We start from the raw sequence: 144,179 nt of genomic DNA on the forward strand, positions 1-144,179 counted from the left end.
GCAAAATTGTGTATGCTGGTGGGTGAGTTGAGTAATAGGGGCAATGATTGTGGAAAAACCCTTAATAAATTTCCGATAAAAGTTGGCGAAACCCACGAATCTTTGGACCCCTTTCCTGTCTGAAGGTGCAGGCCAATCCAGGATAGCAGATACTTTCTGAGGGTCCATGGAGATTCCCTCAGTGGAAATTATGAGCCCCAGGAACTGGATGGACTGCTTCTCAAACTCACACTTCTCCACCTTGGCGTACAAACCATGCATCCTTAAGAGTGTTTAGCACTTTCCTAACATGATCACGATGGAGTTCCAGTTAGGTAGAGAAAATTAGGATATCATCCAGGTAGATGATCACAAAAAGGTCAAGGTATTCTCTAAAGATGTTGTTCACAAAATGTTGAAACGTAGCAGGGGCATTACATATCCCAAACGGCATCACTAAGTATTCAAAATGTCCGAAGCGTGTTCTGAAGGCGGTCTTCCACTCATCGCCCTCTCTTATACGGACTAAATTGTAGGCCCCCCGTAAGTCCAATTTAGTGAACACTCGGGCTGTTCGAAATCTCTGAAATAACTCGGGCACCAGAGGAAGAGGATACCGGTTTTTAATGGTAATTTTATTAAGTTCCCTGTAGTCAAAGCAAGGTCTAAGAGACCAATCCTTTTTATCTACAAAGAAAATACCAGCCCCGGCAGGAGAGGAAGAGGGGCGGATGAATCCTTTAGCAAGATTCTCGTCTAGATAGTGCCGGAGGGCTTCCAGTTCAAGTTCGTATAATGGGAAAATTTGCCAAAATGGTATTTCTGCTCCTGGGAGTAACTCAATTGGGCAATCGTAAGACCTGTGAGAAGGCAATGTGTCAGCCTTCTTTTTATCAAACACATCGAGGAAGTCATGGTAGGTAGAGGGAACTGATTGACTGGCCTCTGGTGAAGGTTGGACTGAGAGACATACGAAAGAATTGGTGGGTGTAGGGGCACCACAGTGTTGTAGACAATATTCTGAAGAAAAGATGATTTCCTTCTTGGGCAAATTGATCTGTGGGTTGTGGGCTTGCAACCAGGGTATTCCTAGGATGGCTGGAAACATGGGGGATCTGATCACGTCAAAACGAATAAACTCCTGATGGCCAGAGTCGGTGGTTGCAAAAATAGGAATGGTTTCCTGGGTAACTGATCCGGAACTCGGAGTAGTGCCATCCGCAAGTAAGGCGTCAAGTCTCTGTTTCTTAGGCACAAGAGGGATGTGTAAGTCCTTGGCCAATTGGATGTCTAAGAAACAGCTACAAGCTCCCGAGTCAACGACTGCCTGCAACTTGACATCCCTTCCAGCCACCTGCAATGACATGGGGAGAATGACATGGGTGGTTAAAGTCCTGGATAGCTGAAGGTACGAATGATGGGGCTGGCTGGACTTACTTGGGCGTACTGGGCAGTTACGCAGGAAGTGGCCCCACAGTAAATGCAGAGGTTGCCTTGCTGTCTGCGTAGCCTTTCTTCCAGAGTCAAGGCAGGTCAGAGGAGGCCAATTTTCATAGGTTCTACCTTCCAAATTGTTGATTGGTTGCGGAGCAAGGGCAGGAGCCGTTGGCCCTGGAACATTTGGCAGAACCCAAGATGCCGATCCAACTGAGTAGTGTGCAGGATAAGGTTCTCAAAGGAGGAGGGAGCTTCCACCCTAGCTAACTTGTCCTTGAGGGACTCGGACAGGCCTAGGTGGAACTGGTACTTCAATGCTGCATCATTCCAACCAGTGTCTGCAGACCATTTACAGAAGTCCACTATGTAATCCTCCACAGGCTGCCGACCTTGTAGTAGAGCATGAAGGGCGGACTCAGCAGTGGAGGTCCTCTGGGGATCGTCGTAGAGGGCAGCCATGGCTTCAAAGAATTCACTCACTGAATTGAGTGCTGGGTTCTTTTGTTCCAGAAGACTATGTGCCCAAGACTGAGGTTCCTCAGACTAGAGGGAGATGATGAACCCAACCTTTTGCCACTTCCAGAGAAAAGGTCCTGGGTTGCAGAACAAAATATAATTCACAGGATGAAGACAAAACACAATTTTAGTGTGCAGGAGAATGTTAGAACTTCTGGCAATGTTTTTATGGATGTTTCTGCCTTCCCATCCCGATGACTACCTCTTAAGTCATTTCTTGCACAGGTGTCACGAGAATAGGAAGTCAGAGAAAATCTCCCCAATGGACTCACAGACCAAAATAAAAACCTGGTAGAAATTTTAACTGTTCCCCGCTCTAAAAGTACAAAAATTGGAATTAGGCTTCAACAGGCAGGCTATACAAGTTGTATTTGTCTAGTCTTTCAATGGTCCAAAGTAGTGCCTGCCTTATTTTTATGAAGGAGTTTGATATATTGATATTTCAGAACTAATGGCTTGAGTCACTGAGAAACAGTTAACGTTTTGTGTTGTTACCTGTTATCGTAGTGATCTTCCCTTTGTCACTCACCTCCTTCTCATTGGCAGAGACTTATACACAGGAAGCAAGTATAAACACCCACATTTATAAGCCACAAGTTTCTCACAGTTTAAATAGATATAGTTTAGAGTGAAGTCTCCTCTTAAGTACAATTCTCTGCTGATAACATGGTGTCCGTCTGGAGATGGCTGCTGGCGAACAGAAAATATTTAATCATCTTTTTGACTCCACTCCTTTTTATCCCTCTGCCTTTAGTAGTGTCAGCAAAAGTAAGTACTAGTTTTATTCATGTACGTGTGCAACATAACGGGTGCTCAATAGTCACTGCCAGCAAGACTGTCTTCAGAGCACACATGCTTTATGTTTACTCATCTTCAGGCACAAATATTATCAGCACAGGGAATATGCAATACAGAAATACTACATTTGACGATCTCAGGCTTGCACTTTAGCAGAAGTGCCAATGCAATACTGTTATATAGCGCAACAAAAAAAAAGTTAATCCACTTATCTGAGAAATGTAATTCTGTAATGCGCGACACATTGACAAATAACATTGTAAATGATGTTATTTATTATACACATATAAACTCTTGAATTATCCAGATCGTCCAGCTGGAAATGTATACATTTTCATTTTTGCCATTAGTTAAATTTAGGTCTATCAAAGCTCCCAACTGCCCCATATATTGAGGAACTGTCTTTCTTTTGGAACCAAATCCTTGTACTTGTTACCTTGTCAGTTGTCCATCGTTTTGGCCTGATGTATAGACCTTTACAAACAATTTAATTTAACTTTCATCCAGCCTCGAAATGATTGCATTTGTTATTTTGAAAAGCAAGTATAAAAATAAATCAGTTGTGAAAAAAGTACACCATTCTTTTCTGCATATTAATTCTTCAAGATTCATGTTACCACTGTTAGGGGGGAATCTTTGTGATGTCCTTGGCAATGAAAGATATTTGCTTATTTTTCTCTCGACATTGCGGATATTTCAAACTGTGGTTGTGGATTGGTGTATCTCCATTGTTATGTAGTTACATCGTGCTATACATTTTACCTTTCTATGTTGCCTGAAGTATGCATAAAGGAGTGATATTTGGGTGTAGATATCATTGGATTTGGGTGATATAAGGTAAGGTTTGTGTTATATGTTTTGTACTGCACTTTTATTGCACTTTATTTGCTGATCTTTAGGCTTCACATAGAACGTATTGACAGCATGGTGGCTAAGTGATTAGCACTTCTACGTGACAGAAATTTTGGTGGCTGAAACGTTTTTGCCGAAAACACCCTTTTCGGCTGTCGGCAGAAATGAAAAAAGCACCGATACGGGTGCCGAAAAAACCCCGCTCCTCGCCACGGCCACTTGGTAGTTCAGCCTTACTTGAGAAACCATTGATCCCAGCACTGGGCATAGAGATGTATGAAGGAAAGATGGCCGCCACACATCTCTATGCCCTTGGAGTACCGGAACGATGTCACTTCCCATTCTGGCCATTTTTTTTTTTAAAGCACTAGATCATTACTTTTTTTGATCCAATGCTTTACATTGGAGAGGAGAGATGTGGGATCTTATTGACCCCATATCTCTCCAAAGAGGGCCTGTCACTAATTATTTCTATCACAAGGGATGCATGCATTTCTTGTGATAAGAATAAAAGTGATTACATTTTTTTAAAGGAACAGCGCAAAAAAAAAAAAAAACATTTAAAAGAAAAAGTTTAAAGTGCCCCCGTCCCCCCCAAGCTTGCACATAGTGGTGAATGCATACGTAGGCCATGCCCACATATGTAAATGGTGTTTAAACCACACATGTGAGGTATCGCCACGAGCATCAGAGCAAGAGCAATAATTCTAGTACTAGACCTCCTCTGTAATTTTACACTGCTAACCTGTAGAAATTTTTAAACCATCACCCATGGAGATTTTGAAGCACCGCAGTTTCATGCCATTCCATGAACGTGCACAATTTTAAAGCGTGACATGTTGGCTATCTATTTACTGTCCGTAACATCCTCTTTCATATTTTACAAAAAAATTATTGTATATATTGTTTTTTTAATCAAAGTGTATTTTTTCCAAAAAATATATATTTTTAAAAACTGCGCATTTCAGTTTCGGTTTTCAGCCAAGTGTATTTTGAAGTTTCGGTTTCAGCACCAGAATTTTCATTTCGGTGCACCACTAGTTATTGGTTCAAATCCCAACCATAGCACTAGCTGCCTGGAGCTTTCTCTCCCTGTGCCTACGTGGGTTTCCTCTGGGTATTCTGGTTTCATCCCACACTCCAAAGACACACTTGTAGGTTATCTGGCTCCTGTCTAAATTGAACCTAGTATGTGTATGTATGAATGTGAGTTAGGGACCTTAGATTGTAAGCTCCTTGAGGGTAGGGACTGATGTAAATGTACAATATATATGTAAAGTGCTGCGTAAATTGTCAGTGCTATATAAGTACCTGTATTAAATATATATATGATGGCTGTAATATTGCATAATGAAAAATATATATCATAAAACATGTGTTGCTTAATTGTATTAAAACTTTGGTGGAAAAAAATTAGCAAATAAAAATTTAGCGTACTGAATTGCGACTCAAGTCATATTGTGATTGAACGTTATTAAAAATTACCTTTCCTTTGCAATTTGCAGCGCTATACTATATTTTACTGTAAAATGCAATGCAATATAACTACCTGGAGGTATTCTGTACACAGAACGTACCCTGGATACGTAATTTCCTGTTTGTGTGATTGGCTTACTGATTTTCCCAGAAGTCTGCATTAGGATACAAGTCAGATTTTTGGCATCCTCTGCAACGTAAATGTCATTTTTGGTGAGAAACTCGCAAAGGGAAATCATATCTAAAGGGATGCAGACATTGCCAATTTCCTCATTTGAGCCTTGCAGGTGCAGCAGCTGATTGATGATTATAAAATCACTCCCATACACGCTTCACATGAACACAGACAAACGGCTATTTTTGCAGAATAACAAAAGTCAGGAATCTGAAACATTTGTTAAAATCCTTGCAATGTACATAGGAATGTTTTTTTGTCAAAAGTGGAGTTACTCTTTAAAAAAGCCTACATTTACCAGATATGCCCCAGTTTACATCAATTTATGTCAGGTACCCCTTGACATGTACATTATTGCTAGTACCTCATAAATGTGTATGTTTTCCAAATAACTTCCTATTTTTTTTAAATAACTAAATTCAAAAATCTCTACCGCCCATTTTGGTAACTTTACCAACACTTGTGTCAGATTCAACTAGTTCTTAATAGTGCCACTTTTACAAAGTCGCACTATTAATGTGCCAAATTAAAAACAAGGCTCTTGTCTTGTTATTGACAGCATGCAGTGGGTGGATTCTTTAGCCAATATCATTCAGTCTTTTGGTTAGGAATCTGTCAAGTGCCTGCTGTTAATCACAAGGGGAGTGAACCTAATGGGGAAATAGTGTCTGTAAATCCCCATCGGACTCCGTCCCAGTACAAAAACTCCCCACTGCTGAGCTGTCTGTGTTACAGCTTCAGTGGCGGGAGGGAGTGCTGCTGTACTGAGGATGGAGTGTCCATATGGACACTCCACTCTCATTGTACCGCCATACTTGTGCTTGTTCCAGGTTCATGCACCTGTGTACAACAGGTACAAGAATCTGTTGCCCACCCTGACATTTGTCATGTGGAAGTGCACTGGAATTCTAAGAGTGCCTTAGACACTCTTTATAAATTCCAGGTACAGTCTGAAAGAAAAAAAAAAGATGATTGCAGCATCTCCTTCTCATTTTCCAATATGTGTGAACTCATCTGCCACTGGCTTGCATTTTTAAAAACTCAGACTCATAACATTTAGCCTATAACAAGTAAATATTGAAAAAGGAGTATATTTTCTGATGGAAACTGGGATTTTCTGAAGTAATTGGCTGTACAGAAGTTCTGTCAAGGAATGGGCATTCCTATTGCTATTTGTTAATAGAAAGGGGATACATACGCTATGTAAATGCACAGAAGGGACTTACAGTCTTAGTGTTAAGGTTGGGGTTATCTGGAGGCTGTTAGGGTTACAGATAGGACTAAATGGGAGGGTTGGCGATACGGGGGGTGGGGGGGATTAGTGTTAAGGATAGGGTTACCTGGATATTTATGATCACAGGTTATGATTACAAGGATTATTGGTGTTAGGCTTGGGGTTGCATTAGGGTTAGGGTCACAGGGAGGTTAGGTGTGAGGGTTAAGGTTGCAGGCTTTCAAATTGTGATGGTTAGTGTTAGGTTACACAGGGTTAATACCTTGGTTTAAGGCAGTGTTTCTCAACTCCAGTCCTCATGGACCCCCAACAGGTCATGTTTTCAGGATTTCCATTATTTTGCACAGGTGATTTGATCAGTTTCACTGCCTTAGTAATTACCACAGCTGTTTCATCTGAGGGAGATCCTGAAAACATGACCTGTTGGGGGTCCATGAGGACTGGAGTTGAGAAACACTGGTTTAAGGAAACTTAAAAAATATAGTATAGGTGGTTACTTCCCACAAAAGCAGTTAACAGTTAGAGATGAGCTGAACATACTTGGGTTCAGTTCAAGGTAGGTTTGGTGAACATTACCGAAGTCTGGGTGCTGAATCCAAACCCAATTGAAGTCAATGGCAGCCAAATGTTAAAAACAAGTTTTGGTCATGTTCCAGGCTAATAGGCAAGGGATTATCAACAAATAACATGGAGGGTTGAACACTGCCATGGGAACATGTGCCAATGCAAAAAAAAATAAAAATGTAAAAATTCCATTTGGCAGAGAGCAGCGATTTTAATATTGCTTAACCACTTCTGCTCCGCCCTATAGCAGAAATACTGCTACAGGGTGGCACAGGTGCGCAAAATCACGTATACATACGTGGTTTTGCAGTTCCAGGTAGGGGGCGCACACACGTCCTACCCGTGCCCCTATTCTCGGCCTGGGCTGTCAATCACTGGGTCCTGGCCGGTGATTCCCCACTCGCACCCGACAATCTCCGAGTATTTCTGACGGGGAAGAGACCTGTATGTAAACAATACAGATCTCTCCCCCGTCAGTTCCTGCACACTGCTTTGTATGGCTCTGCATAGCTTACAGTGAAATACACACACAGCCCCCATAGTAAAACAGCACACAGTTAACCCTTTGATCGCCCCACATGTTAACCCCTTCCTGTCCATTACTAGTAAAAAAAAAAAAAAATCCAGTATATATACTGCCATTTGTAAATGCTATAACTTTCACATAAACCAATTAATTTACACGTACATGTATTGGGATTTTTTTTGTTTCGATAAGACATGTAGCAGAATACATTTTGACCTAAATTATGACGAAATCTGATTTTTCAAATTTTTTTACTGGACATGTTTAATACCAAAAAGTCAAAAATATAGTTTTTTCAAAATTGTCAGTCTTTTTTTGTTTATAGCGCAACAAATAAAAAATGCACAGGCAATCAAACACCACCAAAAGAAAGCTCTATTTGTGGGAAAAAAAGGATGTAAATTTACTTTGGGTGCAACGTTGCAAGACCGCGCAATTGTAAGTTAAGGTAACGCAGCGCCATAATGCAAAAAAGGGCCTGGTCAGGAAGGGGGGTAAATCCTCTGGAGGACAAGTGGTTAAAAGGACGGCAACTTACAGATTTGGCCACTATTTTTATTTGTAAACAAACAGATGGGGATTCCCTTCATCTATACCAGCCCCATTTACTAAATGACAGTCTGGTTTAGATGTTAACTGGGGACCCCAAGCAAAAAAACAAAACAAAAAAAAAAACACTGTGGGGTCCCACTAAAATTCCTTGACTCTGGTATCGATTTTAAGGGGGGTAACGCATGAAAAGGAAAGGGGGGACTCAATGGTTGTGGAGGTCTGTGGTTGGGGGGCTTATTGGAATCTGGAAACCTCCTTTTACAATAAGGGGGCACCCAGACACCTGCTCCCTTCTATGTGAATGATTTAAAGATACATAGTATCCCTATTCACTCGCAAAAAAGTGGAAAATAAATAAACAGTTTTTGATCAATCTTTTAAAAAAATATATATATCCACTATATATTACATCATCCAGTAAATCACATCTACATCAACTTCATCTCAATGAAGGACACCCACTGACCTACCGAGTGAGCTAATGAGCGTGAGGTAAATTCTCATTTGGTCCTTTTGTAAATTAGCTATTAAGATGAGTTTGCCTAGACATATGAATAGTTGCTGAGTTGAACAAAGTATCTGAATTTTAATTGCAGTATAAATTGTAACAATTGCCACGTGAAATCTGCGGGATCTGTTCATGCAAACAGTTATAAAGTGGTTATAAAGTCTTTTTCCAGCTAGCAGGAATGTTAGTGACCTTCAGTTATTTTCCAGCTTATAAAGATTGGCCCATATCCTAAGTGTTTACATAGAAGATAAGTGTAGTGGACTTTGCATTTATTATACATCCATTTCTTCTCTCCTCACTGCTTAATGCTCTGATTCTCTTCAATAAAGCACGTTTTAGGTTTGATTTGAATCCACAAGCTGCTGTGTTCTCCTAACTTGTTGATTTAACCCGCTTAAGCACTCGCCCTCCAGAGGATTTACCCCCCTTAATGACCAGGCCTCTTTTTGCTACTCGGCACTGCACTAATTCAGCTGATCATTGCGCGGTCAAGCAATGCTGTACTCAAACGAAATTTACGTCCTTTATTTCAAACAAATAGAGTTTTCTTTTGGTGGTATTTGATCACCTGTGCGCTTTCTATTTTTTGCTCTATAAGCAAAAAAAGACCGAACATTTTGAAGAAAAACAGTATTTTTTACTTTCAGGTATAAAAAATATATAGTAAACTCAAAGTTGGTTGTAAATTTAGGCCAAAATATATTCTGCTACTTTTTTGGTAAAAAAAAATCCAAATACGTGTATATTGATTGCTTTGTGTGAAAGTTATAGCGTCTACAAACTATGGTATAGATACTGCAATTTACGCCATTTTTTTGCTATACAGCACTGCACTAGTTTAACTGACAATTGCGTGGTCATGCAATACAATGAATTAAATTTATGTCCTTTTTTTCACATAAATAGAGCATTCTTTCGGTGGTATTTGATCACCTGTGCGCTTTTTATTTTTGGCGCTATAAACAAAAAAAAAAAAAAACAAGAAAATATTGGGGTTTTTTTTTTATTTCTGTCATAAAAAATATCCAAAAAAACTAAAATTTCAGCATAAATTTAGGCCAAAATGTATTCTGCTACATGTTTTTGGTTAAAAAAATCCCAATAAGTGTATATTGATTGCTTTGTGTGAAAGCTATAGGGTCTACAAACTATGGCATAGATAATGGAATTTACATAGCTTTTACTTTCTGACTGCCCATCACATTTCTTGAGGTGCTAAAATACCAGGATAGTACAAACACCCCCAAATGACCCCTTTTCGGACAGAAAGTAGACACCCTAAGCTATCTGCTGAGAGGCATATTGAGTCCATGGAAGATTTATTTTTTTCCACAAGTTTCTGGAAAATGACAAAAAGGTTTTGTTTTTTTTACACAAAGTTGTCATTTTAATGATATATTTGTCGCACATGCCATGGGTATATGTGGAATTACACCCAAAATACATTCTGCTACTTCTACCGAGTATGGGGATACCCCATGTGTGAGACTTTTTGGAAGCCTAGCCACATACAGGAGCCTGAAATCCAATGACCACTTTGAAAGCCTGAAGGTGCATAACTTCCTCATTTCACTTCCTCACTACCTAACAGTTTCGGAGGCCCTGAAATGCCAGGATAGCACCAACCCCCCTCCCTCTCCACCAAATGACCCCTTTTTGGAAAGTAGGCATGGTGAGTAATTTGCAGATCTCTTTTTTTCTCAAAAGGTTTTGAAATATAAAAAAAGAAAAGAAAAAATGTTTTTGTTTTTTTTCTTCATTTTCCAAAAACTTGTGGCAACAAACCAGATCTGCAAAATACTCACCATGCTTCTTATCAAATTTCTTGAGGTGTCTACTTTCCAAAAAGGGGTCATTTGGGGGGTGGGGGTACTTTGTGCCCAGCATTAGAAGTTTATACCACACATCACTCACTGTTCTAACTACCATAAGAGCAAGCCTTTTCTGATGATTTTTTGTTCACATGAAAAAAAAATCTGTATTATTTTAAAGCAAACACCCTAGTGAATAAAATGGTGGGTGCTGCAATGTTTTATGTCACATAGATTTTTCAAACGCAATTTAAAAGAAAATACACTTTTTCACTTTTAATGCACAAAAACACAATACATTTGGCAATTATTTTGTAAAATATAAAATATGATGGTATGCTGAGTAAATAGATACCAAACATGACATGCTTTAAAATTGCGCATGCCCCGTGCAATGGTGACAAACTGCATACATTTTTAATATCCATAGGCAATGTTTTAAAAGCCTTTACAAGCTACCATTTTACATTTACAGAGGAGGTCTAGTGTTAAAATTACTGCCCTTGATCTGACTTTCATGGTGATACCTCACATGCATGGTGCAACCGCTGTTTACATACCGGCACAGGGTCGTTGAAATGCATAAAATACATTATACTCTCATATCTATGCCTGGCCATGACAGCAGAGAACACGGTCATTTGATGAATCGGGTCTGTGGACCAATACAATCGCAGTTAATTTTTTTTAGTAATGCCCATGTTGAGGGTTAGGCCCCCCAAAAAAACGTAAATTCGGAAACTGTAATGGGTTTCCATGCAGATGGTCTGACAAGGTCTGAATTTGGGTTGGCGGCGATAAACTGTTGTGCATATAAATTGCTTTGATCCACAATCAATGCATACAGATATTTTGTGAAAAACAGCTCCAAAAAGTAGTTAAATTTGCTGTTTCCACCTGAATTCCGGGTTGGGCAGTGAATGGGGAAGTACGGGTGCTGCAGAATTTATGGGCTGCCAATTGGGATTTGCAAGCACATCCGGAAGCACACTAGGGGCTCTACGGGCCTGTGTGCGAATTCTACGTGGTTGCGGGACAATACTTGTGCTTGCCACTGCCACCGCACTGCATTTGTACTGCACTTATGGGACTCACCACATTACCAAGTGATACTGCAGTACTGGTATGTGCAAGACCAGGATGTACTAGGCCGTTGGTGCTCACCAGTTCACCAAAAGGTAGCGTGGCACTAGTATTGGCACTCTGAAGCATATGAGAGTCATCAAAATTTACTGGCAAGTGCTAACAGAGATCAGGCCTGATTCTGCCAACACTGGGGTTTTGTGTGCAATGTATCAAGTGACAGTGACCTACTGACACTGCACTTGCTGGGGGAGAAGGTGGGGGGTAAGCGTAGGGGCTAAACGCAGGTGCCGGGGCTGATCCCGCTAACGCTGCGTTTTTGGGGTCACTATACTAATGTGAACGCTGATATAGTGCTGATCTGACCAAAGATATTGATCCGTTCAGACACTATATTAGCAATGGAGGTTTATTGTGTGTGAGCGTGTTCCTGGCAAAGGGGTTAAATGTGATTACTGGTGTACTGACTATCTGGGAGGGGCGTGAAAACCACAGGAGCACGAATCACATATATATATATATATATATATATATATATATATGATTTTGCGCACCAGTGCCGCCTGTAGCAATATTTCTGCTATAGGGAGGCCAGGAAGTGGTTACAGAAGCGGTTTGTGTTACTGCACTGCGTTACTTCAACCGACAATTGCGCATTCATGCAACGCTGCTCCAAAATGAAATTTACGTCCTTTTTTTCCCCACGCATTGAGCTTTCTTTCGGTGGTATTTGATCGCCTGTGTGTTTTTAATTTTTACCACTATAAAAACAAACACTGACAATTGTGAGAGAAAAAAACAATATTTTGGACTTTTTGCTATAAAACATGTCCAGTAAAAAAAAATTAAAAATCAAATTTCGTCATAAATGTAGGTGAAAATGTATTCTGTGACATGTCTTTGCTTAAAAAAAATCCCAATACGTGTAAATTAATTGGTTTACGTGAAAGTTATAGCGTCTATAAATAGCGGTATAGATACTGGGATTTTTTCTTTATATACTAATAATGGCGGCGATCAACGATTTATGGCAGCGATCAGCGATTTTGACGGGACTGCGGCGGACATTCTGACACTAGGGAGAACTGACTTGGAGTCACTGACATCCCCAGTGACACCAATACAGTGATCAGTGCATAAAAAAAAACTCTGACACTATACTAATGGCACTGGGGAGGAAGGCTTTAACATTAGAAGGCAATCAAAGGGTTAACTGTGTGAGGGGAGTGTTTCACTAGAGGGCGGGGGTGTGTGTTTCACTGTAAGCACACTGATCCGGAAGGCTGAGCTCAGCGATCCGGATCAGTGTGCTCAAACTGGCAGGGAGGAGAGCAGTCAGTGTTTGACGAGTTCCGGAGGGAGGACACCTTCTGCTTCCGGTCGCCTAGGCAATCGGACCGGAAACAGGAACGGGTACCTGTCAAATTCGGGTACCCGCTCCCCCCCGCCCCCCAAAGGTGCCAATCTTTAATGAGGAGCAGGGGAGCAGTCCTTAAAGCAGAACTTCCCCTTTTGGGTGGAGCTCCACTTCAAATGACCTTAACTCTTGGAGATCTTGGTTATTAGGAAAGCAGTAGTATACCTGTTTTCACCAAATATATACTATACCTAATTTGTTTGATAAAATAAAGAATTCATAGGCAAATGTTATTCTCTAACCATAAATACACTGTAATTAAACGAATGTACCTCCTTTACAGTTGTTATAATGTTTCATGCCATTACAATGTATATCATATTGCTATCATAATGCTAGACAAAAAAAGGGGAGAATAAAAACGGAAGGGGGAAAAAAGTGTAAATGGACTTTAGAGGCACAGAAACTCTATACACATATCGGTAAAATCACTTGTACTTTATTTTGACAATAATAAATGAAAAAACATCTTTCAGTTAAAAAAGATCATTGTACAATGTCCCCGCAGACAATGTCCCACAACCCACCACATTGAATGGAACAAAACTAGTGATAGAGTATACAGTAACCACCAGAAGGTCCTATGGGGGGGTGAGAGACATTGAGCCGCTAGAAGAATGGCCCAACATGTTTAGCGACAACAATCGCTTCTTCAGGGACTTAGTAGTAAAATCTAGAAAGGATATACATATGTTGAATCTATCAAATTACATCATATAATCACAGAAAGGGTCATACAACAATGTAAGACTTACATATAGTATTAATATGCACCATGCATCGATAAACCCTCCAATCATAAAGGACAGGCCTCCTCTACTTTCCCACAAGTGAATTTGCCCCAATGCTTCTCCCTAGAAACACTGTTCAGACAATTAAGTGGGTTGTGGTGGGGAGGTTCAGCCACTTTGCAACCATATAGATGATGGGGCATCTTCTGCATTGCCCATCTGACCTCAAACACTTATTTTCTAGGGTTACATAGGCTAACTCTTTCCTCCTGGTGTCCCAGGTACTAAACATCTACCACTCCCATCTGACACTAACTCTTCCAGTTCAAGCATGCTGCAAGCTGCCATAACATGTGCTGTGCTGGCATAGTGTGTGAGAATCAAGCTAGGCCCCAAATATTCTGTGTCACTTGAGCCCTGGTCTTATTGATTCTCAAGTGGCTAATGTCATTGGTTTCCCTCCTTTTCAGCCATTAGGAGGACTCTGTAAAGGTAAGATAAGCGTTGAAGTGTTGATGTAGGCATCTGGTAATTTTGTTGCCACTTTGGCAGATTATGGCTTCCACAAAACTGTCTGTTGCCTGCAGGCAGTTCCGGGACAAGGTCATCAAGCGCACATGCTAAACAGCACCCTCCCCCTCAAATATATGAGCATTCACACACACACACACACACACAAAATCAAGTGTTAATCTTCACACTTACCCCCTAAGCAAAAATTCCATTTGCAAGAAATTCTTCTTAAAGAAAAAATGTACCCACTTCCATTACAGATTCTCCCTCCCAGCTCAAATCTGCTCCCTCCCCAAATCTCCCCTCTTAGCACAAATCCTCTATCCCTCACATTTCCCCTATGAGCATAAATCATCTCCCCCTCTCCAAATCCCCCTCACCCAGCACAAATCCCCCCAGATCCTTTATCCTAGCACTAATCATCCCCCCAATTTCCCATTCTAGCACAAATCCCTCCAAACATCCCTACTAGCACATAATCCCCCTCCCAATCCCTCTTCCTAACACAAATCCACCGACGTAGTACAATCCCCCTCCACATCACCCTTTCTAGCACAACCCTCCAAACCCCCAACCACGCCCATGGCAGCCGATCCTCCTACACAGCCCTTGTCCCAGCCCTGCCTGCAGGACAGATATAGAGCAACTGATCCTCAGATCCTTCAGGAACACAGTGGAATTTATTTTACGTCTCTGGTCCACTAATGGAAATTGGTACATAGACAATCTACCACAACCATTTAAGAGTCTGCAGGTCCATTCTGCAGGGACCTAAATATCTCACAGTACACATGAGGTGTGAAATGATACTTCATTGTTTTTACATCCTTTACGGCCTCATAATTATCATCCTGTTAATTTGGCAATTTCACATAGGAATCCAGGGATTTGTCTCACAGCGTGACTATCTAAAGTCTCCTTCTCACTTCATACACTGTGGCTTTACTATATCATTAGTTTGCATGCATTGTGCTTCATTTTTGAAGGACCACTTTGAAATGATTTGGAAAAACGCAAGGTAATACACCAAAAAATGTGATAAAGAAAAAAACTATAGCTGTATGCACCTTGAATCACCTAAAGGTAGAAGAATGTATGGAAATGTACTGTGCTGAAAACAATATAAGGTCTATACTTTACTAAAGATATCAATGTCATGTAAAACATTGTAAAAAAAATTTCCATAAAAAATGTGCAAATATAAGTGTACAAAAGTGACAACAAAAAAATTACTCAAAACAGCTCATATGTTACATACAAATAAATTGTTAAAAAATATTCAAATAAACTCCAACAAAATAAATAGCACAAAGTAAAGAATAACATAAATCCCAGTAGTGCAAAATCACAGTTCTTCAATTAAAGTGTGCTCCAAGTGAAAAGGCGCAGTCCTCAACCTTCCCCTAGAGGGTGAATGCTCACCTTCAGAAACTGACCCTCACCACAAAGGTCAGTTTAGCTTTTTGGCAGGCACCAGGACCAGAGAACATCTTCAATCTGCTCCAGTTTGTACATGCAATCAGTCATAGAACCACATGACCCAGTTTCACAACCACATGACTTGAAATTGACCACAAAGTATATCCATCTCTCAAGCTCGAGGAAGAGAAAAAAAAACCCATAGTGCTCACCACTTAAACACAATTTATTAAAAATATAAAATGCACTTACTTTACATGTAAGATAAAACCAAACTGGCTAGCCTGTTTAGTGTTATGAGATGTTTTTGGATAAATTATTGCTGTCACTTTTATACACACATATTTGCACATTCTTGATGGAAATTTTTATACATGATATTGCCAAAAGTATTGCGACATCCCTCCAAATCAATGAATTCAGGTGTTCCAATCACCTCCATGGCCACGGGTGTATAAAATCAAGCACCTAGGCATGCAAACTGCTTCTACAAACAATTGCAAAAGAATGGGTCGCTCTCAGGAGCTCAGTGAATTCAAGTGTGGTACTGTGATAGGTTTAAAAAAAACAATCCAGCAGCACAAAACCTTTCTATTTTAACTACCACCCCTGAAAGAAAAGTCAACAACTTTCACCATTGAAAGTAAACGTAAATGATAACACAATTTTTCTCAACTCATAAATAACTAAAATAATAAATCATAATTAGTGTCCAAACCATGTGAATGTCCTCAATAAGTAATTAAATTAAAGTCTTCTATAATAAGTCTCTTTATCCTTCAAAAAATAAACGTATCTCTTTACTTTATCCCACGTAGGTGTTTCTGGATTTTCGTGTACCTCAAAAAAATAAAACTCAAAATAGTGTATTACTTATTTATGTATGTATTATACGTAATACACTATTTTGAGTTTTATTTTTTTGAGGTACACGAAAATCCAGAAACACCTACGTGGGATAAAGTAAAGAGATACGTTTATTTTTTGAAGGATAAAGAGACTGAATATAGAAGACTTTAATTTATTTACTTATTGAGGACATTCACATAGTTTGGACACTAATTCTTATTTATTATTTTAGTTATTTATGGGTTGAGAAAAGTTGTGTTATCATTTACCGTGATAGGTTGCCACCTGTGCAATAAGTCCATCCGTGAAATTTACTTGCTACTACATATTCCACGGTCAGTTGTTAGTGGCATTATAACAAAATGGAAGCAACTGGGAACAACAGAAACTCAGCCACGAAGTGGTAGGCCACGTAAAATGACAGAGCAGGGTCAGTACATGCTGAAACGCACAGTGCGCAGAAGTCGCTAACTGACTGCAGAGTCAATAGCTGAAGACCTCCAAACTTCATGTGGCCTTCAGATTAGCACAACAGTGCATACAGAGCTTCATGGAATGAATGGCATGGATGCAGCAGCTCCATGACCGAGCTGCTGCATCCAAGCCTTACATCACCAAGTGCAATGCAAAGTGTCGGATGCAGTCGTGTAAAGCACGCCGCCACTGGATTCTAGAGCAATGGAGATGTGTCCTCTGGAGTGACAAATCTGCAACAGGTGTTTCTGCTTAGTTAATGTGGCGCACTCCACTTCTGAGAGTTTCCTGGGCCATTATAATGGCACGGGAAGCTTAGCTAATTTACAGTGTCGGCCGTAAGAACAGGTGCCTAATCAGCATAGCCACCTTCAAGACAAATAAGAATCAGAAAAGGGGATACTTTTGTCTTTGGAGGTGAATCTCCATGCTGGAGTTCATGAGAGATAGATAAAATTGGTAGTTTCATGCATCCAGCTAAGGTTTTGGTGAAGCTGCAAATAACATCTTGGAAATGTATCTTTGATATGTAACCAGCCCCAAATTAATTTTAATGAAATAAATACATTATTTAATTTGTTGCTCATAATGTAAGTATATGAAAAAAATAAAACCCTGTGGACATTAAAACTATACCACACGAAGATTGAATCACCAATCACATATATCTCCTTGAAATATATATGTATCTCATTAAGCAGATTTTCCATTCACTTTCTATCCTGTAGACTAAACGGCAAGTGAGGGAAATCCACACTTAAGCCGGCCATAGATGGTTCGAATCCCGGCCAGGTCAGCAGGTACCAGTAGAGATTCGAACCATCTATGGGCAGGCTGATTGTACCCAATTTAATTGTACGAATTAGGTACAATCAGCATGTTGGATTTTTACATGTGACTTTTGTCAGCAGCTATAGCCACTAGCAATAATTACTGTGTACTCCCGGCAGGGAAGGCTTTTCCACCGCCCCCGCTGGGAGACCACAACAGCTCTGCAGCAGGGATTCTCCCATTAACATTGACTGTGTTGATGGGGGAATCAAGCAAATTTCTTTCCTGCAGCCATCACATCCTCTATGGCCTGCCTTAAACAGTTCTCATGGGAGCAACTGTTCCCTTTGTCAGATTTCCCACCTGTTTGTATTCTGGTGGAAACTCAAAATTTTTAATGTAATCCCACTTTTTATTTGTGGTGACATTGGTGATCAGGGCAGTTAGAGAGAGTGAATCTTCCTAATGCTAACACAGACAGCAATAAATACCAGCAGTGGTTCCAAACCCTCTCCACTATATTCACAAAAAAAGAAAAAGATTTGCCTTTAGTGAGTTGCCCTTAGGTATACTTTAACAATCTTAAATACATTTTTGTATTTCTACATATTATTCCTTTTTTTAATACAGTATACTGAAAGCCAGATTACTGTTCAAACTGTTTATTTTGTTTTGAATAGAGCAGGGAAGAGTTCAAGCACCCGTCAGCGTTTTATTGACATCTGTTTAAACTCCTCTCTACTCTGTCCAAATCCAAGGAAAAGAAAGTTGCTGGAATTAGACTTGAATGACTTGCAAACAACCTCCCAATGTCCTTGATGAAGCTGAAATAAAATAGATTTCTGGGAAACTACAACCTATGTACACTTGCACGTGTACCTTCAATAAGTAACGTGTCTTAAAGTACTGTAAAACTAAATTAAGCAAATAAATAAATAATAACTTACTCACCATTCTCCTTGGCTTATCATCAAAGAATATGAACAAATAAAATCCCCTGGACTTTGAAACTTCCTCCATTCATGCAAATTGTACTACTTCATCTTTTTGATAAGAGTAGTTTGCATGGTTTTAACATACAGTATATAGCCAGGTGCTTGGCTAAGAATGCAGAGTGAGAGAAACACTGGCTGCAGCTGCTCTCTGTACCTGCTGCTCTGTGGGGCTGAACTAGGAGGAAGCTGCTGAGCAGGAAGACTTTGGTAGGCCGCACTACACTGTGGGAACTGTAGTTCAATGGAAAGACTCTACTTTAGTCTGCATCTCCCAGAGGGAGTTTGCCAGGAGAAGGGGAGAGAGCTGCATTTTCTCAGCTGTACAGGACACAGCTTTCTTTTACTGTGAGGAAGATCCAAGATCACATCGCTGTCCAGTATGCACCATCATTGCTGCATATAGGGGCCTAAGCGGGATTCAGAGTGCTGAGATTGGGGTGTAGACAGCCAGAGTTACCTAAGTGCAGAACAGAGAGCGGACTAATTGCTGGGACTGGTGAGCTGCTGCTGTGGGGATTTACTCTCTGCTTCTAGAGATTGAGCCCCATAGGAGCTGATCATATAACGATCTAGTAGCCTTATTGATGCCTGTAGGCTCCACTGGGACTATTCTCATGTGCACAAATGATATAAATGCTGTTCTGTTTGTTAATAAAACACAGACAGCAATAAATACCAGCAGTGGTTCCAAACTTTCTCCACTATATTCACACAAAAAAAAATTTGCTTTTAGTGAGTTGCACTTAGGTATACTTTAACAATCTTGAATATATTTTTGTTTTCCTACATGAGGGGGGCAACATGAGCACATGGATACTAGGAATACCTCTAGGAATACCGCTATCAACTACTCTCCCTCCTCCTATCCTAGCAACAGTCTCCGTATGGAAGGCACTAATCTATGCCACTTGCCCTCCCACACAGGCAGTGATGCCTAAGCTTCCCCTAAAACTTTTAACACATCTTACCCCAGACATTCCCCTGCACCAACTGACCAACCACGGCATATCACACATTCATGATCTCTTTACCGGCTTCTCAAACAAGTCATTCACTTCACTCCAGCAAGAATTCCAATTATCTCCCCAATCATTCTTCACATATCTTAGGGTATCTCATTGCCTCTCTAAAAAATCCTGTCCTCTTTTCACCTTTCTCAAACTCGCATGGTATTACCTATTCTGCACCCCTATAATGAACAAAGGTATCTCACTTTTCTACACTATTCTAAACCAAAAAAAGACATTTACCAAATCCAAGCCACTTTTCCAATAGGAGAATTATCTTGCTATCACATACACTGAGCAACAGTGGACCTGCGCATTAAAATCAATTTACCAATCTATTTGCTGCTCTGCACTTTGGAAATTAACACAAAAGCTTTCCCTCAGATGGTATCTCACCCCTGCCAGAATAGCACATTTCAACAAACAATTCTCCACTCTATGCTGGAGGAACTGCGGGAAAACTGGGGACAATATTCACATCTTTTGGCATTGCCCACTCCTATTCAACTTCTGGTCCACAGTTTTCCAAATTATATCTACTCTTTTGCAGACTCATGTTCCCTCAACCCCAGACCTAGCATTATTGAACCTACATATCGAAACTATTAATCCCTATGCTAAGCACTCTGTCACAGAGTGCCCATGCTTCCCTCACCCCCCTTGCCTGCTGTGACTCAGCCATATCCTTCCACCCCTCCCTCCCCCCTTGCGCATTCCTCTGTCCTTGTAAGTTTCCATGAATGGTGCTAGGCTGGCCGTTGCCGAGGCAACCCAGCAGCGTCCCACATGGCTTTTAAATAGACTGGCACAGGAAGCAGTTTTTCTCTTTGTTCCTGTGCACACTGCTGGAATCATCTTGCTCCCTCCGCTGAATGTCCCAGGGTGGGAGTCTCCGCAGCTCTGCATGACCCCCTCTTCCAAGGTCAGACCCCGCGGCCATGCTACCCCCACTGCTGTTTCTGGCCGCTGTGAGGGCCCCTGCTTGCTGGTCACTGGGCCCTGGAGAAGCCGGCCACTGTGAGGGCCCCTGCCTTCTGATCGCTGGGCCCCTGGAGAAGCTGGCTGGTGTGAGGGCCCCTGGTGCTGATCTCTGGGCCCCTGGAGAAGCTGGCCGCTGTGAGGGCCCCTGCCTGCTGGTCGCTGGGCCCCTGGAGGAGCCGGCCACCATGAGGGCCCCTGCTGCTGATCGCTAGGCTCTGGAGGAGCCGGCTGCTGTGAGGGTCCCTGGAAGCTGCCTGCTGCTGAACGTCCACAAGTCGCCCACCTCCCTGGAAGCCGCCTGCTGCTGAGCGTCTGCAAGTCGCCTACCGTGAGTGTCCCTAGAAGCCATGAACTGCCCGTGGTGTGTGCACAGACTACCTGTGTCCTGAACTGTCCCTGTTGTGCGCACTGACCTCCCCCGTGTCCTGAACTGTCCCTGTTGTGCACACAGACTACCCGTGTCCTGAACTGTCCCTGCAGTGTGCACCGACCACCCGTGTTTTGAACTGTCCCTGCTGTGTGCACCGACCACCCGTGTTTTGAACTGTCCCTGCTGTGTGCACCGATAACCCATGTTTTGAACTGTCCCTGCTGTGTGCACCGACCACCTGTGTTTTGAACTGTCCCTGCTGTGTGCACCGACCACCCGTGTTTTGAACTGTCCCTGCTGTGTGCACCGATAACCCATGTTTTGAACTGTCCCTGCTGTGTGCACCGACCACCCGTGTTTTGAACTGTCCCTGCTGTGTGCACCGATAACCCATGTTTTGAACTGTCCCTGCTGTGTGCACCGACCACCTGTGTTTTGAACTGTCCCTGCTGTGTGCACCGACCACCCGTGTTTTGAACTGTCCCTGCTGTGTGCACCGATAACCCATGTTTTGAACTGTCCCTGCTGTGTGCACCGACCACCTGTGTTTTGAACTGTCCCTGCTGTGTGCACCGACCACCCGTGTTTTGAACTGTCCCTGCTGTGTGCACCGATAACCCATGTTTTGAACTGTCCCTGCTGTGTGCACCGACCACCTGTGTTTTGAACTGTCCCTGCTGTGTGCACCGACCACCCGTGTTTTGAACTGTCCCTTCTGTGTGCACTGACTACCTGTGTCCTGAGCTGTCCCTCTTGTGCGCACAGACAACCCGGGTCATGAACTGCCCTACTACACGCCTAGAGTACCCTTACTTGAACCGCCCCATGGCGTGCCCGGAGTATAGCTACCTGTGATGCCCCTGAGTGCTTGGGCATCGCTACCCGTTGAGTCCCTGTGAACCCGATGTCCCTAGGAAGCTGGATGGGAGCTGTGCTGAGGCCAGACTCCACAGCTAGAGGACAATTGAGTCCCCGTGAGCCTGTTGTCCCTAGGAAGCTGGGTGGGAGCTGTGCTGAGGCCAGACTCCACAGCTAAAGTCCCGTTGAGTCCCCGTGAACCCGATATCCCTAGAAAGCAGGGTGGGAGCTGTGTTGGCCAGACTCCACAGCTAGAGTCCCGTTGAGTCCCCGAGACCCCTGCCCAGGGGTAGGTTGCCCGCCTGTTGCCCGAGTCTCCAATCCGCTGTGCAGTCATGGAGGGAGCTCAGCTGAGATGTGAACCTCGTGACCAGGTTCTGCCTGGAACCCCCCAAGCCTAGGGGGAAGATTGTTCGCCTGCTGCCGAAGACCCCAGTCCAAAGGGGGGGAAGACCGTACAAGCCACCGCGCTGGAGAAGACCCCCCGTGCCTGGAATCGTCCCTAGTTTGCGCACACATCACCCTCCCTGCCATTTCCCCATTGAGTGTCTGTCATTTTGTTGTTTCAATAAAGCTTTGTGGGTTCCCTATCTTCTCTGCGTGTTCTGTCCTGCCTATGCTTCCGTCACACACTCTATCACTCACATCGTTCTGGCAGCCAGACTTCGCATCACAAGATCCTGAAAAAATTCTCGACCACCTACTGTGTCTGATGCCCTTGCTTTAGTTCACAAACACTGCTCCTATGAGCTTATGATGGCTTCCAGCAAATGCAAATATGAAAAAGTACTCACCCTATGGCTACCATGGTGTCACGGCGCACCTTGTCAATGCATTGACTTGTCACTAGAATCCTATTCTGTTTCCTTATGTCCTGTTTGCTTTCTTATATATTGTTACTATTTACAGATTATTGTACTAATATATACTGGTTTACTTTTGTACCTATTTGGAAAAATTTTCAATAAAAACAATTGACAAATAAACATCTGTAAAATAAATTTTGATAAGAACAGTCCAAATGATCCAAAGTCCAAATGTGTATCCACTGTGAATAAAGAAAATCTTATAAAACAAAACAGGTTCCGTAAAAGTAGTAGGGTAATTATGCACTTATCAGAAGGTTTTGACCCTCTAACCAGAGAAGTCAAAACTGGCATTTATGTATCATAAACTCCGCCAGACCACCTTCCACATCAAACCATGAACCAAACAAGCAGGGAAAGGATTCCGCAATAGAATATGTGGTTACAACTCTTCCATTCCATGGCTCGAAGGAGAGAATAAGCTCCACATAGTGTAAATCATAATAAAACTTCTTTAATAGTATTGCACTTACATATTAGTAAAACCAATATCGCATTTAAAATACCGTCCGGTATACAAAATGAACACGCACCGTAGTTTGTGATGCGCGGTAACGTCCTGGAAGCCCTATGATGAAATGCGTAGGGCGGAGCTACATTGCTGATGTCAGGAGGGTAGTGGTTAATGCCTTTCTTGGTTCTTTGATTTTTGGTGGGGTCCAACTCACTGCACATGTTGATATAATAGGGAACACTGGCCCGAGTCTGAGGTCTTTTGTCTTGCCTTTTTCCTGGTTCCCCGAGGAGAGCTGAGAACCGAGAGCCCATAAGAAAGAACCCTGTAAGACAGAGGATCTGAAACCTGCACGCAGGAGAAGTACAAGAATGTCGCTTTCCACTACCTAGATGTAAAGCCATCAAATCTTGGGGTTCACCCCAAAAACACCAGCTGTTGGAGAATAGCTTTTAATGGACTCTGTAATTATTTGGACTCTAACTCTGCAGGTACGCCAGGGCAGCACATAGCCTGGTTAGGAGCAGGGACTAGGGACTTAGGATGTTGACTGTTTTATTGAAGTTCTGCTGGACTGTCTTGTCTGCTTTGACCTCTTTTATAATGTTGCACTTTAATTCAATTAAAGAGCTACATTTTGCCTTCTGCCTGTTCTGAAGTCCTTTAAAAGGGTGCATTGTAAGTAACTGGCGCTATCACACACTTCATCTACAGCCTGGGTCACTGTCACATGGGGTATGAAGAGTTATTACACTAAGGTCTAAGAGTTACCTTGATGCAAGTTATATGTGTGGTTGCCATGAGCAACGGAAGGTAAAATCGTACCATGTACCTGTTTTAGGTGGAATTGCTTCTAGCCACAAGAGAGATGTTGTCGGCACTGTGTCCATCTTGTAGAGCAACAGGAGAGAAAATTCACTGCAGAGGTCCCCATCCTGTACAGAGGTACAGTGGGAAGATGTACATTTAAATAGGGAACCGAGAGTTAACTGGAGAACAGTTGTTGTGCAAGTGTACATGGTGAACATTTATCTCAGAGTAGAGGTCCACCTTAAGGTCGAGTATTCCCTGATGACAACCTCAACCTTGTCCCAGGGAATTGGCAAAAATGGCACAGAGTAAAGGTACCCCATGTGTGTGAAGTAAAGTGATCCCATCTTAGGTAACTAGCGTAGCCCAGAAGAACCCATCCCGGGGTAGGCCTCTTATGTTTCCCAGACTTGGCACCCAGTTAATTGGAAAACATGGAATACATGACCATCATCCCATCTATTCTACCCCACCTGGCCACAAGTGTTCAGGGCAAGGTTTGCTGGGTGCCAGGACTGGTGAGCAGTTTCAGCTGTGCTTATTATACTACTGTTAGGCAGTCTCCTCTGGTAATAAACTGCTAAATTGCCTATAGCTCCAAACTGATCACTGCGTGTAGCATTAAAGAGACAGTAATCAAAGTGGTCCACCGTACAGGTTGGGCTCTACCGTTAGCTGCTGAAGTTTGCCGGTCAGGAGCCAGATACTGTACAATCACCTTCCAGGGGTACCCCTTTCAGGAAATATACATATACCTACACTCAGGGGAACACTTAAGGAATGCACGCTATTACACCTGTTAGTGATTTATTGCAGAGGGAGACTTTTCCCTACTGTTTCTCTGGTTCATTATTTATATGGTTCATGGTTTATGCTGCTCTTTTCCAGTGCTGCTGATACTAGGTTAGTTTTGCTTAAGTACCACAGTGATCTAGATTGACTGCCATAATAAAGCTTGGTATTCGCTTGAGTTAGTTTGTTGCATTTAACGGACTCATTTTCCTGTCCATAGATTTCTGTGCATTGCCATTTATTTTGCTTGGTGATAATATACCTATTTTATTTACTACTACATACTGTAGCTTAGTGCCCATTTCTTATATGCTAATACAATTGTGGTTATTACACTACTAACTGAGCTCCTGGGTGCTTGCAGCATTTCAGTACTTAATCAGATGTGTCAAGGAGGGGCTGAGGCAGTTCTCAGAGTCATGGCAAAGAATAGAGTACTCATCATACCAAGCGGCCCCTCTGAGTGTAACCACTACACTTAGAAGTTGACTCTTCTGACATAGATTGCTAAATCAGGTTCAACATCATTAGGATGAAGCAGAATTAAAGAAACACTTATGCTGGCTGCAGCCTAGCTGCTGCCCACAAATCACAAAAATATAAAAGCACCATCTATGAAAGTGGCTGATCCCTACATTCATATTTTATAAAGCAATACTGGAAAGAGGCCTTATAGGTTCCCATCAACATTTTTATGGTCTATTACAGAAGCATGCTATAGAAAATAATGTTGAATTAAAGTATTATTCTTTTACGTGTTTTCACAGGAAGCAAGTTGTGGATATGTGATTGTTCTAATGGCGTTATTCTGGTGCACGGAGGCCCTCCCGCTTGCTGTCACTGCACTATTTCCAGTTGTTCTATTTCCTATGATGGGTATCATGGACTCAACAGCGGTATACAACAGTATTTTAATTGTACTGTATAGTGATATTACTATAAAGTTCATACAGTCTAGCAGGGATATTTGGGTGTGATAATTAACTCATAACAACGAAATTGTTTAAAAAATATGTAAAGCTGTATTGATTCAAAAACCTTAAAGTATTAACTACACTGGTGTTATCATAAAAAAGAGAAAAGGTCCAGCCATAATATAAATACATTACATCATCTTTCAATAAGGACTACTAAGGCTCACATTATTGTATTATCTATCCAATGCGTTTACAGGATCAGCGTCCACTTTATCAAGGATGTACTGCATGTGCACCCTAAAACATGTCCTTGAAATAAATAAATATAGTTAATCCATTGTAGGTATATATATTGCACCATATCCATTTCCTGACCACCCTATAGCAGATGTGCTGCTACAGAGCCACTGCTCTGTGCAAAATCATACATGTCCTACCTCATCGCGGGCTATCCCCTCTTCAGTCTATGATGAATGCTGCTGCCAGACTCATCCACCTTACTAACCGATCTGTATCTGCCACCCCTCTATGCCAATCCCTCCACTGGCTTCCCATTGCCCAACGGATCAAATTCAAAACATTAACAATAACGTATAAAGCCATTTATAACTCCAAATTACATCACCGATCTTATCTCTAAATATCACCCAAACCGTACTCTTCGCTCCTCGCAAGACCTCCTGCTCTCTAGCTCCTTTGTCTCCTCCTCTTATGCTCGTCTCCAGGACTTCTCCAGAGCTTCTCCCATCCTCTGGAACTCTCTACCCCAATTTATCAGTCCCTGGGTTGGTAGTATCTGAAATGAAAAAAATTTCCTCAGTCAGTGGTGTGACTGGAAGGAAAAAATGTCCCTTAGTCAGTAGTTGTACTGTAAATCTGCTTCAGTGGTGTCACTGAAAAAAAAATGTATTTGCTTTGGTGGTGTCAGTGACTGGAAAAAACCTCCCTGCGCTGGTAATATCACTGAAAGGAAAAAATGTCCCTGCATTGGTGGTGTCACTGAGAGAAACACCACTACAAAGTTCCTTCCCCATCCCCGACCCCTCTCTCCACTGCTACAGAGCTCCCACTAGCTGTATAAATTTCCTCTGTGAGAACTTTGGAAAATTTTCGCTCACCTCTTGTTCTAGTGGCAGCTGTAAAAGTTTGATTTTCCCATTACTTTCTGAGATTCACATGTCTACATTTTTTCTTGTTGGTTGGGGAGGGGGTTCTCCCTTTGAAGGTTTAACCATGTTTTTATTATCTTTATGGTCCTTTTCATTTCAGGCCTGCAGCCAGTATCTGAAAGACACCAACATGCTTTTCATCGGTGGGCTACTAGTGGCCATAACAGTAGAGAAATGGAATTTGCATAAACGGATTGCCCTAAGGGTTTTGCTCCTTGTTGGAGTCAAGCCAGCCCTGTGAGTTACATATGTGAATGCCTGTATAAGTCCAGAAGCAAGGTTGTGGGTGTCGTGTGCTGCTGGTCAAAAAGATAGGTTTAAAGAATTAGTATAAGTTGCGATGTGTTAACAAACCAAAAACAAAATGGCTAATATTGCCTATCAGCAACATTTCATGCATGTGTGTGCATACTGTAGAAATGACTAACTTTCTGTTTCAATATTTTTATTAAGAAAGTTTTGTTTTAAGAATACAACAAGCTCAAGATACACCCACGCAGGGGCAGAGCATAACAATAACACACAAACAGATACACTCTGCTCTGCTGACTTGTATTAACCAAATAACGGAATGTCCAATGACATCAAGGAGGGACGGCAAAAAGCCGAACCAAATAGTAGCAGCAGCAATCACTCATATTACCGGAAAAAGAAATAAAACATGGAGGAAAGGAAAACTAGAAGAATCATGGATCCAGGGCTAGCACAGGCAACGACTATAAGAGGCCATAACTAGTAGGAGGCAGGGATGGCAAGGAATAACATATCCAAGGTTCCCAAACCTTAAGGAATCTCGAATGAGAATCATTAGGAATGCTAGACATCTGTTCATTGATCAACATAGCATTCATCCGGGTCTTCACCCCCTGGAAGACAACCGAAGGGGTTCTCCAAGCTTGAGCTATAGCACGTTTCGCCGAAATAAATAGGTAGGATGCCAATTTCTGCTGAGATCTAGACAGACCCAAAATTGGGCAATGCAGGAGGGCCACCCTTGCATCCCTACGGACCGTAATATGAAATAGCATTTGCAGCAAACCAAAAACCCTAGACCAGAAGCCTATCAATTGCGGACATTACCACCAAATGTGCAAGATGTCCGAAATGACTCAATTTCAAGCTTTTATACCCCCCCCAACACACACACACCCCAACACACATACACACACAACGTTTTAGTCTTTCCACTGTATTTTGGTGGGCAGATTTATCAGTTCCGATGCACAGATCACACTGCTGGAGTTCCTTAGCGATGTAAAAAGCCAGCTTGTCATTAACCTTTTAGCATATATGTCAGAAGGGTAAAGCAGCATAATATAGTTATGTATTTCTTATTTCTTTCAGGAAGTCTTGTACTTTTGGATTATGCTACCACCTACAGGAGGTATGGACGCCAGCAAACAAAACAAAATTGCGAACATGTCAGTTTATCTCCTCCGACTATCAGCATGTCTGTGTTTTGCTAGTGTCCTAGGATGATGGGTGTCTTTGCTCTGCTGATAAAAGTCTAACCTTTTAACTGTCTACTACATATTAGATTCCTAATATGTTGCTTATGAGATGGTATCTAAAAGCAACTTTCCCAAACAGCCTTTCCCAAACTTGACTTTGGAGTGCCATACCTGGACCCCACTGGACTGGAATACAGAGCTAACCTGGAATGTAAACTTTGGCCATTGGACTCTGTATTGTGGTGCTTTTCAGACCGCTGTGTACTAGTACAATTTATCCATGGAGTTCTTTCTAGATCCAGACCTTTTGGCATTCTTTCAGCTAACCTTGGAGACTCACTTTGTGAACAGACTGTGTGGATGGATTACCAGGAGTTACCTTACTAGGACCACTGGGTATCATTTAAGTCTTTCATTCGCTCCACCAGGCATGGCCACATTTTGTTCTATTCAGGGAGGACTTTAATGTAGTCATGAATGTACAGTCTATAGGCACACTCCCCTGCCTTCTCCTGCAGAATTTCTCTCGGATATGCCCACAGCATTACAGGGCTTTGCTCTCAGCCACTAGGACCAGGTCTGTTACTGTGTCTTTCAAGTCACTGATGGAAGAACCTATACCTGTCTTCTGCCATTATTCCCAAATTGAAAGGGACTGTTTCAGTGCCTATTGATGTGGTACGCACTAATTTAAAATTTGAGGAACAGACCATAGCTGGACTGCCCCCCTTTGTGGATCCCACAGTATCATGTCTTGATAAAGCATCCACAGTTCCAGAGGAAGATGCACCTATCTTTAAGGACCCCCTTAACAAGTGACTGGGGGCCCTTTCTGGAGTCTTTGTCGCCCTAACAGGTCCTGCACTGCACCCTTTCATGACTGTGACCTTAGTCTGTCAAATCTTAGCTGACTGGTCTATTGCCATTAGAAGAGATTCATGGCCTCAACTTCCAAGTCTGGCACCCAGTCCACCTACAAATATTGGATCAAGTCTTTCAAGCTCTTAGAAATATCTTTGGCATGAGAAATTGAGACATCTCAAAGTGGGGAGACATCTGTTAGCTTTTGCAATCACATGGATAGCTTGCATCTAAGATGCTTGGGTGCAGGTAGTGGTTTCCAGGAGCTACAAGATAGGGTTTCACTGGATCTCAAGGCCCTAAATGTCTTCATTTAGGCCCAAAAATTAAACATGATATCCACCAAACCTTTCATAGCCTCCCTTCATCAGGGAGACTTTGTGACCTCTGTGGACATAAAGAACACATACTTGTATGTTCCCATTTTTCCAGTTCATCAGCAATTCCTTGTCTTTGCTGTGGGTCCTCTACACTTTCAGGTTGTGGCATTGCCCTTTGACCTCTCCTCTGCACCTCCGGTGTTCACCAAGGTACTGACCCCTAAGCTAGCTAGTAATGAGCTGGGTTCAAAATGTCAGATGTTTTACAAACCATACAAAAGTTCCAATGTAAATCTGAACCCCATCAAAGTCAAAAGGAACTGAATCTTTAAAATGTATTAGGGACATTTTCAAGGCTAAAAGGTAAAGAATTCTCAAACAACGGTCACAAGGAGCTGAACACTGGTTCAGAGGAAATGTACCATTGCAAAAAAGAAAAATGGGGATCAGCTCTTTTAATAATACTTAATGTGAAACTTTAAAAATGCTAAATTCTTTTAAATAAAATGCTTAGGGGATGTCCTAAACTTGCCTGAGCTCAAAATGTTTTTTGTGGGGAAAGGGTTCTTAATACTTGGGTGAAACTTTTTTTTATATTTTCTCACTAAAACTTCATTTATATTGCATAGGAGACAAAAAGTTCCATATGTGATATAATTTATTTGTGACATTTTGATTTAGTGGTATCAGGGTTTTTTTTTAAACTCTGATGTCCCAGCTGTCTTCAATTGAAGCTAATGAAGCACAGATCATAGTCCACTAGCTTCTTTCCTGGCTGTATCAACCAAAGAAAGTGACAACAGAATTATACACGCAATTTCCGGGTTCTTTACAGCTACTCACTGGACCCTCTATGCAGGTCCCAGGCCCGCAGGTTGGACAGTAGAGGCCAGGAATCATGGCAAAGGTGATCATGTAGGGAGGCACAATTCTAGGGGTCACAGAAAGCAACTGGGCAGCTATATAGCCACCAAATAATTTTCATCACAAAGTCAAAAGTCGGCTTGTAGAGTGTACATACTCTATGGAGTGTGTGAAACGCACCGCTGTCTCAACGTATGGCATGTGGAGGGATCATTAAAATGTTTGGTTGCCAGTAAATTACATTTCCCAGCTGCTTTGTACTGTTTGTAAACAAAGTGTTTGGGTATTTGCTTCAATTATACTATGCCCTTATCCTAAATAAGGATTTAAGATAGGTATTAGGGGGGACCCCCACACAATAAAATGTACCAGACCTTTATTGCTGAATCTCCAGGCTGCATGAGCATCTGATCCAGATTTAATTGGACAATGCTAAGGCAGCTTCACTTTCCAGCCTTGTCCACCATTTACACCCCAGGCCTGAAGGGTCAAGAGCAAAGTTGGCAGATTTGTTTACATGTAAAGGCAGCAGTGGGTAGCTCCCTGGGATTACTATATTCTAATCTACACCTTTCCTCCCTTGGAACTCCTTCCCCTTTTGCTTTGCAGGATTGAAATGGGTGGCAGTCCAGTGATCCTCTAGACTGAAATTTATATCTCAAGAACAGATTTAACACCTATTTCACAGTCACTAGCTTTAGAGATATGGCTGTTGAAGCCCAAATTCCTAGTGACAGGGGCATTTCTGAATCAATTATTCCTAAAATGCAAAAAGTTAGTCTATTACTGCACATGGAAGGCATCAAACTTTCACCCCAGGGAATTTCCTGTGAGATCCTGTTTTTTTTTTTTTTTGCAGATGGGTTTGGAGCAACATCTAGCCCTTAGCACTAACAAGGATCAGGTTTCTGTGCTTCTAATGTTATTTGAAAGGCCTTTGGCTTTCCATTCTTGGTGAGACTCTCCCAGTGTGCTCCCCTCTGACTCCATGGGATCTGAATTTGCTTCTTTCTGCACTTCTAAAACCTCCTTTGAACAGTTTAGAGTACAAAGATGGCGCCTCCTGACGTCACTTCCGGCTGAGGCGCCATCTTTGTACACCCAGAGAGTACACCCAGCAATATACATGAAGCTCTGTAAGCTTGATTTAGAACATGCAAATGTGAGTGTGCTACTTGCTGGTTTACTTTTGTGATATTAAACATACAGTATTACACTATGAGAGTTTCTTCTTGTTTTCAATCCATATATGAGTTGGCTGAGTTTAGCATCCTGTCGATGTGAGAAGCTTTGATATCTGGATGGGTCATTCTCAGTGCTGCATGTGAAGGGGGATACCACCATTACTGCTTAACCTGAATCATTGATGTGGATGGGTCGTATTAATATATCTGGCAATTTGAAGGCTCATTGGCCCTTTGGGCCGCTGCAATAAGGTGAGGGGGCAATCCAGCCATTGGAGGATCCCGATTTTTCACTTATATCACCGTCATCACCAATATATGTAGTTCACTCATTTGAAGAGTGCACAAGGGGACTCTTATATATGAATGATATAGTGGTACATTTTTCAGTAATATGCGGTTTTCTTTGAAAAGTTTATCTTTCACTATCTGTTATGGTGTTGTAACACTGTTTTTTTATGTGTTTGTGTTCACACTTATTTATCCCAATTAGGGAGTGTATCACACCAGTTAGACAACAATTAGTTGTCATTCATCACTTTGATTTAACACATTGATGTGTTAGGAGGTCATGTGGTTTTAATTAGTTTTTTGCTATCAGGTTTTATCCTGTCCATATCACTTTAGTGCATTCACATTTGTTGTGAGTTATTTTTACACAGCACTTTCTATTGTGGCACAATTTCTGCCATTCATCTATCACTTCACTCATGACTGAAGTCACGTTTTATTCCCCGTTTTTGGGGATGCATGTTTAGTTTTCACTTATTTATGTCATCGTGTGATGTTTTTTTGTTTACTCACGTATGTTTATTGATCTAAGTGTCACATGTTATTATTTATGTCTATATGCATAAGATTATTGGATTAATGTATATATTTATGGGTTGTATTTAGTTTATTTAGATACCATTTAGGGAGCGCAACACCATTTTTTTCATTGTTCATTAGCACATTCAGGTTTTAGTTAGGTGATATATATATTTGGTGAGTGTATAGTTTGTGTAGTTGGAGTAGCGCAGGTGGTTTACCTATTATTATTGTCCCAGATAACCTAAATCCATTGCTCTGGGACACTTTACAAGGCAGCCAGATGGGCTGGTATTTTCTGCAAAGCATTGGGACTTTGCGAGTTTCACCCAGGGGACACAGAGCTCCTAAAAGAGGAACCTTTGCTATTGATTTTTTAGAGACAGATGCCATTCTGGAGGGAGTACAGTCCAGGATCTGCATCTTTTGTATACATAGACAAGGAAGTTTGTCCTCTGATTGTTCTAATAAGTCAAGTTGGGCATCCCATATTCCCTTATCACCATCCAAGCTGTTTTCCCAAAAACAACCCCATGGACTGGTCATTGACTGTGGATGCAAATTGGAAATGCAACTCTTTAAATAGCAGTCCCTTTGTTCTGTTGTTTTTTTTGTGGGCCTGTTAGCTTGCTCTTGCCCACCCCTCAGTTGAGAGGACTGTTGTTGGATGTCCTGACAGTACAAAATGTATCCTTTTTTATCCTGTAGACGGCAGTAAATCCTGACAGTACAAGACTTCATGTCCCTCAATGGACTCCAAGAGAGGGACTTTACAATGAATTGAAATATCCTATTTTAACAGAAGTCAGCACAGGCTAAAAATTAAATTACTTCAAACTGTAACCTTTGTCATTTTGTATTCTGAAAAGTTCACTGACAACAAACTGAAAATATAATAAAACATAAAAACATCTTTTGTTTCCAGGTTGCTTCTGGGGTTCATGGTGGTTACAGCTTTCCTGTCCATGTGGATCAGTAATACAGCCACCACTGCCATGATGATACCAATAGCTCAGGCTGTCTTGGAGCAGCTTCACACTTCAGAAGAAAAACTTCAAGAGTGTCCATCAGCCTTTGAGAATGTCAATCAAAAGGAAAATCAAATTAATGGATGCACCAAACTGACTTTTGAGGATAAAGTAACCAAGGAATCCAACGCAGAAGATAACCAGCCAAGTGGAAACATAAACCAGACATTTGAAATGTATGAAAAACAACACATAGATTCAGATCATATTAAACAGGAGAAGCCAAGTAAGTTAACAAAGAAAAGCAATGTTAATTACAAATTAAATGTTATGAAGAATGTGACATGCTGATTAACAATTTAGCAGCGAGAAAATTACAGAGCTGGGGTTTTGATAATAATCCAAAACAGTGCTTTTATGTATCATTTTCTAGCAATCATTACAGTTAGATTGTATACTATATTGATGGAGTTATCTGCCTCTAGAGCAGTGGTTCTTACCCTTGATTGTCTCATACGTGCATTGTATAATGACATACAAAAAGTTTGAATGAAGTAAACAATCTTAACAAAATACTAGCTTATTTTCATGGCAAAAGTAATGGCCACTCATTACAAAAATGAAATACAATCATCTTGTGCAAGTTAAACAAAAGAATGTTAATTCTGCAAATCTACTACTACTACAGGAAAATGAGAATTAGCACTTGCTATTATGGAGTGGCACAAGGTGAGAGTTGTGTAGAGAATGATGATACAAATTTAAATGGTAAACATGGGCCAACAGTCATGAGATACTGAGCAGTCAGCACTATGAACAGTGGCAGGGCGTGATTTCTCTAATTTCTTTTCAATCGACAAGGGGGGCATCCATCGATCAATTCTCTCTTCCTTTGATCAATCAACCATTCCATCGATCAAGCAACTGATCGACCCTTCCTTTCTGTATTCGATTGACCCTTTCTTTGATTGATCAACCTTTGGTTGATTGACCCTTCCTTCTGTCATTTTTTCCTTCCTTTGATTGATCGATCCTTCGTTTGAATGATCTTTCAAAACCACTTCAGGCACTTCTGCCACTTTAGGCAGCAAGGATGATCGAGGAGGAAAGATGAGGGTTCTTATCTATTCTGATGCAACTGCTGTGGAATAACATAGAAGTCTGTGGGGCTGAAGTCGCACTGACGTCGGAATATAATATGACTTCCCTTGTCATGCAATTCTGTGAACCTGGGCTTGAGAACTTATAAAGTCACATTGAAGTCAAATCAATAGACACACTGGAAATTGCAGGAAAATGTCATTAGAATAGTGGGAAGCGATACGAGGAAAATGCAGTACAAACGTTGTAAAAATGCATTAAAAATGCAAAATACATTGTGCTAAATTTACTGCAACATGGGAAAGGTGCAGCAAAAACGCTTGTGTTTTTGATGCGTTTTTCATACAGAGCAATGCGAAAGTAGCCTAGTTAAAGCTAAAAGCCTAATTGAAGCCTACAAAATAGATACACAATCAGTCAGGCATTGTATCTCTTTTTTTTATAGTCTTACTTGCATTTTCCTGTTACAGCAGTTCTGCAGGATTTCTAAATGTGACTGTGCAGTCCAATAGGCATAAGACTTAGACAAGGTGCACTCAGTAATCAGCACTCAACAACAGATCTGGACTGACATTTTCTTTCCTGATCTGCAAAGTCTGGGCAAGGATGAGGATTGTGGCTGGCACTTTTCCAGCACAGAGCACTGCCGTGTAATGGCAGAAAGCAAAAACTTCTGACATAATAAGGTCTTTTAAAGCATTTTTTTCACTTTAGATATAGTGGGAAGATCTGAACCCTTGTCAGGTTTTTACTGCTATCTGGGGCTCTGAGGGATTTCCCTTCACTTACTGTCACAGTCACAATGGTTTCACTGGTCAGGGCGTGAGACAGTAATAAAAAGCTGCTGGGGGTTCTGGCCTTCATTTACCCTTCTAATTTTTTTTATGTATTTCTTTGTTGATTATGGAGAGTTTTCCTTACTTCCTGCCTAGTAAAACTGTTGTCACTGGGACAGTAAGTGAGGGGAAATCTATTTAATGAAGCCCGAGATAACAGTAAAACTTGACAGGGGTCCTACTCTTCTCATACTCTAAAACTAAATGAAAAAGTCTTGGCTGGACATACAGCTTAACCCTTTCATTGCCATGAATGCATGGCATATGTCGAAAGCAGCAGGGAGTTTTAAACACGATGAGGTTGATTTACTATAACGAGAGAGTGCAAAATCTGGTGAAGCTCTGCATAGAAACCAATCAGAGTCCAGGTTTTATTGTCAAAGCTTAATTGAATAAGTAGAAGTTGATTGGCTACCATGCAGAGCCACATCAGAATTTGCAGTCTCCAGTTTTAGTAAATCAACCTCACTGTGTAAATATGACTAGCCAACTGTTGGCTGTCAGATGGAAGCGATCAGGCAACTGTGCAGCTACCTGATCACTTCAAACCCCCCCTGCAGGATTCAACCCCTCTGTGTGCGCCCCCACCATGTTTCTTGGCTCTGGCTCCTATTGTAAATAACCAATAAAATAAGCAGCACTATGGAAAAAACTGAACATATTGAGCAGCTTGCAGGGGAATATTTTATTTATATACCTGAGGCGCAGATAATTCTATATTTGTTTTGATTCTGCACTCCCATTTGTGGACCCAGAATGGTATGGTGGGTGTAACCAGGTAGCTGAGGAGCGGGATGAACTCCATTCACTGATCTCTCCTAGCTGGTAAGAACCTGAAAGCAAAGTGTAATATGTTGATGATAAATTGTGCCGTGCTCCATTGTTACCAATATGTTACAAATCATAAATACATATATGCGTATCCAAATAACAATTTGTGCAATATTCATGTGAATCCACTGTAAAAAACAAAAATGTCCAAATATTTAACAAACAGAAATATCCATATATAATTCTTCAGAAGTTTTGTGTTCACTTGAAATATATAACTTCAGTGCTTCTTAATTCTCCTCTTGATGAGTGAATGGAATCCCATTCAGCAGGACACCATCTCATCCACATTTGGTCCAATTAAAGGGACACAGGCTTTATATGACCTCAACGCTTGGTCGTATATTTGATGTGAGAGCACATCCGGTGGGGGTGCACGTATTTAAAAGTATATTCACATAAGAGGGGAATTAAGAAACATTGAATTTATATATTTCAAGTAAACACAAAACTTCTAAAGAATTATATATGGACATTTCTGCTTGTTATATATATGGACATTTGTGTTTTTTATAGTGGATTCACATGAATATTGCACAAATTGTTATTTGGGCACGTATATATGTATTTATAATTTGCAAAATATTGGTAACAATGGAGCGTGGCACAATTTGGCATCTATAATTAATTAGACACATTGGTATGAGTATGTGTTAGGTGTTGGCGATCCATTAAATAGCAATTGTAATTGGCACAAAATTAGTGGTTTACCCGCTCACAAGTTATGATTTCAATTTTGAAGTGTAATATGTCACTTTACCCAGCTGCTGTGTCAGGGGAAGAAGCTCATACAGCATGATCTGTTCTCCAAGAGCTTCAGTGGAGGGCAGGTGAAACATCAGTGGTCCAACCTACCACCCACAGCTGCATGTGGCCCATTGGTATATGATCTGCAGCCCTTGGGCCTCAGCAGTCTGTAGTGGGAACACTGATTAGGGTAATAGCTTTGATCTCTATTAGCCCACGTTTCCAGTTTCGTATTGTCTTCTTATCCCTAGCCAAAAATGTACCACGTCCAAAGTCTGCAGTTTCTGACAGTCCTCTCAAGCATTACATATAATGAACATTATGTGCAGCCCTTTGCTGATTTCCGGGAATGCATTTGAGGCCCTCCTTAGCTCGTAAGTTGAAAACCACTTGTCTAAAAGATCTCTGCTCTCATTAAAGAAAACTGGTCATGCCAAAATAGTATCACATAGGGAACTTTATGTCCCCTCTGTGATTTAAAAAAAAAACAAAGTTTAGTGTTAAAAAAATAACTTTTAAAAAATAAATATATACCAAAGCACATTACCCCCCCTCCGAAAAAAGATTTCTAGCCCCCCAACATACACCCACTTGTGCTAAATGCCATGCCAGAGTGAGTGAAATGTCTCCATTCCCACTAATCATGGTTAACTAATGGAAAATTTGGGGTACCAAAGTTTGTTGCCATTTAACTGCAAATTTAAGGCTTGACATGTTGGGTATTTATTTACTCAAAGCAACCTTATCTTCTATATTTTACCAGCAATTGGGTAATTTATTTCATTTGTGTGCCCTAAAATTAAAAGATTAATTCATTAATGGAGTTCACCTTTGGGAACATGTTACATGTTCCACCTGTTTTTAGGGTGGAACATATAACATGTTCCTAATGCTGCAACCTTTGCCTGATCCCCCTCCCTCCCTGTGACAGCAGTATGAGTGGAGTTCCCCCCACATGGCTACATCATTCATTCACAGAGTTCTGTAATTGAATGAAATTCAAGTTCCGACAGCCTTAGCAGCTGTCGGCTTGTAGTCAATGAACTACCACATCGCCCTGGTAGTTCATTGATTCTTCCTGTCAGTATATCTGCTTGCCTGTACATCCCATATAGGCAAGCAGATATACGGACAGCTCTGCAGGAGACCTGAATGGCACCAGCGATCTGATGATCACTGGTGCAATGCTATCCAGGTTTCTACAACAAAAAATAATAAACGTACATTTTTTACCTGCAAAAAAATGTGCATTTATTATTTTTTGTTAAATGATGAACTTATCCATTAACTTTACTTTATTTGTTACTGAAATTTTGCCTTTGATAAACCGTGGTTCTAATATCATGTAACAAAAAACTGAAACTTCCACTATTTTATTTTTCATGGTTTCTGCTTTCAGAAAATATATACTTTTTTGGGGGGTTTTAAGCAAACTTTAGGCCTAAAATGATTGAACCACAAAATTTCTCTGGCAATGAAAGAGTTAAAGCTAATCTCTGGGCTCCCCCTTCCTGAACCACAAGAGACCTGGGTACTGGACTTAGGTAAGTATTAAGCCAGCCATAGATGTTTAGAATTTTGGCCAGGTCAGCAGGGACCGGCTGAGATTTGAACCATCTATGCACAGAACGATTGTACCCAGTGCAATTGTTACAGTATATGACTTGGGTACAACCAGCCTATCAGATTTTTCATGTGATTACTGCCAGCGGCTTTAGCTGCTAGCAATATTCACTGTGTTCTTCTGACTTACCCCCACCGGGTGAATACAATAGCTCCGCGGGAGGGATTCCCCCATTAACATGTACTGCGACCCATGGTTGCAGGAAAGAAAACAGCATCATTTATGGCTGGCATGAAACTCTCCAGCAGGTTTTAGTCTCCAGTCACACTGCTGTGATGTAAAATTGCACAATTTGTGTGCAATTTCAGCACGATTTCAGATACGATTTCTGAAAACTTTATTGCTACTTGTGAAGATTTTCAACAATTTCAAACAGTGCGTTTTATATTATATTCTATGTATATAAATCCTGTATAATAATAATGTATGTGAAATAGCAACAAAACTGCAAAAAAAGTAATGCAAGAACTACTTTAGAAATTGCGCTGCAGCAAATCGCAAATGTTAGGACACTGACACTCACATTCATTAGATGCAATTTCAGGTGCAATTTCAATTAACAGATCGCACCTGAAATCGCACTGGTATGACCAGGGGTGGACTGACAACTCATGGGGCCCCCGGGCAATAGGGGATCATGGGACTCATGTGTCCTTGCCCAAACTCAAAAAAGCCTATGAAAAAGGTACCGGGGCATTTCATGGGGCCCCCTCCTGACCCCGGGCCCTTGGGCAGTGCCCGACTTTCCAAATGGTCAGTCCACCCATGGGTATGACCAGGCACTTACTGGGGTTACTGTTAGCCCTAAGATGGGCATTTAAGAATTTCCAACATTTATTGAGTTTTCTGATGCTCATGGATTCTCTTATTGTCTTCATCCAGATCAGTCTAATTTAGATTTCGCTTCATAATTGTGTTTATACACTCAAGTAACATATTTATTGAGAGAAAACAATTCCCTCTGTTTGATTGCCAGGGACAGTCAAAATTTTTTTAATGATGTCCCGCCATGCCTCAGTGCTGGCCAGTGTCCCGGAAATCCAAGATCAGGGTGGGGGTCCTGGCCAGTGTCCTGGAAATCCGAGATCAGGGCGGGGGCAGCAGCAGATAGGGGTTTCAAATTGTGCATGAGCCTAGCGTAGTTAAAAGATTAAAAACTTTCCTTGCCTCATTTGCTCAGCGGGAAGGGGAGGGGCGCGACAGGCTGAGGACTATTTCTATATTTTTGGCAGATGGATACAAAAGCAGCTGGCAGTTTAGTTTACTAATAGGAAACAGCAGCGCTACAGATTACTCCGTCACTCCCCAGAAGGGGGGGGTAAGAGTGAGTAGAAGCCATTCGACAGCCATCCCCACCTGATAGAGACCCCAGTCATCTCCATCCTACACACACCTCCATCCAGTCTTCTCCATCCTGCACACACGTCCATCCAGTCATCTCCATCCTGCACACACGTCCATCCAGTCACCATCCTACACACTCCTCCATCCGGTCATCTCTATCCTACACACACACAGTCATCTCCAACCTGTCAACCAATCACACACACACCTCTATCCTGTCATCTCTATCCTACACACACACACAATCCTTTCTATCCTGCACACACAAAGTCATCTCCATCCTGCACACACACACACCTCCATCCAGTCACTCCTATCCTACACACACATCTCCATCCTCCCTCGTTCTGCACTGTACATTCCCTATTTAACATTACCACATTCTGCACTATGTCAGTCATCCCAGACTCTATTTAACCACACTCTTTGTAAGCCATGCTATCCTTTTGTCATGGCTGCGACCACACCCATAACATATGAATGCCACACCCCTAATTAAAGTGGTTAAATTTTCAAAATGTTGGCAACTATGGAGACCATGTTTACCCACAGAGGGCTGCACAAGTGTTCTGTGCATTCCCATGCAAGTAGTCCCATTACTGTCAAATGGGATGGAGCAGCTGTGCAGACATAGTCACTGTTCCCAATGTGACATCCTTGCAGGTATGGGTGCATGGCCCCAGACGTACCCGCACAAATGTCACATTGGGAGCAGCAGCTGTGTCCATGCAGCTGCTGTGGCCCAATTGATAGCAGTGGAACTGCCTGCATGGTGATCCACAGAACAACTGTTCTTCCCAGTGTGGGTAAACATAAACACAGCCCTCCAGGGGGGTACAGTTATGTATGCTTGTGAGAACAAGGTCTTAGAATTAGTTAACCCTTAGCAAATATTTAATCAAAAATGAAATTAGTCTGCAGAGAAAATCAGAAAAATACAAAAACAGGAAATGACATTTCTGGGAGCATTCTATACTCCAATAGTGTATAGACCCCCCCCCCCACACACACACACACAGGTTGTCATGCTGTATTGACTATTTAAACATTTGTAGAAAATTACAGGCTAAAAGGTAATTTTTAATAACATTCAATTAAAAAACGGCTTGTGTAGCAATTTGATTTTTTTCAAGGAAATTGGAATTCTTCTATAAGGTGTGTTTTATTCTTCAGGTGTCACAGCAGTTGAGATGGATTTAGAAGATGAAAAAACAAGGCAGGAACATCAAGATAGCAGAAAACAGAAGCACCTGAAGTTGTGCAAAGGAATGAGTCTTTGTGTATGTTATTCTGCCAGCATTGGGGGCATTGCAACACTAACGGGAACCACACCCAATCTGGTCATGAAAGGACAGATGGATCAGTAGGTTGTACTCTTTTAAAAGACTTGTAATGTAGGTTCACAAAGTACACTTGGCATATGGAATATTAATTGAGAAAAAATATATACACTCTAATGCCCTCTAATGCATTGAAATACATTTGCTTCTATATTAATGCCACATGCTTATCAGGAACTGACCCAAAAAAAGACAATATTTTTGTTATTACTATACCATTTAAAAAGGTATGGTTACCTTTATAACATTTACTACATTAACCTATATTATAGTTGCTTATTAACATTTATGTTCCTGCATGTACAGTGCCTTGAAAAAGTATTCATAGCATTCATGGCCTTTATGGAAGAGTGGCAAGAAGAAAGCCATTGTTGAAAGAAAGCCATAAGAAGTCCAATTTGCAGTTTACGATAAGCCATGTGGGGGACACAGCAAACATGTGGAAGAAGGTGCTCTGGTCAGATGAGACCAAAATTGAACTTTTTGGACTAAAAAGCAAAACGCTATGTGTGGCAGAAAACTAAACACTGCACATCACCCTGAACACAATATCCCCACTATGAAACATGGTGGTGGCAGCATCATGTTGTGGGGATGCTTTTTTTCAGCAGGAACAGGGAAGCTGGTTAGAGTTGATGGGAAGATGGATGGAGCCAAATACAGAGCAATCTTAGAAGAAAACCTCTTAGAGTATGCAAAAGACTTGAGACTGGGGTAGAGTTTCACCTTCCAGCAGGACAGCAACTCAAAACATACAGCCAGAGCTACAATTGAATGGTTTAAATCAAAGCATATTCATGTGTTAGAATGGCCCAGTCAAAGTCCAGACCTAAATCCAATTGAGAAATTGTGGCAAGACTTGAAAATTGCTGTTCACAGATGCTCTCCATCCAATCTGACAGAGCTTGAGCTATTTTGCAAAGAATGGGCAAACATTTCACTCTCTAGATGTGCAAAGCTGGTAGAGACATCCCCAAAAAGACTTCCATCCGTAATTGCAGTGAAAAGTGATTCTACAAAGTATTGAATCAGGGAGGCTGAATACAAATGCATGCCACATTTTTCAGATATTTATTTGTAAAACATTTTTAAAACCATTTATCATTTTCCTTCCACTTCACAATTATGTGCCACTTTGTGTTGGTCTATCACATAAAATCCCAATAAAATACATTTACGTTTTTGGTTGTAACATGACAAAATTGGAAAATTTCAGGGAGTATGAATACTTTTTCAAGGCACTGTACATTCTTTTGTTTCATATTAATTGATTTTTCTTTCATCTCAACTAATTAAAAAGAGATGATGTTACCTCTATCTCCCCCCCTTCCTCAGGAGCGGTCATTCGGCTAATGGTACTGCCAAAATTGGTTGTGTGCTCCGGGTTGTTAGGGTTTTGGTTTTTGTTTTTAGGGCCATCATGATAAATTTATGATAAATTTACTTTTTTTAGTTACATTTTTTAACAAAGGACTTCTCAAACTTTGGGTGTCTTTACTTCTAAGTTACATCTTTTTTTTTTGTGAATGAGTAGGGCTATGTACCCCTTAATCATTAATGTAGGGGGCGGTATCTGAGACCTCCCTTATTTCAGATTTTAATAAGCCCCCCACCACCATCTGCAGACCTCCACAACCATTGGCCAGCTTTATGGGGAAGAGGCCTTATGAACATTGGCAACCCCCCATGTTGAGGGCATGTGGCCTGGTATTGGCCAAGCTGCATACTTAGATTAAGAGCCTGGGATGGATTTTAGGGAGAATCTCACTTATTTTTTGGTTTGTTTTGCGCGTGAGGTACCAGAGGGTCTGATATACATTTGGGGGAGGGGGGGGCACTATGTAATTTTTTTTTTAATATTCTTGTAGTAGGATGGGCTACAGGAAAAAGGACATTAAAAAAGAAAAAAAAATAACAGCACACAGACCCCTCCAAAGGTCCCACAAAACAGGGGTCACCCCAAAATTGGAGAGGTCTGCTTTATTTGCCAGCAATTTTAAACACTTTTCCCTTTGTATATGTGCCCCCTTCACAGGCAGGATTAGTAACTCTGATCACAATCAGTTAGCATTCAAAACACTGCTTTAGTAGTTAAAAAGAATACATATGGCAATGTTCCTAATGTCATCATTTATATTGAAGGATGTAATAATTTCTGAACCAGCACTTATACACTACTTTATAGATTGCCATTGTTTTAGTGATAAACAGACCTTTTCTTGCAGATTGTTCCCTGGAAACAATAATGTAATCAATTTTGCTTCATGGTTTGGATTTGCCTTCCCTACAATGTTATTGTTACTTGCTCTCGCCTGGATCTGGCTACAGATTATGTTTCTGGGAACCAAGTAAGTCTATTACGGCATCTATATTTAATAAGTCAAAGGCCAGTTTATTGTAAAATTAACTACCTGTATAAATAGCTGCAGTTTACTGCTTGTGACCTACATATGCACTATATTAAAGCAGAAATCCGGGCAAACATATTTTTGAACCATGCAGCGGGGCTGTGCCCACACTGCATGGGCTAACTGCTTGTTTTTGTCTAGGGGTGATAACAGTGAAGATATACTTATCGTCCCTGCCGCTTCTGCCCGCCTGCATGCTAGCGCTCTTATGAATAGACTGCTCCTGACGTCATCATGCCCATAGACCGCCTCTGGGCACGAGGACGGCAGGAACAGTCCACCGCTGGACATGGGGGAGCGCAGTTTTTCCGGAGGAGCGGAGGTTATAGTAAGTATAGCTCTTCCCTAAACCCCTAGACAAACTGAGCAGTATTCCCATGCAGTGTGGAGTTCTGCTTTAAGTATACAATATTTCTCATAGTTTATGTCCAGCCAAAACATTTTAAGTTAGTTTTAGATAGAAGGGGGAAAGAGTTAGAACATCTGTTAGATTACTACTGCTGTCCAGGGTCTGTTAGAAGGATTTCCCACTGACAATGGTTTTACCATACAGGAAGTGAGAGAAAATCTGCAACAGAGACACGTACAACAATAACACTCTGACAGGGGTTCTATCCTTCACCTACACTACTGATAAATAAAACATTTTTACTTCTAACTGTGTTTCTGATTTGCAGAACAGGAAGTAAAAATAAATCTACCAGATCTTCACAAAAAAAACCCCCAGCAAAGTTTCCATCAATATTAAAAATAAAAAAGTTATGGTCATATAAGTACATATTTACAGCATTGGTTCATGTAAATCATGAAAATTCAAGCAACTTTCCAAACAAAAACTTTCATCCTTTTACTTTCCATCGCTGACCCTTGATGTCCAGTGGAAACTTAAGCTGTATTCTCAAATGCATGTCAGTTCAGAACTGTTTGCTGATAGTTGATAAAACTGTACACACCTTTTATCTCATGAAAAGGATGACAATGAAGCAGAGGATGCCCTTTTTCACTGAGTAACAGTACAGAATGTCTTGTACCTTTCATGCTGCTGAATTCTACTGTTGCATGTAGAGAATTTTAGGGCTATAAAAATTATGATGTTGGGACAGTAAACTCCCCTCAATGTATCAAATAAGTATAATGATAACATACTCTTTTTGTTAATATCATAAAAGTACACTTATCCTCTAGAAAAGATGATTTATCAGCTGTTGTCTGCATGTCTTCCGCAGATTTAAGAAGAATTTTGGTTGTGGCGGAAAACCAGAACAAAAGGCAAAAGAAAAGAGAGCATACCAAGTCATCTTTGAAGAGCACAAGAAACTGGGCTCCATGACATTTGCAGAAATCTGTGTCTTGGTTCTTTTCACCTTGTTGGTTATTTTATGGTTCACTAGAGATCCAGGCTTCATGCCAGGATGGGCAACTATCAGCTTTAACAAAGACGGAAAAGAGTAAGTTGATAGAAAACTGTTAAAAATATAAATTTGTGTCCAGAGACTCTTGACTATTAGCTTTTTGCTGCTTTCATAAAAAATCCCAAATATACTTTTTTTAATGCCAGCAGGAAATATGTTTTCTACTTTCCAATACCATGTAAATTGTATTCTTGTAGATGATTTTTATTGTAATGTCCAGTGAAGTCAAGTTGTATTCCAATCTTCACAATATTTCATTTTTTATGGTATTTATATAACTCCACATATAAAACAGCACTCTCTAGGGCACATACATCTATTCAGATCAATTCCTGTCTTTCTACAAAGCTCACATTTCAATATTTTCTATTCCCTCATACATACACTATGGCCAATTTAGAGGCTAGTTAACCTAACAGTATATTTTTGGATTGTGAGCAGAAGCCAGACACACCTGTTCAAAAATTAGGAGAACATTTAAACTCCACGCATAGAGCATCCATAGATTCATAAATCCAGAGCTATAGGGCAAGACCAGGGGCGGACTGACAACTCATGGGGCCCCCGGGCAATAGGGGATCATGGGGCCCCTGTGTCCTTGCCCAAACTCAAAAAAGCCTATGAAAAAGGTACCAGGGGCATCTCATGGGGCCCCCTACTGACCCTGTGCCCTCGGGCAGTGCCCAAGTTTCCAAATGGTCAGTCCGCCCCTGGGCAAGAGTAATAACCACTTGACCACCCTTCTATCCAGTAATAGTGCTTCTTCTAATATTCTTTAGGATCATAAACAGTAACAGGTGTATATGTTATGAGATCTAAAGTAGATACAGTAGCTATAAATATCTGTTTCACTGTTGATAGATATAAGCTGTAAAGAGAAGAGAGAAATATGAAGGTTGCCACTGCAAACCCTCATCTGAAAATGCTTGTTGCTCGGCTTTTCTACTGGTTCTTTGTCTTTATTGCTTTCTGAAGTATTGATTTGGAGCAAGTATTTATTAAGAGACGTCAGAGTAAACCAGAGGACCTGACCTACATACTTGTTCCAGGGAGGTGACTGAGAAGTTTTGTCAGCATGTCAGCCAGGCAACTGCATTTTTGGAGAGATCAGAAGTGGTTACTTAAATACTATATTTCTCGTATTTCAAGTTCTTCTATTTACTTCTAATTCGTTTTCTTAATTTATCTTACCAATACCCCACTTTGTCTTTTCCTCTTTCTTTTCTATCTTTTCCGGGTTCTTATTTATTTTCCTTTACATTTATTCCCCTATACTCTGACCACTTCTAAAAATCTTTTTGTTTTTTTGAAAAGATACCATCCTTACTAGACCTTCTTAAATTTTTCCATTTTGTCCTCAACAATATGGTATAATTCTTCCATCCTATGTATATACTCAACTCTGTTCATTCAGTCTTTTATTTTTGGGGTTTCTGCTGTTTGCCAATATTTAGGAATAAGGCTTTTGGCCGCATTTAAGAGATGGAACAATATCATATTTTTATATTGCTTTGCCGAAAGCTCCTTTTTATAAAATAGGAAAACCCACGGATCCAATGGACAATGAGACAAGGGGGGGGGGGGCAAGTGGGGGGGATAGGGGAAGAAACTAAGTAAAGAGTTTTGTTTTGTATGAAGTTGGTATGAAATGGATTTGTACTTTTAAAAATCAATAAAGATATAGTATTTATTTTTATTTTATTATTATATTTCTCTCAGTACAGGTTTCTTTACAAAGTAGTACCATTGCCTTTTCTTTGATGAACAGGATAAGAATTTTAATCAGCTGAATAAATTGTGAAATCTCTATGACCAGCCATGACTTTCTACATTGTCTCTTGACTCACAACAAAGATTGTTGTAACTTTTACTTACTTTTTCGATGCCTTTAAAGTCCCGACTAGGGGGGTTTCACTCCAATACAACTTTCTATTTTAGGGATGTTGGCATCCATTAGAGATACCTCTAACTTTTTCATATCTTGACTCACAACAGGTCAACAATAGGCATCTGTGGATGGAGATGGTTCACTTTAGAAGACATAATGGCCTTCATAAAAGCACTGACACTTTCATATGATAAAAAAGGCAGGTTATAATTATGACCTGCCTTAATTCTATGCAACATTTTACTTGCCACAAAGGCCTGCTTTAAACAGTTAATTACCATCTTGGTCCGATCTCTTGTAACTATATTTGAGAAAGTTTGACTATAATTTGTTGATATCTGTTTTGTAGGTATGTCACAGATGCCACAGTTGCTGTATTTGTAGCACTTATGTTGTTCCTTTTTCCATCTGAATTTCCATCATGTAAAGCCCAGGACCCAGACACAGAGCAGAAAGGTAAACTTGCAATTTTTAATTGTATTCATTGTCTTCTTTTTATTTTATTTTTCCTTTAATTTTATTTTGGCTTTATGTTTAAACAGTAACTATAAAATAACATTACAAAGGCATTTCAGGTCCCCTTAATAGTGCATAGAGCAAATGAGCCTAGATGCTAGAAATCTTCAATTTTATTTTTAGTTTTTTTATGCAATTTCAGGCACAAGATTGCAAGCAGACATGTGGAGAACAAAAACATTTGTTTTGTTAAGTTATTCATTTTGTTTCATTGCATTTGTAACAAAATTAGTTTTATTAGTTTTCAACCGGATTCGAAAACGAATGGATTTGAAGTATTCAAATGGAATTCGAACCGAAAATATCAAATCCAGGCAAATTCATTGGGAGAAATTGCTGGCTGTTAAGTAGCGGGGTGGCCTTCTGGCTACTGCATCCTTAACAACCATGACTCTTCTGGTTTGTTCATATTCTGCTGTCAGCGGGAATCCCGCTGACAGCAGATAAGTCATGCCTGTTAAGGATGCAGCGGCAGAGAGGACACAGCAGCTGGGAGGCTGCCTCACTCCTTTATAACCAGCTATTATCAAATTCATTAGAATCATTTGTTTCATTCGAAAATCAAATGAAACAAATTAATTTAAATAATGTTTAATTCAGATTCATAGAAATTAGCTACAGTGGATATACAAAGTCTATACACCCCTGTTAAAATGTCAGGTTACTGTGATGTAAAAAATGAGACAAAGATAAATAATTTCAGAACTTTTTCCACCTTTAATGTAACCTATAAACTAAACAACTCAATTGAACAACAAACAAAATCTTTTAGGTGGAGGGAAGTAAAAATAAAAAAACTAAAATGATATGGTTGCATAATTGTGCACACCCTTAAACTAATACTTTGTTGAAGCACCTTTTGATTTTATTCCAGCTCTCCGTCTTTTTAGGTATGAGTCTATCAGCATGGCAGTTCCTGACTTGGCAATTTTTGCCCACTCTTCCATGCAATAACACTTCAAATCTGTCAGATTGTGAGGGCATCTCCTGTGCACAGCCCTCTTCAGGTCACCCCACAGATTTTCGAATTTTTGGATTCAGGTCTGGGCTCTGGCTGGGCCATTCCAAAACTTTAATCGTCTTCTGGTGAAGCCATTCCTTTTTTGACTTGGATGTATGCTTTTGGTCTCTGTCATGCTGAAAGATGAAGTTCCTCTTCATGTTCAGCTTTTTAGCAGAAGCCTGAAGGTTTTGTGCCAATATTGACTGGTATTTGGAACTGTTTTATAATTCCCTCTACCTGGATTAAAGCCCCAGTTCCAGCTGAAAAAAAACAGCCCCAAAGCATGATGTTGCCACCACCATGCTTCACTGTGGGTATGGTGTCCTTTTGGTGATGTGCAGTGTTGTTGCACCAAACATATCTTTTGGAATTATGGCCAAAAAGTTCAACCTTGGTTTCATCAGACCATAACACATTTTCCCACATGCCTTTAGGAGACTTTAGATGTGTTTTTGCAAAATTTAGCCGGGCTTTGATATAGCCCAGCCATACGAAGAGTACGGGAGATTGTTGTCACATGTACCACACAGGCAGTACTTGCCTGATATTCCTTCAGATCCTTTAATGTTGCTGTAGGCCTCTTGGCAGGCTCCCAGACTAGTTTTCTTCTCGTCTTTTCACCAATTTTGGAGGGACATCCAGTTCTTGGTAATGTCACTGTTGCGCCATATTTTCTACACTTGATGATGACTGTCTTCACTGTGTTCAAAATTCTTTTGTACCCTTCTCCTGACCAATACCTTTTTAACAATGAGATCCCTCTGATGCTTTGGAAGTTCTCTGCGGACCATGGCTTTTGCTGTAGGATGTGACTAAGAAAATGTCAGGAAAGACCTACTAGAACAACTGAACTTTATTTGGGGTTAATCAGAGGCACTTTAAATGATGGCAGGTGCGTACTGACTTCTGATTTTGAATGTGATTGCTTAATTCTGAACACAGCTACATCCCCAGTTATAAGAGGGTGTGCACACTTATGCAACCACATTATTTTAGTTTTTTTTATGTTTACTCCCCCCCCCCCTAAAAGATTTCACTTTTGTTTTTCAATTGAGTTGTACAGTTTATAGGTCACATTAAAGGTTGAAAAAGTTCTGAAATGATTTATCTTTATCTAATTTTTTTACATCACAGAAACCTAAGATTTTAACAGGAGTGTGTAGACTTTTTATATCCACTGTACTGTTGTATTCGGAAATTCAGATACATCCAAATTTCCAAATAATGAAAAATTCATCCAAATTTCAAGACCCATTGCTGATAGCTTTTTTAACCTAACTTTCTCGAACAAAAAAAATATTAGCTCTTGATGAACAAGCTCCTTTACATAATATTGGTACAGTATAGAGGAATGGAATTGGTCCTGATGAGGTTTTAAATTACTTAATTTGGGCGGCCGGCTTCGGGGATGGACGTGTGAGAGACAGAGCTCCGCCCATCCGCCAGCAGAGACATGGCACACGCCGACAATGGAGAGATCCGAGTGACTCAAATTACACATAAGGATACATTAACCCCTCGTCTACCGTGCCAAGGAGGAGGAAAGCCCCAGGACAGCCAGGGAAGCTGACTAGCTTCTTCCCTGCTGTCCCCTCATGCAGCCAAGATGGCGCCAGCTTCAGCATGAATGGACACAGAGCCTGTGACAGAGACAGAGGCACAGCACCTGGATCCCAGATTAAGAGCACCACTGTACCCAGGAGACCCGGGTGAGTCCTCTCCTCCCCTGTCTCCCACCACAAGCAGCCCTGCTAAATCTAGACCCAGATTTGATACTAAATCCACTCCTGACAACCAACTCTTTATCTCACAAATTCTACCTCAAAATTCTGCTCCATCTTTAATTGAATCTTTCCCTGCTTCTGATCAACCTATCACTGAGATATCTATGAAAAACATGCTTCTTTCTCTGCGTCAAACACTCCACACTGATCTTACAGCGTCACTATCCCAAATCTCTAATGTGATACAACAACAAGAACACCGCATACGCCATATTGAAAACAAAATGGGAGAAATGTTCACAGCCCATAACAACTTGATTGACGCACACGCAGACCATGAAGCTGATATTGAACAAATAAACCTTAAATTAGCTGATTTAGAAGACCGATCCAGACGCAATAACATCAAATTTAGAGGCATACCTGAATCAATTACCAACGATGCCCTGACTCCATATCTCCAACAATACATAAAAATCCTCATTCCCTTACTCACCGATATGGAACTCGCCATAGATCGGGCGCACAGAATACCCAAGCCAACTTTCTTACCAGCCTCTATTCCCAGAGATGTACTGGCACGTATACACTTTTACCATGTAAAAGAGAAAATAATGTCAACAGGCAGAAATCCTCCACCCCTTCCGCCATCACACGCAAATATCAAATTATTCGCTGATTTATCCAAAGCCACACTCCTCAACCGAAAAAAGCTCGTTACCATAACCAAAGCTCTGAGGAACCATGGGATAGGTTATCAATGGGGCTTCCCCACAAAGCTTACTATCAAAAATCTAGTAGGCATCGATCTCCTAAAAAACTGGAACATAATACCGGCGGAATCTCAACACTCCACTCCTGCCAACACACAACCAATGGATGCTGAGTGGTCCTGATTCTACAAGCCCTCATACTACTAAAACACCCGCCATCTTGGGCACTCTCTCCCTTACTTAACCAACTGCTGGCAAACGGCCCCAAATCGAACATTTTCAAGTTACAAGATACTTTTCAGCGTGACCTCTCTTATGGTCTATGCTTGTTCAAACCCCCGAGTTATACAGTAGCAATTCACATTACTCATGTTACTTGCATTTCTCGCAAGTCTTTTTTTACCCTCTCTACCCTTCCCCCCCCCTCCTGCACCACCAGTCAACGAAATCACTTCACCGTTCAACTACCACCTCCGACATCACCAGCAAAACTCCACCTGATCCAATGATCGTTCCACAACTAACACATCTTTGTGTATGGAAGACCACCACCTATAACTACAACACATGTACCTTCTCATCAAGATAAGAAACGACTCTCCTACCCACTAACTCCAATCAAAAGTTTATCAAATGATTAAAATATCATCTCTTAATGTCCGTGGTCTAAACTCCCCCTTTAAGAGGTCCCTGCTCCTGAAAGAAACTCGCTCCTTACATGCTGATGTACTTTTTCTACAGGAAACACACTTCGCGACAACCAAAATCCCGAAATTCCACCTGCAACACTTCTCCCATATATACATGGCAACAAACCCTAAAAAGAAAAATGGTGTCATTACAGCCATAAGAGACTCTATCCAATTCCAACATATCTCAGAAACAATAGATCCTCAAGGTCGAAAGAAACTCGCTCCTTACATGCTGATGTACTTTTTCTACAGGAAACACACTTCGCGACAACCAAAATCCCGAAATTCCACCTGCAACACTTCTCCCATATATACATGGCAACAAACCCTAAAAAGAAAAATGGTGTCATTACAGCCATAAGAGACTCTATCCAATTCCAACATATCTCAGAAACAATAGATCCTCAAGGTCGATACCATATCCTGATCTGCAAACTCAACAAAATTATACACACCCTAGTCAACGTCTATGGCCCTAACTCCAATCAATTACAATTCTACAACAGACTTCAATCAATTATTTCCTCCCAAAAACAAGGCAGACTCCTAATAGGCAGTGACTTCAACATCATTGGCAACCCACTTGTAAGGGACCGCCCGGCGGTACCACTAGCACTCCACTGAATAGACGTCCCCAGCGCACGGAATCTAAGTCCCAGAGTGCTTGTTCACCAGGGCCCCTGATGATGGGGATGGACTTGGAGCACCCCGAGACCAGGTCGTGGCTACTGGGTACGTCCGTCAGTGGTATGCGCCGAGGGCTCCCACGGGAAAGAGTCTGATATGAGGAGGTCGGAAAACCCCACTGCGAGGGATGGGTGGATGAGCAAGGTCAGACAGGCCAGGTCGGTAACAGAGAGGACGGTAAGGTACAAGGCAGCGGGCAGAGAATAGTCGGGTCACACGCCAGGTCAGCAAAAGCAGGTCAAATCCAATAGGGGGCATCCAGGAGAGAGGTCAGGCAAAGCAAGGGTCAGGACAGGAGAATATAGCAAGGTCAGGTACAATCCGGGTCAAAAACTTACAGGGCACAGGATACAGGATGCAGGTAAGACCAGAAGGCACTGAATGACAGCTCAGGGCCATTTAAATATCCCGCCCTGCGCTGCCATTGGTGCCCAGCGGGCGGCCGCGGCTTCTACTGCTCATGCGCGAACTCGAACGCCGCGGCCGGCCCGGACCTAGTGCCCGTGTCCCTGCACAGGGCGGCGCACTGCGCCTGCGCCGGGACCATCGCGGCGGGGATCGAGGAGATCCCTGACACCACTTCTGGACTCTTCTTCAAACAAACGATCTTCCAAACAGAATTTCAACCAATTTCTTCATAACAATGATCTCTATGACATTTGGCGATGCCAACACAGCACAGAAAGAGATTACACCTACTACTCTCCATCCCACCTATCCTACTCCAGAATTGACTTTATCACAGACAAATGGACCCTACAACGCATAACCTCCTCAACTATTGTACCATAACATGATCAGATCACGCTCCAATCAACATTACCCTTGACTAGCAATACTCCTCGATACCTCGAATCTGGAGACTAAATTCATCGTTACTGAAGAACCCAGACGAAAAGAAGCACATACTAGATGCACACAATATGTTTTTTGAACTTAATGACACACCTGACATTTCTATTTCCACACTATGGCGCGCTTACAAAGCATACATGAGAGGTATCCTCATACAATTAAACTCCCGCATCACAAAACAATGAACCCAACAAACTGACCAACTCTTTGCATCTATTAAACTAAAAGAACACCAAAACAAAAAATATTCCCAATCCCTACACATCTTCCTCCCTCACCTCAGATAGAAATAATAAAGAGCCCTTCTACTATATAAATATGATATTAACCTGCAAAAAAATAAAGCAAAATTCTATTCCTTAGGCAACAAAACAAACTCACTACTAACTAAACTAATCAAACAAAGATGCTTAAAAACCAAAACCCCAAATCAAATACCTACTTAAAGACCCTTGTATCCAAGCCTCTCTCCAAGCCTGGTACAACCTCACAACTACTAAATTTGAAAATACCAAACACATACCTACCCCAATCAATATACTACACCTCATCACTCCCTCACTAAATTTATTACAATGGGAAAAATCCGGCCTAACCAACATATCTCTCTACACAAACCGCAATTTGGAATCATTCCAGATTCTCCACGATAAATTTAATCTACCCGCGACCGAATACTTCACCTACCTGAGAATAGCTCACTGCTTACGAACAATAACTATTCCTCATTTTACGAAAGTTCCTACCACCGCATACCAATTCTTTAACAAAACGAAATATCCAGGTAAAGGTATGTCTACCTTTTACACACTAACAACAGACTCACTATTTACCCTACAATCCTCCCCCTTAATTAACTGGGAAAAAATTCTCCTACAACCAATACCTCCAAATTTGTGGGAAAAAAAATCTTCAACATCACTTACAGAGAATCACGATGTAGTTCTCACTGGGAATCGTACCTAAAAATACTACATAAATGGTACTTAACACCCGTTAAACTCTCACTGTACTATCCACAGCATTCCTCCTCCTGTTGGAGACAGTGCGAAGAAATAGGATCAACGCTCCATACACTATGGACATGCAAATCACTTAAATTCTTCTGGAACAGCGTCTTCCAAATGCTCTCAACCTTAACTAAAACTCCAATAACCCCAAACGCTGCTCTAGCACTCCTCCATATTGCAATCAATGATTTCCCTCGAGACTCCTGTACCATTATTATCCACACATTATCGGCAGCTAAAATATAACTAAACTATGGAACACTAGTAAATCTCCTTCCCTTACTTCACTGATAACAGACCTTAACTTCCAATTTGATATGGAAAAAAGATCTGCCCTAAACAATTCTGAATATCACACATTTAAGCTCCATTGGTCTCGATGGTTACAGAACCCAAACTGCTTTGTAAAACTCAGATACATTCACTATAAAATACCTTGACCCATCTGCCTAGACTGGTGCACTTACCCTTCCCCTCCCTCTCCCCTTTCCCACTTCCCCTGTTTCCCTACTCCTTGTTCTCCACCCCCTATAGATCTCTTCTACAACCTTACACGGTTCAGAATATACTGAGCATACCTCTCATGCCATCACCACATACTATATTATTACCCCCAGCCAATTGGTGGCGAAAAATATTGTTTACTATCCTGTACTGCAATATCTCGAAATGAACCGTATTTACCTACAATGTCTTGTTATTAAAACTTCAATAAAAATTATTGAAACTAAATTACTTACTTTAGGTTGCAAATGATTCAGCCCTGACGAAATTCACCCTTGGCACTTCTGGCCATGTAATTTCTGTGTATATACACTTACAATCATTTCTGTGGTCATCACCATAATCTGGAAGTACATGTGGGTCCACAAATGATGGTCAAAAACATTAAGAGAAAAATGTGTATAGGATCAAGTTGCCTAAGATCAAATCTCCACCTTGGCTGGTTTATCTTATCTTAAGATGGACATAGAAAGGCAATCACTCAACAGTGATGGGAGATGCGATATGAATATTTTTAGCAATATATGGGCTGGCTGCATCATTGTAGAGTATGGGCTCCTGCACGTGGGTGCCTGAGCCCATTCAATGTAACTTCTGCCCTTCCCTCCCCCACCTCTTCACTTTGGCAGGAAAAATGCTGTGTACAGCTCCCCATACACATAAACTGGCTGTACTCTGGGTATATAGAAAACTGACCATTACACCTATATGAGCTTTTGGGAAATTCAAAAATAATGGGCAATAATATTGCATTGTCTTCTTTTTGTGGTTATAATGGCCTCCACTCTGGGCATGATTTACACAATGTTTCTGTTGGAAATAGTATTTGCAAGGTCAGGTGCTGATAATGAAATAGAATAATTGACTTGCAATCAGTGTTCCAATTCATCCCAAAGGTATTTGATGGAGTTGAGTTTAGGGCTTTGTGCAGGACACTTGAGTACCTCCATATTTATGCACAGGGGTACAGACATGCTAGACCAGAAAAAGCACTTCCCTAAACTGATGCCAAATGGTTAAAAGAGCAAAATTCTTTCTCTTCTCATGGATGTGTTGAATGCTAAAGATGCTGACAAAAGCTGAGGGCTGGAATGGAGAGAAGGTAGGAGACAAGGACCACCACAGAGGTAAGTATAATATCTCTTCTATTGTAGGGGCCTTTCATCTGTATTTTTTGTTAACGAGACAAGGTTGATCTTAAAGAACATATTCAGCTACTTGTTTGGAGCTTTACTTTGACTACTACAGACCATCATATTTATTTAGTTCCTAGTTGTTAATAAGGACACTAAAGATACATTTTCACCATCTTTTTTGCTACTTCATTTAATACTAGGAAAAAAGTTAAAAATACATGTACCACCGCCTCTCTTGGACTGGAAAACTGTAAACCAGAAGATGCCCTGGAACATCGTCATCCTGCTGGGAGGAGGATTTGCTCTAGCTAAGGGCAGCGAGGTAAGACATAGTTTTGCCTTAAAGTGTAAGGTTACATAATACCACACAAAAAATTGTTAATATATCATAGAAAAAAATACTTTGGAATACAGAGTCTGTTCTGTCGCTTCTCCAGTCGTGAAGTTGCCCTTAAAACACACATGAAATGCCTCTCTTTAAGAGTTTTAAGAAAGGCTGTGTGATATCATACTACACAGGTAATATACTTACAGATAATATATCCACCTAGCTTGGATGTCAAACATGCTTGGAATGAGACACAGATGGGCTACTCTTATGGTAAACTAAAACTGCACTTATCTCTACTATCTTGCTGCTTTATGTTGGAATAAAGGGTCAATAGCCTATTTTTTCTTCTCATATAGGAATCAGGATTGTCGAGTTGGCTTGGAGATAAGCTCACTCCTTTGCAGAGTATTCCCCCAGCTGCGATCGCTCTAGTCTTGTGTCTGCTGGTTGCTATATTCACAGAATGTACCAGTAATGTAGCGACGACTACACTGTTCCTACCAATCCTGGCATCTATGGTAAGAAAGAGTCAAATATCAGATGACCAGCATAAGTTCCATCATTGGAGGGACATCATGGTTTCCTTTTATTTAGTTTCAAAATAATGTATACAGTAGTATTTTCCAAAGAAGTGTCTGCCATTGAGTAGATAAGAGGCCTACGCTAATGATATGCTTACCTGCCACTTTATTAGGTACACCTTGCTAGGACCGGGTTGGACACCGTTTTGCCTTCAGAACTGCCTTAATTCTTCGTGGCACAGATTCAATATTCCTCGGAGATTTTGATCCATATTGACATGAGTTACTGTTGTCTTTCTATCATATCGAACCAGTCTGCCCATTCTCTTCTGACCTCTGACATCAACAAGGCACTTTGACCCACACTACTGCCACTCACTGGATATTTTCTCTTTTTCGGTCCATTCTCTGTAAACCCTAGAAACGGTTGTGCATGAAAATCCCAGTAGATCAGCAGTTTTTGAAATACTCAGACCAGCACGTCTGGCACCAACAACCATGCCATATTCAATGTCACTTAAATTCCCTTTCTTCCCCATTCTGATGCTCAGTTTGAACTTCAGCAAGTTGTCTTCACCACGTCTACTTGCCTAAGTGCATTGAGTTGCTGCCATGTGATTGGCTGATTGGCAATTTGTGTTACCAAGCAATTGAACAGGTGTACCTAGTAAAGTGGCCTGTGAGTGCATATCCAATAATGCTGCTGCAGAAAGAAATAAAAAGAAATTTCCTATTGAGAAATCAGGCTGATAGGTGGGTGGGGCTTAACTATGAAGGTACGTGGGGCTTCTGTAGCAATGTAAAAATATTATTAATGTTTTTTCGCATAGGAAGGTTTTCTGAGAGCCATAATAGAAAGCAGCTTGGTTTGCCTGTACTTACAGGCAGCATTTATAGTTTTCAGTCTTTAATTCTGGAGTGGAGGGTGAGCTCACTTTAACTGCTGAGATAATCAGACACACTGGTATTGTTTTCAATGGGTCAGAACAAACTTAGCTATTTACGTATATAGTTATAAACGACACATTGATAGGATGTGTTACATTACATTGATCTGCTTACATTAAGCCAACATGGTTTACATGTGTATATGAAAAATGTAATGTGGCTATACATTCACTTTAACATAGTACCTTCTTAATAGACCATTATCCAGAGTTCTAACCAAAAGCTTTAACTGACTCAGCCACGCATTTCTAAAGATATAACACAACCGAGCAGACAAGAAATCATTATTGTGCAGATTATGTAAATCAGATTGGTTGTTAACAGAGATTCGAATATAATGATATGGTAACACTCATAATCCCATATCTATTTTCTCCGCTTTCTCAGTAGATTGCAATCATTGTTATTAAAACTGATATTTACCTATGTAGACAGACAGCTTGATAGAAAAATATTCACGAGTCTCTCAAAATGATAGTAAACATCAGACACGAAAATCAAACAAAGCATATCCCTCTATAGTGTGTACTTGTCTCAATGCAGCGCATTTCTCGCTGCTGCCGCATTCATCTGCTATCAACGCCTCTGATGAATTTTCATGACACCAAGAGAAAAATGGTGACGGGAGGGCATCTCCTTTGACTTTCCTAGGGAAAGGGGGGGGCGTACCTAGGGGGGGGGCACATTCTCCCTGAGTAAGTGAAATAGGCAGCCACCTAGGGCACAGCCATGACCATTGGTTTCTCTACTCTCCGCCATGGCCAGATATAGGGGGATGCTGGGGTGGGCTATGCCCCCCTAGATTTCAGTTGTGCCCCCCAGGCTGGTCTTTCCATGGACGCTATGCCTGGCCCCTGAGTGCCTTCCTCCATCTCCGCACTCACTGGGACAAGGGGAGAGCAGCCTGGATGAGTGAAGCATGCAAAGGAGAAATGACAGGAGAGAGCTGGGAAGTGCAGGGCTGTGCTCTTCTCTCCTGTCAGTGGAGCAATCCTCCATAAAGAAGACATTGGAGGTTATAGGGGGTGGAGTGATCAAACTGTGTACAGCCCAATCCAAGAGCGATCCTGTGTCCTGTTTGTGCAGGAGGGAGAAAGAGAACTATTTGTGCAGAGTGGGGAATGGAGATTATGGGGGTGGGGAATTCGTGCTAGGAGAAGGAAGGGGGAATATGTGCTAGGAGTAGGATGGAGGTTTGGGGGGACTGGAAAGGGGTTGGGGTGGATTTGTGCTAAAGGGGGGGGGGGGAATTTGGATAAGGTGGGAGGATTTTATATTGGGAAGGGTAATTTGGAGAGGTTTTAGCTAGAGGAGGGATTTGGGGGAATTTGTCCTAAGTGGGTGGATTGAAAGAAGGGGATTGGTGCTGGGGAGGGGGGATGGGGGGGTTGTGCTAGGAGGGGGAATTGGTGGGGGGATTTGTGATAAGAGAGGGGATTGATGAGATCTGTGTTAGGAGACTGGATTGGGGGGGTTGTGTTTGGAGGGGGGATTTGGGGAGATTTTTGTTAGGAGGGGGGACTGGGTGAATTTGTACTAGGGGAGGGGATTGGGTGAATTTGTATTAAGGGAGGGGATTGAGTGAATTTGTACTAGGGGAGGGGGTTGTGCTAGAAAGGATGATTGGAAAGGGATTTGTGCTAGGAGGGGGAAGAGGAGGGGTTGTGCTACAAGGGAGGATTTGTGTCAGGAGGGGGTTTTGGGGGGGGGAGAATTGTGCTAGGAGGGGGGATTGGGAGGGGTTGTGCTAGTAGGGGGGATTTGGGTGGGGGAGAAGGATTTGTGCTGAGAAGGGTAATTTGGAAGGGGTTGTGCTAGGAGGAGGGAGATAGGGGGATTTGTGCTAGGAGGTGGGATTGGGGGGGATTTACGCTAGGAGGAAGATATGTGCTAGTAGGGGTGCAAGTAGCTGGTCTTCCTAGGGAGCAAATAGTCCAGCACCAGCCCTGCCTGCATGAACATATAGTTTATTATACTTTTTATTATAAAAGCTTTTAAACTTTCAACTATTTTTTGTTGCAATCTGCTAGGGACAGCTGCACAGATTACCATTAGAGATAAGATAGCAAATGTCTAATCAGCAATGACTGACAGTCAAATATGTGGGACTGACTGCAAGTTTATCATTAGACATGTGCAGAATGAAAAAATATGTTAAGTTTTAAGTTTGTTTAAGGATAAGTTCACCTTTCAACAAAAAAATAATAAATTCACTTTTTTTGTAGGTAAAAAAAATGTACATTTAAATTTTTTTTGTTGTAGGAGGCTGTAAAGCATTGTACCAATGATCAGCAGATCACTGATGCCATGCAGGTCTCCTGCAGATCTGTCAGTCTATCTGCTTCTTCATACCTCATACTTACTGACAGGAAGACTCAATGAACTACCAAAGCCACACAGTGCCATGGAGAACTACAAGCCGACAGCCGCTAAGACAGAACACTGAATGAGTGACGCAGCTGGGCCAGCTGTCACAACGGGGGGCAGTCTGTTTATAACATGTTACATGTTGCACTTTGAATATGGGTGTAACAAGTAACACGTTACGAAAGGTGAACTTATCCTTTAAGTTACTAATTTTGTTTTGTTTAATTTGTAATGAAATTGGTTTAGTTAAATTTAGTTTGTTTATTCATTTTCAACCAGATTTTATTTTTTCCAATGGATTCGAAGTATTCAAATTTATATTCAATTGTTTTTTATTGAAGATTTCAGACATTACATGGTAACAAAAAAAACGGTCCAATCAACAAATTAAACATTACACAATGAATAAGCAAAATATATACCCCACCATTTGGCTGGGGAAATAGTTAATATTATTTATCTTAACCTGAGAAGATTATTGGGTTAAAGAACCGCAATCCTTCGTATAGTTTATATAAACAATGGGAATAATAGGCAGGGATAAGGAGGTAAAAAAGGGGTTAATGGAAAGGATGGAGATAGGGGGGGAATACCACCATACCAGTCTAGTACAGAAAGTTCAGAAAATTTGAGTTTCATACATATAAGTCATCAACATATTATAGAGCAGTTCGGGTTTCGTAGCCATCTAGCCCATTGGAATTGGAACTTATGGTATGAAGAGTTATTAAGGGTTGATCTTCTCTCCATATCACATTGGACGTTGAGGTCCACTATCAGCGAGGTAAGAGAGGGAGTTTTAGTAGAGTTCCACAATCTGGTGAGATTGATTTTAGCAGCTGCTAGTGTGTGAATGATAATAATGCGGGAGTCATTTGGGAACTGATTAATTCCTATGTGAAGTAGTGCAAGGGCAGGGTCAGGAGCCACTAAAGAATCAGTCAGTGTTGAGATCAAGTGAAACACACTATTCCAGTAAGATGTGATGGATTTGCACGTCCAAAGTATATGGAGAGTTGATCCTATGTCTCCGCATTGTCTCCAACATGCAGAGGAGTGTTGAGGATAGAATAGGGAGAGCTTAACTGGTGTTAAATACCATTGGTGCAAAATTTTTATATATGATTCCCAGTGGGAGCTACATCGGGAAGCTTTATAGGTAATGGTAAAGGATTTTTCCCATGTGGGTGACGGAATATGTTGAGAGAAAAGTTTCCCAGTTGTTTAGAGAAGTTGTTAGTAGGGAGAATTGGGAGTTGGTAATATACGTGTAAAAGGTAGAAATCCCTTTGCGTGGGTATTGTGTTTTATTGAAAAAATTGTGCGCAAAGGTAGGGATGTGCAACATAAGTGGGAGCTTTGTTTTTTGTAGGGAGTGTGCAATTCTCAAGTATGTAAAGTGTTCCGTATCAGGAAGATTAAATTTCCTTTGTAGAGTGGAGAAAGAATCTAAGGTGTCTTCTGTATATAAGTGCTGTAAGTGGGTAATTCCTCGATGTTCCCACTGTAATAGGTTTAAAAAGGGAGTTGTGATTCGGAGAGTGGCAATAGGGGTAGGTAATGATGTAGTTTCATTCGAAGTGCAACTTACGAGATCATACCATGCCTGTAAAGATGCCTGTAAGGATGATTAAATATGGTATTGGTCTGGAACATTCACGGTATAAATAGGATATCTCGAGATGAGATCAGGGTGTGCGGGATAGTTTCCATAGTTGACCATGTTTTTTCCCGAGTAGGGTGCCACCAGAAGTAAATCTGGTCTAGAAGGGCTGCAGTATAGTACGACTTCAGATGCGGGAGACCTGCACCTCCTCTGGATGTTGGGCGTATTAAGAGATTTGTTGTATATCTTGGTTGTTTTGAGTTCCAGAGGAACTTGGCAAATATCGCTTGTAGTTTGGTAAAAAGGTATTGGGGATAGGGATAGGGAGTGTACGGAATATATATAGAATTTTGGGAAGTATATACATTTTTAAGGTTGCTATTCTGCCCGATTTCGATAGTGTGGAAGTGCGCAAGTTAGTAAGCTACTGTGGAATAGATTCAAGTAGAAGTTTATGATTTGACATATATAAGCTATCTATTGAGGGGGTGAGTTTTATCCCCAAATAAGGAATGCTATGTTGTTCCCAAGAAAAGGTAAACTGTTTAGTTAATGTTTGTTGGATTTGGGTAGGTATATGGAAACCTAGGATCAAAGATTTGGATTCGTTGAGTTTATAGTAAGAAACTTCTGAATATGATTGAAGATGAGAGGGAATCGCAAGAAGCGATTTGTGTGGGTTTGTTATCATTAATATGATATCGTCTGCAAAGAGACTAATTTTGTGTTCTCTACCAAGGTGGGTAATTCCTATGAAGGACGGATCATCTCTGAGGTTTGCAGCTACAGGTTCAATGAGTAGGGTGAATATTATAGGAGACAAGGGACAACCTTGTCTCGTGCCGTTGGAGATGAAAAAGGGCTTGTGAGAGTGTACCATCGGTTAACACTCTGGCCGATGGGAGAGGATTGCAGAAAGCATCCAGTCGGTAATTCCAAATTTTTGAAGCGTTAATTTCATGAATTGCCAATGGATACGGTTGAATGCTTTTTCTGCGTCCAGGGACAGGAGTATGGAGGGTTGTTTAGTGGTGTCTAGTTTGTGGAGGAGGGATAGGAGTCTTCTGGTGGCGTCAGGTGCCTGGCGACCTGGGATGAATCCTACTTGGTCTGGGTGGGATAACATAGGCAGAAGGGGTAGGAGTCTTTGAGCTATTATTTTAGCGTAAAGTTTGATGTCCGTGTTTAGTAGTGAGATTGGTCTATAGTTATGAGTTAGTTGGGAGTCTTTGCCTGGTTTTGGGATGGTCGTAATTATGGATTGTAACATTTCTTTCGGAAATGTACCCATGGAGGCCACGTGGTTAAAAAGAGTAGAGAGATATGGAGCCAATGTCGGGGCAACGGTTCTATAAAATTTGTTAGTAAAGCCATCAGTACCCGGGGATTTGTTGAGAGGCAATGATTGAATGGTTTTTTCTATTTCCTATTTTTCTATTTTCTATTTCCAAGGGGGATATTGGGGTAGATATTGACTCGAGTTGTGCTGGTGTAAGATGGGGAAGATTCGTATTGTTTAAAAATGTTTGTATTGCGGTGAATGTTGGTTGAGTTGTATTTGGATCATCTTTGATGTTATATAGTGTTGTGTAGTAGTCAGCAAACGCATTGGCTGTATCTTGCGGGTTCGTGAGGGAGGATTGTGTTGTAGGGTGTTGGATGGAAGAGATTTTAGCTTTAAGACGTTTTTGTTTAATTGTTTTGTTTAAGAGTGAGTTTGCTTTATTGGCTAGAGAGTAGAATCGTGCTTTTGTTTTTTGTAGGTTAAGGTCGTAGTTGTGCCGTAGGAGTATACAGAGTTTGTTCCTATTGGAGGTGAGGGATGTGGATGTAGAGGGAGTAGGATTTTGTTTGTTGGATTCTTCTTAGTATTAAAATTTAATTGAATCGAAAATATTGAATCGATCATTGTGAAGAATAGACGGTTCTATTCTATTCAAAATTCGAATTTCGGAAGACTTTCTATTCTATTTTACTCTATTCCATTCTAATATTTTTTTTTTCTATTTTACTTTTTTAATTTCTATTCTATTCTTTTATATTCTATTTTATTCCTTTATTTTCTATTCTTTTATATTCTATTGTGTTTTTTCAGAATCTGAATTTAGGAAGATGGCTATATTCTATTTTATTCTATTCTACTCAAAATTCGAATTTCGAAATTCAAATTTTGGAAGATGGCAATATTCTTTCTATATTTTACTCTTTTCTAATCTAGTCTATTTTTCTATTTTATTCAATTTTTTTCTGTTCTATTCTATTCTCTATTCTGTGTTAATATATTCTATTCTTTTATTCTATATTAGTTTCTATTCTATTCAGTTTAATTCTGTTCTATTTTCTTCTGTTCTTTTTGAAATTTGAATTTCAAAAGACAACTATATATTTATTTTCAGAAAAAGGCTATATTCTTTCTATTCTATTCTTTCATTTTATTTTCTATTCTATTTTATTATATTCTATTCTGTTTTATTCTATTCTTTTCAATTCTAGTTCATTTTATTTTGAAATTCGAATTTCAGAAAACAGCTATATTCTTTCTATTCTATTTTTTATTGTAATCTTTGTTTTTCTATTCTATTCTTTTCTATTCCTATATTTTCTATTATATTGTAATCTTTAATTTCTATTCTATTGTTACTCTAATCTTTTCGAAATTCAAATTTCGGAAGACAGCTATATTCTAACACTAATATACACAGTCTTTGAAGGAAATCAGCAATAGTCAGCAATATGTTTACATTTCAAAATTGTTTTCAAATTCGATTCAGATTTGGATAATTCATTATTTCGGACAAAATGTAATATTGTTATTTCAGATTCATTTAAATTTGTTACTATTGTAACTGGGAAATTCTGATACATCCAGATCTCCAAATAAAGAATAACACAACGCTTCCATTATCACTTGTAGAAAGTAGAAACTAATTTTTGGTACCAGACAGATAGAGGTCACAGATTTGTATGGATGTGTCTGGCACCCAGGCTTCGTCACCCATTGGCTTGAGGACTTCTGCTAAATATTTAGATTTTCCCAGGTATAGCCTGCTTGTAAAAACTGTGGACACTACATAGGTGGTGTTGGAACAAAGAATTAGGATGGGCAGGCCCACCCCCCTCTAGCCCACACAGGGCTCTAAAAATTAACAAGCCCTACCTAGCAAGATCATTCTGCAGCTGGACTACTCTTAATAGGTGGGCATCCCATGTTGCCATAGAGTATTTCCATTTGTATAAATATTTGATATGAAATTTCTGTTATACTAGCACAACCAGTTATTTTATATAGCAGGCTCAGGGTAGAATGTGTATAACATGAAGTTATTATTATTATTGTTTATTCTGGATATTTTAAAGCAGTGATTTTTTAGAAACTGGGATAGTCTACACCTCAAGTTGAATCTGCTTATATTTTGCCTTCCCTGGACCTTCCTTTCTCCCCCACCAACATGCTAATAAAATGTGATGTCATCACAAGGTCTCTGTGAGTCTCTATGAAAAGCAGACAGATCATAGCTGGTGGGAGGTACTGGCATGGTACGTAGCTTCCTAAAAACATGACATTACTCCTTTCAAAAGTCATAAGCCCTATGAGAAACAGTGGGCTGTCTGTTGGGAGGAGTTATGCAAATATCGAAATGCCTTTAGGGGCAGGTGTTAGTATGGAGTTGGTGTTTATTGGGCATTGATAGGCAGACTTATATGCAGACAGCCCAAGGTAATGCCTATGTGTAATGCTGAGCCTTCATGATTAAAAGAACTGAAAGCAATGAAAGAAAGAGGCAGACTAGGGACAGTACATCAGGGGAGGAAAGAGCTGGGGAATGCTGGATGTCCTGATAGGAAATGAGACAGGCTGTGTTTGACTTGCGGCAGCTTCTAATGTATATTATGAGAAGCTCACAGTGTGCAGTCAAATCAGATTAAGCATTTTTAGTACAGAAGAAGAGCAAAAATATCCACAGCGCACAGCGATTCCTGGAATGTGCATGTGCAGCTCCGCTTACAACAGCCGGCCTGATTCCTGTGTGTCAGTATGACTAAATCCTGCACATGCACAGGAGTGACATCATCCCTCACCAGCCGCTGATAACTGGCACACTGGAGAACATGTAGGCACAGGCAAGAAACTTTTAGAAAGGTGAGTATTGATCAGTTTAAATCCACTTTAAGCGACATGCACATGGGCTATATAGTCAAAATATTATCTTGCACAGGTGTGTATGACATATTTCCTGAACACAGAAATTCTGTGTTGGAGAAATATATCATAAGCACATGCGTGTGCACAAAAGTGTTGGCATATACATGAGTAAGGCTGCATAGAGCAATTCACTTCTATTCCCAGCAGGGAAAAACCACAGGATTTTATGTTGAACCATATTTTGCACCTCAAACCGCCTTATATTTGTCACCGGACCAGTAAGTGAAGGGAAATGTGGCAATGGGGCACCTTTTTCCAATGGGGCACCTTTTTTCCTCTCATTATGGAGAAAGTTCACTTCCTCTTGTGTCTCCAGGACAGGAAAAGAAGTGAAATCTCCCCTGCAGGAGACAGGAGAAACATCTGACAGGGGCTGTGAGAACATTCCCTACTCCATCCAAAATAAATAAAAAAACTTTGGTTTTAGATACTCATTCATGTTTGCAAACTGAAAGGTCAGTGGAAAACTAAATCAAAGTTCATCTTTTATAGATCTAAATGTAGTTAGGGACCTGGTGATTGACAGCTGTAGCCACGAATAACAGCGTGGGTAGGGCGCGTACCCCCTACCCGTAAATGCAAAATCACGTATATATACTTGATTTTGCACACCCCTGCCACCCTGTTGCAGTATATCTGCTATAGGGCTGAGGGGATGTAGCCATTTTATTGGAAAATTGCAAAGCTAAAGAAGACATTAGATAGCATATCAGTTAACCAATCAGAAGTCATCAGTATCACTGTAAAGTGATATAAAGTGATATAAATTGAACTCGGTGCTCTACTGCTCTTTATTCTTCTTTTTCTGGTTTTTTTTTTAGGCAAAAGCAATACAACTGAATCCATTATACATAATGCTTCCATGCACACTCTCCTCCTCTTTAGCCTTCATGCTACCAGTGGCCACACCACCAAATGCTATAGCCTTTGCATATGGGCAGCTCAAGGTTGTGGATATGGTACGTATCACCAACATGTCCTTCAGTTTTACAGTGCTATATAATTAAAGCAGAATTTTCATGCAACCCCTGTAGAATTATAAAAACAGTATGCAGTGCAAGTTCACCCAACATAAAAAACCCCCCAAACATATAATAAAAAATATATAGTCAAATAAAGTCCTCAAAATAAGACCATGGTGTGTGACTAAAAGTTATATAAAATCCATATCCATGGGAAGAAACTGTGCCACAAAGGAGAGAAAGGGATCCTCCACCACCAACACTCACAGCCTCCTACCAGAAAAAATTATCAAAGGTCATGAGGTCAAAATAGCATATATAGAGTATATTGGAAGGCAAGGAGTCCAGAACAGGTCTTTTTTACCAGAGTTTTTCCACTGCTACTCACTCGATGGCATAAATGCAGTATAGAACCACAAGGATAATCAAAAGGTCCCAATTGTATGTATGTAAAGAGAACAAGAACTCTTCATAGTGTAGTATTTAAAAATTTTTTAAATGTAATAAAAATATTTCACTTACAAACGTTAAATGTACTCAGCATGTGCATGGCGTGATGACGTCACAAGCTGTAGCTCCAACCTATGCGTTTCGTCATAAGAAGACATCATCAGGGGCGTTTACGCTGCACACTGTTTTTATCATTTTATTGTATGTTGTCAGCTGCTGTTTCACTATTTGTGATGCATTTAGCGCAGGTTATCATTATAATCAACCTCTGTAGAATAGCTAACTAAAATTGTGCATGCATACCTGCAAAACTTTCTTCCCCTTGGCTGTAACAAAAACCTACCATCTTTCAGAAACCCTTTCTGCTACTTCACCTCTGAGCAGCTGAAGGAAATATCCACATCAGAGGAAGTAAAGTGATGTCATTTTTTCCTTAATGGAATGAATTCCCCAGAAACTACTTTAATTTTTTGCAATCCTTATCTAACACTTGTGGATAGCTATCAAGTTAGAAAGATCCATCAGAAAGATGTCAGAAAGGCAGAGGAGGAGGTTCAGGGAGTGTCTCAAACACAAATACACATTGTTGTAATCTCAGGCTTACAATGCCCTGAAAACAGGGGCGGACTGACAACTCATGGGGCCCCTGGGCAATAGGGGATCATGGGGCCCCTGTGTCCTTGCCCAAACTCAGAAAAGCCTATGAAAAAGGTACCAGGGGCATCTCATGGGGACCCCTACTGACCCCGGGCCCTCGGGCAGTGCCCGAGTTTCCAAACGGTCAGTCCGCCCCTGCCTGAAAAGGTATTCATACCCCTTCTGACACGCATAATAGACCAAGCTGTGTGCATGAATACCATTCAAAGTGTTGGTGATTTCACTTACCTTATGATGCCAAGTTTATAACTAAAGGTATATTTGCACAACAAAAACATGCAAGTTCAATATCTAACATGATTTGTTTTCTTCTCCTAGGCAAAAGCAGGATTTTTGCTGAATATTATTGGAGTGCTTGTTATCACATTGTCCATTAACAGCTGGGGATATTACATGTTCAGCCTAAACACCTTCCCTTCCTGGGCAAATTACACCGTAAAACCCTAATGGTCTTTGATGTGTGGACAAGTATACAGCGATCTGGCCGAGGCTTAAATATTGCAGCTGTTTAGAAGAATGAGGGCACATTACATGCAAAAACCCAAATAATGTATTGATGGGAACAGTCTGCATATTATCTAGTACAGCATGCCAGGATTATGTCTCCATAAGGAAACCTGCAATTTAAATAAAAAGGTGAAGGGGCTTGCCCACCTATTACACCCTCTGATGTCTGGGAATGTATCCTAAAATGTCACAATTAAAACCATTGAACTATCGGTTTACTTTATTACTCTGCAGACATTTTCTGTTTATTCAGAGCCACATAAATGTTAATGATTTCCTTACAACATGAGAAATACATCTCAGTCATCAGTGTATACAGTACTGGATATCTATGTAAAACATGTTTCTGCACACTTGTATACAATGCTGCTATTGTCAGAGCAATATATTTTGACAACATTGTATAAAGATTAATAGTAACAATAAATTAATATATTTGTAACTTTTTTAAGCATTCACTTTGCATTATTAAAACTGAGGCATATAGCTTGTACTCCAGCTCAAATAAAGTGCACCTTTCCGTAAATTTAAAGGCAGCCATACATAGATTGAAATGCAGTCAGTTCTACAAGGACTGGCCAAATTTTGACCAATGTATGGGCCCTGAAGTTGTACAAAAGTCGATTAGTAGATCAACCTGTGTACAACCGCCCTGTTGGGTTTTCCCCACTCTATCAGTGCCGCAGGCTATAGCCAGCAGCATTGATCAGTGTATTCCAACAATTATTATTATTATACAGTATTTATAAAGCGCCGATAGTTTGCTCAGCGCTGTACATTACAAAGGGGGACAGAACATGTGACAGAACAATAACAATACAATGCAAAACATGAGGGGATCGAGGGCTCTGCTCTTTCGAGCTTACAATCTAGGAGGTAGGGGATGGAGGCACAGGAGGAGATAGCTGTGGAGGATGGAATGGTAGGAAGAGTGGAGGAGGTCGGCAAGTTAGCAGGGGGTGGGGTAGGCTTCCCTGAAGAGATGGGTTTTCAGGGTGCACCTAAAGGAGAGGAGAGTAGGTGATAATCTGATGGGTTGGGGCAGGGAGTTCCAGAGGATGGGTGACACCCTGGAGAAGTCCTGGAGGTGGTCATGGGAGGAGGAGACCAGGGAACTAGAGAGAAGGAGGTCTTGTGAGGAGCGGAGTGTGTGTGTTGGGTGGTACTTGGATATTGGGTCAGTGATGTAGTTCGGGGCAGCATGGTGGACAGCTTTGTACGTCAGTGTTAGGATTTTGAATTTGATCCGTTGCGCAATCGGAAGCCAGTGGAGGGATTGGCAGAGGGGGGTGGCGGAGATGGAGTGGTAGGAAAGGTGAATGAGTCTGGCTGCCGTATTCAGGATTGACTGAAGCGGGGATAGTCAGCGGCGAGGCAGGCCAGTGAGGAGGGAGTTGCAGTAGTCGAGTCGTGATATGATGAGGGAGTGGATGAGCCGTTTAGTGGTTTCTGGGGTTAGGAACGTGCATATTTTGGCGATGTTGCGGAGGTGGAGTCTGCACGAGCTTGTTAAAGATTGGACTTGGGGCTGGAAGGATAGGTTGGAGTCCAGAATGACACCAAGTACTCTGGCCTGTGGGGCGGGTTTGATGGTGGCGTTGTTGGACATGATGGAGAAGTCAATGGGGGGTGGTGTGCGGGCTGGGGGGAAGACAAGAAACTCGGTCTTGGAGAGGTTCAGTTTAAGGAAGTGGAGCGACATCCAGTCAGATATGTCGCTCAGTAGGTGTGTGAGGAGACTGAGGGGGTGAGGTGGGGGGTTGAGAGATAGATTTGTGTCATTGGCATATACAGTAGGTGGTAGTTGAAGCTGTGAGAGTGTATGAGTTGGCCAAGGGAGGAGGTATAGATGGAGAAGAGAAGGGGCCCGAGGATGGAGCTTTGAGGGACCCCAACAGAGAGGGGGAGTGAGGGGGAGGTGGTAGCGTTATATTTAACGCTGAAAGAGCGTTGTGACAGGTAGGATGAGAGCCAGGAGAGAGCAGAATCTCTGAGGCCGAGGGAGTGTAGTTTTTTGAGGAGGGGGTGGTCGACTGTGTCGAAGGCTGCAGAGAGGTCAAGGAGTAGGAGCACTGAATAGTGGCCATTAGCTTTGGCGGTTAGCAGGTCGTTAGAGAGTTTGAGTAAGGCAGTTTCGGTGGAGTGTAGGGGACGGAAGTCGGACTGTAGGGGGTCGAGAAGGTTGTTGTCGTTGAGGTGAGAGCTTAGGCGGGTGTAGACGAGGCGCTCGAGGAGTTTGGATGTAAATGGGAGCAGGGAGATGGGTCTGAGGTTGTTCGGGTCATTGGGGTCCAGGGAGGGCTTTTTAAGTATGGGGGAACAATGAGGAAGTCTCCCTGCTGTCAGAATACAAAGCTCAGCAGAGAGGATTCCCCATCCACATTTCTTCCATCTTTTCTCTACAAGTCTTCTCTCTCACAGACAAATTGGGGCTGATTTACTAAAACTGCAAACACTGGTGCAGCTGTGCCTGGTAGCCAATCAGCTTCTAATTTTATATTGTTCAATAATGTTTTGACAAAAAAAACTAGAAACTGATTGGTTTCTGTGCACCAGATTTTGCACTTTCCAGTTTTAGCAAATCAATCCCATTGCATTGTAAGTTTGTAGCAATTCACAAAATGAGATACTCCTGTAGCTGATCTGGGTCAGACATTTGTAAATACAGCTAAGAATTGCACAGGCACCAGGATTTACCATGACATAATTATGTAAATTCTAAACTGACATCTCAGTCCAAGAAGTAAATGCTGATGATGATGTCTGAACAAAGATTCCTTCTGTAGAGAAAATCAATTAACTATTGTCAGAGGGTGTTGCGATATTTGTGAAAGATGAAACAATCACAGCAGTCACATAGTTACATAGTTAGTCTGGCTGTTCAACCATTAAAAAGTTATAATCCAACACCCACAGCTGATCCAGAGGAAGGCAAAAAAAACCAGCAAAGCATGATCCAGTTTGCTCCTGCAGGGGAAAAAAGTCCTTTCTGATCCCCCGAGAGGCAATCGGATATTCCTTGGATCAACTTTACCTATAATAGTAACCAGTTATATTCTGTGTATCCAAGAAAGGATCCAGGCCTTTTTTAACTTGTTGCCGACCGCAGATAGCCGAATGACGGCTGCACTGCGGCTGGCCAGTTCTGAGCGGACGTCATATGACGTCCCCCCAGAACGCGCTCTCCTGCGCGCCCCAGGGGGCGCGCACCCGGCGATCTCTGTGATCGCTGTGTCCTACGGACACAGCTGATCACGTGATGTGGTAAAAGGCCAATCACAGCGGCCTTTTACCACCTGATCAGCGGTGTCCAATGACACGCTGATCAGAGGGAAATGCAAGTGCCGGTTCTCGGCTGCACTTTCCTCACGCTGTCAGATCGTGAGGAAAGTACTGCCGAGAACCGGCAGTTGTCAGGGCAGGGATCGGCACTGATCATCAGGGCACTGATGATCAGTGCCCTGATGATCGGAGCCCAGCAGTGCCACCCGCAAGTTCCGCCCACCTGTGCCCAGCAGTGTGCCCACTAGCTCCGCCCACCTGTGCCCAGCAGATCACCCACCTGTGCCCAGCAGTGCACCCACCTGTGCCACTCTGCAATGTCACACACCTGTGCCCAGAAGTGCCACCTACCTGTGCCCAGCAGTGCCACCCACCTGTGCCCACCCCACCTGTGCCCACCAGTGCCACCCACCTGTGCCCAGCAGTGCCACCCACCAGTGCCACCCACCAGTGCAGCCCAGCAGTGCTGCCAGTCAGTGCTATCAGTCAGTGCCCAGCGGTTGTGCCAGTCAGTGCCGCCAGTCAGTGCCCAGCAGTGATGCCAGTCAGTGCCGTCTATCAGTACCCATCATCAGTGTCACCTATCAGTGCCGCCTATCAGTGCTGCATATTAGTGCCGCCTATCCGTGACACCTCATTAGTGCTGTCTATCAGTGCCGCCTATCCGTGCCACCTCAATAGTACTGCCTATCAGTGCCCTTTAGTGCTGCCTATCAGTGCCCATCAGTGCCACCCATCAGTGCTGCCTCATCAACCCACATCAGTGAAGGAGAAAAATTACCTGTTTGAAAAATTTTATAATAGAAACAAAGAAACTTTTTTTTTCAAATTTTTGGCAATTTTTTATTTATAGCGCAAAAAGTAAAGCGCCCAGTGGCGATTAAATACCACCAAAAGAAAGTTCTATTTGTGAGAAAAAAATGATCAAAATTTCATATGGGTACAATGTTGCATGACCGCGCAATTGTCAATCAAAGTGCGGCAGCGCTGAAAGCTGAAAATTGGCCTGGTAAATAAGGGTGTATAAGTGCCTGGTAGGCAAGTGGTTAAAGCATTCCACTGAGCTGGCCAGAACCAACTGTTGAGGGAGTCTATTCCACATTTTCACAGCTCTCACTGTGAAGAAACCTTTCCATGTTTGGAGATTAAATTTCTTTTCCTCCACAGGATTGGAAAGGTCCCGATTGCAAGTAGTGATTGGGACCTTTCCGTGAGGCACCGGTAAATGCGCTGGGAGCTCACAGGGCACGCGCTCTTAGCATGTTTGTTCTCTTTTTGGTAAGTGAATATGCGTCCGCTCACCATCAAGGCCCAGCCACTGAGAGGCCGCATATTTGTGAACTGTCGGCACCAACAGGTTAAGATTGTCTCCTCACCCTCCCTATTTTTAAGCCCCCTTATTGGATTATGAGGTCATCTATCACTTACCGCTTTTCACTGCCACAGATGTAGGCTTATGTAAGCAGCAGCATGGGCTTTACACACACTGCCAGCAGCTATAGCACCAGGAGTGTGTTCACATCTGACAAGCCGACTGTCAGCTTTCTGTTGGAAGTGATTACTTCAACGCACTTCCAAAAGTGCGCCCCCCACCTGACTACATCTGTCATATATTCTAGGCTCTGTTGCCCCTGCTGGCCTGGGACAGGTATGGCAGGGGTCAGCTGGTAGAGCAGAGGGATGCAACCCTGAAGCCGCAAGCATTTTGTCACTTCAAGGTTCAGAGCTATCATTCTTCAGCAGTGTTTGCCCGAGAAGAACCTGAACAAGTACTGTGTATGATTCATCAGCTTCAAAGGGATGCAGAGGTGACATTAGGGGTCTAACAGACCACTGGTTTCTCCTTAAACAGGACCTGTCACCAACAATATAATATTACTGTACATAAAAACTAAAAAGAAAACATGCAATTATTTTAAAGCCGCTACCCCCACATATACTAGCATACATACATAGGCGCATACGTCAGGTGTATCTACACATGAGAATGATGACTACGCAACACATATTAGGCATCACCACACTCACCAAAGTGGGATCAATTATCCTAGGACCATCATTCATGGTAAAGCAGTATTAGGCACAAAAGCAAACAATTATGTTGCAGCATACCAATTCTTAGATGTGATGGCCACAATAATTTTATTCTTTAGGCTTTGTTTCTTTCATTTTCATCTGGTGATCTGGCCAGTAAGTCTGTTGTTTTTCAACAGAAGAACCTATCCTGCAGATGTAGCAGTTACAGGGTTCAGATAAACCATTTACCAGTGACAGGGGTGCTTACAATGATCAGCTTTTATTTATTTATGCAAAACCTTTATCCCAAAAGAGTTTGCTGTAACTGATTATACAGTGTGAGCTGGAGTTTGCCTCCCCAAGACTGACAATGCTACTGTCCAATTCAGCCCCTGTACTCATTCATCCAAAGTGGGGGCACTCTAATACAGAAGGAGTGTTACTGGCCAAATCACCTAATCATTGGTAAGCTGCAATATATTAGATTTTTGGTTTTAGTTTTAATACAGCTTTAACTTTAAACTGATTACCTGTAAAGGCTTTTAAGGCTTAGTCTACGGACAATTGTGGTGCCAAAGTTTGTTGTGCACAATGTTAAGACTTGACATCTTTGGTATCTTTTTACTTGATGCAACCTCATGTTTTATATTTTGCCAAAAAATAGACAGCCTATTGTGTTTGTGTGCCCTAAAATTAACTTTAATGTATTTTTATTAAAAGTATGGATTAGACAAAAAGTAGTACTAATGTGACATAAAAAAGTACAGCTTACACCGTTAAATTCTCCAGGATTCCGCTTTCACAAAATATTTTATCTTTGGAGGTTTTAACTAAACTTCAGCCCAAAAAGTGCATTTTAACGTGTGCAAAAAAAAACTATTTCAAAAGGTAATCACTAATAGCTTTAATGGGCACACAACAGATCCAGTGTTAAACAGTCCAGTACAGTTTTGTTGTGCAAAATGTGGCAAACACATCCTTCTGTGACTAAGCCCTGTTTCAGGGAGAAATACTTTACAGCTGAAGTTTTAGGCAGGGATGTGTTTGCACCATTTTTTGTAATAAATGTGTAGACATGTGTAGGTTTCCTTTATCCAGTAGGTGGCACTGTGACATTATACAAATTAAGTGGATACTTTAGAGCAGGGTGTCCAACCCGCAGCCCAAGAGAGTTAAAGCAGAGTTCCAGTTGAAAGAAAAAAGTCAGCAGCTACAAAAACTGTAGCTGCTGGCTTTTAAAATATAGACACTCACCTGTCCCTCAGTCCTCAGTGCAGCGGTGTCCTCACCTAGGCTGGTTTCACCAGCCGTCTTCTCCCTGCGGCGCTGGCCTCTTCAGAGTGGGCACCCGGCTGTGACACCTTGGGGCTTCACAGCCGGGTGCCCACTGCGCATGTGCGAGTAGCTCTGCGCTTTGTGAATGGTCCGTAGTCTTCTGGGACCTGTTACGTGTCCCAAAAGACTATGGGGAGGGAGGGAGGAGAACAACTTCAGCTTCAGCTCCCCTTTCCCGAAAGGTGCCAATCCTTAATGGGGAGCAGGGGACAAAGACTTAAAGCGGAACTTCCCCTTTTGGGTGGAGCTCTGCTTTAAGCATGCAGTCCGGGCAGGTCTGAAGGGATGCTCTGCAAGCATAGCAGAGGCTGACAAACAAGGCACAGACACATCTGTAGGGATGCCAGGGATGGTGTGCAAGAATAGAAGCCACAGCATCTGGTACAGACAAGCCCAGCCCATGCATGTCTGGAGGGACACCAGGATGTTTACAATAGCAGCAGCAGATGCAGGGACTCCCGCTAGCGCCAGGGAAGTAATTGCCACATGGGTGGATCTAGGGGGTGCTAGGGATTTCAGTTGCCAAAACAAAGAATTGGCAACTCTGTGTATATCCAAGCATTCCACAGAAAAGCACAGCCTTAGATACAGAGATGTTACATAATGAATATATACACAGAGTTGCTGATTATCTCTTTTGGAATATGTACACTTATAGTACTGCTTTAGATATGTTTTAGAATATGTTGTGACAGTGCTGCGGCTGCAGATCGGGCACGTTTGCCCTTATTGTTAGTGTATTTTATATGTGGGGTAAGACAATTCCTCTTCTTCCAAGGTTGCCCAAGAAGGTCAAAAGGTTGGACACCCCTGCTTTGGTGGGAAATGTTATTTCAGAGACTCTGTCAATGTCTTTGGCAGCCATTTTGTTGTGGGATTTTATAAATTAGGGTTCCCTCAGCATTTGGGCACACTTGGAACGGGGATAGCGGCCTGGTTTGATAGGGAGAGTGCAAAGTGCAGCACCAGGTTTCTGGTGAGTAGGGCCAGCTCAGGGACAATACCTGTGCAGATGGAACATTCTAATATCTTGATCAGGAAAGTGGGGCTCTCCTTAGCTGCAGCAGAGTGCTGTCCAAGAACACAGCAAACCATCACCCCTCCAGTGAAAACCGTCCTCCAGTAAGACAGATCCAAGCCTGCTGATACAAATACCTCGAGCTCTATACCAACTGCTATTTTGTTTAATACCAATAGCAGTGGAAACTGTCTTCACTCATTACTGCTAACCTATATTTATATATCTATACTTGTACCTTTAGGTATGACCAATGTACAAAATAAATTACAAGATCAAAGATGTCTGTGGTCTCTCCCTGAGTGGGTAGCATAGGCCCTAGACCCCACCTACAAATGGGCTGTTTCACTCTGGATCTATGGTGTTGCCATTACGCATTTCATTGATTGCTGCCATGACAGACTTTGTTCAGCTTTATGTTAAATACAAACTCCAGATACACAGCAAAATACACAAATATAGGAGCTGTTTACCTGCCAAAGGTTTGGAAATCTGTGCATTCAGTTCTGAGATTTACTCAGCTCTGCCACACAGCACAGTCCTCCTCTCAGCATGCTCTTTGATGGGAGGTAGTGCTTACCTGCTCTGTCCAACAATATTGCATAGAATGGTCCCTTACCTCCTCGTTGGTAGTCCCCTACAAGTTCTGTCAGCTTCCCCCTCCTCCTGGTGCATCCTGTAGCTAGCCAGATGCCAGGGAAACACCCGATTGTGTGCATTCCCGAGCTGGATTGTGTGTCCATAGACACACAGCACTGGTAAGCCATGCCCCCTACTCCCTCCTCACAGGTATTTGACTGATAGCAGCAGGAGCCTATGGCTTTGCTCCCTCCGGTTTCTCCAGTTAAAACAAGAAGTGAAGTGAGTCGTGCTGAAGCTGGAGACATCGATGAAGCAGTGACATGGAGCCAGGTATGTTTTTAGAGACAGGAGGGTAGAACAGGTGGCGGGGTGTTTTTTTACCTGGCAGAGAATGCATTAAGGTGAAAACATTTAGACTTTAGAAGCACTCAAAGCATACTTCTCAATTTTAGAACTTGAAAATAAGGGACACGTGCCTTTCTGATAAATAAATCGTACAATTAGAAAAAATTTTGCAATATTAATTTCCATGTATATGGGAGACTCCACTCATAAATCTTCTCAACAAAATATATGCAAATACATACAATCTTAACAGAACAAATGTCCAACTATTTGTGGACATATTTAAGATTTATCTCCCTTCCTGACCAGGCTATTTTTTGCAATACAACGCTGCGTTACTTTAACTGACAACTGCTCAGTAATTTTTGCGTTTGCGACCGAGAATTTTGAAAAAACCCAATATTTTTTATTTTCTGCTATAAAACATATCCAATAAAAAAAATGTTTAAATCAAATGTCTTCATAAATTTAGGCCAAAATGTATTCTGCTACATATTTGTTGTAAAAAAAAATCCCATTAAGTGTAAGTTGATTAGTTTGCGCAAAAGTTATAGCATCTACAAACTATGGGACATATACTGGAACTTATTTTTTTATACTAGTAATGGTGGCGATCAGTGACTTATTGCTGGACTGCGATATTGCAGTGGACAATTTTACACTAACTGAAACATTGTGGGAACCAGTGGCACTAATACAGTGATCAGTACTAAAAATATGCAGGGATCACTGTACTAAGGACACTGGTCGGGAAAGGGTTAACATCTAGGGCAATCAAAGGGTTAAATGTGTGCCTAGCTATGTGTTTGGTGTACACTATTATTATTATTATTATACAGTATTTATAAAGCGCCAATGGTTCGCTCAGCACTGTACATTACAAAGGGGGACAGAACATGTGACAGAACAATACCAATACAATGCAAAACATGAGGGGATCGAGGGCCCTGCTCTTTCGAGCTTACAATCTAGGAGGGAGGGGATAGTGGTACAGGAGGAGATAGCTGTGGGGGATGGAGTGGTAGGAAGAGTGGAAGAGGTTGACAGGTTAGCAAGGGGATGGGGTAGGCTTCCCTGAAGAGATGGGTTTTCAGGAAGTGCCTAAAGGAGAGGAGAGTAGGTGATAATCTGATGGGTTGGGGCAGGGAGTTCCAGAGGAACTGTGTGAGAGGGGACGGGTTGAGAGGGCGTGTGAGTTGCGGCGATGTCCTTGAGAATTGTGTCAATCTTGTTTTTGAAGTGATTGGCAATCTCAAGGGCAGTGAGTGAGGTGCTGGGTGGAGGTGGGGGTGGCGAGAGTAGAGAGTTGAAGGTGGAGAAGAGTCGGTGAGGATTGGAGGAGAGGGCCTTGATGAGGGTCAGGAAGTAGACTTGTTTGGCTGCGTGGAGGGAGGAGGTGTAGGTGTGGAAGTCAGATTTGTTGCGGATGGTGTTTGTAACTAGAGGATGTTTGTACTAGGAGAAGTGAATGATCATCTCCGCAGCAGGGACACACAATCTTTCACTTCCCCACCTGTCAGAACAGAGCTCTGCCTTGTTAATATAGGAAGTGCTCTGTTCTTTCTCCTGCCCGACGATTGGCGGGTGCAGGCGAACATCCGTTCACCAGCACTCGCAGATCGGCTTCTGCTGTGAGTGTGCACAACAGAAGCGAGCCTCTGGCGGCACACGCGCCCCTTTGGCGGAAGTGAAAAATCACATATAGTGATTTTGCACAGGAGGACCGCCCTGAAGCAGTAAAACTGCTATAGGACAGTCTTCAAGTTTAAAGTAAATGTAATAAAAATGTTCAAACACCAATCATTAGCCTTCCCATGAATATGTGTGCAGAGCTATGATTGACTGTGATAGGCTTAAAGCCCAACCCCCTACTCCCGTCCTGACCTTTAGCACCTGCCACTTCCATGGCAGAAAGGCAGTCATACAGTTGCAAGAAAAAGTATGTGAACCCCTTGGGTTTACGTGGAGTTTTGCATGAATTGGGCACAAAATGTGCTCTGAACATCATCTAAGTCACAACAATAGAAGAACACAGTCTGCTGAACATAATAATACACAAACATTAGTTGTTGCCATGGTTTAATTGCACATAACATGTAAACATTCACAGTGCAGGGAGGAAGAAGTATGTGAGGCCCTAGCTTAATGACTTCTCCCAGAGCTAATTGGAGCCAGGAGTGAGCCAACCTTGACTCCAATCAGTGTGATGATATTGGATGTGTTGCTGACAGCTGTCCTGCCCTTAAAAAACACACACCTGTTTTGGGTTTACTGTTTTCAGGAAGCACTGTCTGATGTGAACCATGCCTCGCAGAAAAGAGCTCTCAGAAGACCTACGATCAAGAATTGTTGACTTGCATGAAGCTGGAAAGGATTACAAAAGTATCTCCAAAAGCCTTGATGTTCATGTGTCCACGGTAAGACAGACTGTCTACAAATGGAGAAAGTTTAGCACTGTTGCTACTCTCCCTAGGTGTGGTCGTCCTGTAAAAATGACTGCAAGAGCACAGCGCAGAATGCTGCATGAGGTAAAGAAGAATCCCAGAGTGTCAGCTAAAGACCTACAGAAATCTCTGGCACATGCTAACGTTTTTGTTGACACATCTACAATAAGGAAAACATTAACCAAGAATGGAGTACATGGGAGGACACCACGGAGGAAGCCATTGCTGTCCAAAAACAATATTGCAGCATGTTTGAAGTTTGCAAAAGAGCACCTGGATGTTCCACAGCACTACTGGCAAAATATACTGTGGACAGATGAAACCAAGATTGAGTTGTTTGGGAAGAACACACAACACTATGTGTGGAGAAAAAAAGGCACAGCACACCAACATCAAAACCTCATCCCCACTGTAAAACGTGGTGGAGGGAGCATCATGGTTTGGGGCTGCTTTGCTGCCTCAGGGCCTGGACGGATTGTTGTCATTGATGGGAAAATGAATTCCAGAGTTTATCAAGACATTTTGCAGGAAAAGGTACGACCATCTGTCCGCCAACTGAAGCTCCGCAGAGGATGGGTGATGCAACAGGACAATGACCCAAAGCATACAAGTAATTCAACAAAACAATGGCTGCAACAGCACAGAATACGCCTTCTGGAGTGGCCCAGTCAGAGTCCTGACCTCAATCCGATTGAAATGCAGTGGCATGACCTTAAGAGAGTGATTCACACCAGACATCCCAAGAATATTGCTACACTGAAACCGTTTTGTGAAGAGAAGTGGTCCAAAATTACTCCAGATCGTTGTGCAGGTCTGATCTGCAACTACAGGAAACGTTTGGTTGAGGTTATTGCTGCCAAAGGAGGGTCAACCAGTTATTAAGTCCAAAGGTTCACATACTTTTTCCTCCCTGCACTGTGAATGTTTACATGTTATGTGCAATTAAACCATGGCAACGTCTAATGTTTGTGTAGTATTATGTTCAGCAGACTGTGTTCTATTGTTGTGACTTAGATGACGTTCAGAGCACATTTTATGCCCAATTCATGCAAAACTCCACGTAATCCCAAGGGGTTCACATACTTTTACTTGCAACTGTAGTTGATTATAGCTTTGCCTTCTTCCCTGATATAAACAAACAGTGTTTCTTCTGTAGCTGTCTGTGACAATCGCAACTGCAGGGGAGACACAGAAAGGGGGAAGGGATGGAATTTCACTTCACCACTCTAATAGGAGGAGCTGAGTGCTGGAACCTGCTCCTGGACTGGGCTATTTAATTCGAATTTTGGGATGGTCCTGTCGAATCCAGTATGGGTGGGAGGTATGCTTTAAGTGGAAATGTCATCTGTTTTTTCCCTGATAGATTCTTTACAAAAACGAATATCCAGTATAGGCCACTATAGCTGGGTACTAGCTGTGAACCTGAGCTCCTAATTTTCCCCCCTGCCCGCCCCCCCCCCCCCCCCCCCCCCCGGTCTCCACCTCCCACACCCGACTGCAGGACTTCTCCAGAGCATCCGCCATCAGATTGTCCCCTACCCTCCTCACCTTTAGGCACACCCTGAAAACCCATCTCTTCAGGGAAACCTACCCCACCCTCACCTAATAGCCCATCCCCTCCACTCCTCACTCCATTCCATCCCCCACAGCCATCTCCTCCTGTACCACCATCCCCTCCCTCCTAGACTGTAAGCTCGAAAGGGCAGGGCCCTCTAACCCTCGTGTATTGTGTATTGTTTTCCAATGTATTGTCTCATGTCTTCCCCATTCTAATGTACAGCGCTAAGCAAACCCTTTGGCGCTATATAAACTATAATAATAATAATCTTATGGGGTAGAGGATATCTGCCCTGGCACTCACTCTTTTTGGACTAGTCTTAAATAACAGCAGGACTTTTTGTTCAACAGGAACATGTGTTGATGTGATTTTTTTCTAGCTTGAAATAAATTTAATTTCCCACACAAATATGTTTTAAATGGCAGTGCTGGATTCACCACCAGTGAATGTTTGGTGAAAGTCACATCCACTGTTTTACCTCATCTGTTTGTAAAAATCAATAAATATGTCTTTACTGGAGAGATCTCCTGTTTCAGTTACCACCATCACTGCGACAAGAAGTGAGGGAAACCTCCCTGTTGGGGCAAAAAAAAAGACCCAGAAAAGTTTCAAACCTTTCCGCCCTCCACCACTAAACTCCCATTAGTGGGAGTTTTACTGAAACTGATCGTTGAAGGGTATAGCACATGATTAGTTTGTACTTTATGGTGCTACATTAACTATACTGAATCAATGATCACAACAAACTCTAAAATGTAACACAAAGCGCTTAGAAAATGTGAACAAAATAGATTAATATTTTAATTAGTTATTTCCACCTCCAGTTTCTACCTATGCTTTTGTATTTATGTATATTGTGTTGTCCTGTCATTCTGACAGCTGCTCTTCTTTCACTGTCTGCCTTTACAGAACTGTCATTTTTAGTGGATAATTTCTGTGATTTATTTTACATATAATAGTACTACAGAGCACACATCAGCCAAAAATAAAGCCTCATATTGAAATACTGACTTAATACAACCACTAGGTGGTGATGTAACAATGCAGTTACATACTCAAGCGGCCGGTAGCACTAGATTAATATGTTTTAAATGGATAAGGCAAAATTGGAAAATTAGGCTGAATTAATTGGCATGTTACATTATTGCATAATATCTTATGATGTTGACTAATTGAAGCTTAGGGCACAGTGACTGCTACAGTTGTGCCAGCACATACATCCCATAGAAATAATCACTTTCAACAATAAATGTGATGACTTTAGTTGCAGTCTGACTCGTAATCCTTGTCCCTGTGCTTTAAATGTCTAAATCACCCTGTATACTGAAATTATTAGTTTGTCATAGGATGATTTGTTTAGCCTTTCTGCAAATAAGTCTGATTTCCTGGTACAGTGCAGATCAATTCACAGCCCAAAGTTTCTCTAACTATAGAAGAATAGGGGTGTTGCAAATTAAATAGAGCGTTTAGGTGCATCAGGCTGAACAGTACAGGGAACCTACCAAGAGACTTCTAATCAGTGGTAGGTGAACTGCTAAGAATTAAATATTAGCCTATCTCAAAATAACTCTTGTCCCAGATTCCTCTACAGCAGCCTATTATCTCAACCTGTTACCAAGAAGGAACCATTGGAAATAACTTTCAGGTTTTGAGAACTGCAACTACAGCCCTCTACCTCAGCATTTAGGTTGAAAGCAGGGGCGGACTGACCATTTGGGAACTCGGGCACTGCCCGAGGGCCCAGGGTCAGTGGGGGGCCCCATGAGATGCCCCTGGTACCTTTCATTGGCTTTTTTGGGTGTGGTTTGGGTGTGGGCGAGGACAGAGGGGCCCCGTGATCCCATATTGCCCAGGGGCGCCATGAGTTTTCAGTCCACCCCTGGCTGAAAGTTGAAAGATTAGAATAAATAAATAAAAGACTAATGAATGTGGTATTCATTGTGTGTTTGATACCCACTTTATGTGACAAATTATTTCCAGTATTTTTAGTAATATTAAACTAATAAAGACCATAAAAAAGGAAACACAAACTGTGAAAATGGTATTGTTCCTTAAATTGGTAGCCAATGAGTAAGGGTCCCCTTAGACTGGCTGTCAGTCCAAGAAGTTTCCCCTTATTTTGGTGATCATTGGGAGAAGGGCCCTCTTATACTGCTGGCCATCAAGTTCAAAGCAGGGCTTTGGCCTCTGAGGATGCTGAAAGACAGTACACTGCCACAGTATAGGGGAGAAGAGGTTAGCACTGGCAGCCAAGTAGTAGGGGTTCAGGTAAATAAAACTGCTGTTTCTGGTCCCCTAGCCCTAAAAAAGCCTGGAATGCTTGCAAAGCTCACAAGCCCCACTATAAGCCCTGGTTCACTTTGATCCAAATTGGCATGCAATTTGACCATTCAAATTGCATACAATAATAGGCAATGGAACAATGCGACTGACAAAGGCTGAACAGAATAGAAAACTAGTTTCTGCACTACTTTCGCCGATTTGGGGTGCGAATTGCATAGACATCTGTGCATGAAGTCACACAAATATCTATTAAGTCTCATCCCAAGTCGAACTGCCATCTGACTTTGAAATCGTGTGACTTCACTTGAAGTTGCACAATTTCAAAGTCGATCAAGTGTGAGCCAGGTCTAAAGGAGGCTTGTATTGATAGTATCAGTTTGGGATGCTTCTGAGATTGTTCAGTATCCCTCATAGGTGCGTGAGACCTGCAGTTGGCTTCCTTGATCTGCATATGACCTGCTTCAAGTAGGTTTTGCATTCCTATAAACTTATATAGGATTGTAAAAGCTGTCTGACACAAAGAAAAGCCAGTCTACACAGGGCTTAACACACTTGCTGTTCCATGTTGCCCCACATCCAATAATCAGATTCAGACTTTTCTTTTTCAACTGATTTCCAGTGCAAGCTTAACCCTTTACCAGCCACAATCTGTAGGTAAATGTTTTCAGGCATGATTCCTCATGCTGAGGGAACAGTAATCTATGCTTCATTTAAGAACCAGGAACTGACAGTACTTTTTATTATAATGATCAAGAACCAATCAACCAGATTCCCAACACACTATCACAATGGCAGCCAGTCATGGTGATCAAATGAAGCTGCAGGTTTATTATTTTCTGTTAAAAGGTGAACTTATCCTTTAAAAACTGTTATGAATAAAATAGCCAAACATATTTTTAAACAAGGTGTCCATTTGTAAAATTATAATAACAAATGAGAAGGGTTGTTTATAAAACAAGGTACCAAATACAAAGCCTAACATGTCATTAATTAACCATTTGCCCTCCTGAGGATTCCCCCCCCCCCCTTCCTGACCAGGCCATTTTTTGCGTTATGGCACTGGCGTTACTTTAACTGACAATTGCACGGTGTTGCAACGCTGCACCCAAATGAAATTTATGTCCTTTTTTTCTCACGGATTGAGCTTTCTTTCGGTGGTATTTGATCACATGTGCGTTATTTTTTGCACTATAAAAAAAAAGCGACAATTTTGAGAAAAAAACAATATTTTTGACTTTTTGCTATTAAACATGTTCAGTAAAAAAAATTAAAAAAATCTAATTTTGTCATAAATTTAGGCCAAAATGTATTCTGCTACATGTCTTTGCTAAAAAAAAAATCCCAATACGTGTAAATTAATTGGTTTACATGAAAGTTATAGCGTTTACAAATGGCGGTATAGATACTGGGTTTTGTTTTCTCTACTAGTAATGGCAGGAGTGCGGCGGACATTCTGACACTGGGGGGAACTGACTTGGTGTCACTGACATCCCCAGTGACACCAATACAGTGATCAGTGCTAAAAAAAAGCACTGACACTATACTAATGGAACTGGGCAGGAAGGGGTTAACATGAGGGGCGATAAAAGGGTTAACTGTGTGCTGGGAGTGTTTTACTAGGGGGCGGTGTCTGTGTGCTTCTCTGTAAGCACACTGCTTTGGATGCCTGTGCTGTGCAGAGCCATCCAAAGCAGTCTGCCCGAGCTGACAGGGAGAACTGTTAGTAAACAAAAAACAGTTCTCCTCCCCGTTGGAGATCCTCGGTAATCGCTGGGTGCTGCAAGTAATCACCAGCTGGGTCCTGGTGATTGACAGCTACGGCGGCAAATGGCGGCGCGGGTGGGCATGCACCATCTTACCTGGAAATGCAAAATCATGTATATATACGTGATTTTACGCACCCGTGCCACCCTATAGCAGTGTTTCTGCTATAGAGTGGCCGGGAAGCAGTTAAAGTGGTTGTAGAGGCTGAAGATTTTTTTTACCTTCATGCATTCTATGCATGAAAGTAAAAAATCTTCAGTGTGCAGCTTCCTCCTCAGCCCCCTCCCAATACTTACCTGATCCTGATCACTATTCAGCACTATGCACAAGAGTCTTGGCTCTCTTAGTTCTCTCACTACTCACTGGCTGAGGCACAGTAGCAGGAGCCATTGGCTGAGACACAGCAGTGGAAGCCATTGCCTCCTGCTACTGTCAATCACAGCTAGATGGAACAAGGACAGGGTAGATCTGCACTCTGTAGGTCTTATGGACATACAGGGCCAGCTCGGAAGCGAATGCGCACAAGTGCCCCCAGAGCAAGCTGCTTACTCTGAGGGCAGTCGGCAGGTGGGAGGGGCCAGAGGCACTGCCGGGGGACCCGAGAAGAGGAGGATCAGAGCTTTTTAAATTTAAAAACACCCAAAGATTTACAACCGCATTAAACAAAAAACAAACATTAATTACATATGCAAATTAGCCAGAGAGTTGTCACATTAAAGGCCTGTGTAGACAGGGTTTGGACTTGTGTTATTAGCACCTATTTCGCATCAGTTTATCCTAGAGCTGACATCTTTCTAACCTGCATTTGATCTGCTTCAAGCAGGCTTTGCATCCTCTTAGACTATGGGATTGTAAAACCCATTTGATGCCAACAACAGTGAAAAGTGATGCAAACTAACACTGCTAAATTTCACCTAAGCATTTAAGCATTATTGACCTGTGATCATGAAAGAGTTAGGAAGCAAGTTGGTGGACATGGGGCATGCTCTAATTCTTACCTAAAATGCATGTCTGGGCAAAAATAATAATACAAATATTAATAATAATGACTTATAAAACTTCCTACCTGTACCTTGTGTTTTTTTTATCTGCATAAGATGTGCATTTATCATATAGTTTCAAGGTGGCATTCGTTGCCCTGTACGCACCACCTATAGTAGAGTAAATCTTCACACCCTGGTGTTAGAAGTTTCTGTTTGCGCTCAAACATGAGGCATGCAGCATGGCACTGCAGAGAATAATACCTTTGTCTGTAGTCTAGAACTGGCACTTTCTGTGAAGAAACTACATACCTAGGTGTGATATTTAATGCCAGTTTAACCTCTGATCCACATGTACAAAATGTTATCAGAATATATTTTTTCCAATTGAGAAACATTGCTTGGCTGCACCCCATGCTATCATACACTGTAGCTGAAAAGTCGATTCATTTGCATTCTCCTGACTTGACTACTGCAATGCTTCACATCACCTACATCTAATTATTACTGCACTGAATATTTTTTTTTTTTCGGCCAGCAAAACATTAGGCACTAACAATAGTATGATGGGATGCTATTTGTAATACAAGGTTACAAGGTAACTCTATTTACATGAGAAACAGTTTTTCCTAAAAATTTATATTCCTGAAAGCCATTTATAACTTGTATTTATGAGCTACAGTTCAGCTTTGACCAATGATACATTATGCCAACCGCCAACTTCAAAATGGTGACGAAAACTCTGCACATTAAAGAATGTGTTCTGGAAACAGAGGCGCAGGCCTAATGTATTTTGTTTTTAAACTTTTTTCATGACTTTAAAGATAGGAGTTTATAGAACACTCTTGATAGGTGCATTCTAACAAGGAGAAATGTCTCACTTAGGTTTTCAGAGAGTTTCCATTTTCGAACCACGCCTGTCTAGTAAATTCAGACAGACAGGTCATTACTGCAATTACACTTCATTCTTTAACAAATAAACATGAGAGAATGAGTCCATCAAAGATTTACTCCCTGTCAGGAATAAAGGCTGAGAGCTCAGCTTGGATGAAAGAGGATTTCCCTCAAAGTCCAATAAAATCTCCCTCTGCCAGCAATATTTGGTTGGTTGGTGAGTTGGCAAGCAAATCTATGAATACAAAGAGCAGAATTAAAGGTGGATGGCCTTTTTCTTATTTTGCTCTTTGTGTGACTTATGGCGGCTTCACACTGTCTCTGAACAATCCCGCTGCACTTTGGGCAAACCACAGATAACCCAAGGGTTTCATGTGGGTTAGTTGTGCTTTCCCAAAGACTTCCATGATGTCATGTGATTTTTGTGCAGTTTCAGAAAACACACCAAAGATGCAGCATGCAGGCGTTTTGGTGCGCTTCTGAAACTGCACTAAAACCACAGGACCTCATAGAAGTCTAAGGGAAAGCACAGCTAAACTGCATGAAAACCAAGGGTTAGCTGCACTTAAGCACAGGGGGGCAGTGTGTTAGTCTGCCTTATGGTCTCCATTAATCAGATATAGTGCTAAAGTGTTCACCTTTCCAGAAAAAATTAAAAGGGGAACTAACACCCTACAACCCACCCCATTGCATGTTCTCTTTTATTTTTAAAGTGCTATCACAAGGAATGAAAACCATCCCTTGTGATAGAATGGGTCGTGACAGGTCCTCTTTAGAGATCTGAGGTCTCTTAGGTCTATTAGATCCCATATTTCTCCTCTGCTCTCCAAAGCAGACGATCAAACAGATATCGGGTATATCTGCTGCTTTACAAACTGGTAAACAAACAAACTGAAACTGAAAGTGATGATATCGTTATCACTTCTGGTTTCTTTTGGGGAAGGAATTTCAGTTCCTTCCACTCTTTACAGCACATCCAATGTAACTGGTTGCATTGTTCCTAATTTCCTGGTGGTATTGGAGAGCCTGGGAAAGGCAGTTGGCGCCTACGGGAAGAGTCATCCCTTCTGCCACCTGTAAAAGTGATCAGATAGCTGTATAGCTGCTTGGATCACTTTTACTTTGTAGGAAAATCGCCTGCTGTGTCCCCTACAGTCCTGCACAGCCAGGCAACACGCATCTTCTTCTTCCACGCTTGCACACGAGACAGTAACCAGTCCTTAGGCTTGTTTGTGTGATTTTATTTAGGAGTAATAAACTTGGATGGGTTTGAGGGATACATGGGATGCCCAAGGAACTGTGAACTGTGAAGGCAAACTATTTACAAGTCTATGGAGAAGAATAAAAATAATCTGTCTCTTCTTTGAGAGCACTCCTGCTCTCCAGTGTACCGCCTCAGACTCCAGATGAATCCTTCTCTTCACACAGCAGTACTAAGGGTATTCAATGGGCAAGGAGATCCAGAAGATACCCGAGATTAAACAATCCCTGGTGAGGAGCTAGTTGAGTTCTCCACCTGACTGCCCCTTCCCCTTATCTGGTCCAGGGGGTGTAAGGTTAGGTGTCCTTCCTAAGAGCTTTATGGGTTGGTGGCTGCCTTCAGGCCTTCTGCTGACTGGCTCCTTCCCTACTGCCCAGGATGTCCCTTCTAGTAGACGGTGGTACAGTGGAGGTCCCCTCTTCCAGCACCTGCCTGTAGGTAGGCCCCTTCCCTGGTCCTCCTCCCAGGCTCCACATACCAGCCTCCTACTACATCTTCCACCCGACACACACTGACTCACCTCCTGCCGATCAGGCCCAATTATGTCTGAGGGCTATCTTTAGCACCCCTAACTAGAGGGGGTGCTACAGATATATATATATATATATATATACACACACATATACACACATTTTGGTGTAATGTTTTAAATCGGAAGAAGGTACAGTAAAATCTGTCTGTTGAGGTCCTACCTTGAGTCTCACACTAAGGCTATGACTCTGTGGTAAGCTGTGATCAGCTTTATGTTGCAGAAATTATTTCAGTGTTGTCAGCGTAACACACACACACACACCTATGACGGGCATTCAAGTCAAACCGGGCCTTTTGAAATGATATAATAAAAGAACAAACTTGAAGGAATGGAAACTGCGTTTATTTTTCGACATACTCCCCTGCTACATTTATACACTTAACATAGTGTTTAACTAATGCCTGGAAAGCTTCGGCATATAAAAACTTGTCAGCATGCAGGGACTATCCTAGGACAGCCTGCTTCGTCCCGATTGTGTTCACCATTCCCACAGAAAGATTCGTCTCTTGTGCAATTTCACGACAGGTTATGTGTCGATTATCCAGGATCAGGCGTCCCATGTTCACAGGAATGACTGCTGTGGGCTGGGAACCACCACGGCTGGGATTGTCAATCAATAATAATTTAAATGTCTTATTGCCGCTGGGCATCTCCTCACCATACTGTGATTGAAGACTTCTGTAGATAGCCAAAGGTTTTATGCCTTCGTTAGATGCTGGACGGTCAGTCCTTATCATTACCTGTTGCTGCTGCTTGTGTTTTTCATATTGCTTTCTTGAGTTCATATTTAATAAATCTACTTTACAATATACTGCACTATGGGCACTCTTTTTGGTCTCCTTTGAGCAGCTATGTTATTTATAGAGCCCTGCTGTGATCCAGTCATCTACCCACCGTATCCAGAGAGGGAAGCTCCTGTAAGCAGGCACCTGTACCCATCCATCCCTTAAAGGGACCTCTGGCCAGCTGGATCATCTTACTTCTCTGAGGGCTCATAGCAGCACCACCATGAGGGAGAATTATCCGTGTTCTAGACCAGACCTATATCTGTGAAGGAGATCCTCATTGTTTCATACACTGCGTACTTGAATTACGCATCTGGTAAGTGCGTAATTTTTACCACCTTATTGGGAGCACCGCCACTGGATTGGATTGTCATACTACATTATCTTTATTATATAGACTGTCACTGCTATTAAGCACTTATACTTTCAGCTAATTCATGATATTGGGGACAGTATTTATCGTTATTAATTTTTTAGCGCTGCACTTATTTATTATATGTCTATGACAAGGTTTTTTATTGGTTTCCTTGAGTGTTTCAGCTGCTTTCTGTAGAGCGCTCACTTTTATTACCTTATCTACATTGCTGTATATAGGCTGTACTTCTTGTATGCATATCAGTGGTTACGTATTTGTGAGTTTTACCTGAAATGTACATTTAACGCTTCTTACAGAATAAATCTCATCTTTCCCTATTACTCTTACCAACAGCTCTTTTGAGTCAAAAGTTGACTAACTAAATGCATGAAGTGAGAACCAGAGTGCTGTATCATCTGCAACTTATATGGGTTAGGATACCTAAAAGTACATGAAAGTGTTGCTACTATGACATTTCTTATTAATAAGGGAAATGATTAGATGTTACCTACCGAGCCATTATGAAGGTTATATGAGTCAGGCCATTGTTCTTAGGGTTTTAAACGTGACTGCAATTGAACTCCCACATGCCTTTACAAACTGTTTCAAAAACTGTCCTTCAGACTATAGTTCAGTGCATGGCAGGAAACGTCCAAATTAGGATAAATGTTAGCCTACATCAAAATTTGGTAAAAAAAACTTGTTTTAAGCAACCAGAAAACCAACGTACATGGCCAGATACTTTTGTATAACACCACAAAAAAGTCTGATAATTGCTAGCATTTGGGAAGCTGGAATTATTGTCAAATACTGTATGTTAGCTAAACCCTTCAATTGATATGAATAAATGAATATCATCCAATATTTATGGAATGGTGGATATGCATGTCAAGGAAACCAAGGATTATTTCGAGAGAAGGAGGGGAAGGGGCCAAGCCATGGCTGTGTGTATGAATGGACACACGAAGCAGCGGGTGCCCCCATAGCAAGCTGCTTGCTGTGGGGGCACCAGACAGACAGGAGGAGGCAAGAGAGACTGCGGGGAACCTGAGAAGAGGAGGATCCAGGCTGCTCTATGCAAAACCACTGCAAACAACAGGTAAGTATAGACATGTTTGTTATTTGAAAGAAAAAAAAAAAATGAACCTTTAGAATTGCTTTAAGCTGTGCACAGAAAAATACAGGTGGAGGGCTAAGGAGTAGTTGGATAATCTGTATAGTCCGTTGTCTCCCCGTAGATTATATTTACCTGTTACTGAATTGGATTTTGCTTCTTCATGTAAGAGCCTCCAACAAGGAAAACTTCATATCGCCTGAGACCTGCAGTCAGAGACAGCAGTGCCTTAGATTCATACTAAAGATATACAGCTATAAGGCTCTAGGCACCCTCACATACCAGAAAGTGCACTGCTATTTTTCAGCATCAAAGGAGTGAGGTCTCTCTTTTGTTCAAAACCCCCTGCATGTGTAGTATGCTCTCTCCTGCTTTCACAGCAGCATCTAAGTTCACCTACTGGGGCCCCTGCATAGGCCATTTTCTTGAAAAGGTGAAAATAGACTTTAAGCTGTACCCTTGCCAGGATTTACTTTTTGCTTGAACTCCTCCTGAAAACAGTAAGGCAATTCCTATGCCTAGGCTTTCCATTCATGTTCCTTGAGTCTCATTGCTTTATATTTGCATTGTGACATTCTTCCTCATTTGTGAAGGTGCTTAGCCACTCCTGTTTGATATATCTGCAGTTTGAGATCACGTAAGGCACTGCTGGGTTTAAGTGATAGTTTCAGGAGATTTGGTGATGCTTACTGTTCTCCTTATGGAGGCTCTGACATGAGAAAGCAAAACTCTGCCTCTACAAGACGGCTGCATCCATACAGAGACACAAAGGAGAACAAGACATGGCAGGCCATTAATGGGGAAGGATTAACTGCTAGGAATATTGTTGACTATTCCTCTGCCCTATTTAATTGAAAAATGGAGCAAGGCTAGTGTTCAACTCATTACTCCCCATTCTCTTTTATTGCCAGCTGAAAGTGCTGCATGACTAATAGTAATGGGCCGAATACCCCCTTGTTTGGTTTGCGGTCAAATATTCGAACCTACTGAAAGTTAAACTGCGAACTTCAGACAGGAATGATTCACTAAGTGGTATCTTACCGCATCTGAGTATGCAGTAAGATACCGCACAGCTACCGTATGAGTTATATTATTAAGTCATGCGGCATGGTTCCCTGATGACAGCTGAATGTAAAAAGTATTGCCAGCATTGCCCAGCAATTAAAAAATCTAAAAAAAATGGCATGGGGTCCCCCCATTCATACTAAACCCTTTGGGTCTGGTATGGATTTTGAGGGAAACCCCCACTCCAAAATTTTTTTAAAAATGGTGTGGGGTCCCCCCAAAATACATAGCCACTTGCTCGTGCCCCCCCCCCCCGAACCATACCAGTCCACATGCCCTCAACATGGGGGGGTGCTTCCCCCCCAAAGCACCTTGTCCCCATTTTGATGGAGACAAGGGCCTCTTCTCCACAACCGTTGCCAATGGTTGTGGTGGTCTGTGGGCGGGCGGCCCCCAGATCCCGAAAAAAACCCTACTCCGCTCTCGATGCTGGGCTTCTTCTGAGGTGACAGTGATATCGACCCAGTGTTTGGATCGCTTCTCCTTGGCTGTGCCTAGGCGCCTCGTCTCAGGAATCTGTTAATCTGTGAAGTGGTGTGAGCTGATCATGAGAATGAGAGGCATGGAGATTTGAGGATAAACAGAGAGGAGTGAAACAATATCGATACTGGTCGACTTCCTTCCCACCTTGAGTAATAAAATAAGCGATTCCAGCCAACCATGAGAATGGGGGCATAGTTATTCGGTGAGTACATACCTAAAAGGGGGAACCCCTCCTTTATACGTGGTGATTTCTTTTTGGGAATTGAAGAATTGTTTTCACTTATGTTGATTAATCACATATATATATATGTATTGTGACAGTATGAAAGATGAGGTGATCGATGGATGCTATGGGGTTTATTTACTAAAGCTGGAGAGTCCAAAATCAGACTCACTTCTGCATAGAAACCAATCAGCTTCCAGGTTTCATTGCCAAAGCTTCATTGAACAAGCTGAGGTTAGAAGCTGATTGGTTTCTATGCAGAAGAGAGTCTGATTTTGGACTCTCCAGCTTTAGTAAATAAACCCCTATGTGTCACCTCGCATCATATCTGGGAGATTAAGGTGGAATCCACTCCAGATTTTCTGGGCCACTATGGTAGAGGTGGTTCCAGACCGGATTTTGTGGTCCACTGATGACCACCAGCAGGTGGTATAAATTATTTGGGGGTAGCTCAGGTGGGGGATCACCTTCCCTGGGAAAAAGGTAGTCCAGACAGCAGGGCTTTCTTAAAATCTGACTTGTGGTCAGTTTTATTTAAAAGGTTGCAAGCATCATAAACAAAAACAAAACAGAAAATAAACCCTCGTCATCCAGGCACTGACTAAACATAGGAAATTTGTATCTCAACTGTGAAGGGCTTCTCCCTATCACCAACAAAATCAAAACAATATGCAAACCTTTTCCTTTCTTGTATAATGCAAACTTTCATCCACAGCTCACTCAGATATGGCTCTCTGAGTCCCAGGCCAAGAGCCATATCTGAGTGAGATGTGGATGAAAGTTTGCATTATACAAGAAAGGAAAAGGTTTGCATACTGTCTTGATTTTGTTGGTGATAGGGAGAAGCCCTTCACAGTTGAGATAGGAATCTCCTATGTTTAGCTAGCGCCTGGATGGCGAGGGTTTATTTTCTGTTTTGTTTTTGTTTATGATTCTTGCAACCTTGTAAATAAAACTGACGACAAGTCAGATTTTAAGAAAGCCCTGCTGTCTGGACTACATTTTTCCCAGGAAAGGTGATCCACCACTTGAGCTATCCCCACATAATAAAAAAAAATTTTTTTTTTATATATATATAATTATTTTTTGCGCTACTGAATCACTTGAGGGTTCTTTTGAATTGGTTTAATTGATTTTGTTTGAAGTGGCAGCATTGTTTTTTGTAACTTATACTTAATTTATTTTTGTTTTATTTTTATTGGCTATCACGCATCTAGCACAAAATTCTTTGTTTTTATAATCACAATGCACTGTCAGGGCGCTGTGCATTGAGGGGTGCAGCGGGCAAACAGCCCACCGAACACCCTTGACATTCGTGTGTTTGCCGAACACACGAATGGCCCATGTTTCGAGTTGAACTTATGTTCGACTCAAACATGAAACCCATCCCTAATGACTAGTTGAGATCTTTTTCTGTGCAGCTAATTTCTGTCTTTGTGTGCACAGAACACAGAGCTGGAGCAAGGCCGTAGGTATACGGTGACATTGTTGTCTCCAAAAATGTATGAAATTTGAATAGAGGCTATTCCAAATGCATTAGAGGACTTGCATTACAAGTCAGTTTGGTGCCATTCCCTTGTGGTGGCCTGTTAGTTATGATTGATCAGAGGAGTCTCCATTACCCATGTCATATTGGGAGGTAAGATAAGGCCACCTCACTTTCAAATTTTATTAATTTATTTATTACAGGAATTTATATAGTGCTGCCAATTTATGCAGTGCTTTACATGTACCGTATATTGTGCATTCACATCAGTATAAAACCATCTACAATGGTATACTTGCAATAGTAGTTATTATGAAGCAGTATTTAGGTTTTTCTCTTTTTTTCAAAATCATCTATTAAACCATTATCACTATGAATCAATAATAGGTAATTTTGTCCACACAATGGTTAGACAATTTTTTTTTTTGTGGGAACATGTCACTTTCAGTCCGGATGACTTCAAGTAATATACCAATTTTGGAGTAAATACCTCACTACCAAGCCATATATAATATATGTTTTTACTCTAGTATCAGTTAAGGGCAGTTCTGGTCTTTTCTTCCCCCTGGTTGGCTGGATAATGAGGCCTCTCGTTTGTAATTGATATACTGGATGGTTAGATGTGTCTACCGTTATAACGCTGCCCTGTTTTTAATACTGTATACAAATATGACTATCAGGTTATTGCTGTTCAGAACGTAGGTCTTTCAGGGGAGTAGGTCTTTGAGCCCCCTTCCAACAATATAATAATAATATTTTTAATATTGTTCAATATAAACATGCTGTGATTTGCATTGCAGACAATTATTCCCCTGTTGTGTCCTGAAGGAGCAAAAAAATTAACCAAAAATGGAATCATGGATTGTGAAGTAACTTATGTTAATGTATTTTTATATTTTGTATTGGGATGTTTGAGATGAACCATTGTACATTAAATGTACAATATACAGTATGTATGAGGAGCAACATGAAATGCACATTTTATCCCGAATATTTTAATAGTAGAAATAAAAATACTTGATCTTATATAGTGTGTTTTGAATAGGTACCTTTAACATCCTTCAGTTTAATTTCTGTTAGGGCAATTACATGTATTCAATATCTAGGATGTGGTACCTTAAATAAGTATCATATATGTAAGTGTGCCTCCCCTTGAAATCTTGGATTGCTCCAAATGAGTATTTTTCTTATATTAGTATACTTACTAAAAATGATGGCTTAAAAAGGTGAGGTGCTTTTAAGTGAGTAATTCATACCATGTGTCACATATCTGTTTAAGAAATTGCACATCCTATATTGCTTCCTATGCTAAATACAATAGTAATTTCAAATACTACAACAATTAAATATTCTGTATATATGTATTGATGACATCTCAGCTCACTCTTGAGAAAATTGCAACCCACCTGTGATTCTATCTGCTGAATTATCCACCTACCTGCAAAACTTATCTGCTGATTCAGCTATGAACACCCTTCCGGTGTGATATGTATCATACTGAAAAGAGATGATCATCGTACATCCAAATAACACACAGCCTTATGCATTGCTTCCGGAACTGATATTCTATGAAAAATAATGGTATGGTTTACAGATGCAAATGTAAGATAGCAAAACACTCTGGACTGTGTCCATATTTTCTAGCAAACTCAGAAGTATGTCTTAAACAAGCAAATTAATTAATCTGGAGTATAGTAAAATATTATAAAGAATATGCATGTACATTAAAGACAAGATTTTTAAATAGAATTTGAAAAAGAAATGGATGTTCCCAATTTGAAGGATGTCAAGAAATGTAAACAAGGAAACCCTCTTCTCATTGCTGCTCCTTACAATATATTACTTAATGAGAATGAGAAGTAAAATACAATTTCTATTATCAAGCAGTATATGCTATGTTGCTGCACTGATATATCGGTATTCTCTGAACTCTGCAATGGGGATCCCTGTAAAAATGCTACACAGAAGGCAACATTTCAAACAGTACTAAACCAGTTTAAAGCAAACTTGTAAAAACACACAGGAAGGGTGCAAAGGCCTAGTGCATTACCAAAAATATTTATATTTGAAAAACCAAACACCACAAATACACTCACAAGTGTACTAGTAGGCAAGCGTAATAAAACAGAATTTTCAGATCCAGCAATGGGGTGGCGTCACCTGGCCCAAAACTGACTCAAATTAGCAGGTTAATACATTTTTAGGGATGCACCTCCTTCCTCAGAGCTCTTCAAATGTAACCTTAAACAGTATTTTCAGAAGTGCATGTAGACAGAAAGTGGCTGAAAGAGGCTGGAGGAGAGCAACAGCAATAAGATGCAAAAAAGGGGGAAAACAATATTTTCCAAAATAGAAAAATTCATTTTTTTCCCTTACACAGTACTTTGCTAATTGCAAACTAAGTGGCACCCTGTATAGATCTACTCTAAGGGCTGGTTCACACCTAAACCTTACAGGCACGTGGTCCGTGTCCGTGTGCAGTTCCTGTGCGTTCCATGTAGTGCAATTGTGCAACCTATACATTTGAATGAGTTGCAAATCACACTGTGCTTGCACTACTTTTCAAAAACACGCTGCATCAAATTGCATAGTACTGCGAGATTAGGTGATTTGGTGCCCGCAGATACAGTGTGTTCGGTTGCTAATCACATTGCATTGGCATCCACAGCAGATTTACTCCAGTTCTCCCAAAGACAGATGAACCATTGTTAGATTTACCCTCACCCTCTTGTTCTGGGGACAACTTTCCCAGTGACAATGGTCAGATGTAAAAATTGTGGTGAATCTCCCTGATGGGAATACAGACAGCAATACAAACATGGCAGAGGGTTTAACCTTTTCCCACTCTATCCAAATATACACTTTAATTCTCCTATCATCTCTCACATCCATAACAGGTAGTAAGCTTGGGTGAAAGAATCCAGTTACTTGAGAGACAGTCTGTCACTCTAGATTTCAACAAACAACCTACACAAGAGTGTATAAACCTGTGATACGTTTTGATTTTCCATAGAAGTACATACAGAATAGAGACAAAATTAGATTAGCTTTCAATCATATATCCAATGCCATGTTTGTGTTGGAAAAAAATCGCTCTGTACTGGTACTGGCTTGTATGAAGACCCAATGAGTGATTAACCACTTCAATACAGGGCACTTTTACCCCCTTCCTGCCCAGGCCATTTTTCAGGTTTCAGTGCTCTCACACTTTGAATGACAATTGCGCGGTCATACAACACTGTACCTAAACTAAAATTTTATCATTTTCTTCACACAACTAGAGCTTTCTTTTGGTGGTATTTAATCAACACTGGGGTTTTTATTTTTTGCTAAATTAACAAAACAAGACCGAAAATTTTGATAACCCCCTAAAGAGCCACTGGTGAATTTGGTCCTATTTTCCACTTAGTGCACATACAGCCAGGCTTACGGCGTTTACTTCAATCTTCCACTGGCTCAGAAAACAGTCTAGGGGTTATTTTTAGGGTTTTTGATTGGGAACTGTGAACTGGGATAGGGGAAAGGGAGTATGGGATAACCCGGAACTGTAGAACTGGACAACTTGAGGACTCCTCAATGTCTGGCTGCACTTCATAGAATGCCTGATTGCACTGCAAAAATTGCTGGCTGCTATGCACAAACAGTTGAATGTTCAGCATGTGTTCTTATGCTGTAGATGACCTGTACTCCTTCCAGAGTTTACCAAAACTACACATAGTCAGTTTTCCTCTAGCACTTAGGGTCAACTACTCTTTTAGCCACAAGATCATCAGTTGCCTCCTACTGATATCCACCAAGCTCTTCCAAATGAGGGAGATGTATATTTACACCACCATGGGACAGCTGGACTCTATCCCACCAACTTCTTCCTGGTTCTCTCCCAATAAGCTACTCTGGACCCAACTTGATCCCTGGACTTGAGCTTGCGAATAGGCCCCCCCAGCTAAGCCTAGCTGGGACATCAATGTCTACACACAGGCTTCAGTTTGACCCCAGGGCTTGAATTTAAGAATAGGTCCCCCAGTTCAGTCTAGCTGTGACTGCAATGTGTTCACAAGGGTCTCCTCCTGCAGGACTGGACCCAGGAACACTGCAACGCTGCTGCCTAGGCCTTGTACTATTTATGGTCTCAATACCCACCTTCTGAGCACACCTCCCCAGAGATTGGCTAGAGTTCCATAGATATTATATGTTCTTCCACCCACTATACTTCTAGAATCCTCTAGAAGACAGGGGGAAGTAACAGAGCAGAGGCCTGTAAAAACACTGAGGAGTCCTAACCAATTATTCTCTTGTTACTCTGGTTACAGGGCAGTCAAACTAAATTTCCTTAGTGGTCTACTCTAAACTAAGAAGGTGCTGCATCAGTATTATGTTTATAGAACAGAGCCATTTTAATTATGAACATATCAGGATAACTCGGAACACATCTGATCCTTCAAAACAAGATTGTTATCCTGTCCCCACAGTCTACCCTAAGGAATTTCCATAGAAGAATTGCATGTACAGAGCTGTAGTTGTCAGGGAAGGAATGCTGCACAGCACATAATGCCTGCTTTTTCAGCCTACATGGAACTATCAGAAAATTTGGAAATGAGCTGCATCTAAGTCTAAAAATTAGAGCTATTTCTCATGGAGTCGCTCCTCTCCATTCATCGGGCGATCTGTGAACAGATCCTCTGCTGAAATGGAACTGAGCAGGACAGATGTCAGTTTTATTACATCTGTTCCCATTTGGTTTGTGTCTTCATTTACACAGGAGACACGGGTGGACCCGTGATAGCTCTAGATGCAGCCAGCTGTAAATGAACTTGTGTCTGTTTACATCAGGCTACCTCTGGTCTATCACATTTAGGTCCAGAAAAATGGACCTTATTTCCAGACCTGGGAGAACTTGGAGGTAGGTGGGTGCAAACAGACATAACTCCGTTTACATCAACCTGCCGACAGAGCTGCATGGAGCTTCCGATCAGGTCTGCCTGAAAAAGGTGGGCCAGATTGCAAAGCCAGTGTGAAAGGGTTCTTATTGGTTTGGGTGCCTAAACATTTCTTTAAAGTTTACCAATTTCATGAAAACACAGATGATCAGGGATCAAGAGAGAGGTGAGTGAATCATGTAAACAGCAGTCTCCTATGTATTCTTGATTCTTTAATCTGCTGGCTGCAGGTCCCTATACAGTCCATTTACAGAACCTATAGGCAGATTCTGCACCTCTTTGGGTTTCAGGGAATCCTCCAAGAATGCCAATATTTACTACACTAAAAATTCTGAAGCTGTCCATATCTCCTAGGTTAGCATTGTACCATAACTTGCAGCCAAGGGAAAGGGGTCTCTAAACCAAGCAAGTGAATTTACTATTAGCGCACAATAACCCTATGCCTAAAGACAGCAGAGGCAACTTTTCTCTCTATAATTACTGGCCACATATTCTTTCCCTTGATGCATAGACCTACAGCTTATACACACTTTAGGGTTGATTTACGAAAACTGGAGAGTTCAAAATCTGGTCCAGCTCTGCATAGAAGTTGAATGGCTATCATCCACAGCTGCACCAGATTTTGCACTCTTCAGTTTTAATAAATCGACCCCTTTGTTACAATATTATTAGCTAGCTTAGGAAACGTAGTGTCCTTCTCTAGGCTGGCTAAATTTAGGTTTTTGCTCTGCTGTACCCAATTGAGCTAGCAATTTATTTTTCAGGTCTGGTCTATCCCTAAACCTGAGGGTTGATTGCTTCTGCCTACCTCTGAAAGAAGCTTTCAGAAATAGAATAGGAGGCTATCTTTGGGCTATTTATCTTACTTCAGCCCACCCCTGGGAAGGAGCACCCAGAAGGTGTGGCTGAGGGGGGAAGATACATTTCTGGGGAGGGGGTCTGTTCAGAGCTCTATTCTCCTGGGGTCTCTGCCCCTGAGAGGCAGCCAGTTTTACTGAAGAGCTGCAGCCTCAGCATCTGTTTAGCTGAGGGTCTGGATTAAGAAGAATTTGCTGGAGGACGCTATTTTAGGGAGCTGGGCTGGAGAAGGACCCCTTTCACTGAAAAGTGTCTCAGGGAAGCTGGTTTAGGAGCTGTCTTGGTACATTGTGAGTGTGACCTTTTGCCTAGAGCTCCAGGTATGCCTGTGCTTTCAGAGTTAGATGCCAGAGGTTGCTACAGGGACTGTTACTACTCTTACAGAGTCTCTGAAGGACTTGGCTTGAGAATCTGTTCTTCTGTAAATGCGTGTATCCTGCATCCTCATCCATCTATCCACTTGTACCACAATAAATCTTAAGGACATCCCTAGACTGAGCCTGTGTTTGCTGGTGTGTTCTGGAACTGGTATCTGGACCTGGCAGCCTCTGAACAAATAAGGAAGTCCTGGAACGGGGGGGGGGGGGGGGGGTGAGTGCTACACAAGAAACTGTGAAAGAGATGGCCATAGGGGTTGTCCTTAATGCACCATCATCCTACTGAAATATTCTATACCGGATCACCCTACCAATCCCTCTCATTTTCCATTAGAGTGCTAGTTTACTTTAAGTTCTCAGCATTGCCACATAAAAGAGAAAGGAAAAATGCTCTCTTGCAGTGCAGATACCCCAGCTGCTCATTTAGGTCTAAGGCAACACTAAGGGAAAAGCACTTTTACTTACCCAATCTTCTGCTCCTGAAAGCTCTCCCTGTTCTGTAAGACCATCCCCTATAGCCTGTTCTCCCTTATGCCCCAACGGTTGCAGGTCCTCATACATCATTAGGACCAATAAAGGGTCCACAGCCCTGCATTAGACGTGAGAACAAAAGGAAAAAGTAAACCGCTGGAGCATAAAGGAGTGTCGTCTGCAGTGAGAGCAGAGAACCAAGTAAGTGAAACTGATTTTACTGTGCCCATACACTTAAAAAGCATTTAAAGCTTACAGTGCAGGGGCAGACCAACTGCGATGAACAGTTTTATTTTCCGTGGAGTTGGACTTTATGCTATAATGAAATAATTAAATAGCAATGCACATATGAAAATAAACCAATTTTCTTTAATTCAATGCAATAAACCCAAAGCAAGTTTTATCCAACAATTGATATGTGGAGTATAGCATAGGTGCACATCTTCTACTGCAATTCCTAACTAAAAATTATTGATGATGCAAAAATAGTAATCCATTTAAACAGAATGCATTCCTTAAAAGTGTAAGCAGGATGACCTTCTTAAATCCATATTATACAGCATTACTCATAAGAGATTTGTGTACCATCCTATAATTAGGCTGATGTGCACATCTGTGTAAAAATGTGTAATGTTCAAAGTTATGCACCCCTTCCAAAAATTCCATTATTCATTACCTTTAGACAATGGTGGAATTAAATGATGTTGTTAGTAAATACTTTACTCATATGAGTTATTATATTGCTCACCTAAAAACGTCCCTCAGCCCACCAGTCACTTTGGATACAAATCAACCACCCTCTAATTTGTAAGAATCAAATGTTGATTCTGCCTTGTTTTTATTTGTAATGCTTGTAATAACTGCAGGAACACCCAGCTCATGATATAACCATATCTGCCAGGGTAGTGTGGAAAAAATTACCTTCATTAGATATACATAGTTACATAATTAGGTTAAAACCAACAGTTCAATCAACAGATAAAAAAAATAAATGGTGCACTTCTGTAGTTTCGTATCTCTTGGAGAGCCACAGTGCCCAGCCTGTAGCGGCGAGGCTTGTTGACTTCGTTGGTGGCAGAGGCACTCTTGGGGGTGGCTTTGGCGGCAAGCTGCTTGCGGGGAACTTTCCTGCAGGTGGATTTACAAGTAAACTGCTTATTTCTGGCCATCTCTAATCAATCTCCACTGTACCCATGAATTTGATATACAGTGCATGGCATGGGTTAGAAGAAATGGGGGTTATGTTGATAGTAAATAGTAACTGTTTTAAAAAGACTTTCCATCAAAACTAAATTTTCAGTTTCAGGTAGATGATGGTGAATTGAATTACTAATGGGCTTCCTATGTATATGTAGCACCCTCCTAGTCAGCTAGGGGGAGTTAGGCTCCAATTGTTAGCAAGGAGGGCTGAGTAACAGCCTGGGTGTGACAATTTGCAGGGGTCAAAGCATGGTCAGAGCGGAGAGGCTCTGCAGACCAGCCCTCTGGAATTGCCCCCTGCTCTAGAACTTTGGAGAAAGGTCTAGAAGCAGTGGGTGGATCTAAGGAGTGGCTGGTCTGTACTTTTAGAGGATCCTGGCTAATCCCAACAGCAGTCTTGGAAAGGGGCCAGGACAACCTTTAAGAATAATGGAGCATGCTCAATAGGAGAGTGTGGGTGGAAAAGGAAAATGTGAGGCTGAGGATCAGGAGCCTGGGAAGGGGCTAAGATGGGAGAGGGGCTCACCTGCAGGAAGAAGGACCTGGGAAGGCTGAAAGCTTAGGACTTCACTGGCCCCCTGAGAGAGGACCACGTGTGTGGCAGGAAGGATCAGCCCAGCTAGAAGGCCTGGTAGAAGTCACCAACACAGGAGAAGGACTAAGTGAGTACACCTGCACCTCCTGGACCAGATAGGGAAAGGAGGCACTCTAGTGTGAAGCTGGATTAACCTGCCACCCAGGACTGTTTAAAGAAGAGGATTTATGTGGGATCTGGGGTGGTACTACAGGAGATGCTGGCTAGCTCTCCAGAAGAGACTGATGGCTGTAACCACTGTACATAGTTCAGGAAGTTGCCCTCGGTTTCTCAGTTCCATTGGGCATCCTGTACATCCCTTACCCTATCCAAGTTGAAATTCCCCTAATAAACATTAAAAAAACAAACTCAAGGACTGGTTTTGACTCCTGAATGCAAGCTGATGTGGAAATGCGTGTTGCCTGGCTGTGCAGGACTATAGGGGGACCCAAAACTTATATTTCTGATTTATTTATGTTATAGAGCAGAAAACAGTGGGGTGATCCTAATAGCTAAAGCCCATAGTGAGGCCACACACATAATGGTACAACCATTTGATGTACAATAATGAAATATTCATGTACAGTATATCACACACCATTTCCACAGAAGCCCTTGCATGGCACTTTTTAAAGTACGATTTACGCGTGGAAACACTTGTCACGCATAGGGTAGCCCAGTCACTTCAATGGGCTGCCCTATATGCATTAGTTGCCCAAGAGAAGCTCCTGTTGCTTTTTGGGTGACATGCTTAGCGTGATTTTTAACTGCACACTTTGTTGCAATTGCTGCAGGATTCTGTTATGGAACAATTGCAGCACAATTGTACCACTTATTAAGAATAATGCCATCCAAACGCATGTCACGTGTTTTGCCACAATTTGGAATTGCAGTCAGAATCACAGCAATTCTGCCTGATATTTCAAATTGCCTTATGTGAACGGGGCGTAAAACTTGTAGTTCAATCGACAAATACTTGTTTTTATTGAAAAGGAACAACTGGTCTAGGCAGAACATTAGATCAAATTTGACAAATTCTCCATTTGTGTGCAGTACACATACACTTACACATAATACAGCTTCCTGAAACTCTAGGATAGTGGTCTTCAAACTTTGGCCCTTGTTTGCCTTTATCCAGCCCTTGAGGCACGCTTCTTCCCACTGATACAAGTCACTTTCGACTGTAACCAATGATGAGGCATCATTCATGCTATTGACGCCAACATTGGGGCACTATTTCAACCACAAATACTATTTCTCCACTTATACCAACGATGGGGCACTGTTCCTCCACCTACACCAATGATTGGGCACTATTCCTCCCACTGGCATCAAGGATGGGATACTATTCCTCCCACTGACACCAATGATTGGGCACTACTCCTTCCACTGATACCAGCGATGGGGCACTATTCCTCCCACTGACACCAATGATTGGGTACTATTCCTCCCACTGGCATCAAGGATGGGACACTATTCTTTCCACTGATACAACTTACTATTCCTCTCACTTAAGCCAATGACGGAGCAGTATTCTTCCCACTGATATGAGACACTACTCCTCCCACCGACATCAACAATGGGACACTATTCCTTCTCTTGCTGACCACAGGTGCTAGGTATTTTTTTTATTCCCACTAATCTTAAATCCTGGGACATTGTTTACTCTCACTGACACAAGGGTATTTTCTACTCCCACTGGTCACAGTCTGGCCCCCTTAAAGTTTGAAGGACAGTAAAGTAGCCCTTTGTTTGGAAAGTTTGGAGACCCCTGCTCTAGGCACAATAATGTAAAAAACATTTAAGCCCAACTTTCATTTCAGTTATGGACAGAATGGGGAAGCCATAGGATCCCTATCAGGTAGACATGTGCAGTTTGTTTTGTTCCGAATTGAAATTTGGACAAATTTACCATTATGTAGAGATTTGGATGTATCCAAATTCTGGGTTACAATAGTAACGAATTTAAACAAATCTAAAACAGCGAAACGAAATTCGACCGAAATTCGAATCAATTCAAAACACATTCTAAAACAAATTTGAAACCAAATTTGAAAACCAATTTGAGTTTGAAAACAAGAATAGAATAAAATAGACAAAAAATATTAGAAAAGAATAGAATATAAAAGAATAGCGGAAAAAAGAACAGAATAGAAAATAAAAGAATAGAACAGAATACAGTAGAAAATAATGGAGTAAAACAGAACACAATAGAATAGAAAAGCATAGAATCCATTAGAATACAATAGAAAAGATTTGAATAGAAAATTAAAGAATAGAATAGAAAAGAATACAAAAGATTAGAATAGAAAATCAAAGAATGGAATAGAAAAGAAAAGGATAGAAAAGAGTAGAATAGAAAATCAAAGAATAGAACATAATAGAGTAAAATAGAGCTACACATAAAATAAAGGAAGAGAATCAAATAGAAAAGATTAGCAAATCAAGGAATATAATTGAAAAGAATAGATAAGATTAGAATAGAGAATCAAAGAATAGAATAGAAAAACAACCAAATAGAATAAAATAGAAAGAATATAACTGCCTTCCGAAATTCAAATTTTGCATAGAATGAATTTGAATTAGAACAGAATACATTAGAATAGAATATAAAATTATAGAAAAGAATGAAATAGATTAGAAAAGACTAAAATACTTTAAAAAAATTGTGAGCTGCGCTATGGTGACGTGAGTAGTGATCAACAAAGGCACTGTGACAATTTTACCATCAAAAACACATTTGCATTGTGGATTATGGATTGTAACGTTAGAATTATTATGGAATCTGTTAGAATTATTTTTGACTCCGTTAGAATTGTTTTCAAATACATTAGAATTATTTTCAAATCCATTAAAATTATTTTTGAATCTGCTTGAAATCGGTCGAAATCGAATAAAAAAAACAAATTTCGAAAAACCAATTAAACAAATTTAATCAAACAAAACTAAATTAGTCAAATAACGAATCAAAACAAAACAAATTGTTTTCACTGGGCACATGTCTACTATCAGGTTTTTACTGTGGTCTGTGTTCCAATTGGGGACAGTTCCCTTCACCTCTTGTTAGAACAGGAATGATAGAAAATCTCTCCAGTGGGGACGCAGACGCCAAAAGACACTTTTCGAAGTTAAATGAGGATAAGGTAGAACCTTATTATTATTGTCTTCGCCTTCCTGACCCAGTGACTGCCAATTTCCTCATTTCTTGTCTCACGGTCACCGGCAGTCAAAGGGACAGGGAATGAATTGAAATGTCTCTACCATGGTCACAGATAGAATGAACTATTAGTCAGAAATATTTACTGAAGTCTGTAAACAAAAGTTTTGGCTGAAGTTGGCCTATAATGGAGAGGTTTGGGTTAAAAATAAAAAACATAGTCACCTCCATTTTGCAGCATCAGTCTGATGCTACAGCTCTCCCCCGCCGGCTCTAAACCTGAAAACTGTGCAATCATATGACCCCTGATCACTTAATTCTTGTTCTTCTCAGAGTAGAGAGTGCTGACAGTCAGTCACTACTTTCCACTCTGCCCCTCCAGTACTCACTGACACATCGGGCAAGAGGGGGACAAGTGCAGCTGGGTGGATCCTGACAAATTGGCCAGGATTCTGCAGTGGCTCTGGGACGTTCCTGGGTCACAGGAGTGCAAAATAAGTGCACTCCTGTGACCCAGAAGAGAAGTATGGCCAGAAAAGCTTTGGCCATTCTTCTAAGTGGTACTGCACTGCACCTGAGCACCACAAACCAAAAATGCTATTTAATTTATTGTTAATTTTCAAAGCGAACTCACTCTATCCATGTCTTTATGACTTTATCCATGTCTCCATAGTTTATTTCACTGAAAAATCATTTTGAAAAAAAAAAAAACCCTGGCATTTCTAGCAGTGTCCATCTTGAGTAAGGGCAAATGATTCATGTAGCATTTACTTCCTGCAATCCATCTGCCCTTTGCTTAGTCATTGACTGAGCTGAGAACCCCCCCTCCCCTCCTGAAGACTTCTGGGATGTATGACACCATTTGCCTAGGCATTGACACCAGGAAGTAAGTGAAGAAATGTAAAAAAAAGTTTACAACAAGTAAATATGATGTACTTTCCTAGCCATTTACTAATGCTAGCAGCATAAGGATTAAAAGTAGCCCATGTTGATTGTAAGAGTGAAGTTCAGTTAATTATTGCGTATTTTGAGCTACTATTGCAGTGTGTTAATATGACTTTCACGGTTTGCATTATACACTATTACATACATTTTCCATTGGTTCAGATATAGAGAATGTACATAATTTAGTTAACCAGTTCCGTGCCGCCCTATAGCAGAAATACTGCTACAGGGCAGAAAGGGTGCCCAAAATCACGTATATATACATGATTTTGAAGTTTCGGGTAGGGGGCGTGCCTGGCCTCGGCTGTCAATCACTGGGTCCCGACCAGAGATTACTCGCCATCATCTGGTGATCACCGAGTATCTCTGACGGGGGAGAGACCTGTGTATAAACAACACAGATCTCTCCCCTGTCAGCTCCTGCACACTGCTTTGTATGGCTCTGCATAGCCGAGCCATACAAAGCAGTGTGCTTACAGTGAAGCATACATACAGCCCAAGTAGTGAAACAGCACACAGTTAACCCTTTGATCGCCCCCACATGTTAAACCCTTCCTGCCTAGTGCCTTTGGTACAATGCCAGTGCTTTTATTAGCACTGAACACTGTATTGGTGTCACTGGGGATGTCAGTGACACCAAGTCAGTTCCCCCCAGTGTCAGAATGCACGCTGCAGTCCTGCAGTCCTGCTATAAGTCGCTGATTGCTGCCATTACTAGTAAAACAAATTTTTTAAATTCCAGTATCTATACCACCATTTGTAAACGCTATAAATTTCACGTAAACCAATTAATTTACATGTACTGGGATTATGTTTAGCAAAGACATGTAGCAGAATACATTTTGGCCTAAATTTATGATGAAATTTGATTTTTACATTTTTTTACTGGACATGTTTAATATTTTTCTATTTGTGGGAAAAAAAAGATATCAATTTCATCTGGGTGTAGCACTGCATGATCGCGCAATTGTCAGTTAAAGTAACGCAAATAATGGCCTGGTCAGGCAAGTGGTTAAAGTGGTTAAAAAGGTTTTTGTTTTTTCTTTAAAATAATAAACACAGCATGTGTACCTGTAACTGTTTTGCACAGAGCAGCCCTGATACTCCTCTTCTCGGGTCCCCCGACAGTGTTGCTGTGTCCCAGCCAATGCAGAGAGAGAGACCCGGGAAAGCCTTGGCTCTTGTGCACATTGCTGGCTTGAGATCAGGCTCAGGTAAGTATTGGGGGAGAGCTGCACACTGAAGGTTTTTTACCTTCATGCCTAGACTGCATGAATGTAAAAAACCTTCAGCCTTTACAACCACTTTAGGGCAGAATAGATTAAATACTGCAATGATTTTTCCTAATTGCTTATTAACTGTTGAATTAAGATATGATCCATAGAGGGAGTGCATTGTTTTCAATGGGTTAGCCAATGAACAAACTTCTTTTGTAAGAGTGGGCAGTAAAGCACAGCCACTGTATAGCACAGCAAAGCAGATAGTAAAGCTTGTGTATCAACAGTAGTAAGAATATATGGCTGCCCCATATATGTACAGTACATATAAAATGATTAATTATACATAGAATTTTTAAAACATTGATACTCAATAACAATACTTGATAATATTATCTATCAATCATTTCAAGCTGAAATACTGTACAGTGAACAAACTTTACATTTTCTTTGAAGTGTCTCTTTTCAGTCCAAAGATGCACATGTTCAATAGTTTGATTGCATGTATGAAAAAACATCTGAAACATGTCCACTTCCTGTAAACGACAATCATTTTCATCACTTTACATGTAATGCAACTGTATACTATGAGTTTGTTTAAAGAATGCCTATTGAGAAAGTCAATCAAAAGTAAATTTTTAAAGGCCAATCCATTTGGATTTACAGTAGGTTCAGCCTTTTGTCCTTTCTTTCAAGATTACATTTCACTCTTTCAACATAATCATTAATGAGCTGACACCACCCCATACTTCAATTGTACACCTTCATTGACTTTCATATATTCATGCTAATAAATACAAGAGATTATTCATTACAGCATGGACACTTTACACTGTCATCACTGATACATAAAAATGTCTGAAGGATTTTATTTATGTTATGTTAAACACAATAGATAAAGATATAAAGCTGTTTCAAATCTATTTATGGAACTTTGTATCTAAAGTCAATATGTTTCTTTTTTTGGTTTTGGATTGGGTGAGGAGTGGTGAGGAGTCAGAACCCCCTCTTGGATTTTTATTGCTGTCTGTGTCCTCATTTGGGAGAATTACTCTCTCATTGTCACCAGAATAGGAATAGAGGTGTCCTTTTCCACTGGGGACATATGTCTTGGTAACAATTGTTTAACGTGGGATTGCACTCAGTTTGGGGAAAAATCAGGATGTGGAGGTAAATCTAACCAAAGGCACACAAAACATTTAAAAAAAACTGATTTTCTACTACACTATATTGCCAAAAGTATTGGGACACCAATCCAAAACATTGGATTCAGGTGTTCCAATCACCTCCATGACCACAGGTGTATAAAATCAAGCACCTAGGCATGCAGGCAGCTTCTACAAACATTTGTGAAAGAATGGGTCGCTCTCAGGAGCTCAGTAAATTCAAGCATGGTACCATGACAGGTTGCCACCTGTGCAATAAGTCCATCCGTGAAATTTCCTTGCTACTAAATATTCCACAGTCAACTATTAGTGGTATTATAACAAAGTGGAAGCAACTGGGAACAACAGCAACTCAGCCATGAAGTGGTAGACCAGAAAAAAATGACAGAGCGAGGTCAGCCCATGCTGAAGCGCACAGTGCGCTGAAGTCACCAACTGTCTGCAGAGTCAATAGCTAAAGATTCCAAACTTCATGTGGCCTTCATATTAACACAACAGTGCATAGAGAGCTTCATGGAATGGGTTTCCATGGCGGAGCAGCTGCATCCAAGCCTTACATCACCAAGTGCAATGCAAAGCGTCGGATGCAGTGGTGTAAAGCACACCCCCACTGGACTCGAAAACAGTGGAGACATGTTCTCTGGAGTGAAGAATCATGCTTCTCTGTCTAGCAATCTGATGGACGTGTCTGGGTTTGGCAGTTGCCAGGAGAACAATGCTTTCCTGACTGCACTGTGCCAAGTGTAAAGCTTGGTGGAGGGGGGGATTATTAGTTCCAGTGAAGGGAACTCTTAAGGCGTCAGCATACCAAGACATTTTGGACAATTTCATGCTCCCAGCTTTGTGGGGACAGTTTGGGGATGGCCCCTTCTTGTTCCAACATGACTGTACACCAGTGCACAAAGCAAGGTCCATAAAGAAATGGATAAACAAGTTTGGGATGGAGGAACTTGACTGGCCTACACAGAGTCCTGACCTCAACCCCATAAAACATTTTTGGGATGAGTGGAGACTGCGAGCCAGGCTTTCTCATCCGAAATCAGTGCCTGGCCTCATAAATGCATTTCTGGAAGAATGGTCAAACATTCCCATAGACACACTCCTAAACCTTGTGGACAGCCTTCCCAGAAGAGTTGAAGCTATTATAGCTGAAAAGAGTGGGCCAACTCAACATTGAGCCCTACGGACTAAGACTGGGATGCCATTAAAGTTCATATGCATGTAAAGGCAGATATCCCAATACTTTTGGCAATATAGTTCATATAAATTTCAAAATGAAAAAAGTTTTACTTTTAGATATACCTAAAAGAAAGTTACAATAATTACATTTGCCTTCCTGAAAATCCAACCCCAATACAGGCATGTTGCCTTAGTGTGTTGGGGTTTGCTACCACATGCAAACCTGTCATCCAGGTCTAAGGGAAATTAGGAGATTGTATCACACTGGACCTTTTCTACACAGATACTTTACCGTTTGCTTCCAAATGCAACCCATTCAAGTGTGACTGCAGCAAACATTGAGCCATGCATTGGCTCATGGTTGTGTTGTTGTGCAACAGCTCCCAATCACTTTGAAGAGGGGCAATAGAGAATGCTGCTAGTGTGTTTTGAGACACTATGACTCTCAAAGATGCTGTATTTAAACCCAGTCATGTTACTGACCTTTTGCCATTTAACCTAATTAGTTGCAAAATGTTCTTTCAGCTCTTCCTTGTTAGTACCACTTACTTTGCTATTGTTTTGTTGCCCTGTCCCAACTTTCTTTACACGTGTTACTGCCTTCAATTTCAAAATTACCTTATTTTTTTTCTTAAAACATTTGATATGTGTTCTCTTTTCTACTGTAGTGTGAATAGAATATGGGTTATGACATTTTCAAATCAATACATTCTGTTTTTATGCAGATTTTACACAGCATCCCAACATTTTTTGGAATTGGGATTGTGCATATTTATAGCTCTATCTACAATTCACTGCCCACACTTATGTACCACAAGCTTTTGTCTCTGTTTCGCCAAGTTACAGTAAGTTGTAATTACCTCCACTTTCATTATCTACAAACTAGTGGTAATTATTTTTCAGTTTGATGCATTAATAGTGCCACTTTGTAAAGGTGGCACTATTAAGAACCACCTGAATCTGCATCATGTGCCAGTAAAGTTACTGAAACTGGCGGTAGGCATTTTTTAATCTGGCGGAGGGCATTTTAAAGGGCCATAGCAACAGAAAATTGACAGTAGAGCTTTATTGGATCTCCCAGAATGTCTTTATAAATATTTGACTATGTTTAATACAAAATATGTTTTGCATATAATACATTTTCTAATATAGGTAATACTTTGCTGAAATCATAAGTATGATAATTTCCTTTTGGCATCAAGCTAACATAGAAAAATGCCATACTAAGAAATAAATCAATTAATACAAGGTCACATCTTTTATAAAACTAGTCAGCCGTGGGCCTCTTTGACAGTGAATGGAAGACAGAGGTATTTGGTTATAATGGAAAGTTGATATAGTTTTACCCTCTCTGCTTTACACTGCAGGTTAATCAACTCCATGTACTGCATTTTGTATTCATGAAATGCAGGTTGTGGTGTGAAGCCTTTAGTATGTCAGGGAGCTTTCTCTGCTTAAAGTGAACTAAAGTGTAATATTAAAAAACCTGGGAGCAGGAAGACTTTTTATTACAGAAGAAACATGCAATGTATCTTCTGCAATAAAATAAGCCTACCTTCCTGCTCACAGTCTTTGTAGAATGTTCACTGAGCTGCGCATGCACAGGAGTGATGCCATCACACACCAGCTAATCAAAGTGACTGAATACCAGCACCTAGAGGAAGCCACCAAATAGAAGCCAGCAACAGTGAGGATGCTTGCAGGCGCCAGACCGTTGAAGCACAAGTAAGTATATGCAGAGTTTAGTTCTGCTTTAATGCAGCAGAGAGAACAAGGTGATTGGAGGAGAAGCCAGGCACATGATTTTAACAGATCATGTGTTTGGCCTCTCGTCCAGGTGTTTTTTTTTTCAAAGCACATTTCTAAAGCACACTGCTGTGTTTTTTAAGTGTGTGATTTTTCTTTTCTTTTTTTTTTAAAGCAACTATATGGCTGCAGTAAGACTATACCACAGCTTTTTAAATGGGCCCCAATATATATTCAATTGGATCCCAGTGTATTAGAGTAAAATGATGGCCAGGATGCATTCTGAATATAAACCATGGGTTAGTGTACTTTACATATAGCAATTGTACACTGCACTTTTAAGTCTAACTTGTGTCCTTATTTTATGTCACCAATATAAGATAGGCGCTAATAAAACACTTATGACATGTTCTCCTTCAGTTCTAAGGCAGGCCATAGAGGAGGGAACTTCTTTCCTCCAACCATGGACACACAGGGGTTTATTTACTAAAGCTGGAGAGTCCAAAATCAGACTCCCTTCTGCATAGAAACCAATCAGCTTCCAGGTTTCATTGCCAAAGCTTCATTGAACAAGCTGAGGTTAGAAGCTGATTGGTTTCTATGCAGAAGGGAGTCTGATTTTGGACTCTCCAGCTTTAGTAAATAAACCCCACAGTGTTGACAGGCAAAACCCTCCCACCGAGACATTGTGTTCTCCCTGTGGGGGGATGATAGGGGAAGCGGTCCCTGCTGGGAGAACATAGTAATTATTGCTAGTGGCAATAACATCTGCTAGCAATAATCAGATCAAAATCTGGCAGGCTGGTTGCACCCAGCTTGATCGATCGATCAACTTGCGTACATTCAGCCTGCATGTACATGGTTTTGAGATTTGAACCATCTGTGGACAGCCTACCTCAAGTATTAAAGTACAACTAAAGCTGTAAATCAAGCTGGTAAGGGATAGAGATCTGTGTCACCATTACAGAAATTTCTCCTAATTGGCCACACAAGAAATCAGAGGAATCTTAGTTGTCTGTTGTTTCTTCTTTGTTGGACTCACTGGCATGGGTTTTAACAATTTCAGATATACTATTTCAACAATGTTTTAGTGGGTAACCAGTTTTTGCAGATGTGGAGGATGGATGCTATTCAGTTACAAGTTTAAGCTGGCCACAGACTAATTTTTTTTTTTCAGCTAGCGGGTTAAAGAAGAATCAAAATGAAAGAATGCTCCATCCATGCATGATTTAGGAATTGCCCCAGTCGACTGGCTGCAGCTGCTTATCATGAAAAAGTTTTCACCATATCCCTTTGACAGACATCAATCAAACAACTGACTTCTGTTGAGCAGGTAGGGCCACACATCGATTGAAATTCAGCCAGTCCTTACTAAACTTGTCAAATTTCCATCAGTGTATGGCCAGTGGAATTTCTAAGTGCAGCCACTGTAATCAGAACATAAATACTCTTCAAAGATGGAGGCTTGTAAAAAGATTGAAATTGCATATTGAGCTCTTGCAGATGTTTGTTGTTCTGTTTGTAACATTTATTTTCCCACAGTAATTACTTGTTCTGTTAGTAGGAGCGTGGCACATGGCTCCGGTTCCCTACACACATCTATTAGTAACTGAGATCTTGTTTATCAGGTAAGGAGAGCTGACATCACATGTAAAGTATTATCTCTGGCATGCCTGCCCTTGCCCTTCTATACGGGTGTATATCCAAAAGTCCAAATCAATCCACTCAGACTATATTAAATGTTAACTTTTCAGATCAGAATTTTCATTTTCATTAATCTTTTTGTCACATTAATAACATGTCTTTTATCCTGTAGCAGTGCATGAAGAGTTGCTTACACTGACAAAAATGCATTTAGGTTTTTCCAGCAGATGATACTTATGCCTGGTGCACACTATGAGATTTACTAAAGCTGGAGAGTACAAAATCAGGATAATTTCTGCATAGAAACCAACCACCTTCAAGGTTTTATTGCCAAAGTTTAAAGTGTTACTAAACCCAGGACCCTGCATTCACTATATCTGGTCTCCCACAGTACACACAACATGGAAATGCATTTATTGTAGTAAATATAAATTGCTAAATACATTTTCTCATCAGCAGTATATAGCAGTCTTGTGACTTCTATCAGTGTCAAGCTGAGCACTGGTTAAAGCTTGTAAGAGGAGTTTTCATTCTGCTCTGACTGTCCTATGAGGCTGCATAACCCATGACCTGCTGTCTGGACGGTGGTCAATGACCCTGTGCTGATCACATGCATCCTTCCAAAGAAAAAAAAAACTCTTTAGCAATACACACTAAACTGAGCATGTGCAGGGTGACTCCTAGGGCTCTGTACTATCAGAGAAGCTAGGACCAAACAGCCTTTTTACATAATATGGAGGATTAACCACTTAGGTTCCACAGTAAGTATAACAAGCATGATTTACTGCACATACAGACTCATTATACTGTTGTGGGTCTAGTAACACTATATTTGAACAAGCTGAGGTTAAAAGCTGGTTGGTTTGTATGTAGAAGTGAGCCTGATTTTGCACTCTCCAGCTTTAGTAAATAAAGCCCTACGAGTTTTTTTTGTTCAGCGCAGCGGTTTGAGCAAAAAAAAGCTGAGGATCTTCCGAGGAGGTCTCTGTACTAACTATACCAATGGCTGCGAGCGCTGATCAGGTGCCGATCGGCAGATGTATTTCTTGCATGCCCATTCTACAGAAGCCAGACATTTGGCCAGCTTCTGTGGAACAGGCTGCTGTACACATGGGCCAAAAGTCAGCCGGTTTCCGTGTGTACCAACCTTTAGACTTTTTGGCATTATTATTTATTTATTTCAGGTACTTATATAGCGCTGTCAATTTACGCAGTGCTTTACATATATATTGTACATTCACATCAGTCCCTAACCCTCAAGGGACATACAATCAAAGGTCCCTAACTTACATTGATATATACACATACTAGGGCCAATTTAGACAGGATCCAATTCAACTATCAGCATGTCTTTGGAGGGTGGGAGGAAACCGAATTATCTGGAGGAAACCCATGCAGATACAGGGAGAAAATGCAAATTCCAGGCAGGAGGTGTCGTGGCTGGGATTCACACCAACAACCCTACTACCGCCAGGCGGAAGTGCTAACCATTTAGCCACTGTGCTAGATCTTAGCAAGAAGTCCTCTTACAATTATTACCATCCCTAGTAATAAGTTTACATTGTGAACGCAGTACAGCTATAATCTAGAAAAAATAATAAATTGCATCATATTGTTTGTTGCCTTGATCTACCCGCTTGTGGCACTACCATGCAGTGAGCTTGTGGCACTACACTGTGACCTTGCCTTACCATTCCTGTTTCTCAGTGCAAGTCCGCCAGTTGGGTTTAACTCACTAAAAATAGCAGAATCTCTACTTAGCCGTTGTTAATTCTGCAAATCTGCTCATCTCTATATGAAAATCAATTACAATCATCAAACCATAGATAAAAAAAGCATGGAAAATTAAAGACATTACAGGTAGACATTACAAATTATAATTCCTTCAAAAGGCACTTTTCAGTTTTCTGTAGATAGATTTGTTTACAGGTGCTGATTTTTTTGCTGCTTTTTGTACATAAGCATCAAATTTTTTACAATGTTGTTGAAATGTGGTTGTGGAAGATATATTGTTACGTAAGTTAAATTACACGCTGCTGCCACCAGTTACAAATTCTTGGTTACAATATTATTTGTAAGACATAAAATCATTGCACTGTATATTTAGATACAATACCCTGTAGGCTATATACACAAGGGTGTATAAACCTTTATTTGACGTTAGCTTTGTGCAACAAGCCAGGCAGGATCAACGTTCCCAGCGAAATTTCAGATCTATAGTATGTGTAGACTTTTAGTGGAAAAGACTCAAGGTAGACCACGCGCAATGATATTTTTTAATGAAGGGGAGGTAATGCCCAAATGTATTGTTTGGAAATACAAAAGATAGTATGTTTGGCAATAGAAAGGTAATCCACTAGTTCAAACTGCTAACTGCTGGTTACATTGGAGCGACCTCCATGTTAAAGGAGAAATATATACATTAATTGACATATACATAGATGTTGCCATGTCTAATCTTTGTTTTGAGATGCTCTGTTTGGAAAAATAAAATTATAAATATTTGAGACTGCAGTAGGAAAGCCTTTAAGTGATATGGGGTTACATGATCATGACAAATCATTAAAAGTGGTATTAAACCCAAAACCAAAATATAATATATTGAAGCTTACCAATCATTAGATGTGGTAGGTGCATTAGTTTTCTTTTTTTAAGTCTTATTTCTCTCTGTTTCACCTGGCGATCTGGCCAGTAACACACCTCCTGTATTAAGCTGGCCATTCATGGATCCAAATTAGGTCACTTCAGCAGGCACTAGCTGAGATTCCATCCATGTATGGGCACCCTGGTTGTACACTTGTGGATCTATTGATCAACTTAGCAGCACTAATCATTGTGTTCTGTTGGCAAGGAAGGCTTCCCCCAGCAGAACACCAAAGCGCTGCTGGAGAGATTCCCCCATCAACAGTTTGTATTGATGGGGGAATCATGCAACAATCTATGGGATGTTTACAGTGCCCCCTCTCTGGATGAAGGCGCACAGGGGCACAGCAGAGAGCAGCATTGTTAATCTGGGGGGAGGGGAGTGTTAGATATACTAGCAGATTTAGATATACTAACAAATTGAAGCCAAACTCCAGCTCACATTCCAGTTATACAAACAGTCACAGCAACAGGTTTTATTTGCTTTTTGGATCAAGGTTTTACATGAATAATTAAAAATGGATCATTGTAAGAACCCCTGTCAGTCGTAAATGGTTTGACTCAACACTCTTAAAGTGGAACTGCACTGCATCTGAGCAGCACAAACCAAAATGCTATTTCATTCATTGTTTATATTCAGAGCAAACTCACCCATCCCTCCATGTCTCCATGCTTTATTTTGTGGAAAAAACTACTGTTAACCACTTGCCTACCCAGCACTTATACCCCCTTCCTGCCCAGGCCAATTTTCAGCTTTCAGCGCTGTCGCAATTTGAATGACAATTGCGCGGTCAAGCAACACTGTACCGATATGAAATTTTTATAATTGTTTTTCACACAAATAGAGCTTTCTTTTGGTAGTATTTATTTGCCGATGGGTGTTTTATTTTTTGCGCTATAAACAAAAAAGAAAAAAACTTTTGGGGAAAGAAAGGTTTTCTTTGTTTCCATTATAACATTTTGCAAAACAGGTAATTTTTCTTTTTCACTGATGTGTGTTGATGAGGCTGCACTGATAGGCAGCACTGATGGGCACTCATAGGCAGCACTGATGGGCTCTGATAGGCGGCACTGATGAGGTGACACGGATTGGTGGCACCAGGGGCGGACTGACCATTTGGAAACTCGGGCACTGCCGGAGGGCCCGGGGTTAGTAGGGGGCCCCATGAGATGCCCCTGGTACCTTTTTCATAGGCTCCACGATCCCCTATTGCCCAGGGGCCCCATGAGTTGTCAGTCCGCCCTGGGCGGCACTGATGGGCACTGATAGGCAGCACTGATAGACGGCACTGATAGGTGGCACAGATGATGCTGCACTGATATGCAACAATGATGGGCACTGATAGGCAGCACTGATGGGCAGTACTGATGGGTGGCACTGACTAGTGGCACTGCTAGGTAGCACTGATGGGTGGCACTGCTGGGCACAGGTGGGTGGCACTGCTGAGCACAGGTGGTGGCACTGATGGGCACTGCTGGGCACAGGTGGGCAGCACTGCTGGGCACTGATCATCAGTGGCCTGATGATCGGTGCCGATTCATCCTCTGACAATTGCCGGTTATCAGCAGTACTTTCCTCATGCTGTGACAGCATGAGTAAAGTGCAGCCGACAACCGGCAACTGCATTTACCGGTGATCTGCAGTGTCATTGGACACAGCTGATCACATGGTAAAAGGCCGCTGTGATTGGCCTTTTACCACATCACGTGATCAGCTGTGTCCATAGGACACAGCGATCATGGAGATCGCCGGGTGCACGCCCCCAGAGAGAGCGCATTCTGGGAGGACTTCATATGACACCCTCCCAGAACTGGGCAACCGCGCTGTAGCCGTCATTCGGCTATAGCGCAGTTTGCAAGTGGTTAAAAACACACTCTGGCATTTCTGGCAGTGGCCATCTTCAGTACGTGCACATGATTCATGCAGCATTTACTTCCTGGAAACCATCCGCCCTTAGTTCAGGCATTGGCTGAGCTGAGAACCCTCCCTCCTCTCCTAAAGACTGCAGGGATGTATGACATCATTTGCCTAGGCATGGAAACCAGGAAGTAACTGAAGAAATGTATAAAAAAAGTTTAAAACAAGTAAATATGATATACTTTCCTATCCATTTACTGATGATAACAGCATAAGGATTAAAAATAGTCTATGTTGAAAGAGTGAAGTTCTGCTTTAACTAATACATTTGCAGGATAGCTTGTTCTGTTGAAAAACAACAGATTTACTGGCTAAATTATCAGGTGAAAATAAAAAAAGAAAGCCTAAAAAAGAAAACTAATGCAGCAATCACATCTAAGAACTGGTAAGCTGCAGTATACTAAATGTATGCTTTTGGTTTTAATATTGTTTAAAAATAATGCAGCTTATTAGACAATGTAGTACTATTCTCTCCACTCCACCATTAGCGGCACATTGCTTTAAAGCGGTAGTTAAGTCCTTAAATTAAAAAAAAAATCTGGTCCCCTTGCAAGATAATGGCAAAATATACTAAGACTTATCTGTCAGTTGAAGCTCTCCAGCAGTGGGAGGACAAAGGGGACAGGCAAAGCTTCAGCACTAAGATGAAGAAATTAAAGCTTTCCCTAATTAGAGCAACTCAGGGCCAAGCAGAGGATACTGGAAGCTGTTGCGGGTATGTACAGGAACCTCTGGGTTCTGCACTTCATACCTGTAGGTAACTTTTTCTTTTTTTAGGAGCAAGCCTTAAGCTCTCAAGGGCTATCTTTATAGGCCGTGTTGCACCCCACAGGCAAAACAAAGTATACTGGATGCAAAAACTTGATGTTATGTAAGTTTTATGAGGATTTATTTTAAACTCTACTTGAACTTTCAGTTAGATTACAATTTGTTTTCTTTGTAAAGATGCTACAGCCTGAGTAGAAAAGCTTGTCGCCTTCCAGTAAACTGGTAAGTGATAGCCTTGCTACCATTGGGGAAGCAGCACAGAGATCTTGTTTGCTTACTGCTGCAGGACTCCGCACATAAAGTCAGCACAGCAGTGACACCGATTGCCCCCTCGAGATCACATCAGCTTCTCTGCATTGGGACTGTCACTATCCAGTCTTCACACAGATATCTCTGCACGCTGCACTGACAGGCTGTTAACTGTGTGATAACTCTACACTTCTCTGCGAACAGCCAATAGCTTGTACAAGAACCCTTTTTCTAGGAGGCCATGCTATCTATGGGATTGGTGGGTGAGCGGATGCCCAACCTCTTTCTGACAACATTCTAGAGACACTGCATCCAGACACCTTTACACCTCAGTGTCAGGAGATCTTTGCTTTGAGAATTTACCACAGCCTGTTATCTTCATTGAATTACCATTACAACTACTATATGGGCCCCACCATTGCTAGCAGAATACAACAGCTACTATCACATCAGGAACTTTAAACATCTTAGGACTCAATTTGCTATTTCTAGGGTGTCTATGCCATGAGTATATTATATGGGTATATATATATATATATATATATATACACACACATTTACATAATTCTTTGCATTCCCTATTGTGACACTGGTGTACCAGATGGAGCTGATAAGTCAACAAGTCTTTTCTTACTGTATAATCTGTTACCATTGCTGTTTGAATATTTCCATTTTATCAGTGTTTTGCTTTTATGTGTTAACTGGGGATGTACCACCTAAAGCTATATTCTGTCTACTCTTTTGAACAAGCCTAATATAGAGGTGTTACTAAAGAATCTTGCATTATTGTTTCATGCTGTTGAAATATTTCTGAACCCAGAGCGTCAGAAGTGTTCTGTATGTTCTGACCTGACTTAGATCATAAACAGGCCTTTTTTCTCTTCTCTGTAGTGTAAAATTAGAACAGCATGGGAGCAAAGGGAAGGTGGGAATAAGGAAAAAAACACAAATGAATGAATCTGTTGCTTTGCTTTCCATTTGCAAAGTATAGGTTCACTTTATACCATGTATATATTTTTGTCTAACTTGTAAAATGAAGTTTAAACTGCTATGAGCAACACAGATAGTTTGTCCTACTGACACTTTGTTAAACCAGCTCCTTTATTATCCATATTTGCACACACAAACCATGATTTTGGTGACTTTGTGGTGTTTTTTTTGTTTTTAAAACAATGACTATTAAAATTGGTTGTAAAGGCTCAAGGTTTGTTACCTTCATGCATAGTATTCATGAAGGTAAAAAATTCTCTGTGTCCAGCATCCCTCAGCCCCCTAATACTTACCTTAGCCCCATCGCGATCCAGCAATAAAGCCTCAACTCTCCAGGGACTCTCCTCCTCATTGGCTCCCACTGCTGTCAATCACAGTCAGTGAGTCAATCAGGAGGGGGAGGGAGAGCTGAGCCAAGGCTTAGTGCATGAATGGACATGCACAGCAGCGGCTCAGGAGTAAGCCTGCTTGGGTGCCCCCAGAGCAAGTTGCTTGTCCTGGGGGCACTCAGCAGGAGGGAGGTGACAGGAGAGCTGGTGGGAGACCTGAGAAAAAGGAGGATAAGGGCTGCTCTATGCAAAACCACTGCACAGAGCAGATAAGTATATCAAGCTTGTTATTTTTTTTAATTGTCTGTAATATCACTTGAAAACATCCTCAATATAATCCAAATATTTTCTAGCCTGATTGAAGAATTTTTTGCAATTAGTGTTTACATTTGTATCTCCAGCACACTCTCATGAATTTTAATACTTAGATATGCTAATTGTTATTATATACTCGATGAACATTATTATATTCAGATCAGCTGCACAGATAAGGCATCATCGTCTATATTTTACATGCTTTCAACAACCAAGAATAATAGTTTATTGCAAAGGAAAAAATAAACATCAAAGTAAAATAAAATAAAGCATTGCTATGAGTTTTAGTTTACTGGATTAAGATTAAGGAGGTAGATACTGTAAATTATATTATAAATAAGGAGACAGCCAGAGACTAATAACATGTTAAAAAGTGACTGCCAGAGATTACTGCCATTACAGTCCCTTTGACTCACTGCTTGGATCTTATAACAAGTACCTAAGGACTGTAGGTGGCCTCTGGCCACATATTGCATATGAGGACTCTAGAGCTTGCAGGATAGGACAAATAAAATATTCCCCCTTAACTTGGCAGAAGTCCATAACTGGTCAAAATTTTTTTTCTTGTTCAATACATTCTTATTTATCTTCAAGTAACAAACAAAATTATCAAAGTATACCTTAACATATACATTATATATCGTGACATAAAAAGTTAAAGTCAGTTACAGTAATTCTAAGATATGGGATTAATATAATACTTTATTGTATCAGTCTCTACAATTTGGAGTATATAGATATTTTATATATCATATAGATACAGATATATTATATACAATATTTATTGGACAAAAAAAGATGTAAAAATAAGAGTATAGGAATAGGAATAATAAAGCTAAACAATGAATGGCCATGAATGAGAACAGACACACAAAACTCAAAAATCGTAAAAATCATAAAACTCAAAATCAAACATTAAACTCTGGATGAGCATATGCAAGCCGGGAGTACCAGATTTGCAAACATCTGTCAATTTCTTTTGTGTTTAAGGATTTTATCCCTTCATGTAAAAGGGCTATCCATGCGTTTGAAATTATTTATTGTTGATAGCCAGTGGATAATAAATTAAATACCAAAAATTATTTAATACAGGGCAAGACCACCATATATGTGTCATAGAATCTCATCACATCCCTAAATCCATATATTGGAATTATTTGAGGTGCAAAACTCTAGCTGCTGTTAAATACCATTGCGTTAACACGTTGGGGTTATTTTACGAAAACTGGAGAGGGCAAAATATGAAGTTAGAATCCGACTGGCTTCCATGCACAGCTGCGCGAACTTATTCATTTAATCTCTGACAAAAAAAAACAAAACTGGAAGCTGATTGGTTTCTATTCAGAGCTGCACCAGATTTTGCACTTGCTAGTTTTAGTAAATCAACACCTTTATATGCTACCTCTATACTAATCATATTAATAGAACATATTTTTCAAGCGTTATTAGTATTTAAGGAGGAGTTATATTCTTAATTAGAGAACATCTAAGGGGGGCTATGATTGGCTAGATGTTGGCGCCAAACTGCACAAGTTCCCATCCTGTTTTTTCTTGGATAGGACAACTACCCACCTGTTGTTGATGGAACCTTCCGCCATTTGGCGCTATACTCCTGGCCCACTCTTGACATCCTGTAGACCTTAATATTCAAAAATAAGGGATGTCCACACGTAACATGCATTATCCAGACTTTACAGTAATTTCACAAAGAATTCCATTACATCTGACATCACATTTGACATACTATCAGAATTCTTCGATGTGGAAAGCCACGCAAAGGAATAGACATTCTATAGTTGTCATTTCTGTGTAGAACGCAAGCAATGTCATATAAGTAATCTTCCCTTTGCACCGTCTCTACTTGGGAGCACCACAGCATTGGGACCACTGCCCTATGTATCCTAAGTGAACAGCATTTAGGTTCCATCACCAAGTAGGATCAAGATGCCTTCTACAGTATACCAGTCTCTTCCCAATACCCCTCTATGGCTCTGCCCAGTCGGGCATGCTCCCTGTTAGCAAATGATTCCCAAGCTTCCACCACGACTCACAATGCTGTTCCACATTGCTTGTGACCTCCCCTCTGTAAAGGGCCCTTTAGATCAGCTCCTTAGGAGACCACATCTTAGCAGCTCCAGTGTGTTTGGCTCCCATGCGCTCACTCGTCTAGGCAACTCCATTTCTGGCTTTTATATAGGTGCTAACTACACCCATGCTATCACTAAGGAGGGACTTTTCTCAAAGGGAATCTAACACCCAATTACAACTTTACCTTACCCTACTATAATGGAACATGCCAAAAAACATATCCAAATCTCAATTTGTATATATTTTTAAAATTCCTTAGAAGGAATGTTATATATTTCTTGAAGTTTTACCAATGGGACTATACCAGAAGTAAGCATTGGGATTATGCCAGAAGTAAGAATAAAAAAAGCATTGGTGGTCCACATTTAAAAGTGGCAGGGTTTTGTACAAGAGTGATGATGTACAAGGTAGTCCCGCTTCTTTGCCATTCTTTCCCCTAACCAGATGTGCTCATTACTGCACATGCCTTTACCAGATTTCTATAATTCTATGGGCTGCCTATTAATTCATCCAATGGTTAAAGCAAAGTCAAGCCATAAGGGCCTACCCAGTTGGTTAAGGTTTGTGTCAAATTATGACCAACCCATTCAGGTAATGCATAAAAGGGAGGATGTGTGCCACTAGGTCCTGTCATAAAAACTTCTGATCTAAAGTTTGCATTTTTATTTACTGAAGAATATGCGGGGAGAGTCTCTGCAAAAATTCCAGTCCCACACATTTATTGCAGTCATTCAAGAGATGTTTTGTTAATTCTTTTCATAATCTCTGGGAAGGTATTATTCAGAATCCCAGGCAATAGTACATTGAAGGTGGAACATATTTCTGGCAAGATTTAAATGTGCCCACTCACATCTAAGATTAACAGAATCAGTATTGCTTAAAATGAAGGGGGTGATTTTACATCCTTGTGGGTTACTGCCCACTGCCATTGTTCTTTGCATTGTGTTAATAAATATGCTAATTGGGCTTATTTTATAAGAGAAGTACAATATATAAACAGTGGTTACACATACTAACTAATCAGTCATTAGTTACTTTTAGCCCTTCAGCCCTTTGCATATCATCATAACTCTTAACTGCTTTGTTAGATAAGCCAATTGTTCCCCTGCTGGGACCTGACTTTATTTTTTTTTTTAAATCCTATTCTTGACTACAGCATTATGTTTGTTTATTATTGCTTCAAGCCATTGGTTGTAGCTGTAATGTCAGTCTGACTTTCCCAGGCCTGAAAACATCAAGATTTCAATGATTCTTAATTGCCTGGGAGTTGCCAAACCATTTAAATAAATTACGGCTCCTCCTTCACCCCTGGCACTGAAGTATGAAGTGATCATGTGCATGCAGCAACATATGGATACCATCCTAACTGATACAGTTCCTGTTAATAGGGTCCTTCCAAATGTAACTAGCACTGAAAAACATTATGTCCAGACAGAGGAATAAATCTCTGGGTGACACAATACTCTTTCTATGCCATCTTCTATCCCATGACATACATCAGTGTAATTTCTGGGATCACAGATTCTGTCTTGTCATTCTTTGAACTTCCTAACAACTGAATAATATGATGGAGAATAAATGATGAAACCACCAGACACGAGAAGACATGTTTTACTGGGAACTTGTGTACGAAGAGCCTGAATAACACATATTTACTCATTAAGATGACATCAGCCACAGAAATAGTCATATTGACCTTGATCTCTGTCCACTATCATGCAGAGCTATAATTATGTTTGTTGCAGAAAGTTGGATTATCACAAAAGAAAGGGACTGACTTGATATAAAAACAGGCCACTTGGCAATGTGCACTGTTAGATCACTTTTGCATTAACTTAACCCAAAAAACTAGTGCTGGCATCCAGGTTGGGTGTGTACAATGTATTCATGGCACTTTTATTACAAAGGTGGAGCCCTGGGCAAGGCCCATCTTACAAATGGATAGAGGTGCAGCAAGAATCTCCACTGTCTGAGCAATTTTGTCATTCCAGTTTAACCTCTTCTCTACTGACACAGACAGAAATCCTTTCCATACTTTAAATGAGGAATATACATGCCTAAACCAGAAGCAAGCAGTTAAGTAGGCTGAAAGTGAATTGTCTCGACACATTACACATCTTTTGGGTGTGGTCCACAAGACGTCGTTTTTTTTCTTTCTTCTTATATGCCATCAAAATATTTCATAACAATTGTTTCCAAACTATAATGTGTGTATATATATATATATATATATATATATATACACACACACACACACATACATATATACATACACACACACACACACACACACATATAGTATATGTATACATATACACAGTATACACACACATAGTACATGATAAATACATTCACATAATAGCACTTTGTCCACTCTCACCACAAAGTCTAAAACGTTCCTACTTAAACCTTTGTTTGGATCAGCTAGAATCACTTTGCTCTAAGTTTCTCACACAACAGTTTGCTGGAATGCTTATTGCTGCTTGGAAGTTTCTGGTATGGTGTGGTGTTGACCTTGAATTTGATCTTGGCAAAAAAATATTCTGTTTCCAGACTCTGTTGTGCTGTTTGCTTGCTTAGAATTTGTTCTCGAGGTTAAAAAGAGAGTACCATATCCTATGGTCTCCCAACTTTGCTCAATTAACCAAGATACAAGTAGAATTTATCTAATTTTGACACCACATCCTCTACCACTGGACCCCTATAATTTCTCATAGATATTATCATATTATATGATGCAATTGTAAATAATTATATAAAAATTGTTTAGATATAAATGACTCTTCCCTATACCTACTGAAATTATTTGAGGGAATCACTGTAATACAATTGCTGAAATCTTAAAATACCCTGTTGTTTCCAGAGGGCAGATCCCTTTGACTTTGCCATGGCTTATCATTGCTTCTCCATATTTCCTGAAATTATAACCAACAACCCCCTTTGGCATGGCTTATCATTGCTGCTCTATATTTCCTGAAATTATAACCAACAACCCCTTGGAACACTGGGTTTGCTGGATAGACCATTGGTCAGGGCTGGGTCGGCTTATTATACCAGAGATCCTCTGTCCAGCATCCTAATTAAGAAGGCAACTTTTGCAGTTGTCATTATGCCCCAAAGTTCACCATACTTTTCATTCATCATCTTCCACCTTCATGCAAATAAAAAGCTGTATAAATCACGGTGTAGCATTATGCAGGTAGAAGCCGCAGGATATGATGGGGCCTCTGTTCTTTGTCTTTACCTTCTCAAGAACCTTAGCCCATCTGACACACTAGGTAGAGTGTACAGACATACAATATCATAGCAATTCTCTGAAAGTAAAACTTAGTACTACCTAATAGTAGTTCTATATCAAAGAAAACAGGCACCAAACCATGTAGTAAAGGCAAACGTAATATATTGTTGCCCAATATATTTGGTAGCTAGGCAAGCAAAATATGGATTACCAATGGTAATAACACAATTTAGCATAAAAAATGATTAACAGTAGGGACTAGGCATAAGATGACATTTGACATCCAGATCAGCATAAAAACAGCAGCAATGCCACCTCAAGTGCAGCAGTGAGCAGTACTAAACTTAATTTAAAGAGTGCTGGAACTATACTGCCAGAGTACATTTATGGAGGTGATGCTAGTCCTAGACCAACTGGGTATGTATTGTCCAAAAGAAAAAGAGGATGGTAGTGGGGGGCAGGGGAATAACAAGGGCTTGCAGAATAATTATGAAGAGAGGGGCAGTCCTTTGAGATGTTTTTCTGCCAACCATTGTTGGGGCCCTTTAAGATCGTTGGTGCACTTAACGATAGTCCCAGATAACCTGCATGCAGTATAGGCACAGTATAGGTACGGTATAGTCTTGGCACACTTGCAAGGTAGATGTGGTTCAGATGTAGTAAAGGTTCAATATAATGCAGTATAGAGCTGATATACTGTAGGTGCAGTCTAGGTTTAAAATAAGTGCAGTATTGGTGAGGTATGGATTAAGTACACTTTGCATCCTACTCTCAGTGACTCAGTCCCTGCTAGCAGTATCAGCAATGGGCAAATATCTTTCTTACCATTCCCGGCGATGCTGCAATGATCTCTCACTGTAGAAGGGAGAGGGGGGCCTCCTCAGTCTCTCTCTGAAACTAATGATCAGCAGTGGGAAACAAAGGGTGAGTGGATGCTCAAATCTCCCTGTGGCAGTGATGCAATCACTGTGATATTGGAGATGCTGGGCTGCCCCCCCTGAGTGTCCTCTCTCTCAGTCTCAGGCCCGGTACGGTCTCCCACTGGCAGTTGAATATCCAGACAGAGGTGTTCTCTCTCTAACTACCTTGGTGCCAAGAACAAGGACTTTCCCAGGCAGTTTAATAAAAATCATCTCTCCACTCCTCCTACCGCACAGTAAAATAAAAATATGCAAAATACGTGTGAACAAGGTGTCAATCAATTAAAGTGTTTGTTCACCAATGCCAGAACTCTGCCAAGCAAAATAGGTGAGTTGGAAGCTTTGTTGCATGAAGAGAGCTATGATTTAATTGGTATTGATGAATCTTGGCTTCATTCTGCGCATGACTGGGCCATTAATATTCCTGGCTATGTTCTCTTTCGGAGAGACAGAGTAAATAGGAAAGGTGGTGGTGTATGTCTCTATGTGAGAAGCGATCTCAGAGCGAGTGTGAAAGAGGACCTAGTTGATGGAAAGTGTGATGAGGCTGAAGTATTATGGGTGGAACTGCACATGAGGGTGCGTACTACAAAGGTAATTATTGGAGTTTGTTATAAGCCCCCCAGTGTTAATGAGGAGGTGTAAACTCAGCTCCTTGCACAGATTGAAAGGGCTGCAAGGGCTGGGACAGTGATAATAATGGGGGATTTTAACTACCCGGAAATTGACTGGAGTAATAGTACTGCAGGAACAGTTAAAGGGCAAACATTTTTAAACCTACTACAGGACAATTTTATGGTACAGTTCATAGAAGCCCCTACTAGAAATGATGCTCTGCTGGACCTGGTAATCTCAAACCATGCAGAGCTTATTACGAATGTCCATATAAAAGAACATCTGGGTAGCAGTGACCATAACATGATTTCATTTATTGTTAGCTGTAAACAGCAAGTACATACGGGAAAAATAAAACCGCTCAATTTCAAGAGAGGTAATTTTCCAAGGCTGAGAGCTGCTCTCCAAGACTTAGACTGGGAGGGAATATTGGCATTGATGAACACAACACAGAAATGGGAGTTCTTCAAAAAGACTGTATTTGAACACACTGCAAAATATATTCCTATGGGCAACAAGTTTAAAAGGCTAAAAATCAAACTTATGTGGCTTACGGCCAAAGTTAAAAAGGCTATAGATAATAAGAAAAGAGCTTTTATTCAATATAAAAATGAAGGGACAATATCATCGTTTAAACATTACAAAGAATATAACAGAAAATGCAAAAAGGAAACAAAGGCTGCAAAAATTGAAAACGAACGATAGATTGCAAAAGATAGTAGGACCAACCCAAAAAAATTCTTCAAATATATTAATAGTAAAAAGGTTCGGTCCGAGCATGTAGGCCCTTTAATAATCTAGAGTGGGTGATTGGGGACAAAGTGAAGGCAAATGTATTTATTACCTTCTTAAGCTCTGTATATACAAAGGAGCATGGGGGAGCTCTTGTCCATAATGGGCACGGTATTGACACAGCTCCAGATGATCCACATTGGCTCACAATTGATATGATCCAAAAATATTTAGACAGAATAAAGGTGAATAAAGCACCTGGACCGGATGGCATACACCCACGAGTCCTTAAAGAATTGAGCTCTGTCATTTCAAAGCCATTGTTTCTAATTTTTAGGGACTTTTTAATGACTGGCATAGTATCACTGGATTTGCGTAAGGCCAATGTGGTGCCAATATTTAAAAAGGGGTCAAAATCTTTACCAAGTAATTATAGACCTGTTAGTTTAACTTCTATAGTTGGGAAGATACTGGAGAGTTTAATAAAAGACCGCATAGATGAGTTCTTGCTGGGGAAAAATATTTTAAGCAACAGACAGCATTAATTCATGAAAGGCAGAAATTGTCAAACAAATCTGATTTCTTTTTATGAGGGGGTGAGCAAAACCTTGGATAGAGGGGTGGCAGTGGACGTGGTATACTTGGATTTTGCAAAAGCGTTTGACACAGTTCCCCACACACGGCTAATTTGTAAGGTAAAGTCTACGGGCTTGGAAAAATCCATATGTAAATGGTTAGAAAACTGGCTAAAAGATCATATTCAGAGAGTAGTGGTTAATGATTCATACACTGAATGGTCTGGGGTCATCAGTGGTGTACCCCAGGGTTCAGGGTTGGGACCCTTACTTTTTAATATATTTATAAACGATATAGGGTCTGAGATTAAAAATCCCATTTCAGTATTTGCAAATGGAATAACGTCCTCACAGGATGTCTTCAATTTACAAGCTGACCTCAATGCACTGTTTAATTGGGCAACTATGTGGCAAATGAGATTTAATGTTGATAAATGTAAGGTTATGCACTTGGGGGCTAAGAATATGGATGCATCATACATACTAGGGGGGTACAACTGGGGGAATCAATGGTGGAGAAGGATCTGGGGGTTCTGGTTGATCACAAGCTTAATAATGACATGCAATGCCAAGCTGCAGCTTCTAAAGCGAGCAAAATCCTCTCTTGTATTAAAAGAGGTATAGACTCCAGAGAGAGAGATATCATATTACCCCTGTACAAATCATTTGTAAGACATCATCTGGAATATGCAGTTCAGTTTTGGGCACCAATTAACAAAAAGAACATTTGGGAACTTGAGAAAGTACAGAAAAGGTCAACTAAACTGACACGAGGCATGGAGGAGCTCAGCTATGAGGAAAGATTAGAGGAACAAAATTTATTCTCTCTTGAGAAGAGGAGATTAGGGGGTGATATGATCACCATGTAAAAATACATCAGTGGTTCATATAGTGAGCTCGGTGTAGAGTTATTCAACCTGAGGTCAACATAGAGGACAAGGGGGCACTCGTTATGTCTGGAGGAAAAGAAATGTAACCTCCAAAAATGGAAAGGGTTCTTCACAGTGAGAGTTGTAAAAATGTGGAATAGACTCCCTCAAGAGTTGGTTCTGGCCAGCTCAGTGGATTGCTTCAAAAAAGTCCTGGATTCTTTCTTAGATACACAGAATATAACTGGATACTAACATTTATAGGTAAAGTTGATCCAGGGAATATCCGATTGCCCCTCCAGGGGATCAGGAAGGAATTTTTTTCTCGGCAGGTGCAAATTGGATCATGCTTTGCTGATTTTTTTTTTGCTTTCCTCTGGATCAACTGTGGGTATAGGATTATAACTTTTTTTTTTTTCTATGGTGGAGCGGGGTGGACTTTTGTCTTTTTTCAGCCAGACTAACTATGTAACTATGTAACAGTGTGTACTGGGATCTGTAGTGTAAGGAGTCTATTAATCCCAATATTTGGCTGCCAACTCAAACTACAAATCCCAGAATTCTCAGAGCTCTGCATAGAAGTCTTTGGACTTGCTCGGCCTTAGCTCTCCCCCTGTTGGGCAGAGGAGAATAGTGCAGCATAACATCAGTATCTCAGTAGAGGGAGAGAAGAATAAAAGGCAATGTCTCCTTCTCCATATTGCTGTAGCCCAGCACCTGGCTACGTAATATTCTTTTCTCCATTGCTGATGACATTACTATAATCATCACCAATATACCCCAATATCACCAATGTCACCAACATTGCCAGTAGATGCCAAGTAAAAAACAAACTTTATTGTCTATAACCAATACTACCACCATACTGCCACCACCTGCGAAGGCTAGATTTTGCCTTCTATCTGCAAGATATAGCTCATTTCCAGTTATGCTGCCTTTTAAAAAAAACTATCCATATCTACATTTTTGTGCAAAAAGAATACATTTTGGTCCCGCCACCATTGTTACTCACTACTATATCACTACTATTCTTCTGCTCTATGGTACTCCTTCATCACAATTTTAAGATTCCACTGTGAAAACATCAGCTACAGTGAAAAAAAGCATACTAATACATGGATACAATTAACTTGAAGTGACTGACTCACATTCCCACTTCCATACTTACAGAATTTTTTTGTCCATTAGGGATCCACTCATGGATATTTGAGCAGCAGCTAATGTTTTAGCAAATGTGTACCTATTCAAGAACTGTTTAATTTAGTCTTAATGGTTTTGGGCATCTGAGTTCCTCATAACACTACAATTTCTTTTTAACCTGCACAAGAACATTTGAGACTCACAATAAGCTGTATGCAGCTAGTCAGGGCTGAGATTCACTTATGCTGAGATCAGATGCTCAGGGCAGAGATTTGCATATGAAGCGGTTTGCATTGTGAGTAGCTGCTTAGGGCTGATTTATCGCTATGCACTTCCCACTTATAGGAAAAATTATATACAGTACAGTAGATTTGAATGGGGTAGCATCTTTCAATGAAAAAAGGAAGTTCTAATTTTGCTTAATACTATCTTTGTGATATATTAGATACTGTGCATGCAGTAAAGAGCTAGGTGTCCTTAGGTATGTACACTTATTTCAATCTTAGAGAAAAATTTGCTATGGTAGGTGTGTTTATGCCTTCCAAATTTAAATGGCATCATCTGTACCAAAAAAGAGTAGTACTTTAATAGTATTGTAAAGGTAAATCAATGCATTTATTGTGACTTCAGATATGTTTTATTCAGATATAATGTCATCCTTTTTATCACACTGATATTCACAATTTTTTTATATATGGTAGATGACTGTAATACACCCTCTGATGACTGTTCTTCAAATTAAATAAAGATTTGCACATGGAGGAATAATTCTCACATCACATTCTCAGACTATACAGTAGAGATGAGCGAATCGAAGTATCCGAAGTGGAATTCGAGTCGAATATCGGAAAAATTTCGATTCGTGCCGAATCCGAAAAACAGCCTAATTCGGACGCGCGAATCGAAATTTTTCCGAAAATGGCGGCTGACATGTGCGGCGACGGAGCGGGGATGTCGGGGAAGGCGCGCAGACAAGGCGCGCTGCCCCATAATGCATTCCTCAACGACATGTGATCGCATCAGCCAATCAGCAGCCAGCCAGCCAGCACTGTGTAATGGTCGAGGTATATATAGCGGCCATTTTGGAAATCTTCATTTGCCTGCAGTCATTGAACAGAGGCAGACCGCTCTGTACTAGGGACAGGGACAGAGTTAGGGCCACAGAAACGAGAATTGGGGACAGAGAGAAGTTACTTAGGGACAGAGAACCATTACTCAGGGACACAGACTTGTTAATGAGGGCCACAGAATCGTTATTTAGGGACAAAGAAACGCTAGTTAGGGCCACAGAATTCATACTCAGGGACAGACAGAATTGTTACTCAGTGCCAGAGAATTGTTACTTAGGGCCACAGAAACGTTATTAGGGCCACAGAATTTTTACTCAGGGACAGACAGAATTGTTACTGAGTGCCAGAGAATTGTTACTCAGGGACAGACAGAATTGTTACTGAGTGCCAGAGAATTCTTACTCAGGGCCACAGAATTCATTCTCAGGGACAGACAGAATTGTTACTCAGGGACAGACAGAATTGTTACTGAGTGCCAGAGAATTGTTACTCAGGGACAGACAGAATTGTTACTGAGTGCCAGAGAATTGTTACTCAGGGACAGACAGAATTGTTACTGAGTGCCAGAGAATTGTTACTCAGGGACAGACAGAATTGTTACTGAGTGCCAGAGAATTGTTACTCTCACAGACACAAAATTGTTACTTGCACAGACACAGAATTGTTACTTGCACAGACACACAATTGTTACTCAGGGCCACAGAATTCATACTCAGGGACAGACAGAATTGTTACTGAGTGCCAGAGAATTCTTACTCAGGGCCACAGAATTCATACTCAGGGACAGACAGAATTGTTACTCAGGGACAGACAGAATTGTTACTGAGTGCCAGAGAATTGTTACTCAGGGACAGACAGAATTGTTACTGAGTGCCAGAGAATTCTTACTCAGGGACAGACAGAATTGTTACTGAGTGCCAGAGAATTGTTACTCTCACAGACACAAAATTGTTACTTGCACAGACACAGAATTGTTACTCGCACAGAGACAGAATTGTTACTCAGGGCCACAGAATTCATACTCAGGGACAGACAGAATTGTTACTGAGTGCCAGAGAATTGTTACTCAGGGACAGACAGAATTGTTACTGAGTGCCAGAGAATTGTTACTCTCACAGACACAAAATTGTTACTTGCACAGACACAGAATTGTTACTTGCACAGACACACAATTGTTACTCAGGGCCACAGAATTCATACTCAGGGACAGACAGAATTGTTACTGAGTGCCAGAGAATTCTTACTCAGGGCCACAGAATTCATACTCAGGGACAGACAGAATTGTTACTCAGGGACAGACAGAATTGTTACTGAGTGCCAGAGAATTGTTACTCAGGGACAGACAGAATTGTTACTGAGTGCCAGAGAATTGTTACTCTCACAGACACAAAATTGTTACTTGCACAGACACAGAATTGTTACTTGCACAGACACACAATTGTTACTCAGGGCCACAGAATTCATACTCAGGGACAGACAGAATTGTTACTGAGTGCCAGAGAATTGTTACTCAGGGACAGACAGAATTGTTACTGAGTGCCAGAGAATTCTTACTCAGGGCCACAGAATTCATTCTCAGGGACAGACAGAATTGTTACTCAGGGACAGACAGAATTGTTACTGAGTGCCAGAGAATTGTTACTCAGGGACAGACAGAATTGTTACTGAGTGCCAGAGAATTGTTACTCAGGGACAGACAGAATTGTTACTGAGTGCCAGAGAATTGTTACTCAGGGACAGACAGAATTGTTACTGAGTGCCAGAGAATTGTTACTCTCACAGACACAAAATTGTTACTTGCACAGACACAGAATTGTTACTTGCACAGACACACAATTGTTACTCAGGGCCACAGAATTCATACTCAGGGACAGACAGAATTGTTACTGAGTGCCAGAGAATTCTTACTCAGGGCCACAGAATTCATACTCAGGGACAGACAGAATTGTTACTCAGGGACAGACAGAATTGTTACTGAGTGCCAGAGAATTGTTACTCAGGGACAGACAGAATTGTTACTGAGTGCCAGAGAATTCTTACTCAGGGACAGACAGAATTGTTACTGAGTGCCAGAGAATTGTTACTCTCACAGACACAAAATTGTTACTTGCACAGACACAGAATTGTTACTCGCACAGAGACAGAATTGTTACTCGCACAGAGACAGAATTGTTACTCAGGGCCACAGAATTCATACTCAGGGACAGACAGAATTGTTACTGAGTGCCAGAGAATTGTTACTCAGGGACAGACAGAATTGTTACTGAGTGCCAGAGAATTGTTACTCTCACAGACACAAAATTGTTACTTGCACAGACACAGAATTGTTACTTGCACAGACACACAATTGTTACTCAGGGCCACAGAATTCATACTCAGGGACAGACAGAATTGTTACTGAGTGCCAGAGAATTCTTACTCAGGGCCACAGAATTCATACTCAGGGACAGACAGAATTGTTACTCAGGGACAGACAGAATTGTTACTGAGTGCCAGAGAATTGTTACTCAGGGACAGACAGAATTGTTACTGAGTGCCAGAGAATTGTTACTCTCACAGACACAAAATTGTTACTTGCACAGACACAGAATTGTTACTTGCACAGACACACAATTGTTACTCAGGGCCACAGAATTCATACTCAGGGACAGACAGAATTGTTACTGAGTGCCAGAGAATTGTTACTCAGGGACAGACAGAATTGTTACTGAGTGCCAGAGAATTGTTACTCTCACAGACACAAAATTGTTACTTGCACAGACACAGAATTGTTACTCGCACAGAGACAGAATTGTTACTCAGGGCCACAGAATTCATACTCAGGGACAGACAGAATTGTTACTGAGTGCCAGAGAATTGTTACTCAGGGAAGACAGAATTGTTACTGAGTGCCAGAGAATTGTTACTCAGGGACAGACAGAATTGTTACTGAGTGCCAGAGAATTGTTACTCTCACAGACACAAAATTGTTACTTGCACAGACACAGAATTGTTACTCGCACAGAGACAGAATTGTTACTCAGGGCCACAGAATTCATACTCAGGGACAGACAGAATTGTTACTGAGTGCCAGAGAATTGTTACTCAGGGACAGACAGAATTGTTACTGAGTGCCAGAGAATTGTTACTCTCACAGACACAAAATTGTTACTTGCACAGACACAGAATTGTTACTTGCACAGACACACAATTGTTACTGAGTGCCAGAGAATTGTTACTCAGGGACAGACAGAATTGTTACTGAGTGCCAGAGAATTGTTACTCAGGGACAGACAGAATTGTTACTGAGTGCCAGAGAATTGTTACTCAGGGACAGACAGAATTGTTACTGAGTGCCAGAGAATTGTTACTCGCACAGACACAAAATTGTTACTTGCACAGACACAAAATTGTTACTTGCACAGACACAGAATTGTTACTCGCGCAGACACAGAATTGTTACTCAGGGCCACAGAATTCATACTCAGGGACAGACAGAATTGTTACTGAGTGCCAGAGAATTGTTACTCAGGGACAGACAGAATTGTTACTGAGTGCCAGAGAATTGTTACTCAGGGACAGACAGAATTGTTACTGAGTGCCAGAGAATTGTTACTCAGGGACAGACAGAATTGTTACTGAGTGCCAGAGAATTGTTACTCGCACAGACACAAAATTGTTACTTGCACAGACACAGAATTGTTACTCGCACAGACACAGAATTGTTACTCGCACAGACACAGAATTGTTACTCAGGGCCACAGAATTCATACTCAGGGACAGACAGAATTGTTACTGAGTGCCAGAGAATTGTTACTCAGGGACACCTAATCGTTGAATTAAATAGTATGTCAGACAACATGCAGAGGAGTGGCAGAGGAGGCAATGTTTTAGGAGCGAGCAGACGTGGCAGCAGAGGAAGGGGTCGAGGCAGCAGTATTCGCAGCCAGAGGCCAGTGCTCCCGGTGTCATCCAGCGGTCGTGTCTCCACCGACAACCCTGCCGTCATTGATTGGTTGGCTCGGTCGTCTTCCTCTTCCCAGGTCACCTCTGACACCTACAGCCAACGGTCGGTGGGTACGTCAGACACAACCGTTAGTTGGCATGGCCCGGGACCAAGCCCACTGAAATCACGTGTCCTCTACCTGCCCCTGTCCTTTGCTGTTCCCTCACCAAGCGAAGTATCGCATGCTGTGGGCTCAGCCCCACTGTACAGTGAGGAAGAGCTAACAGAGGGCGGTCAGGAACGGGGGGAGACATCGGCCTTTTCAGCAGCCAAGCGAACAAGTACTGGCGAGGAGAGTGGCTCGGTAGCCGGTCTAGAGACAGGTCTGTCTCCTTACCCAGACGCAGCCGAGGGGGCTAGTAGTGAGGCGGAGACCCTACTTGATGATGAGGAGGTTGATCGCACTTGGCAGCCTCGTCGTCATCAGGCAATTTCTTCCGCATCATCAGGAGAAGAGGGTGGCAGCTTGGCAGCGAGCAAAACAGTCGGTGGGTTGCCCAGGAGACAGCAGCAGGGTCGCATCAGTGTCAGTGGAGCCAAACGTCCACGGAGTAGAGCACCAGCTCCACTGCAGCCTACCACCACGGCCAGTAGTGGTGCCGGTGCGCACGGAGGAAGTAGCAGTCAGCCAGTGAAGAGTAGCGGGGGCAAAGTTTCCTACTCGGTGGTGTGGCAATTTTTCCTCAAGCCGCCCGAGGAAGTAAATGTAGCCGTATGTCGACTATGTGGCCAGAAATGCAAGCGTGGCCAGGGGGCCCATGTTGGGACTACAGCGTTGCGTCAGCATATGCAGCGTCACCATTCGGTGGCCTGGGAAAACCGTGATAAACATACGGCGGTTCTGCCTGCCCCAGCCCCCGCTCCATCACCCGCTCCGTTACTTGCTCCGTCACCCGACGTCGTCAATCGCCCTCTATCAGCCAGTCAAGGCTCCAACACCTCTGCTGAGGGGAGTTGTCGCTCATTGGCATCTTCCGCTCGTTCAGATGCTCCTTCTCCTGCTACTCCTCTTCTCGGATTCCGTCAACAGTCTTTCTTGGAATCCGTATCCAAGAGACAACAGTTTGCGAGCACGCACCCGACGGTGCAAAAGCTGAACGTCCTCCTGTCCAAGTTGCTGGTGCTGCAGTCCCTCCCTTTCCAACTGGTGGACTCAGCACCTTTCCGAGAAATGATGGCTTGTGCCGCGCCGCGGTGGAGAGTGCCAAGCCGTCATTTCTTTGCCCAAAAGGCAGTGCCAGCCCTGCATTCACATGTAGAAGAGATGGTGGGCCAGTCTTTGAGCATGTCGGTCTCTGCCAAAGTGCACGGCAGCGCCGACGTGTGGAGCTGTAACTACGGTCAGGGACAGTACATGTCATTTACGGCCCACTGGGTGAACGTGGTGCCGGCACAGCCGCACCAGCAACTTGGACAGGTCACGACGCTTTTGCCTCCACGTTTGCACGTCCTTGGTCCAGCAAGCATGTCCGCCTCTACCACCTCTTTTTCCGCCGTGTCCTCAGCCGCCACCCCCGTGCCAAGTCCCATTACCCGACCGGCATATCACATGTGCAGGGCGCAACGGTGTCACGCTGTGCTGCACCTGGTATGCCTTGGCGAACGTAGTCACACAGGGGAGGAACTGCTGAGTGTAATGAACAGAGAAATCGACAGATGGCTGTCTCCGCGCAAACTAAAAATCGGAACCATGTTGACTGACAACGGAAAGAACATGGTGTCTGCTCTGCGTCAAGGAAGGTTGTGCCATGCGCCATGCATGGCTCACGTGTTCAATCTGGTTGTCAAGCGGTTCCTAAAATCCACCATCCCACTGCAAGACATCCTTAAAATGTCACGTAAACTGTGCATGCATTTCAGCCATTCCTACACCGCAAAGAACACCCTCATTGAGCTGCAGCGGCAGAACGGAATTCCACAGCATCGCCTGATCTGCGACGTTGCAACAAGGTGGAATTCAACCCTACACATGTTAGACCGCCTTTACGAGCAGCGAAAGGCCATCACCGATTTCCTGATGTTACAAGCGGATAAAGGTACTCCCCTGTGTAACTTAGATGTCAGCCATTGGCAGCTCATGCGTGACACCTGCCGCTTGCTCAGGCCCTTTGAGGAGGCCACGCTATTCGTGAGTCGGCAGGACTATGGGATGAACGACGTCATTCCTCTGTTGCACGTCCTGGAACAAATGCTGTTAACAATGGCTGGTCAGGGTGCGGTAGACGTGGCGCACAGATCTCAACGCCACATGACCCCTGTGGGGGCAGGACAGGAAGAAGAGGAGGAGGTAGAGGAGGACATTTGTGCTCAGGAATTATTGAGTGAAATGGGTGGTTTTTCCACTCAGCGGACAGGAGTGGAGGAGCAGGAGCATCTGGTAGAGGAGGAGGAGGAGGAGACAGAGGACCCAGACGCACCGTGGCAGTATGCTGTGGAGATGGAGGCAGGGAGTCCCTCGCATTCCTTGGCACAAATGGCCCATAGCATGCTCGGTTGCTTGCGTAGCGACAGCCGAATAATAACCATCAGACAGAGGGATGACTTTTGGCTGTCCACCTTGTTGGACCCTCGCTACCGGTCCAAAATGGTGGCCTTTTTCACACCTGCTGAGAGGGAGGCCAAAATTACGTACTATAAAAACCACCTATGTAGTCAGTTGGTCTCTGCCTTTGTGCGCCATCGTCCATCCTCAGACACTGTGGGCCCTGTGCGCTCGCGTTCCGCTGGCATGGCAGCAGGGGAGGGGTGGGGTGGTAGGAGCAGTGGCAGCTCCACCAGCAGCGGCTGCCTCAGTCTGCAGTCGATGATGAGTAGCTTTCTTCACCAGCGCAGTGAGGAAACTACTAACCAGCCGCAGCAGCAGCAGCAGCATCAGGTGGACCTGGAGCAGGAGCTCAAACAACAGGCTTGGGCCTACTTGGACAGCACCCTGCCAACCGAGGTAGACAATCCCCTTGACTACTGGGCAACGAAACTTGACCTTTGGCCCCAACTAGCTGAATTTGCCCTTGAAAGGCTGTCATGCCCGGCCAGTAGCGTGGCATCGGAGCGCGTGTTTAGTGCGGCAGGAGGTATTGTAACTCCGCGGAGGACACGACTGTCCACCCAAAGTGTGGAGAGACTCACGTTTGTGAAAATGAATCAGGCGTGGATTAGTCTGGATTTCAAACCACCAGTTCCTGACACAACTGACTAAATCCGCCATGAATCATGCCTCAAACATGTGCCACTTTCAGGTCTCCTCACACTGCTGGTGTGTTGAATTTTTTGACATAGGGTGCTGGCAGATTACGGGCCTCCTATAGCTGCTGCCAGGCCCCTAATCTGCCATAGGCCCCTATATACCACCTCCTCCTGCTGCTGCCAGGTCCAGAGTCTCTCATGGGTCCCTGTACGGCCTCCCATTGCTGCTGTCTCCATCGCCACACTCTGCTGCCATGTGCCACTTTCAGGTCTCTTCACACTGCTGGTGTGTTAAATTTTTTGACATAGGGTGCAGGCAGATTACGGGCCTCACATAGCTGCTGCCAGGCCCCTAATCTGCCATGGGCCCCTATATACCGCCTCCTCATGCTGCTGCCAAGTCCATAGTCTGTCATGGTCCCTGTACGGCCTCCCATTGCTGCTGTCTCCATCGCCACACTCTGCTGCCATGTGCCACTTTCAGGTCTCTTCACACTGCTGGTGTGTTAAATTTTTTGACATAGGGTGCAGGCAGATTACGGGCCTCACATAGCTGCTGCCAGGCCCCTAATCTGCCATGGGCCCCTATATACCGCCTCCTCATGCTGCTGCCAAGTCCAGAGTCTGTCATGGTCCCTGTACGGCCTCCCATTGCTGCTGTCTCCATCGCCACACTCTGCTGCCATGTGCCACTTTCAGGTCTCTTCACACTGCTGGTGTGTTAAATTTTTTGACATAGGGTGCAGGCAGATTACGGGCCTCACATAGCTGCTGCCAGGCCCCTAATCTGCCATGGGCCCCTATATACCACCTCCTCCTGCTGCTGCCAGGTCCAGAGTCTCTCATGGGTCCCTGTACGGCCTCCCATTGCTGCTGTCTCCATCGCCACACTCTGCTGCCATGTGCCACTTTCAGGTCTCTTCACACTGCTGGTGTGTTAAATTTTTTGACATAGGGTGCTGCAAGATAACGGGCCTCACATAGCTGCTGCCAGGCCCCTAATCAGCCATGGGCCCCTATACCGCCTCCTCCTGCTGCTGCCAGGTCCAGAGTCTCTCATGCCATGTGCCACTTTCAGGTCTCTTCACACTGCTGGTGTGTTAAATTTTTTGACATAGGGTGCAGGCAGATTACGGGCCTCACATAGCTGCTGCCAGGCCCCTAATCTGCCATGGGCCCCTATATACCGCCTCCTCATGCTGCTGCCAAGTCCATAGTCTGTCATGGTCCCTGTACGGCCTCCCATTGCTGCTGTCTCCATCGCCACACTCTGCTGCCATGTGCCACTTTCAGGTCTCTTCACACTGCTGGTGTGTTAAATTTTTTGACATAGGGTGCAGGCAGATTACGGGCCTCACATAGCTGCTGCCAGGCCCCTAATCTGCCATGGGCCCCTATATACCGCCTCCTCATGCTGCTGCCAAGTCCAGAGTCTGTCATGGTCCCTGTACGGCCTCCCATTGCTGCTGTCTCCATCGCCACACTCTGCTGCCATGTGCCACTTTCAGGTCTCTTCACACTGCTGGTGTGTTAAATTTTTTGACATAGGGTGCAGGCAGATTACGGGCCTCACATAGCTGCTGCCAGGCCCCTAATCTGCCATGGGCCCCTATATACCACCTCCTCCTGCTGCTGCCAGGTCCAGAGTCTCTCATGGGTCCCTGTACGGCCTCCCATTGCTGCTGTCTCCATCGCCACACTCTGCTGCCATGTGCCACTTTCAGGTCTCTTCACACTGCTGGTGTGTTAAATTTTTTGACATAGGGTGCTGCAAGATAACGGGCCTCACATAGCTGCTGCCAGGCCCCTAATCAGCCATGGGCCCCTATACCGCCTCCTCCTGCTGCTGCCAGGTCCAGAGTCTCTCATGCCATGTGCCACTTTCAGGTCTCTTCACACTGCTGGTGTGTTTAATTTTTTGACATAGGGTGCAGGCAGATTACGGGCCTCACATAGCTGCTGCCAGGCCCCTAATCTGCCATAGGCCCCTATATACCGCCTCCTCATGCTGCTGCCAGGTCCAGAGTCTCTCATGGGTCCCTGTACGGCCTCCCATTGCTGCTTTCTCCATCGCCACACTCTGCTGCCATGTGCCACTTTCAGGTCTCTTCACACTGCTGGTGTGTTAAATTTTTTGACATAGGGTGCAGGCAGATTACGGGCCTCACATAGCTGCTGCCAGGCCCCTAATCTGCCATGGGCCCCTATATACCGCCTCCTCATGCTGCTGCCAAGTCCATAGTCTGTCATGGTCCCTGTACGGCCTCCCATTGCTGCTGTCTCCATCGCCACACTCTGCTGCCATGTGCCACTTTCAGGTCTCTTCACACTGCTGGTGTGTTAAATTTTTTGACATAGGGTGCAGGCAGATTACGGGCCTCACATAGCTGCTGCCAGGCCCCTAATCTGCCATGGGCCCCTATATACCGCCTCCTCATGCTGCTGCCAAGTCCAGAGTCTGTCATGGTCCCTGTACGGCCTCCCATTGCTGCTGTCTCCATCGCCACACTCTGCTGCCATGTGCCACTTTCAGGTCTCTTCACACTGCTGGTGTGTTAAATTTTTTGACATAGGGTGCAGGCAGATTACGGGCCTCACATAGCTGCTGCCAGGCCCCTAATCTGCCATGGGCCCCTATATACCGCCTCCTCATGCTGCTGCCAAGTCCAGAGTCTGTCATGGTCCCTGTACGGCCTCCCATTGCTGCTGTCTCCATCGCCACACTCTGCTGCCATGTGCCACTTTCAGGTCTCTTCACACTGCTGGTGTGTTAAATTTTTTGACATAGGGTGCAGGCAGATTACGGGCCTCACATAGCTGCTGCCAGGCCCCTAATCTGCCATGGGCCCCTATATACCGCCTCCTCATGCTGCTGCCAAGTCCATAGTCTGTCATGGTCCCTGTACGGCCTCCCATTGCTGCTGTCTCCATCGCCACACTCTGCTGCCATGTGCCACTTTCAGGTCTCTTCACACTGCTGGTGTGTTAAATTTTTTGACATAGGGTGCAGGCAGATTACGGGCCTCACATAGCTGCTGCCAGGCCCCTAATCTGCCATGGGCCCCTATATACCGCCTCCTCATGCTGCTGCCAAGTCCAGAGTCTGTCATGGTCCCTGTACGGCCTCCCATTGCTGCTGTCTCCATCGCCACACTCTGCTGCCATGTGCCACTTTCAGGTCTCTTCACACTGCTGGTGTGTTAAATTTTTTGACATAGGGTGCAGGCAGATTACGGGCCTCACATAGCTGCTGCCAGGCCCCTAATCTGCCATGGGCCCCTATATACCGCCTCCTCATGCTGCTGCCAAGTCCAGAGTCTGTCATGGTCCCTGTACGGCCTCCCATTGCTGCTGTCTCCATCGCCACACTCTGCTGCCATGTGCCACTTTCAGGTCTCTTCACACTGCTGGTGTGTTAAATTTTTTGACATAGGGTGCAGGCAGATTACGGGCCTCACATAGCTGCTGCCAGGCCCCTAATCTGCCATGGGCCCCTATATACCGCCTCCTCATGCTGCTGCCAAGTCCAGAGTCTGTCATGGTCCCTGTACGGCCTCCCATTGCTGCTGTCTCCATCGCCACACTCTGCTGCCATGTGCCACTTTCAGGTCTCTTCACACTGCTGGTGTGTTAAATTTTTTGACATAGGGTGCAGGCAGATTACGGGCCTCACATAGCTGCTGCCAGGCCCCTAATCTGCCATGGGCCCCTATATACCGCCTCCTCATGCTGCTGCCAAGTCCAGAGTCTGTCATGGTCCCTGTACGGCCTCCCATTGCTGCTGTCTCCATCGCCACACTCTGCTGCCATGTGCCACTTTCAGGTCTCTTCACACTGCTGGTGTGTTAAATTTTTTGACATAGGGTGCAGGCAGATTACGGGCCTCACATAGCTGCTGCCAGGCCCCTAATCTGCCATGGGCCCCTATATACCGCCTCCTCATGCTGCTGCCAAGTCCATAGTCTGTCATGGTCCCTGTACGGCCTCCCATTGCTGCTGTCTCCATCGCCACACTCTGCTGCCATGTGCCACTTTCAGGTCTCTTCACACTGCTGGTGTGTTAAATTTTTTGACATAGGGTGCAGGCAGATTACGGGCCTCACATAGCTGCTGCCAGGCCCCTAATCTGCCATGGGCCCCTATATACCACCTCCTCCTGCTGCTGCCAGGTCCAGAGTCTCTCATGGGTCCCTGTACGGCCTCCCATTGCTGCTGTCTCCATCGCCACACTCTGCTGCCATGTGCCACTTTCAGGTCTCTTCACACTGCTGGTGTGTTAAATTTTTTGACATAGGGTGCTGCAAGATAACGGGCCTCACATAGCTGCTGCCAGGCCCCTAATCAGCCATGGGCCCCTATACCGCCTCCTCCTGCTGCTGCCAGGTCCAGAGTCTCTCATGCCATGTGCCACTTTCAGGTCTCTTCACACTGCTGGTGTGTTAAATTTTTTGACATAGGGTGCAGGCAGATTACGGGCCTCACATAGCTGCTGCCAGGCCCCTAATCTGCCATGGGCCCCTATATACCGCCTCCTCATGCTGCTGCCAAGTCCAGAGTCTGTCATGGTCCCTGTACGGCCTCCCATTGCTGCTGTCTCCATCGCCACACTCTGCTGCCATGTGCCACTTTCAGGTCTCTTCACACTGCTGGTGTGTTAAATTTTTTGACATAGGGTGCAGGCAGATTACGGGCCTCACATAGCTGCTGCCAGGCCCCTAATCTGCCATAGGCCCCTATATACCGCCTCCTCATGCTGCTGCCAAGTCCAGAGTCTGTCATGGTCCCTGTACGGCCTCCCATTGCTGCTGTCTCCATCGCCACACTCTGCTGCCATGTGCCACTTTCAGGTCTCTTCACACTGCTGGTGTGTTAAATTTTTTGACATAGGGTGCAGGCAGATTACGGGCCTCACATAGCTGCTGCCAGGCCCCTAATCTGCCATGGGCCCCTATATACCACCTCCTCCTGCTGCTGCCAGGTCCAGAGT

General features: G+C 41.9%; 1 protein-coding gene across 1 annotated transcript; it reads left to right on the top strand.

The window, feature by feature from the left end:
• The first annotated feature begins 2,539 nt into the window (after window positions 1-2,539).
• Window positions 2,540-68,735, top strand: SLC13A2 (solute carrier family 13 member 2). Its single transcript, XM_089693612.1, has 12 exons — window positions 2,540-2,700; window positions 25,589-25,717; window positions 27,008-27,144; window positions 33,323-33,651; window positions 41,022-41,211; window positions 43,414-43,536; window positions 44,823-45,044; window positions 47,246-47,352; window positions 55,937-56,058; window positions 56,424-56,585; window positions 66,535-66,672; window positions 68,101-68,735. The coding sequence occupies exons 1-12, from the start codon at window positions 2,599-2,601 to the stop codon at window positions 68,227-68,229; spliced, it is 1,890 nt and encodes a 629-aa protein (XP_089549738.1). The 5' UTR covers window positions 2,540-2,598; the 3' UTR covers window positions 68,230-68,735.
• Window positions 68,736-144,179: the final 75,444 nt, after the last annotated feature.

Source organism: Staurois parvus, unplaced genomic scaffold (assembly GCF_062004578.1).
Source record: "Staurois parvus isolate SC_StPar_1 unplaced genomic scaffold, SC_StPar_1.0 ptg000635l, whole genome shotgun sequence".
In the NCBI taxonomy this organism is placed as follows: Eukaryota; Metazoa; Chordata; class Amphibia; order Anura; family Ranidae; genus Staurois; species Staurois parvus.

Bases quoted from the DNA above. Each gene is read 5' to 3' on its own strand.
- SLC13A2 (XM_089693612.1), top strand. From the start codon at position 2,599: ATGGTGTCCGTCTGGAGATGGCTGCTGGCGAACAGAAAATATTTAATC. The intron at 25,718-27,007 runs GTATACAACAGT...TTTTCATTTCAG, and splicing joins GTATCATGGACTCAACAGCG to GCCTGCAGCCAGTATCTGAA. The intron at 41,212-43,413 runs GTAGGTTGTACT...CTTTTCTTGCAG, and splicing joins ATGAAAGGACAGATGGATCA to ATTGTTCCCTGGAAACAATA.